This window comes from Streptopelia decaocto (assembly GCF_964273445.1).
Source record: "Streptopelia decaocto genome assembly, chromosome: 7".
NCBI classification, from domain to species: Eukaryota; Metazoa; Chordata; class Aves; order Columbiformes; family Columbidae; genus Streptopelia; species Streptopelia decaocto.
Window position 1 is genome coordinate 35,052,184 of NC_138661.1, and position 144,179 is coordinate 35,196,362.

The 144,179-nt window shown below is 41.9% G+C and overlaps 3 protein-coding genes across 9 annotated transcripts; 1 reads left to right on the top strand and 2 right to left on the bottom strand.

Moving 5' to 3' along the window:
- Window positions 1-1,007: 1,007 nt before the first annotated feature.
- On the bottom strand, window positions 1,008-46,513 carry GPR176 (G protein-coupled receptor 176). Of its 4 annotated transcripts, none has more exons than XM_082058998.1 (3): window positions 38,957-39,080; window positions 6,141-6,393; window positions 1,008-4,345 (listed from the first exon to the last, which is right to left on the bottom strand). In XM_082058998.1, the coding sequence occupies exons 1-3, from the start codon at window positions 38,967-38,969 to the stop codon at window positions 3,238-3,240; spliced, it is 1,374 nt and encodes a 457-aa protein (XP_081915124.1). In that variant the 5' UTR covers window positions 38,970-39,080; the 3' UTR covers window positions 1,008-3,237. The 4 variants fall into 4 exon arrangements, with proteins under 4 accessions (XP_081915124.1, XP_081915122.1, XP_081915123.1 ...); XM_082058996.1 differs by lacking the exon at window positions 38,957-39,080 and adding an exon at window positions 45,324-46,513 and having other exon boundaries at window positions 1,009-4,345; XM_082058997.1 differs by lacking the exon at window positions 38,957-39,080 and adding an exon at window positions 16,493-16,557 and having other exon boundaries at window positions 1,009-4,345.
- A 5,140-nt stretch (window positions 46,514-51,653) lies between these two features.
- On the top strand, window positions 51,654-93,786 carry EIF2AK4 (eukaryotic translation initiation factor 2 alpha kinase 4). 4 transcript variants are annotated; one of them, XM_082058461.1, is made up of 39 exons: window positions 51,654-51,908; window positions 53,901-54,016; window positions 55,174-55,276; window positions 57,860-58,033; window positions 59,517-59,597; window positions 60,090-60,238; window positions 63,241-63,356; window positions 64,040-64,197; window positions 64,627-65,162; window positions 65,552-65,661; window positions 66,214-66,371; window positions 66,710-67,122; window positions 67,872-67,953; window positions 69,055-69,138; window positions 70,292-70,414; window positions 70,890-70,994; window positions 71,191-71,248; window positions 71,938-72,017; window positions 72,687-72,788; window positions 73,440-73,490; window positions 74,497-74,733; window positions 75,362-75,437; window positions 77,112-77,233; window positions 78,188-78,237; window positions 78,319-78,487; window positions 78,980-79,096; window positions 79,639-79,704; window positions 80,217-80,387; window positions 81,035-81,109; window positions 81,239-81,346; window positions 81,916-82,044; window positions 83,672-83,758; window positions 85,011-85,123; window positions 86,659-86,717; window positions 87,857-87,954; window positions 90,410-90,478; window positions 91,091-91,135; window positions 92,210-92,334; window positions 93,549-93,786. In XM_082058461.1, the coding sequence occupies exons 1-39, from the start codon at window positions 51,756-51,758 to the stop codon at window positions 93,601-93,603; spliced, it is 4,923 nt and encodes a 1,640-aa protein (XP_081914587.1). In that variant the 5' UTR covers window positions 51,654-51,755; the 3' UTR covers window positions 93,604-93,786. The 4 variants fall into 4 exon arrangements, with proteins under 4 accessions (XP_081914587.1, XP_081914588.1, XP_081914585.1 ...); XM_082058459.1 differs by having other exon boundaries at window positions 51,655-51,908; window positions 80,975-81,109; XM_082058460.1 differs by having other exon boundaries at window positions 51,655-51,908; window positions 67,872-67,941; window positions 80,975-81,109.
- A 1,111-nt stretch (window positions 93,787-94,897) lies between these two features.
- Window positions 94,898-98,698, bottom strand: SRP14 (signal recognition particle 14). The gene is made up of 5 exons (XM_082058463.1): window positions 98,559-98,698; window positions 98,009-98,081; window positions 97,281-97,393; window positions 96,156-96,188; window positions 94,898-95,815 (listed from the first exon to the last, which is right to left on the bottom strand). The coding sequence occupies exons 1-5, from the start codon at window positions 98,580-98,582 to the stop codon at window positions 95,726-95,728; spliced, it is 333 nt and encodes a 110-aa protein (XP_081914589.1). The 5' UTR covers window positions 98,583-98,698; the 3' UTR covers window positions 94,898-95,725.
- Between the last annotated feature and the right edge of the window lie 45,481 nt (window positions 98,699-144,179).

A 144,179-nucleotide genomic window follows, 5' to 3' on the forward strand; every position in this document is an offset into this window, starting at 1 on the left:
TTTATCATTGGCATTTCATTCAATGTGAAAGTTGAATGGGACAAAACTAGGCCTAACTAAGCCTGTAAACTGGCTGAAGGAAAGAAGCTAGGGAGCTGTGGTCAATGGGGCAGAGTCTAATTGGAGACCTGTATCTAGTGGAGTGCCTCAAGGGTCAGTACTGGGGCCGGTATTATTCAATATATTCATCAATGATTTGGATGAGGGAATAGAGTACACTGTCAGCAAGTTTGCTGATGACACCAAGCTGGGAGGAGTGGCTGACACGCCAGAAGGCTGTGCTGCCATCCAGCAAGACCTGCACAGGCTGGAGAGTTGGGCGGGGAGAAATTTAATTAAATATAACAAGGGAAAGTGTAGAGTATTGCATCTGGGCAGGAACAACCCCAGGTTTCTGTATAAATTGGGGAATGACCTATTAGAGAGCAGTGTAGGGGAAAGGGACCTGGGGGTCCTGGTGTGCAGCAGGATGACCATGAGCCAGCACTGTGCCCTTGTGGCCAAGAAGGCCAATGGCATCCTGGGGTATATCAGAAGGGGGTTGGTTAGTAGGTTGAGAGAGGTTCTCCTTCCCCTCTACTCTGCCCTGGTGAGACCACATCTGGAATATTGTGTGCAGTTCTGGGCCCCTCAGTTCCAGAAGGACAGGGAACTGCTGGAGAGAGTCCAGCACAGGGCAACAAAGATGATGAAGGGAGTGGAGCATCTCCCTTACGAGGAAAGGCTGAGGGAGCTGGGGCTCTTTAGTTTGGAGGAGACTGAGGGGTGACCTCATTAATACTTATAAATATATAAAGGGTGAGTGTCACGAGGGTGGAGCCAGGCTCTTCTCAGTGACAACCAGTTATAGGACAAGGGGTAATGGGTTCAAACTGGAACACAAGAGGTTCCACTTAAATTTGAGAAGAAACTTCTTCTCAGTGAGGGTAACAGAACACTGGAACAGGCTGCCCAGGGAGGTTGTGGAGTCTCCTACTCCGAAGACATTCAAAACCCGCCTGGACACCTTCTTGTGTATCCTCATCTAAGTGTTTCTGCTCCAGCGGGGGATTGGACTAGATGATCTTTTGAGGTCCCTTCCATTCCTTAACATTCTGTGATTCTGAGTTTGCTTTCCTCAAAGGATTTCAGAACTGAGTAACCACTTATCCAAATGCATTAATCACAGAGACTTTGATTGGTGTCTATGTGTAAGTGGACCATAAATATTTAATTTAACCAAAATTCATAAGGAAACTGTAACTCCTACTTTGCCTTTGAGGTTTTCAGGATTTTTCGAATGACATCTGTTCTTTCACTAACTTTGGAAAAAAACCCACTCCGTTAAATTACTTTTTATCAACACTTTAAAAAAAAGTGTGCTATGGTACTTCTCTACCTCTGTCACATATGAAACAACTTTTCCTAGAGTATTTCTCCTGTCTGATTTCAGGCAAGCTAATTCTGCCTTCTCATCTCTCCATCTAATAACAAGAAGTGAAGAGCACTGAAACCTAAGATCAAATGGAGAAAAAACATCATTTACACAGTAATTGATAAACCGTTTTTTAAATACATTTTTATTAAAACATTTGCTTTTAACGCCTTGTAGAAATCCACCACCTCAGAGCCATTGGAAACTGCTTTCTTCAAACATGTCAAAAGTAGAACAGGTACATCTACAAATTCTGCTTCAGCAGAATTTTTTTCTCACTTTTAACATTAACTGGTTGGATTTAGTAAATTACTGTGAACTTGGCAAGATTCTTTACGTTGTCCTTTTAAAGGTATACTTTAAAGAAAACTACTTTCATAAACAGGCAGTAACTACAGATAAAGGTTCAGCATGCACCAAAGAGCTAAAGTACAGGAGAACCACAAGGAGTACACGGATGTTACCACATTGTGCTTTTAAGAAGCTACCCACAGAGACAACAGTTACAACAGCTTCAGGTCATCTAACAGACTGATATAGTTTGAAGTTCACACTCAGTATAAACGAGACAATATGCCTGTGGTGATGCAGGGGGACAAGCTGCAGGCTATGCCTGAACTCTCCTAGAAAGGCTGGTGAGCTGATACAGGGATGGCATGACTCCCATTCACTCAGGAATTAGGCACCAGATCTGTAAGTCTCATGTTCCTACGCAGGGTGGTCTACTCTGGGAGACGAGTGGAGCAGGATGGTTGGTATCTATATCTGTGAAGGCAGAAGGAAAACCTCCCTTCATCTGACAATATCAGAGCAACAGCATGAACAAACCTTGCCTTTTGGGGTCCCTTATCAGCTTCCTAATTCGGCACTTCAGTATGAGGCTACCAGCATTTCTTTCATTTGCTAGCTCCATCTAGACTCATCTGCTAGACCCAGCAGATGAGTCTATTTTATGGTTGACCCCTTCGTTCCTTACACGATACATACATTACACTGTTCAGACATTTGTATATGCCCTTTATCACAGGATCAAAGTGTTTTATTTATGCCCTTGGCACATACATACTTGTTTACTGGAGTCAGGATTTGTCCTGCATGGTCTCCAATCCAGTTTTTACTTAAAACTACAAGAATATACGTTTTTTTTTTTTTAAAAAGGGTCTTTCTCAGGTTTGACACACGTGACGATTTGGGTATTCTTGGCTTTGCTGAAGTTTTAAGCCAAAAAATATTAAAAAGTTTACATGTTTGGCAGATACTTGGTAACTGATTTGTGAAAAAAGTCCAGCAAGTTTTTATTTTTAACACTGATTTAAGAAATGGACATAACAGACAACAGATGTACTTAATAGTCCATCTTCATTGATGAAATGTGCAATACTTAGCTGTGTCCCTTTACAGGAGGGGAGGACTTAACCGTTTTGCATGTCTTCTGCTCCCCACAGCCTTTCCTATTAAGTTACTTTGATTCCCAGTCCATTTTAAGACAACGGGAGTTTTCCCAGCAACCTGGCTACTGTATTTCCATCCTTCAGCCCCCCAAAGTGTTCCCAAAGCCATGTGTACTTTTTGGAAGTTCATCAGGCACGTATCATTGTAGGGATTTCACAGATAAAACCAAGAATTGCCACCTTTTGATACATTATTTTGATGAAAACAAATTAATAAGGAACACTTGTCTATATGTTTCCCTTTTGTTTGTTTAAATTACATTTGGCACCAAAGAAATCAGCCTGTAACAAATTTCAGTATACCAAAGATCCATGGGATCACACATATAACAGAAGGTGACCTTCCTCTGTCACTTAAAGCTCCTGCTCTTACTAAGAATCCACCTTGGGAAAGATACTGACTTTATTGTTTCTGCTGATTTTTCTTTCTGCTTTACACTTAGGCTGTTTTGTTTGGATTAGCTCTTCGGGGGTATTCCCCAAAGGAGGCAGGAGTCGCTTCTTACTGTTTCGGTTTTCTGAGAGCCACTGTGGAGGCAGCTCAAAGGGTCCAAAACCAAACTGCATGGCATACTTGTCATTTACCATCTCAGGTTCTGTGGGCACAGCTGGCGCCACCTGAGCTGCAGAGTCTGCAGTTGTCTGCGGTATAAACTTGTGAAGCAAAGTCTCTCCCACCTCTACGCTGGTGGTAGGAATTTCTTTCTGCTGAAAGTCACCAGAGCCAATGGATTTGGTCTCATTCTCTTCATCTTCCGTTGGCTTAAAGATTTGTTGTTGCCCGATATGAAACATCTCCAAAAGCTGGCTCCCCGAACGGACATGGGGCTCCAGATGAGCATCTGCAACACCACCCGAGCTGACCATATTTCTCCTACTATACCTTTGGTGCAACTGTACTATTGTCCCCACTAAGCACTTCCGCACAGATTTATTAACAGTTAAAAATAACAAAGGATTGGCCAGCAAAGAGACCTTGGGCAACCAAATGGCAGTGAGGAGCAAGAAGACTGAAATATCTGAAATATTGAGTATGGTGCGATAAATCACCAAAGTCACATAGGGGACACTGCAGAAAATAAATATCATAACCATGGAAAGCAGCATGGCATGAAGCTCAGCTTCTCGCTGGGAGGCATAAGGGATAGAAATTGTATTCTGAGGGGTCCTTAAGGCAGCTATAATGACTTTTTTCTTCTGGCTCGCACTCAGTGCCCTGCGAATAAGAATCATGAAGAGAAATACCACAGCCACCGGTACAATCACAGTGGTGATGTTGTAGATGATGACGTATATCAGGTGGCCAAGGGAGTAACTCCAAGTTTCAGAACAGGTGGACATGGCGTAAATATCAGACACATTGGTCACAGCAAACACTGGAACGCTGGCCACTATTGCATGGGCCCAGATATAGATAACCAGGTCTCGGGATTTTGCATCAGATATTTTTCTTTCCAGAGGGTATAAAACAGAGTAGTACCTGTCAAAAAAGCCAACAAACAAACAACAATTGATACAATGCAAAGGGTGAAGTCTATAGTAAAGCATAGCGCTTACAAGAAGCCTCTCAGGAGCTGTCTAAGTATAATGCCCCAAATCCCTAACAGGGTTGCCAACTGACTACCTGCTAATGAAAGAAAAAAACCCCAAGTGTCTGCCTTTTCAGGTCTGTCTGTAGAAAAAAAAAAAAGAAGAATATTCAAAAAGAAGAATATTCAAACTTCAGGATCACATTATTAGTGGTGAACAATTCTTCCAATACTTGAGACTATACAATTTTGGCTGATGTGCAATGAACATTATTTTGAAGATTTGATCATTTACTTGTACACTGGGCAGTATATTGCACACAGCACAAAATTTCAGAAAACATGATGGAGGCATAAATATGCTGCACTGAAAGGCCAGACAGTAGTTAATTTGAAAAGCTGCTTTATGATAGATTTTTTTCCTCTGAACATTTGGAAAAAGCTGTTAGTCACAAATTACATGTACCCATCTGCTGGAAGTACAACGGCGTTTTGTTTTGCACAAACTCTGGTTGGCAAGGCCCTGAGCAAAATAGTAGTCAACACTGAACATTCTGTGTGCATTTTTTAAAACAAACAAACAAACAAAAAGAAAATCTCTGACATGCACTTCAAATTTCAGGCACTGATTCACTGTTTGCTTACTACTGTGAGCTTTTAAGCTCACAGACTTTTCATGAGGGACCTATCCTTTTACACTTACCATTGTGAGTAGTGGTTGTGCTTTTTGTGAGGAAGATCATAAGCTTTACTGGTCAAGGGCAAATGATATGCTGTTCCAGGGGCAACGCAGGTGTGCATTACAGATAGCAATATTGCATTTATCAAGACATCAACATTAAAGTAAGAGATATACCACTTTATTAGGTACACAGTTTGGTTTTGTGGAGCTAACATATTCTGTGTGAGACACAGTAACAGATTAACCATCATTTTATCCAACGTGTATAAATCCACTGTTTTAGTAGAGTAAACTGTATTAAACTAGTACTCACCCTTCCTTAAATATATCTAACTCACACTCACTCTTAAGATGATAGAGCTGTGCATTTAGTGGGATCAGTGACTATTAAACTCACACTCACTCTTAAGATGATAGAGCTGTGCATTTAGTGGGATCAGTGACTATTAATAATAATGAGCAAAATGACTGAAATCTAAAAACTGAGACAATCCAAAGGGCCACTTTTGTTTTAGACTGATCTTCTACATACAAAACCCCTCCAGATTAATTCTGGTGGTATTAACACTGTTTGGGCTTTTCTTCAAACAAATCTACATTTGGAATTTGAAACTGATGGACAATCTACCTCAAACATTGGTAAATTCTTCTAACAGGCAACAGCTTTCAACTTCCACAGTTAAAAATGTGCACCTTGTCTATAATCCAAAGATGTTTGGCTTCAAGTTCCTTTACTGAACAAGCATTATTAACAAGAAGAAAAAAAGGATAAAAGCTTCCGTAAAGACATAACTATAGACTCAAAGTCCTTTATAAATGTCCAGAGACATCAGAATAAACTGAAAAATAAACGTTTTCAGTGTTACAGAGAAGAATATTTATTCCAGTACATCTGGGAAAGAAGCTGTATACTGTAAGCAAAGCACTGGAACAAAAGCAGTCCATGTAATGGCATAAGGCAACACTAAGTAGCATTTACAAGACTAATATGAAAAGAAGAAAAGGGTTTGAAATGCAGAAATAAGAAAGAAAAATCAAGGATCCTGGCAAATTGGATCTCTTACCTGTCAAGAGCAATGGCTGGAAAACTAAGGATGGTGACTGAGCAGAAGACTTTGTGTAGAAACTTGGCAATTCTGCAGAAGAGCATGGTATAGATCCACCAGCAGCAGTGTGGACTGGCACTAAGAGCAATGTCAAAAGGCACACAGACCAGGCTGGCACAGATCCCCGAGCAGGCCAAATTCTTGATGAACCGGTTTGTTACAGATTTAAGTACCGATGTTCTGCAAGTTGACCACAGCACCATTATGTTACCTGTCAGCAGAAACAGGGAGGTTAAACAAAGGAAAAACAAACAAACAAACAAACAAACAAAAATCAACCAACCACCCACGCCCCAAACCCAACAACAATAATCTTAACATATTTGAATGTTTATTTGTACTGTAAATAAAAATACTTGCTTGGAGTTTGCCAGTAGTCACTGATTTGAGCCATCGCACTGCCCAAACTAAAAAGTCTGTGTAATGGCTAGTGGCTTTATAAATTAGATGACTGGGAACAATTGCTCCCCAGCTATCTCCCCTCAGTGTCTAGTAAAGAATGAATTAGGGAATATCAGAGACAAATATGTAAGTAGGATATCCAAACCATGGTTTTAGATGCTTATGTTGACTCTTGCATTAAATGAGCCATCTTGAGTATATAAATATATAAATTTGCTGAAGTGCTCATATTTTAGTAACTAGTGCATAATTATTTTAAAGATAAAAATACACTGTAAGTAAACATAACAAAAACAATATCATTTTAATCTGTTTGTGTGAAAGCGGATCACAGCAGCTTGCTTTTCTTTATACTGGCCACTTCAATGGCACTGACAGGCCTGTGTGAAGCCACATGCAGAAGAAACTAGTCTTTATTTTTTACAAGAGATTCTATACATACATAATAACATGTAATGAAACAAATGGGACAAGCAAAAAGAAAAAAAAAAAAAGACTCGATGAACAACTTCACAAAAATACACAGAGAATGCAAACGGTCTTTTGGATTTCCAAGCCCTACATATTAGTTCCAAATAGGGTGAATGGGTGGTAGTGGAGCAGAAGTACAGAGAGAAACCAGCATTAGCTCAGACACTATTTATCCCTTATCATTGTATCTTAGTCTGTGCTGATCTCAGGAAGAAATATCAGACAGTAGAAACAAATTTTTAATCACAAATTTCCCTATGATTCTAACTCACGCGGCAAAAGCACAAGAGCAAATGAAGCAACCTGTTCTTACTGCCTGCAGCTCTGGGCCCCTTCTAATGCATACCAAGATGCCAGAAAACTCATAATATCAAATGTGATCTCTCCTTTAAAAACCTGCCTTTAGTAAGATGTTTGCTTAATTTTTAAAAAAAGTGCTACCAATTAAAAAAAAAAAAGAGCTTTCTAGAGCTGTGCAAAAATGAATATGACTTTAATACTGAAGTTTCATCTTGAATGTCGTAAAACACCCACAATCCTCAAAGCTTTGGTCACTTAAATTAATAAAAGTTAAAGACATCACTACAGGTGAAGGAAATACAGACACCCACTGTATGACCACAGAAATGCTTGCTTGTTCAGAGTACATTTCACACACACAGGACTGCCAAAGACAGGGCAGCCCAGGGTGGCTGGCAGTGGGAATGGCCCATCTGTACTCAACCACTCGCTGCACCCAGCGTGCACTCGGCTCCACAGACCCGCTGCCTGTGGATCTGCACTGCGTCTTGTCTCAGCAATAGCTCCATCCTGTTCTGCCTTGGTCTGCTCAGACTGAGGTGTCCCTTTCGCCATCTGTCTATTCAGGCAGAGGGGAATGATGCTGAGTATGGAGAGGGCGGTGAGCAGCAGACAGCCTGTTCTGTTTCTCTGCTCCCTGCCTTCTTGACTCTGGATTTACTGTCCCAGGGCAGGTGACACACAGGTGGCAGCAAACTCTTAGGCTGATCAGACACTGTGGCAGACACTTTATGTGGTACCCAGGTGGATGCAGATGTCCCAATGCAGAGGTCCAGGGGCAGGAGGGTCCCTGCTCCCTCAGCTGCGTGGGACACATGCGTTCGACATCACCTCGCCTGGTCCCGGCTTCCCAGCCCCTGCACAGGCACCGCTTTGGCTCCAGCACCCACTGCTTGAGCTTCTCAGCGCCATCCCCAGACAGAGCGTTTGAAGACTCACTGACAGCAGCGGGAAATACAAACTTTCCGCGTTAGAACTGGGAGACAGCAGGTGAATGTGCAAGGCGACCCAAGTAGGTTAGAAGCACGCATTTTCTTAAAGATATGCACAGATTATTTGTTTTTGAGTTGTCCAATTGAAACTGAAAGCTGCCTATTGTTTCAGCTGTTTGTCACATAAACATCATAAAGCCAGCACAAAAACATGCAAAGTTTTCTTGAGGGTTTCACAAGCATTCTTTGTAAACAAAGCATCAGAGTTATTTTCAGAAAGCATTCATCCTTTCATGAAATGATCTGACAAAGAAATGAAAGCTAACTATACAGCTCTCCCTAGTAATTATTCACAGTGTTTTTAATGGAGAAAAATCTCAAGTGGAGCACATACCTCTTGATGATACTGTCCCCCAGCTAATCAATTCTAATGTAGTTTATTAAATAACTCTTTCCATAAGACACTAAGCAATAGTCATTAAATCATCTTACCAGACAGCAAATCCAAGGCAAAAATAAAATGTAATAGCTCAGTGCATAAGACTTATTAAGCTGTGTTCAAATTTTCATCTTGAAAAAATATTGCAATAATTCTTTGTTATCCAGTTCTCTGTGCACCAAGCAAAAATTGCCCTGAATGACAGGTATTAGTGAATTAGTAACATTCTCAGTAGTAGCCAAATTATGCAGCTGTGCTCAGTGCATAGTCTGTGTGTGAGCTGGTTGTTTAGCACTAACAGTGACTAGCTGGTAAAGGCTAGTATCATCTTGATAAAATATGATCCTCCTCTATTTTATTTCTCCTGGAGATATACTGAGCAATACCACCAGATCAACCATAGCATAGATACCAGCATAAAAATATTATATTGCTCGATAAGACAGCTCCATTTACTCTGCTGCAGTTGGACAGCATGCACAGTAGAGCTTAGCTTCCCACCTCCAAGAAAAGTCATTTTCTTACTGTAGACTATATCAACAACAGCACGTTGTTAATACTATATATCATTGCCACTTACAGCAGCTCTTTTTACTTGAAGTCTAATCAATTTCTGAGGCAGTCAGATTTGTTAGTGGTTTTGTACCTAAAAACATACACGATGAGAGAAAGCAGCATCTTAAGCTGCTGATTGATATATGAAAAAGCAGCTGCAGTCCCCCACACTTCTCTCTGTTGACACTGCCACTCTTCGGCTTGATTTTTTCCCTAACCAATGAAAAACTCCAAGCTTTTATTTGCCGAGTAGAGTATTCCTATGGTTGCCCACATAAAATGTCAGCAAGATCATATTCTTGTTCACGTGGCCAACGTGTACTCCAAGGGACAAGTGCCAAGGAATACCAGAAAGTCAAGTTCTTGATAAAACAGTGCACCATTTCAATAGAAACATGCGGTATTAACTTTAAAACCTACCTCACGTACATACTATTTAAGTTTGCCATACTTGAATGTCATTTGGAATTTAATTTTCTATATATTGTGTCATGTCTTGTGCAAATTGCTTTCTGGTAGCTGACAAAATATTGAGTTACATATTTACTATGTGATGTGTTTTAAAGAATGGAATCATCATCTGGTTTTGACAGGTGCTTTGGGCTTGACAATATATTCCACAGGCAGTAGTCAGTCAGTTGCATTTAAAGCTTCCTATGTTGCTAGGAGATATTCAGTCATCAAACCACCTGCTTTCAAAAATATCTAACTCTCCAGCTATTAAAGAAGTATTTCTCACATAGCAATAATATATTATTACAATGCTCTGGAGGACGAGAGAAGCTGGAGGGTTTTGCTGGTTGTGGGTTTATTTATTTATTTATTTATTTAGAATTTAAATCTTTCATTTAGTTTGAATTGCATTGATTTTATAACCTTACTTCCAAAGCAAGTTTCAACTCCACTAGAATTAACATAAATGAAGAATGGAAAAATAAAGAAATCAGAGGGTTTTTAATTAATACTTAAGAAGCTGCTAGAGAGCTCCTGATGTCTTCTTCATGGTCCTACAGAGGAGCTTCATTCAAGACTCCAGATTCTCAATTGTTTAATTACTTCTACAAATTATGTCATATTGTCATTTATATATCAGAGAGTCACAAGGAAATTAAATTACCTCTGATGCTGACTGATCCTAAATGGAGATGGAAAGAATAAAGTGTGGAAAAGATATTGGTTCTAAGACGAGGAAGCACTCTCTAGAAAGACAAAATAAAGTTAGAGCCTGAAAGGGGGTAAAAGGGTAAGCAGACACAGGTGTCCCCCTGAGACACTGGAAAATTAGTGAGTGAATATCCCTCAGGGAAACATTCTTTTCTACTTCCAATTGTAAATTAATAAGCTGCTCTGATGAACCAGATCAGCTTCACTATAGACTGGTAATTCTTTCTGCTGATGCCTTCAAATCAAATATTTCCCTTCACACATCTCAAAGCCACCCACTCAGAGGAAATATTACACCAGAAACTTTGCACAGCGTTAAATGTTAAGAAGCTTCAGAACAAAACTGCATGCATTTCCCATTTCATTGCCCCTCACCTTTCCCCAGCAACTCCTCTCCATGGAGGAGGATAACAACGTTCCAGGCAACAAGGTAATTCAACGCGCATTATAGCAATTCACTCCAAATCTTTTCACGTCTAGAGACACTTTTCTGTTCCTTATGTATTAGTCATTCACTGCTGAACCCTTGAAATACACCAGTCTAACACCAGTATTCTCCTGTGCTTATGACTGTACGAGGATATTGCACATCCCCACAGTGAGCAAAACTGTCATTTTCTACCACGGGTAACTTTTTGAGGTGTTTCTGCTGGACAACTAGTCTAGGGCTACATGACCTTGGACTCAGACTTTTGTAAATTACCTGGGATTGTACTGGTTAGCTGGGAGGCATCCAGGGAAAGTTAGAGTGAACAAGCAACTGGAAAACAGCATCTTGCCATTTCTTTAAGTCATTACTGCCTGGACATGAGTGTCACTTACAAAAAATCACACGTGACAAAGCACATCCCATACCAGTTGCACAGAATTCCACCACTAAAAGATGAAGTGTTTTTCATGTAAAAAGGAACAGCGTATCTCTGGTCTTCTCAGAGAATGAGCTACGTCTACACAAAACCCTTACTGCACCTGACATCAGTTGGCAACCTTGTCAGTACACAGACTGAAGGAGCAGGAGGTAAGTACCCAGCTTGTCTGTGCCTTTGAAAATTTCTCCATGTCAAAAAGAGGAATAGGACATATTAAAGGTAACCACTGCATGAGAAGCAGCTCTTTTTTTTTTTTTTTTTTACATAAGGAACACACACATGTATAAAGCCTGGCAAACAACACCAGAGTCAGTTTTATCCTCTGACATTATAATAATTATCAATATTCAATAAAATCTCCACATACTGTATACTAATTCCGCTGTATCCAGGTTGTTTCCAGTCATCCCCTACATTTTTTTTTAATTTACAAATATCACAGGTAAGCAGCCACACAGTACATGACGCTGCACAGAAGCACACTGAGAAAGTAAATACAAGAACGATCCAACACAGCACACTGTCCAGACAATGTCCTTCAAGCCTTTATAGTGTTTCAAGTTCACTGTACCTGCAAGGTGTAACAGTCTCAGAGCATTAATGATATTGAGTGCATTAGCATAATTCAAAGCAAAAAATACTTTTGCTCCCTTTCCAAGTTTTATCCTCCTCAGATTTCACTGCCAGACATGCAGTGTTGACGCACGCATCAACAGCTGAGATGGTTTTGAAATAATAGCTCATAGCAATGATTCAAATAATGTGAAAGATGCTTAATAATACCTTTAACAAGCAGAAGGACAAGCCCCATGGAAACCAGAGACTGTTATCAAAAATAAAAGCATCCGTCATGCCGCCATCCAAAAAGAGGTTATATTGCTCTTTGTCAGTTAACTCAGTGAACCCAATCCATTAGCTGGGTATAATATTCATCTTACATTTTTGTTAACATTAATCAGCGAATAATTGAATCAAAACAAAGCCCACGCTCGAGCTAAATCCTCCTCCTCACAGCTTGCCTTCCTCTGCTCACTGACTTCCCTCCCACCCCAAGTGGGGTTCCCAGGATCCCCCCATCCTTTGTACCCCCCCTACGCTCATGCAGCCGTGCCAGAAGGGAGCTGGCAGCCCTCTGCAGGGAAATGCAAACCAGGAACCAATGAAAAAGGTTGGAAACTGGGCTTTAGCCATTGAAACCTTCCACTGAAAACAACTAACTGAAAAAGTCACAGGTTCTGTCAACATGATGAATGGGAAAAACTTCTCTTGTTGAAACACCAGGGTGATTTACATCCGCAGCTCTCGAAATCTCTCTTTTTTATTAATTTCTGAGGTATTTTAAAGAAGACGTCTTCTGCAGAACTTATTCTGTTAAAAGACAAACCTCACTCAAAAGGTGGTTCACTGGAAATGTATTTGGCAACCCATGATCTGTAGCTAGCAAATACCATTCTTACGTTAAAATGTGTGTTGTTTATTTATTCATCTCCAGAGGGAATGTGCTGGCTTACACAGCTTCAAGAAATGTGTAACTTTATCACGGAGTCACACAATGGTTGAGGCTGGAAGGAACCTCTGGAGATCATGTGGAGCAAACCCCTGCTCAAGCAGGGCCAAAATCTTGTAATTCTTGTATGTTTTAGTTTAAAAAAGACTGCCAGAAATGCCTTGTGGGGGGCGGGGAGGAGGGGAAAACTTATCTTCCTGAAACCAAATCCAACCTTTTTAACATTTTATCTACCGACTTCACAATTCAGTGATAAAATAACAATTGCACTCCAGTGAAAAAGAGTGGGTGCTAAGTTATTTTGCTGTTTTAACATAGTTATTTCATCTTCAGTTTGTGCACGTGGGCAACTGAATGTCTTCTATCCAAGATGAAGCGTCTGCTGCAAGAGAACGGTGCTGGAACAAGGTTTGCTGTACACTGAATCTTCTTTTGCCTTCATAAACCGAGTCATCTCCTTAATTTTAAGACAATGTTTCTCATTCCCCATTCACATGTTGCCCCTTACACAATAAGTATCGATTTAGAAGTAAAATTAGCAAGACATTTATCAGTGTGGTGCTCTGGTCACCAAACTGAGCTCAAGTGAACTACCCCAAGCACGAATTTGCCCAGTACAGAGTAGTTACTTGCAGAGCGTTTCAGCATAGATGTAAATTATATTCGAAGCCCTTCAATATAGAATGTGATACTTGTCTATGTGGTTTCTGTTCCCAAGAAAGTGTATAGTTACAGGGCAGAAAAGATTTTAGGGAAGGAGCTAGTTCACAGCAGTTTAGGCCCAGAAAGGCAGCATAAGATTTCCTTGCAGGTACAGGTTAAGTTATTGACTTTTGTTGGGGTGTTGCCTAGGACAAGTCCAAGCCCAACACCTGCCTCTGCAACCCACTGGGAGCAGCTACTGTGACTTGTTGTGAAGATGGAGTAAAGTTAGGAAACATACACAAAGAAATTTAAAGTTATTTTTACAGCAAGCATAACTTGGGTGATATTATGGTATTTGAAATGTCAAACCCTCTATGTGAAATTATCATTAATATAATTCAATTTGTATGTTTTTTTACTGTTGTCCTTAGCATTTTATAAACTTATTGTCTGTAGGCAGATTCTAAAGTAACTGCATCATACTAAAGGTCTTGGATACACACTTGTATTTCTTTCAGACACAGCTGTCTGAAGGCAGAAAAGAAAGTGCTGCACCAATAATTCTCCAGTTCTTCATATCCACTGCCTCTTTTTTCCACTTCACTTTTTGTACTTATTGTCCCATTAAATGGACAGAATTTCTGGCCAGGAACAATCATTTTCTCCCTTTCGATAAACTACATCCTTCAACAACCACCACGATCATTTCAGCCAATCAAGGAAATAACCAAACCCACTTACTTTGCTGAAGTACACTTGACTTGTCTGAATTCCTTGCCTCTATTTTAAAACCAATGTCCTCAAAGAACTTGAAACTCTTCAAGCTCCTTGGAAGGAAAAAAGTTTAAAGAATATTACATCTGCAACTTAAAGACCTTGGATTGTTGCCATGTCAGGAAAATATGACAAATGTATAGCACTACCTTTGAAACCTAAGCTAGGAAATTAAAAACCTGAAAAAAGAAGGTCCAGATTTACTGTTCTAACCACAACAGGAATATACATCTTCATGAAGTTATTAATTTTTTTGAATCACAGTGCCTAAGAGACCAGCTTGTTTTACTCATTGTAAAAATATAATAAAAAATCTTTAAACCCAAGGACTTTACATGACCCCCATGAGAGTCCCCCATAACATTGGAACCAATGCTGTTACCTCTACTATAAAGGAAGCAAACAAAAATTAAAAAGGAAATAGATATCAAAGACATAAAAATATTGGTGTCCACTTCATCAATGCACATTAAATCATTAGTAGAAGTACTGGATCCTACATCTCCTTTGCCAACCAAGTATCATCACATCTAGTGAACCATCTGGCATCTCTTATAACAGGCTTTGTGCCAGTCACCCCCAGAAAGCATATCTGGTTTTGTTACTGAAACACTACAAGGCCTGGAATACAAGTGAAGAAGGTAATTTTTCTAAACAGCCAATCTGTCTGTTCTTCATGGTACAAGAGGAATAGCTTTTGTCCCTTTGTTTTATAAAGAACTCAGAAAAGGGCCATTTTGAACCTATGTGTCATGAAACAGTGGAGGGGATGCAAGAGTAGCACTACTTATGCAGGGTGATGTCAAGCAACACAGCGAGGTACTTGAGCCCTCCTGACTGCTGTGCTGAATCTAATTGTAAATAGCAGTCTCAACACAGGGAACAAGTACATTAAAGATTTGTTTTAAAATAATAACGCCAGTAGCTCCTTGTAGAGAGCCTGTAGCCACTTCTGTGGGTAGCCTTGCTACGGATGTCCAGTTGCATCTCTTCAGAAGCTAGTTTTGTCTGACTTGGCCCACACACACCTGCAGATCATATACAGGCAGGTTGGTGCTCTTAAGGAGATGTGGTCACTAAGAGGCGACTTCACATTGCAGATGTGGCTGAACTTTGCTTCAGCCCCAATCCCTACTAGGTTCTTCCAGGAGAAATCTGCAGGACCCCTGTCCTCTCTGCGCGACACACCGAGATCAAATCCAGGAGGAGACCAGCAGTTTCACACTTGCAAGGCTGTAGAAAAAAATGTGTGTCTTTTAGAGCAAGTCCAGCCTTTGGCCTGGGCTGCAAGCTGCCCCAGCATCCACAGCAGGCAGGAACCACAACCTCCCGCCTGCCACTCTGGACCTCGCTCCCTCCTGCCTTCCCCCTCCTACCCGTTCAAACTGCTACCAGACCAGAATGCAACACGGACATGGCCCAACAACGTTGTGCTTATGCAAAGCTTTTCCAGTTGTTCATTCAAGATATTAAGACAAGACTTACAACAGAAATTAGTTGTTGTGCCATACTGTAGCATAGCAGATATGTGAGATCTATACTATCTAACAGTATACAACCAACTGGACAATCTGACTAAATTACTGGTTAGCTGATTTCCCCTGGCTTATTTTTTGAGGAAAAAAGCAGAAATACACACAATTTAAAATGAATGATACTTAACAGAGGAACACAATTTTAAAAGCCTGTGGTAATTACTAGCAGTTGGAAGACAGACTATATTTTCCTTGGTAATTGAGGCTATCTTGCACTCTTGATTAAAAAAAATAATTCCTACCCATTAGCATCAATTTTCATCCTCAGTTGCAGCTGAAATTATAGAGTTTGCAGCTGAAAGACACCATAATAACAGCTATTTCATAGAGCAGAAATTATTTTCTGGTCTATCCAACAGTCTTGTGACTTAGTTTTTGCTTTATACAACTGAGAAAGATCTGATATCACTTCTGCATCAGGTTGACTGTGCTTCGCTTTCTCCAACGTGCCAGGTTATCAGAAACAAAATTTAATTCCTTATATAGTTTTACCATGCAGCCATTCACCTGGTCACCAGCTGGGCTTATTTGCTGTTGATTCTTTATACACAGATGACTTCAGACAGAGATTACGCATGCTTAATACGTCTTATGCAGTGCAATTAATTTCTGTTGTATTTAGAAAAAAGCTTTTTTTCCTTCCTCCACAGCTGACGCTGAAATGAAAGGCTCTCTCCACTCCTCCCAGTCCTGTGAATGGACTCAGATGCTACTCACTAGGAAGAAGAAAGCAGAGCTTGGGACTCTTGATACACCTCTGAAACACCATGAGTTATAAACTGAAAAAAAAAAAAATCAGTAGGACTCTTAGATTAAATACTACCAAAAAACACAGAAAAATATTCTGTCTAGTTACCAGAGTGAGCCATTTCTCTGAGGAAATAAGAACTTACAGAGCCAAATCAGATTTATTCCAGCTTACTAATGGGAAGAGGTATGGTCCCATAGGATACCTCAAAGCAGGCAAGGTGCTTCACTGTCAAGATCTTGGTGACATTTCTGTCATCACTGAATGCAAGAGGTGGGGTTTGGTTTGTTTTTGTTTTCCTTAAAACCTACAGAGCCCTGAAGCAAAAGCTGAGAGTTTGTTGATCAAACATTTCACTTACAAAAACTATTCTTGACTGTCCCTGTATTTCCTCTCATTTTTCTACAGTCCCTCATTTATAACAGAACTCCACTACAGGGCTTCGGTGATGTCCATTCTCCAGTCTGCTTTCTTTCACACATCTAATAACTGAGTCCCCTTTTCTTTGCTCAAAATCGTCCCCGCAAGAGACACTGCTGTTCCCTGGTTCAGTCTCTGCAAGACAGAACTATTAAGCCCAGAATGGTATTTGGCTTAGTGAGATAGGCCACAATCATTCATCTTTCAAATGCCTGCACAGAAAACACTGAAAACCTAATATTATTGTTTACCCTTTTCCTTTTATTAAAAAAAAAAAAAAAAAAAAAGGCCAGAAATTACACTTAGTCCACATTCTGTATTTCCTCAGCAGGGCCAATAGGGAATAGATCAATCTAATCAGGACTGATGACTCAAAATCCAGAGAGACACACAAGTGTCTAGGATCCACTGAAGTGAACCAGATTCAGTTACACACACTGAAGAAATACTGAATTTTTTCTTGACCTTAAGAATAAAAATACATTTTAAAATTCTAGGTCTGGCCATCCTCTTGTAACAAAATAACCCTGAGGGCAAGATGAGCTGTAAAACTGTAGAACATTCAGCCAAAATACACCCCTGATGTGAGGGAAGAATTTTTAAGTTTTCTTTTAACCTATCAGGAATCCAGATGACTGCTCTACTAGAAAAAAAATAACATGCTCGCTTTTACTCTAAGTCTCCTTTTCTTCTCCAGTGTTAGAAATACAATTAACCATCCATATTTGCACCTCCTAAGTTGCTGGGCACAGCAGAAGACACTCTACAGTGAAGCATGCCGTAACACTACCAAAACCTTGCATATGTTACCTTGCACCAGTGTGACATAAACTCCCTCATCAGTCATCCATATGCAGTATAAAAATTTTAACTTGTGTTTTGCTGTTAGATGCAGCTGAAGAGAATCTTTTTGCTGATATCTGGGATTTTTAGGTCTATTAGCGTAATACAATCAAACTGATTTCAGTATGATTTTTCAATATGAAGACATTTAACACAAAACTGGAACAACATAACCTAAAACTAGTTTCTAGGTTTTTTTTCTGAAACTAAAAAATTATTTCATTGGTTTTTTAAATATACATGGTCTACCATGTATTAGCCATATGCACGTACAAATTAAATGAAGCTAAAACACATGTAGCATACAACTAACTCATAAAGACAGCAGCTGCCACCAGAAACGAGAGAGAAGAGCCATATATGTATTTTCTACCTTTTCCACCAAAGAGGACTGCACACAGGCAGCGATTTCTTTGATTGGGGCAAATCAGCAAGTGGGTCTATCAAATCACTTACAGCTTGCAATGTTTACCTGTACACATACACAAATACAGGCTCATTAGCAAAGCTTTCCAGATTTCTTGCATCTCTCTGCAGTTGTCTGCAAAACAACATCTCTTGTTGTGACACAGGCAGTAAATCCACAAATAACCAAGATGTTAATTGCTGTATCATCGACCTCTGCTTATTAAACATTCAACCCACCTATCACTACTAAACAAGGTATGTATTATTTATATTTGAGCAACTGTCTTTTGTATTTCTACATTTTTAACCCACTTCTCTCTTATGCTTTCTTACAAAAATTACCATGTCACAATGGGTGGGAATGCTTGCACAATACATTTGTGTAATTGCTCCGCTCTTGTACTGAATCACCCACTGTCAGCGTGTGAAAATAGTTTAAGATCTCTCTACAACATATGGAAACAAACAGAAAATAAAAACAATCCAGCAATTTCCCTTGACTTCCACAAAGTAGCAACAAAAATGTATGCCAAAAATCTATAGCAATTACAGCTCTTTGATGAAGAAGCTGAAAGGTGTCAAATGGACACATTTACAGATGAAACTCTTTCTGGTTTGTAACTCTGTTGACCGGATGCAAAATTTTCATTTCCAAGTAACAGCTACATAATTAGTCCTGATACCTTAAAAAAGGAACATACACACATTTTGCGCTCTTTAGGGTGAATATGAAGAGTAAGATAAAGTTTGTATATTTTACTAGTCCCTGGAAAATTGCTATTACAAATCCAAAAGTTCTTCCAAGATAGCAGAACCAAAGAAAAAGTTTTTCTTAAAATTTATCCACAGGTGTTTCGCATAATCCAATTAGCGACCTAAACACACGAAAAATATGTGGATCCTTTAGCTGAGGCATTCAGAAATCCACCTGTAAAGATTTGCAACAGAAATACTACAATAAGTCTGAATTAAACAGGGAAGGAAACTAACATGTGTAAAAGGATCAGAAGAAACAATAGAGCAAGGGTGGCAAGAATGTCGTGTGTTGATAAAACAAGGACACCACTAACAGCAATAAAAGGGGTAAACAGGGAGGAAAGTGCTGTTTGCACCAGGTCCAGGAGGCCTGTGCTCCGGAACGCCCTCAGTAGAGGTGACTTGTCAGCAGAGGACTCAGCTGTCACACCGTAGGATGACAAGGAGGTGGTGGTACAGGGGGCAGGCACTGCTCTCCTCGCGGTTCCAGCAGGAACACAGACTGCAACCCTGGTTCCCAAAACCACAGGACAGAGACAAGGGGCAGCAACCTTGCCAAGGAATTAGAGGGTAATCAAGAATCACAGTAAGCAGGATTCTGAGGCAGAAGATCCTCCTGTAGTAACAAAAGCAAACCACCCGTGTGCTTACACTAAGAATAAACTATAAAAGAATCTCAAATAGACACAGACGAACATGTATGAGTTGTTTTTCTCATGTCGATTCAATCTGGGTAGCGTATTTTATTTTAAAAAAAAGAAAAAAGTCATTACATAAATTCTCTAAGAGACATCGTAATAAGCCATTCAGGTATTGAAGTGCCAATGCAAGCATAAGTAATGCTTAATGAGGAGGCACTCAGGTAACAGCACAATCTGCTGACAGAGGTTACTTTAACTCTTTTGGATTTTCCAGTGGGAGACAATTCACCAGCAGTAACCATTTTAAACAGTTTGTGATCAGATGTGTACTGGGGAAAATCACATTAGAATCACTCTGCAAACTTTAAAGACAAGTTTAATTAAAGGATACAAAGGGCTTCACATTGATGGTCATTTTAGATTGCATAATTTTAATAACCTCTCTTTCATATTTTGAAAATGATATAACTATAGCAAGAAAAATAGCCACCTGTGTTCCAAGATGTCTTCATTAAGATGTTTCCGTTTTAGCAAATTAGCACATGGACTTATTTCAGATTCTGCTGAGGTGATCCCATTTTCTTTTTTATTCTTTTTTATTCAGCACAGGGAGCTATTTAACAACCCTCTGCCCAGTCCCATCAACACATTCCCATGTCTGGAGAAATCTGCGGATGCTCCATATCCATGATCCATTGATATCTTTGTGCTAACACTGTGAAAGTGCCACAAACTATGATGCTGCTTTAAAAACTTTAATTTATGAGAAGTGCCTTTAGAAGAAGTGTCTTTTCTAAAAACATAGTAGAGGAAGACTTCATCAATGAAGTAATAAACTTGGAATTAAAACAGTAGATGTTCAAGATTTAAGGAAAGAAAAAATAAACCCCCACAGCATTTAACTGAGAGCCTACAATCACCTCTGGAGCCTACTCAACAAAAAATTAACTTCAAAAATCGGCACTATAGTTGTCATGGTTCAACCCGAGCTAGCAATACAGCCACAATAGCCGCTCACTCACCCTCTTCCCCACCCCCCAACAGGGGAGAGAATCAAAAGGGAAGGGAGAAACTTAGATTGAGATAAACTCAGTTTAATAAAATAACAAAATACTAATACACGACTAGTAAATATATATACATATATATAAAACAGAAACAGAATATAAAATACAAGATACTCAATGCAATTCCCCACGAACTCTATCCACACTAAGCAGCCAGTCCCAGGAAGCGATACCCCAGTGCTGAACAGCTGATCCAAAGCGAGAAAAAAGGAAAAAAGGCAGAAAAGCCCGGAGGCCTCTGCAAAATGGCAAAAGGCCGAGCTAAGCACCCCGACCAAAAGCCCCCTGGCTGCACCCCAGAGATATGGAGAGAGAGAGAGAGAAAGATCGAAACTGAAAGGCCCTGATTCCTTTAATCTGGAGCGGGGATGCTAATGGGATGGAATACTCTCATTGATCAGTCTGGATGTCACTCAAGCTCTGCCCCATTCAAGCCCTGCTTCCTCAATACTTCACACCTGTGGGCAGAGCACTCAGAGTGTCCTTGGCTCTCGGAACAGAGCAATTAAAAACTTGAGCTCTGTGCTGGAGTGTTATCGCTTGTTCTCAAACTAAGTCCAAATAATGAGCATGCTAGCTATGAAAAATAATGGTTTGTAACTGCACAAAGAAAATTAACCCCTTTTCAGTCAAACCAGCAAAATAATGATGCAAAAAAAAAATCATTACATAAGAACTCCAAGACGTTGTTAAATCTGAATTCATCCTACCATTGCTTGTGTGAGTAACTCAACAGACCACGGCAGAACCTGCACTCTGAGGAGAGCAAGGGTGTCCCACCTGTATCCTAATGCAGAATTTATATGACGTAGCACTTCCCTGATTCCTGTAAAATTATATTTAGTGGAGATTATTCATTTTTTGTTCATGCCTCAGTGTCCCAAGAGAAAATAAATCAAAACCTCCTGGTATTTCAAAGATGGAAAAGTTAATTCACCATTTCAAGCTTTATTGGTAAAATATGCTAAGAGGGAGATGTAACTGACAACTACAGAAGTTAGATAAATATTTCTTAAAGTATCTAGTGTATAGGTAAATGCCAAAACCACTAATGTAATATTAATATTTGAGTTGCATACACATTAATAATTACTGTTATTGAATTGCTGTTTAATAGGCTAGTTAAAAGTCTTACTCTAGCCGTACATAGCAGCAAATATTGCCAGTATGTCAACAAGCCTTTTCAGAGTTTAAATGGTTAAACTAAAAAAAAAAACAACAAAACCATGCACCAATTATTTTTTATGTAATCTGCTAAATGTCTAGGGGTTTTTTTTTGTTTTCAAAAAAAATAAAGGCAACCCTCCTCCAAGCCAAATACTTGGCCAGTGATTTCCACCACACGGCTTACTGCAATACTAATGGCAGTCATGTAGCTTTATCTTCTGCAATGTTTTTAAACCACATACCACGGCTGTGCCTGCTGGTGCACAGAAAGCTCCCTTACAAGCGTCAGTGGAAGGCACTACTCTCTCAAGGCTGTATGTTTTTGATGTGACTTGATAACATTACTCTGCAAAGAAAATGGAAATTCAAAATATATTTTATAATGCCATACACTAAGAGAATTGTGGAATGACCCAAAGGACTATTTCCATTCCTTGGAAATGAGCAGACTTAATTGGGAAGCATTTTTATATATCCTGTTTTTTGTCATTCCACTGATCCCAGGCTGCCTGATTTATGAATTAGTTGTGAAATATTTCATAACTAGTTTTCCTTTGCTGAGATGATGGAGTCTCTGCAGCACATGCAAGGAGACTTACATTATAAATAAACCTACTTAGAAAAGCTAAAACCAAAACAAAATGCAAAACTGATACCTGAAGCCACTTTCATCCTTCTAGTAGGCTACTGTCAGGGAATGTGGCTGTCCCAATACTAATTTAGATGAACATGCTCATGAAGTCACCTTACTGCCTTCTCAGCCCTGCTAAGGCTGTGACAAAGCAAGGACAGGAAAGCAGGACTTGCAGGTCATCTCCAGTTCTCCCTCCTGTGGACAACTGAATGGAGAGGAGGAGAAGATGGACAGTTTTCCTCTGCTCTTTCAACCCTGTCATCAGGTTAGTAAGTAAGAGTAATGCCACCCATAAAAGAGGGAGGCAGGTTTTTTCTCTGAAATAGAAATGAGGAAAAAAAGGAAGAGATAAGACAACCCCCTGTATGTGTATCACACATGGCAAGTTCAAATTCTTCTGGGAGTATAGAAGTGGAGCTTTAGCCTCCCAGAGGTACAAACGCAGAGACTGATCTGATCATCATTTTTAATTCTCTCTGCAACACAGTAAAAGAGCCTAGGCTGCCAGCAGACCCTCCTTGTGTCGATAGTTCATTCCTCACATCACCGAACATCAGCTCGGTGTGATCAGTGTTAATGTACTCCGGTGTCCCTCTCCACAGCCCACCAGAGGAACCAGAAGCCATTATCTGGTTAAACTCCTATTTCCTTCAAACATCACATCTAGATGAACACTGATAATAAAATTACCAGATCCACACTACTCTGAAAATACATTTAAAAACTGTAATTCAATGCAACTGGCACTAAAATTATTCCCTTTCCTCTATTCTAACTTTTCTTAACTCATTAATTGTTTTATCAGTTTCATGTTGCTGGGTAACAGAAAAATGTTGAAGAAATGCATGCCTCCTCTTCTCTGTCCACATATATACTATTAGGGTAATTTTTTTGTTTCTAAGACTTCTTTATCTCATTTAAAAACATGGAGACTGTATTACAAAGACTGGTTTCGTGCTGTGTTTGTTGGCTACAATAGATACTAGTGGTTGGCTTTTTTTCTTTAAAGGTATCCTCTTTCTGCCAAGTGTTACGTTTGTGAAGGTTATTAATTCCCTTTAATTATTAATTTCCCATTTTTACCCTATTTGAATTGTTCATGGTTGCTTTAAAAAAAATAAAACACATTTTCAACACTATTATTAAGGCTATATTGGAGTAGTTATGCATTTCATGGAATGGCTCTAAAGGTGAGGTTTTTGCATCTTTTCCGAGGATGAAGCAGAAAAAAACCCTAATCTCACGTTACCATTTCAGTACAACAAACGCCAACAAGAACCACAACTCTGCAAAGTAATGAGAGGCAAAGACGGTGTGGGAGGCAATACCTTTTATTAAACCAACTGCAAAAGTTGGGGGTGAAGAGAAAGAGAAGCTTTCAGGCTAAAGATAGATGTCTCTTGGACACAAGAGTTGTTGAGTACTCTTTGATCTGTATTATTATTTACAAGAGCTCTTTTTAATCTGGTTTAGCACAAACCTGGTAGGATACCCCTTACATTTACTGAAATGCAAGTAAACAAAATGCAAAATAAAGCAGAGTTGATGACAAATGTGAATACTAAGTAATCTTCAAAGCTGTTTTGTGACTCTAATGATGCTGTCATTGAGACAAATACTGCATCAACACTATGTACACAGCTCACCTGTTCATTTGGGTGGAATAAAAGTACTTAGCTATTTTTCATATGCATTTTGCCGCATATTTACCTAAAAATCTTTACTCATGTGCCTTTAGTTGGATTATCATTACACTTGATATCACAGAGCCTGCAATCAGAGCAGGTAGAAGTAAAACTCCAGTAAAATTGCTAATTTTTTTTGTTCAGTATCGGTGGCAGTATCATCTGGGCTCCTCTGTTTTGCTTTCTGTGGACAAAATTGATTTACATTTTTGTAATCTTTAGCAAAAAAGACATTTAAAGAACATGGGGTAGCATATAACAATCAGATACACTAGGTAAATCTCTCACATTCTTCACTCTGCACCTTTCAAAATAAAATCTTGGCATATTTACTGGGCCAAGAGAGGCTTCGTTCTAACCATGCTAACTCAACTGAAATAAGGATAAGACACAGAAAATAAACTGACTTGATTAAATACAACCTCTTTTTTACCCTGGAGATGTAACAACTTCACAAATTTACAGCTTTAACAATGTTTTCTAAAGAACAAAATTTCCTTTATCATGAAAACCCTATATAAATGCAGAAAAATGCTTTAACAACACTAGAAAGGCAGGCCAACATTTCTTTTTTTTAGAATCTTTAGGCCACCTCAAACTTCATTCATCTGCTGGAACAAAAGAACCTCACAAAATGAGCTCTCTCAGTACTGCAAAGATGCCATAAAGATTTTGTTTAGCAAGAAACAGCCATGAGGAGTCTGAATGCTTGTTTTTTAAGCACAAATCACATCTGTGACGTCAAACCTTTGGATGCAAAGGATGGTAAACACTTCAGTATACTTCCATCCTACCTTGAGTCTGCACAAACGGGACAGAGCAGTCCCATTGCTACAGGCACGACAATGATTTCCCTGATACCTACTCATTTGTGCAAGGAAAACCAAAGCAAACTCCCATATGTGGTTTGTTACAGTTCTGAGGTCCAAGTTGAGCCCATAAAAAGAAAACTCAGATCTGCAAACAGGTCCTCAGCTCAGATATTACAAAAAATACAGGCTGCTGTTAGCAGCAGTAAACAAATAGAAGAGCCAGTTATAAAGTCACATTTATAATTCTTGAGTACCTTTTCTATTACATCTGTTTAAAAATTTTGCTCTCGTGACTGGCTTCCCTATAAATCTTTCTAAGAAAACCTTCCTGAAAAGTAACCAAGGCCTTTAGCATGAACTAGATCAATACATGCCAGCGCATACGACCTGGCATAACATCCCATAAAATATGGAGGCCAGCAGCTTTATTTACCTAAGACAGTCACTCATAGTAATAGCTGATAGTAAATCAACAAAATGTTTATTTTTCAGACAGAACAAAATACAGGAATCTCCCTTTTTCCTGCTGAAACATCACCAATACACTGGGGCTCAGAGTAACAACCGCATCTGCTCCCCTCCTACACAGACTCCTACGCAGAAGGAGCCTCTTCCTCTCCAACACCCCTTCTCTCTGCACCTCAGAATAATGCTGCCCTTTCTGTGTCACTTGTGACCTGGTATAAGACACTGCTCCTTAGGTCACACAGCACAGAAATCTCTTTCAGCCCTCATCCTGATAAATCATGACAAAGCCAGGCAAGCGCCAGGCACTGGTTCTCTTGCCCATGGATGGGGGATTCAGCACCCACATCACCCCCTCAGCCCTGCCAGCCTTGGCCCCAGCAGTGCAGCTTGTGCCAACAGCCCCAGCGAGATTTCGGTGGCTTTCTCTTACCAGCTGCCAGAGGGTGAGAGATGCTGCAGAGAACAGAGTACATTTCCTTCCCTTATTGTGCCTGAGTGGCCAGAGTAGAGAGAGGGAAGCATATTACAGATCTGGTTGCGCTGCCTGACGGGTTTTCAGCAAGCTACCACACCTCTCACCTTTCTGACCTTTTTAAGTGGGGACCATAGATTAGGCGAGAAAGGCAGAAAGCAGGCCATCCTCTGTCTGCCAGAACGGTGTTCAGAGAGGCACTACCTGCTGCCGCTAACACCCAAAGCAGGGTTACAGACATACCCTCACACAGATGCAACACTGGGTACTGACATTCATCTTGCACGTATGTTTTTTACAATTAGGTGCAGAAGCAAATTTCACACAGGCTGAGGGTGAGGGCTTCAGTGACTCCAGCTGGGCCCCCCAGCCCCTGTCCACAGCTCTGGCAGCCGCCTCCAAGCTCGGACCTGGGCACAGCCCTGCCCGCAGCCGCCCCTCAGGGCATCGCCTCCTGTGTCCAGCGTGCGCCTCGCACCGCTGCCACTTCACTTCCCAGTTAAAGAGGTGAAACAAGGTGCACTGCCACCTTCCCCTCCTTAAGAGAGAGAACATTAAAAAGATAGCAAATATCTCACACAGATCTGCTCTTGACCTATATGTAGCTTCTTTTTTTTTTTTTTTTTTGACCAGAGAAGCACCCTCTCTATTCCAGCTGGGGCAGCTATCTCTTTTTTTATGTTAGGAAACAAGGCACAAAGTTAAATACAACAAATCAAAAGCTCTCATTTATCTTTAAGATTAAACCAAGGTTCCCCACTGCTTCACTGAAATATATGGCACTTTCTAGCATGTGTTTCTTGGGTAAGTGTTGCTGCAGTACAGGTCTATAATTTAATACTCCCTGCTGACTACTAACACACTACTAGTATCTGTGACTGCTATTACATGCTGTTGTTGCAGTAGTTACCATACCAAAAAGACAATTCTCAAAAAAAAAAAATCTCTCTGATTGCACTCAGGAGGCTTAGCAACAAAATAGAGTCAAAAGGTTACAGGAAAAACAAGATGTGAGGAAACTCTTCAGTCTGACCGCTGCCTTCTCCATAGACCAAAGTAATTTTCTGTAACTTACCTCCATATCTGCAGTCAGATTGCAGTCTTATTCCAGTTCTTTAGAAGTTTTGCAACTGTCAGAGTTTAAAAAGCACAGAACTGTTTTTTTTTATTGCATGCTCCTGCGATGGTCTCCGTTTATAATCAATTTTTTGGGAACCCCTGAGCAGCAGCAAATTGTTCAAAAGACTCCCCAGGTTGTGGCAGAATTATTCCACACAGTGGTAGTATCCGATTAATCAGAATAACTGAAAGCACTGAACAACCAGCAGGGATTTTCTAATTAAGACTCTTCCAATGTAGTGAGCAATTCACAAATCAAAATTTATTTAAAAAATAGCTTAAGCTAAGCAAAATAGAAGTGGGGATTTTTGTTTGTAGTTCGGGGTTTTTTTAAATCAAAAGTATATGAAAACTTGATTTCTAGAGCTTCCAAAGGTATAGCCTGGACACTGTTGAGAATGAGAGACCAGAAATAGGAGTACTGAGATGAGATCACAGGGTTCCCTAAGTAGCCGTGTTACCTTTGGAAGTCACTCATGGCCCAATTTTGCAAAAGCAGATAATGATTCTGCTGGACAACACCCCAAGTCTGAAATTCAGGAGATGGCAAACAGCCATCTGTACAGCTTCGCTGGACAGACAGCCAAAACTCACTTATAATTTCTGACTATTTCAGCTGTATGGACATATATGCAGATCACAACCATTGCTCCTTCTGCTCTTACCTTCATGTACTCTAGCTTCTTTTTCTGCTTCCTTTTCTCTTCAGACTTTAGAAATCTAAATTATAAGCTCTTCAAGACAACACCAGGCATAATGAAGAGTGAGTTATGCAGATAGGCTGAAGACCTTCAAATGCTGGGGAAGCAGAATTCCAAATATTGATCCATAACGCACAATACAAGCTCATGTGAAATTTAAAACTTAACTAAAATGATTAAGTCAGGGAAGAAGAAAAGAACAGTAAATTAGTTCAAGACATAACTACGGAAACTACTCTAGAAATTAGAAGCATTATAGGCATGAAGTAAATTGTTATGGCAAAAAGCCAAGTTACATAGTCTTGACTAGTCTGAGCCTGGCCACCATCTAGCATGAGAGACCAGAAATAGGTTCAGGAATTTTCTGGTGTCTGAGCATTTTCCATTCATTGCCCAAAGGATGTTGACACTGGTTTAAATGCACAAAAAGGTATTAATGGGGTCCATGGCTGATGGCATAAAGGGACCTCAAAATTAATTTAGAGATTAAAATAAAATGGAGAAAAAGTGAGAAAGAAGAGAAATAGGAAAATCTCTGCCACATGGTGACAGAGAGGGGAAGCAATGGGGTCACAAGACAAATGTCCTTCCCTTGATGTCCTTGCCAGAGCAGCTGGTGGTGATGGTGAAGACAATGAGGCTGATGATGACTTTCACTATGCTTTTCCCTAGTAAGAACAGTACTTTTCATCAGGACCCAATCAAACGCCCCGTTTCCCCCCCGCCACAACACTTGGCACTGCCTGGAACACACCTCATCAGGTGCAAGAGCTGCTCATTACTCATTGCTAAGCTTTGTGTATATCTACGATTGGGATATGTTTATCAGATATTTAAAAAGCTATTACATACTTCGATATTCACCAAGTCTTGTTCTTCCCCCATTGTTAAACTAAAGGTTACTAAACAAGAGGTCAGAGAAGGCAAGGGAAAGAAGAGGAGATTTTTTTCTATTGGTGGCAATCACTTGCATGTGTGAAATTAAAGATGTTAAACAAGTTCAGTGATAAAAAGCATCAAAGCTCAAGACAAATGCTTACACTATCTGATTAAACAAAGTGGTTAAAGCACCTGCCACTTATAGGCACCAAAAAACCTCAGCACACTATGCCAATATCCTTGTCCCCAGGGAATGGTAGTTCAATTCAAGTGTCACCTTGGCACATGATGACTGGTACCCTGTGACCAGGTACGAAAGATCAGTTGAATATTAATTTCATTTTATTCTGAATAGAGGAGCTGACACTGAATAAGAGTGATCATTTAGAGCAGGTTTATGTAAACAAATGCAAATTTTTGTGTTAGACACAGCTTACAAATGATAACATATAATTAGGTAGTCTGAATTGTTTTGTCTGAATGAGAAGCGACACCAGATAAAAGATTTGCTCTTAGATATGAGAGGTAAATAATCTCAACTATTACATAGAAAAGCAAGAATGTGTACAAAGATGGATAGTGCTTTGCTTTTTTTAAGCAGAAAGGCTGGTCTTTTGCTATCTCTCCCAAAAAACCCGTCTTTCAAAGATGACTAGATAAACAGATTTCATTTGTGGTACAGCAAAAGTAGGTTCTTCTTTAGTGTGCTTGGATAAGTCAGTGGTAAAGACAAACACATCAAGTCCATGCCTAATATAAAATGAAGATATTTGAAAAATTATATTCCTTAAAAGCAAACAATTAAACAAAAAATACTTCACTTAAAAAGTTGCTGCTACCTTATACTGATCATGCTGTACTTTATGCTAGCAACTGAGAATATACGGAAATGCAAGGGCATTTTAGCCACCCAAGGCTTCAATACAGACTGCATACAGCCATGGACTTGCAGTATGATATGTGTAGAATCAGTTCATGTTCAGGCTATTCTTATTGCTCTCTACGCTGCAGCAACACAAGACAGACACCTCACCACAGGCTGCCACACCAGTCTCAGAGATAATCCACTTCCACACTAGAGCTGGATATGCAGCACAGAAAGTCAGTTTTCAACAATTTAAAAAAGGACTGGTCTTGTTTTTCCAGACTAGTATTATTGGACAGATATGACTATACAGCACATGAAGATGGCCTTGACCAAAAACTGAAGCGGATTCAGAGCCTGCCTGTCTCCCAGTCCACAGGAAAACCTTGCAGACAGCCTGCAGGCAGCCTAACTCACCCCAGTTCACCCAGGGACAGACCTGAACCACATCTCTTTCCACCCCTCCAAGTAAAAACCTACTGAATTATCTTTCGCATATCATATTCTCAGGACGGCAAAGTTACCTGCTCTCTGAAAATAGTAGAATGTATAGACAGAGACTGCTAACAATGCTTCATCAACAGTGCTAAGATACATGTAACATTATTAATAGACTACTATGCAAATAGCAAGCATCTTTGTTAGCTCTCTGCATTATATTAAATGAAGAAAAGACCACTTACTTGCAGTGTATATAGTTAACAGAGGCTCTTGTTCTCTATTTGCCCTTCCTAGACATTTCCACATATAATTTCTTCGGTTTAGACCCTATCACATAGAAACATCTTTGACCATGCAACCCTCATTTTCGGTCACAAAGCAATCACCTCTGACCATTGGATTAGCCCCAGCAAATATAAGGTGTTCTGAGGCAGCTATGTATTTGGATCTGTCCACATTTTGCTCTAAAAAATTACCACAGAAACAGAATTCAAAGAGCAGTTCAGTGTTTTCAGCTCTTTTGGAACCTGAAGTGCAATTTCACTTTCTTAAATGCCTAAAATAATCAAAATAAGTCTCCAGAGGCTGGTACCACATCACGCAGTATCAGCCTTTGCCAACTGCATGGGTGTATCCAATGGGTATATCCTTTAACCAGATTATTTTCTTCTGCTGTGTTTTAAAAACTGAATAAAACAAAAAGATGTCTTTGCTGTCTTACTACAGAGGCTTGTTACCGTCACAAAATTTTTAGTGTGGTGGCAATTTGTTTCTTTTTTTCAAATTAAATTGCGGACATAGAATACTGAACTTAGCCAAATCTAGCATGAACACTAGAGAACTGCACCAGGTGAAAAAAAGGATAATAGATGAAAAATTTTATAAGTGAAGAAAAAGAACATCCTGTAATACACTATTGAGTTCTGCAGCTGTTTCTGTAAGTATTATAGTAATTCTGCTGACCTGTACATGTTCCTTGCAATGTTCCCTTTTTCTACTAATACATCAACGTTTGGGTGAAATGGGCAAAATAAGAACTGTATCTTTTAGAATATGTGTTCCAAAAAATATGGACATGTTAAAGACCAGTATACATGGCAACATCCCACTATAATTTCCTGATGATTAGCAGTCATATACACAGTGTTACTTTACACATGTGTAGTTTCCCAGACTTAACCTATACAAGATGGAGACATATCTGCAAAAAGCAGATGGATGCTACATCCAGCCATCACAGGGTATTTGTGCACTCCAAACAAAATTGCATGAATGCTTATCTCTGTGGTAGGAGTACATACAGCAAACAACAGTCAATCAAACAGCACAAGTGGCAGAGCTGTTTCGCCCAGGAAAGGCAGAACAGTGGGAGGGCAAGCAAGGCTGGTGAGATTGGGGCTGGCCTTCTTCCTTTGGTGGCCACGAGCTTTGGGTGAGAGGGTGTTTGCTGAGGCTGCTCTGAGTGTTTGCCAAGAGACTACTGTGGAGGATATAAGAGGGTGGGATGTGGGAGGTCTGCAAGGTGGTCCCTCCATCCTGACAAGGGGGCTGAGCATATTCAGAGCAGAGGTGACAACAGGGCAAAAGGCAGAAGCTAAATAAACAGAGGAACATAGCAAACGGGTGAAGCCAAGAAGGATGAGCGCACTGGGAGCCTGCACTGGCAAAAGTACAGATGAGCTTGCTTCTCCACACATGCTCATTCATACATGCACACACTCTTCAGTTTATCTCATATAGGCTACATCTTACTTCACTGCTAAGCATCTTAAAAAGGCTACAGGATGGTAGGATAGCAAACTTAACTATTGAAGCAAAATACAAGCTAAGCTAATAAAATTTTTAAAAAACTAACGTGTTAAGCTCAACATGCCAGTCAAAGTCCAGGAACAGACAGTGCTACTGGCCGGAGTGCAGCACATGCGATTACCTGTTCAGGGGCAGGTTTTGTGTGTGTGGAGAGTGCAAGGAGCTCCTGGCCCTCATCTTCTTCAGGTGGCAGTGGCTAAGTTGAAACAGGTAGGAGAAACAAAAAGGTCCCAGATGAGGCCTACAGAACAGTGCTGCATAGCCTCACCTCCACTGCAGCAGCTCTTGCAGTGCTGGGGCCATGAAGCTCAGGGGCGGACAGGATCCATCTGGATAAGGGTTTCCTCTTCCATACTGGATGCACCTGCAGTAGAAAGGACTCCAAGGAAAGGAAGCAGCAGCAGGAGGAGGTTGCTTTACCAGGCAGAGAGCCAGCTGTCTTGGAGACATCAGGGAGGAAGAACTGCGGGTAACTTGTCTGTCAGGTGCAAAGGGAGCAGACCTCCCGGCATCTCCCGATAGCCCACAAGGAAGGGCATGGTCAACGGTCAGTCTGTGTCAGTACTGGTGACACAGGGGAGTGTCAAAGGGATGTTCTGGAGGTTCAGTTTGAGTGAACAACCAGGATACTGAAGTCCAGGACCTTCCTAACCACTGTCATTAAGAGACTCAATAAGAGCTCTTTACATTAAGGCAGACATCTGGTGTCCCAATGCATGAATGAGATGCTGAGAAGGAGATTTTACATACCTTAAGAAAGGAGGTACCTTTTGAGACAAGACAGACCTGCAGAAGAAGGACAGGCTGGCTGTACCTTAACCAAACTGGAATCAGGCTGAAAATTGCAGGAAAACATTTAAAGTAAGAGCTGGGGAAAGTGAAAAGGCATAAAGAGGCACCTGATTCAGACTGACACAGTCCAAAGAGGTTGTAGCTAATGCTTCTTTGAAAAGGCCATGGGAAACAAACAGCCTAATACGACAAAGAGAAAAGGCACACCACACTATCCTCTCTGTTCTAGATGCTCCTTAAAACTGCAGATATTAAATTGAAATAACAACAAAACCCACCCTACCTCAATATTTTCCACTTTTTCCTATTAATTCAGGCAATAGCAATAGAAAATGTGGTTTAGCCTCTTGTATGTCTGACTTTGGTGTTTGTTCTACAGTATCAGAAATTAACCGGTTCTGCCATAAGAAATATATTAATAGATACACAACAAAAGTATGGCATGCTGGAATCTGAACACAAGACCAGTGACACAAGATACGTAGAGAAAGGTAGAAGAGATTACATGAGAAGCAATATCACTCCATAATTTAGCAGTCTTCTGGAAGAATTGTTGAGTTCTTGCATGGAATTGCTTTGACAGACAAGAGAGTAAGTCAAAGGTGGCAGAAAAAAAACAGACTAAAACCACAGTCTCTGCCCTCCAAAAAATTACAGGCTCTTTTTTTTTCCCCAAGAAAATTGGCAGAACAGAAGGAAGGACCCCATTTGTCAGGAAGTAAGTCAGACTATTCATGATGGAGAAGAATGTAAGTTACAGTGTTGAATATCATAACTAATAAAGCATTTTAAAAGGTAGCAGTCCACAGCAACCTCCTAGCAATCCCCAACAACAACAAAGGACCATGAGCAGAGAATAAGACAATTAGAGCCCTCCCTGACATCACCACTTCAGCTTCACTACCACTTTTGTTACTACCATAATTGCCATTTGCATTGTCAGGCAGATCTAATGCCTTACTGTAAGAGGCTATGTGATTTCTTATTCAGAGGGCCTTTCAGCACAGGATATTCTCCTTATTGCAATGTTTCTATGGAAGCTGGCTGACTACAAGCCACCGGTTCTTGTCCCTGCTTCCAGCTGCTAAATCTAATTTAAAGATGCTAAAAATAAAAAAAGGCTCACATGTAGCAGTACTGTTTGGAAAGCAAGAGGCTGTACTTCCTACAGGGATAGCACTTAATCAGCACTGAAATGAGGAGAGGTACAATACAGTAATTGTTTCCCTAGTACTTCTGCCATTTGCAAACTTTCTAGCAGTACCTAGCCCACTCTCAAAACATTTTCAGGACACCTTCCTTGTTAGATATTGAGACAGAAAGTATAGGAAACATAACACAGAGAAGTCCAAAGTCTTTGGACTTCCAGTTCAGCTGTTGTCCAGTGACCACCTATATTGGGCATCCAAAAATGCAGAGCCATTTACAAATTCTGTGATGGGCCAGGGAGGAAGGGAGAGGGAATCAAACAAAAGAAGTGCAACATGAAAATAAAACGTTCTATTGACAATTTCGGAATTTTTCCTCAAATGTACACAGGATTGTGGATGTGTATTGTAGATGCAGTGGAAGACCACTTGGGGATTGTTCAAAACTTATTATGGGATGTTTATGGTAGGCAGAAAAAGGTGGGGAAAAAGGAGAGTTCAGGGTGGTTTGAGGAGGAACAAGTGTGGGAGACTAGAGGGAAAAGGGGGAAAAAGCCAACTATAAACTGGCATTTCGTCAGTGCACTTGTCTGGGCATGCAGCCTATCCCGTCTTCTCATTGAATTCCATTTCCAACTCTTCTTGTGGCTGGGCAGCTCTCTACTCTGTGGGCCTGTGTGCATACAAAGGGCCAAGTGCAGTAACTAGAGTCAGACCGTAGACATCAGGGCCCACACACCAGGGTGTCAACAGCTGGAGAGACTGGAAAGTGTGCATTTGTTTGAGTGTGTATGTCAGTGTGTAATTACTACTGAACATCCAGCCAGACTAACCAGTAAGCAGGGTATGATGCTTAGGAGACAAGTACTGGTGTGGCATTAAGACCAGGCCAGATACCAGAAGGGACAAGAGGGCTCTAAAAGTCAGCTAGTGGAGGACCAGCAGGTCAAAGCCAGTAACTGGAGAGACCTTGGGATTTAGAGGTCAGCTCCTGGTGAGGCCATAGTTCTGGGTCAGCAACTGGAGAGACCTGTCTTCACGTGTGGGTCTGTGTCTGGGAGACCAGGGGATCCTGGGCCAGCTACTAGGAGTCTAAGATCAGCTACTACAGGGGTATCCATATTGATGTATGAATATGTATATGCTTATGTATTTTACGCTAATGGGCTTTTACCCTGAGCAGCCAGACAGGGGAAGAGGACAACGCCATTGGTGCTCTTTGTGTCTGCATGAGCGTTGCATTTTCTTTCTGTATCAGTTTGTGTGGCTGCTTGTGCATATATGTACATATAAGTACACATGTATTGTGCGCATGTGTGCCTCTTGGGAATATGTGCTCAGCCTTTCTATGGCTGGGCCTGAGGACACAGAGCTGCAGGAGCCTCACCTCTATCAACCTACAGGATTCAGCAGCACCTAAACACTTAACAGCATCTTTTCTGAGTAGGAGAGAAGTCTACAATTATCTGGATCTTGAAAAATGCTCCAAATAACTGACAAACTTACTTTTTCCAACACCACACAAATAAGAAATTAATTATTAAGGATGAGCAGAAGAGAATAAAAACCTCATTTAAGTGCTCATTGCACCTGCTCAATAGCAAGCCAATAAAAGAGATCAGTAAGAGAACACCATTTAAAATTCTTCCTAAGTGCTTCGGTTCATTCATGCTTGCAATGATAACTTACTGTCCATAATATCCAATACAAAATCTTAATGTATCCAAACTTTCACCAAAGTTCAAAACAGTCAGTGATATATATACCAGCTGGCATTTGAGGAAATGTAACTCACAATGAAAAGCAAAACATGACATTTAGTCACTTAGTTAAACAGCTCTGGTCTGCAGCTGTCATTAAAATGTTCACATGGGGACTATAGACAGTAAAATGACTGGTATCAATCAGTTTCACCCTAAATAGGGATCAGTTTAACATCCTCAACACAGACGAGTTTAAAGACATTGACTAACCCCCCAGCACAAGCCTGAGGAATGCTCTAGCATACAGTATCCCTAGAGTACCAGGCACTTGCATTACAGATATAAATCATTGCATCTCCTACATTTCCAGACCAGGTAAATCATTATTTTCCCAATGCCTCTCTCCCAAATCCCAGCAGTGCCACCTGAGCAGCCCTTCGGCCTCGGACAGGCCCGGCGCCTGGGCTGAGGCACAGGGAGAAGAGCCGTCTCCATGGCAACGGGTCTCACCACCCCTCTTCTTCACCTGCTCCCCAAACTCAATTTTTCTTCTGAACAGAATTGCTTAGTAGTTCACCTGAAGATACACAAAAAGCAAATGCATGACAGCTATTCCAGACAGGTTTTATCAAAGGTACAGCCTGACCTGGGCTTACAGCTGCAGGGTCCATCATTCCTGAGGCGTGGAATCACCCATAGGAAAAAGCAGAAAATTATTACTCTAATGTTATGATACTATGTTATTACTATGCAACTATTATTACATGAAAATATCACCACTCATATAATTACATTTTCCTGATGCTTTCAGTGACTTTTTGCTCTGCCAAACTTCAACTATTCCAGCTGATCAGCAAAGTCAATCTGTGCAAAGTGCCTGGTTTATAAGATTTCACCTAAAACAATCCCAATGTTTTTAAGAGAGACACCAATAGAAACAAAACATCTTCTTTCCCATACTCAAACCTTTGGTGCACTTTTTTTTAGCCTCACATGATTCTACCCTTTTTGGGGACAGGGATACAAAATTTTGCTGGAGATGTGCAGATGTGCCTCTCTTTCTTCAAAAATTGGCTCAGTCTAGCCTTTCATCATGTGCCTGCAGTATTTTTTACTGCAAGATTCCCTGCTTCATTCTTTGTAGAAGATGCTTGCGGCAAACTTCACTGGTAGCCATTTCAAAATAAGAATATTTATTTCTTATGCTGGTATGTATTTGCCTTTACAAACACATTACCTAGACTGCCAGTAAATGTAGGATTGTATCCCAGAAGGGGTCTATCCCTTTATAAATCAGATGCCGTAACAATTCCATTTTACATCTGCTGTGCACAGGTGTCAAGACACAGAGATGACAATCAGTTTGAAGGGCAGGGAGAGGCTGGAGCCAAACAGCTCATGGGAAGTCCTCAGGAAAATGGTAAATCCTCAGCAAAAGAGGTGAGCCTGAAGTGTCCTGCAGGACACAGAGAAGGCAGCAGGGGTTCACTTTTCACTTGGAAATCTGGTATCTGTTTCAAAGCCTGCTGTTCCCTTTCAAAGGACACCTCCCTTGGATATCATCACCCTGTGGTTAGAAACCAGGAGGTAATCAAGCTAACCGACAGCTTTCAAAGGAGTGCCATAACCACTAGGTTAGAGTTCAAACTGTATCACAGCACCCTCAGACTTTCCAGTGAAATTTCCTTCTGTACAAAACAGATTTGGGAAAACAAAAGAGCAAGTAACAGAGAGGCTCATTCCCCAAACCCTAATGAAGACATTGATTCACAAGATTTGGGAAAGTTTCCTGGATTTGGGATTATTTGGGATTCATTTATTACAAAATGCACAGAAAGTAAGATGCACATTCAGTCTGAGGAGTAGACACTGGCACTGAGGACATCCCTTTCTCATTACAATTTTCATCCATTGTTTAGTGTGGGTTTGTTTTTTTTTCCTATATGTCTGAAACAGATGATTTTTAAAGAAGAAATCCATGTAGTTTTATCTACGTGGCTAACATGAAAATTCTGAACAGCCTCAAATAACCTCAGAGCACACGCAGACTCTCAGATCTGGGAAATATGAAAAGAACAGAAACTACAAACCATGATAATGGCATATAATCTCCCCTAAGCCTAACATGACATGAACATTTAGCTATGCCCATGATACAGTCAGTAAAAGCACAACTCTCACAAGCTCCGCACTTAACTGCAATTATAATAGTATAATATGTAAATTTGTATGTAAATAAGAGAACCGTGGAAAAATCCACATTAAGATTGACAGAGCCCTATCACGAGCTCCCTCACAACCATTACTCCCTTTCCCTGAGAATAATTAAGGTGCTACTGTACAGTGCATTCCACCCATCAATTTTATCTCCCTTTCAAGTTAAGCTCACTGTGCATGCTGACTACAAGTGCTCTCTGGAGATCTTCATTCCAAGATCTCCTCCCGCCACTTGCACTCAACTGAAGGCAGTCGCAGCCACCTACTATCACCTCTTCCAGACACAGCTCAGAAGTAATACTCCTTATTTCTGTCAGAGGGTTGGTTGCAGTGCTGAAGTAGTAATTAGTCTCTGTAGATTGATTATCTCTAATAGCAAGAGAAAAATATCCTTCATAGACCATTATTCCTGTATTCACTACAAATCTGATCTCAAGAATCTTTGATAAAAATGAAGCTATTAAAAATTTACTCACTTCGAAAAGGAGCCCTGTGTCATCCCAAACCTCGGGGTGGGGGGGGAAACCAGCTTTTATTTGCCATTCAGCAGTTACATTGTCACTTAGTTAAAGTCATTGTCTACATGTATCCTTTTTCAAAGTTGTGACAGCTACAAGTGTAAAAGCAGTAACTTCGTATTCTTCTGAATCACACAGCTAATATTTTTTTCACAGTTACCATGTTCAAATACTCCTGTTTTCATAAACTGTTAATTCATTTTTGAGTAGCAGCCAAGAATACACTAGAGCTTTTTGCTGTTGTCTTTTCATGCTGGAGGAGGGAATGGTGGGAAGAAATTATCTGAATTAAAAAAGACTATGAATTTCAGGTTACAAATGTAAATTCTTAAATCCAATGAAGAACAACCTACAAGCTTTGCTCTATGCCTCTGTCCTCAGACTGAAAGATCTGAAGCTTCTATTTCTTCTGACTGCGAGTATGCAATGAGTAATACCAACAGCATTGGTGCTGTACTGTGCTTTACTGAAACACAGGGCAGCGCTAGTTGCAGTCCTGCCATACTGTAGTTAATCTTCACAGCATGCTCTATATATTAGAAGCCCAAGCAGCCTGAGATATGCCCCAAAAAAAGGAAGAGTGAGATCACTGCACAAGCTCCATCTCACTATATGGTCTTCACAATGAGAGAATAAATGAGAAAATCTAGAATGTACCCAGTTTACACAAGTCTCAGAAGCGGGACAGTGGGAAATAAAAAACAACTAGGGTAATATAACACAACTGCTGCACAGCACACTTCTCAAATGGCAGAAATTTCTTTACCTTAGGGTCTTCTTATCTGTAAAGCCAATGCAGATACACCTGCACAGCCCAATGTAGCTCTCATTCTGTTAGTTACTATGGGAGATGCCAGCCGAGTCTCACCTTCCTGGCCCATTGATTCCAGGCAGTCAATCACAGTCTTCTCTTCACTGCAGCAGGCAACAAACACTGGTCTCTCCTCAAATGGCTCCTGAATATCCTGGTTCCTCAGCCTGCCCTGTGAGAATAGGCCATGTCCACTCATGGCAGAGGTACAAACAAATGAGCACAACAAGCGAGCCATGAGCACCATTACCTGAGCCATGCATTGCTCTGGGACATGCCAACTATCGATTGACAACAAATCATACAAAAGCTGATTCTCCATTCCATTCTCCAGCAAGAGGAACCAAGTTCCCACGGACATGGGAACACTATAAATCTTCCTTCTCTACCATTCAAATGGTACTTGTCAGTCCTCTTCCAAATAAATCCCTACTCAATCAGCAAAACTCATCAAATCTCCCTTTTTTTTTTTTTACTTACAGAAGAAAAAAAAAAAAATTCCAACCAGAACTTTACTCCTGCTCAAAGAGGAGTAACTTTAGAAACTGCATGAAAAACGGTGCTTTTGTTGCTTATTTGTATCACTGATGGCACTCTGATGCTGTTGCAATAGGCAGCAGAGCAACACTGCAAAGCGGACAGACTCAGAGGAAAGACTCTGAAACAAGAACCCAGAGACAGATAAATAGAGTAACATGCCAAAAAAAAAAAATAATAATGAGAACGGAGAACGTGGTCTCCATCTTCAAAACTTTAGTAATTTGACAGAGCAGCAGTTCTAAACCTAAATTTTATGTCATCCTTCCTTTTATCAACTCCACATGATCACCACCATCCCTTCGATAGTAGCCATTTTAACTTGCCAGCAAAGGACCTGAGCCAGTATTACCATGAGTGCAAACCATCATTCACTCCTACAAGCAATCCTGACCTTGTCATCTTAGCCACATCCATTTGGTGGCAGTTGGAGGGAACTGGCTCAAAACACAGGTTAGACAAAAAAAAAAAAACAACAACAATTTCTACAGTTCTCACAAGGCAATAAAAAATTATCTAACCTGAGTCAGGCAGAATACACAGGGGACCGCAGAGCAGACAGATCTGTGTGGGATTAGTGGAAGTGCAGCAATCTCCAAGCAAATTTCTACCACTCTTGTTCTTCCACTGACAACTTCCACATCCTCTCAAAACAAGTTAGGACATGCAAAGCTCAAATCATTTGACACCTTTCACCACACAGATTTAAGAGAACCAAAGGGAATCAGAACAAACATCATGTGTTGCTTTTCATTATATATTGCTCCCATCTGCATCCTTCCAACAGCTAGTAAAATCAGCTACTTCTTGCTATTGGTGCCTTTCACTTTCCCTCATATTTTAGCTTTCCTTATGATAAAACAACTAGGGGCAACTAAGGGGTTCAAAAAACAGTCATTCATATGCGAGAGTTGACAGAAGCACTGTAATTATTTTGGCTTCTATTCTGCTATAATAACTTTTATTTGAAGCAAGAGATTTAATCATACTGTACCTGCACAGCTACAGCCTAAGCAGACTACTGAGTCCAATTCACCTGACCCCACACCAGAAACACCTCTCTACACATCTACTTGTCATTCCACAGCTCTCGAGGCACCTATTCTCTTGATTTCAGGGAGTACCAAGTACATGTGTGGATCAGAAAAGGGAAGTAGTAACAAGAGGCATGGTTCTATCCCTCAGTCTTCTGCTAATGCTCAGCATGCTTCTATTTTTTTCTCTAACATGCTTCACATTCCCTGATCCAAGTACAGTTTAAACAGTGGAACATGAAACATTAGTGGCAAGCGTTTTCACTGCTTTATTCTACCTGTGCTCTGAGTTCACAAAATCATAGAACAGCTTGGGTTCAAACAGATCTTCAAAGCTCATCCAGCCCAACCCCCTGCAATGAGCAGGAACATCTTCAACTAGATCAGGTTGCTCAGAGCCCTGTTCAGCCTGGCCTTGGATGTCTCCAGGGATGAAGCATCTACCACCTCTCTGGGCAACCTGTCCCAGTGTTTTACCACCCTCAGTGGAAAAATGTCTTCCCCATGTCTAGCCTGGATCTGCCCTCCTTTTGTTTAAAACCATTACTCCTTGTCCTACCACAATAGACCCTGCTAAAAAGTCTGTCCCCATCTTTCCTGTAGGCCCCTTTTAAGTACTGAAAGGCTGCAATAAGGTCTCCCTGGAGCCTTCTCTTCTCCAGGCTGAACTACACCAACTCTCTCAGCCTGTCCTCACAGCAGAGCTGTTCCAGCCCTCTGATCATCTTGGTGGCCTCCTCTGGCCCCTCTCCAACAGGTCCATGTCTTTCCTGTGCTGAGGGCTCCAGAGCTGGACGCAGGACTCCAGGTGGGGTCTCACCAGAGCAGAGCAGAGGGGCAGAACCACCTCCCTCCACCTGCTGGCCACGTTCCTTTTGATGCAGCCCAGGATACAATTGGCCTTCTGGGCTGCAAGTGCACATTGCTGGGTCATGTCCATTCTTTCATCCAACAGTACCTGCAAGTCCTTCTCCTCAGAGCTGCTCTCAATCCCTTCATCCTCCAGCATGTATTGATACCAGGGGTTGCCAGTATCAACGCTGGGGAGCAGACAGCTTACAGGCTGGGAAATGCCATTGCTATGAGAACTGCCATTACTAGCCCTGCAGCTGCATAGGATGACAGCGCTAATAAGGCCTCCTGGTCTCATACATACTTCATGCCTCACCTTGTGTAAGTTCATTCATCAACATGTGCAAAGCATTTAAAGCTCCCCAGATGAATTCCCCAGTTCCTGCACTCAGCTAAGCATCACAGACATATATGGCACATCTTGAATATACTGCAAATCTTTCCCTCATAGAAGCAAACTGAGCTGCTGATCAGAACTAAACTGACCAAATTTCTCCCTCCGTTGCCTTGTGCTGAAACCTTGCGGTAGGCCACAGCCAAAGGAGTGCATAACAGGTAATAACAGTACCAGTTGCATTCAAAGTACAGAGATTATGATTTACCCCATTTTATTCCTCAGTCCATGAATAATCAGATCATAAGTAGTTCGCTAAGCAAGAGCTTCCACAAAAGCAGTGGAAGATCAACAGTAGGAAGTTTCTGCAAACAGACTCAAAGTCATATGAACAGCTATTTAAAACTGTAACATTTAGGCACACCACAGCTTAATTAACTCAGTAACTCATAACTAAGTTATCTGAAGAACTCTCATTTCCAACTGCCCGTAATTATACGTGATTTTTAGACTAACAATTACGTTTTGCCTATTCCAAACACGGAATAATCTGATTCTCTACAAAATCTGAATTTTTTAACAATGAAAACTTTCTACAATCTAGGACAAAAAAAATAAGAGAAAAAATCTACCAATGAGCAAGCTTCGTCTTGATACTTCTATCAGATCCTCTGACATACATGTTAAGGTCACATCCAGGTTCAAGCTTTGGCAAGCATGTGACAACTATATAATCCTTTTTAAAGACAGAGAAAAATTATAGAATCTAGTATCATTTTTATTCCTACCTAAAATAAATAAATAAATTGAGGATGTGTTTTCAATGTATTGTAAAGTAACCATAAAGAAGAACAGTTTGACTCTTTCTTGTCCTTAGCAGGTATCATGAAACACTCATAGCACTGTCCTTTCACAACACAGAGAAAACTAACACAACAATTTCTCCTACTGTTAGAAGTCTCCCCACAGGTCCCAGACAAGGGTCTTAAATAGGAGAGAAAAACATAGTGTACACCTCTCTCACAACTAACCATCACTATCACATTTTTATGTGCATCAGGAACCCAAATCAAATTCAAAACCCCGAATGTGATACTTCCCTTTTGTGAGACCTGGACCTCTCCATGCTGCAGACTGCTGCTCACCTCTGACCTCAGTATTCATTATCAAGACGGAGGCATACACGTTTGTTCCCTTTCAAGCTGGAAGCAGAAATCATTTATTCCTTTTAAAAGGGTAGTGCTATTTTATCCAACAGCAAAGTGGCCGGGGCACACACTGACATTGTGGGATGTACAAGCTGCATGCCCTCCTTAAACCAGAAAGGATTCAAACCCACAGAACCTACCCTTGAGGACAGTGCCCCTCATCTCATGCTTTAGGTGGAAGGACAGTCCTGATTCTCCTTGAAGGGCTTCCCCTCTGCAAGCAGGAGCCCAAGACTCACTGGACTGAAGAACCTGGTATTCTGCAGCTCAACTGGGGTGTTCACTTGAGGGAGAGGAGAGGTGAATGCCACCCATGCTCTGAGGACTGTGGCACAGAACAAATGAAGAGGAAAACAGAATTAACAGCATTTGTGCAAGCATAAGCATGAGGTAAATATCAACTTCTTCTCCCCTGCTAACGCAGACATAGCGTGCAGCATGTGCACAAGTAAAACTTCTGGAAAATATGAAGGTTGAGCTTGCAGGCACCAAAACCCTGAGACCTTCTGGAAATCAAACCTTCAGCTTCTTTGTGACTTTGTTTCCATTCATTAAAGAGGGAATAGTAGTACATTCATAGGCACGATATGGGAAGACATTTTTTAAAGACTCTCAGGTTTTCAGCTCTTAACACAGCATGTCATAAATGTTCTTAAAATAGTGTTTTGGGCAACAGAGAGAGTTAAAAAGAAGGCAGTTTCAAAAAAAATAGTTAAAATCAGTTTATTTCACTGTAAATTCCTTCAGCCCACTGATAACATTTGTCACCTTATTACTATGTTTGCATTAAAAAAAAAAAAAAACACAGGAAAAACAAACAAACAAAACATCCACATTATTTCCTCTCCTGTTTTGCTCTTTTGTAGGCTTGGAGAAGTTGCTGATCATGAAGATTCATCAGCCTCCCAGGCATCAAATCTGTAGATAAAGCCCCTACAACAGGTCCAAATCTCTTCAGAGTCCACCTCTCAAAAGCAAAATGCAGAAGTGCCAAACCATGTTTTACAGTAGCCTTGCAAAATTTATTGTTATGGTATTTTTTGTTTGGTTAGTTGGCTTTTAAAAACTCCTAACTGCTGAAGGCATGATTACATGACAGTATTGGTTTTCTTCTTCCAATAAAATTTGAGGATCTATGCTCATGAAAGTTAAGTCTGGACATACAGACCAAAGGTAGGCTCCTAAGGCTTAAAACCCAAAAGATAAAGAACTATAATCCTGACTTTTCTCATACAAATTTGTTACATTTAGGACACTATTTGCTGGCTATCATTTTGTGTCAGGCACTATCCAACATATGGAAAAAGAGAGCCCTTTCCCCACACTATGTATACACTAAATAGAAAGAAAAAAAAAAAAAAAAGCAAGAACCATAAAGATTATGCCCACTGGACACAGGAGTAATTAGGCCAAAAGACTCAGTGATTTACAGTAATTACCAGTAAGTGTACCACTGACTGTGCCCAGAGCTCAACACTGTTCCAAGACTCTGCTTACCATCTTCTTAGAAATTATTTAAATTATATTAAATATTACCAAGAAGAAATTGATATCAGAATTCATTACCACGATTTTAGCACTACTCAAGATCAGGAAAAACAAAAACAAATCCTTGGTAATAAGAACCAGTGACCACCAGCAAAGTCCTACTGAACTCAGCTCAAAAAACTGGGGACTTTATCAGTCAAGCCTTGTGTGAAAAGCCTCATATCATCATTTCCAGTAACTAACTTTGAATGACTTGGATAGTAGTGGGATTTTACTTAAATCCAGCTTTCTGATCTCTCAAATAATGCTAATGTGACTGACAATCAGGCTTGTTTTGCTTGGTTTTTTTTTTTTTTTTCAGGGGGATAAGAAATTCACATGTATTCCTAACAAAACAATGTACTATAAGCACCAGAAAGCAAAAGTACACACATTTGTAAAGTTAAGCAGCTGTATATTATTTGTTTACTACCACATATCTGAAGTGTGTGATCCCTAATTTACGCAGAACAAGTAGGCAAGATTGTACATGGTGATACATAAAGTACTTCCAAAGGATTAATCTGAAATCTGCAGGACAAAATGTAGAATTACTGCAGTATGAAACAGAAATTCAGTAAAACTTGTTTAAACCACTCCACACCATCTTCTATGGTAAAGAGAATGGATCCCATTATACTTGAAAATAAGGGTACAATCAGTTACATTTTGCCCATTTAAAGTCTAATAGAAAAGTTTACTATGTAACACATACATAAAGTATACCAGTTCTCATCTGTGATGAATAGCTAACCTATTATACTAATAGCTTTTACACATCAGAAATGCACTAGGAACATGAAATCATACACCCAAGGACCTAAAATGCAAAAAGAAGAGTCACTAAGGCAGCAAATGATGCTAGTTACCTTTTGGTCTGCAGTCCCTGACCATAATGGCATCAACAAAAAACTCTAGCAACATGAACTCACCCAGCAAAGACCCCACGAAGATGACGATTTGCACTGTGGTGGTGAAATGCCGGTAGGTCTGCTCTTGGCTGTGCTCCTCGCTCTGGGTGACACCAGCCTGGCTGCCGTTCCCACTCGGCCACGCCATGTGCGCAGCCGAGGTGTTCCTCATCTCCAGAGCTCTGGTGACAGCCTGGTACGGGGCATGCTCGCTTTCGTTCCTCGAGGTCCAGTTTTTGTCGTACCCCATGGTGAAGTTCCCACCTTCCTTGCAGCCACCTAACAACTACAGGTTATGGAGCCCCTGTCTTCAATGACTGAACAGAGCCCACAAGCAAAAAAAGCGCTTCTGAGGACAAAGCCCCACCTCTGACACCTGGAGGCATCTTCACCACATTTCTGTGTCCCTGAAGGCGGGCTTGGCTTATCACGTTTCTACCTCGTAAATCATGACAGCCAGCAAAGAAAAGGAGAAAATAAAGCAGGCTCCTCCTTGAATTTAGCTGTCCCATGGTTCTTGCTTCACAATAACACAGCATTTCCTCAGCATGTTTTACTGCAATAAACGTGAATGAGGAAATTACGGTCCACACCACGGCTCATCCTCCTAACCCTGTCAGCTCACCGTGCGCCCCCCGCGTACATGCCCGCACACACACATTAACACCGGTTTGGAAAAGTTGATGGACCACAAGCTCGGTCCCTCCGCTCCATCCTCAGCGTTGGCGTTAGCTCTTCTCAGAGCCCTGAGAGAGGAAAGCCATCTCTCTCCCGCGGCACGGCTCTAGCGCTCTCTCCTCTGCTGCCCGCTCCGCCCGTGCTGAGCCACGGCTCCGTGCCTGCGCGCTCCGCGCCACGCTGGACGCCAGGATCACCCTCACACACCGTCCAGTGGCTTCCACTGCACTCCAGCTATTTCTCGGGGAAAATTAATTTGGCTTTGAAACCCCAGGCGGGGGGCACTCGCGCCTCCAGTGAATCAAGAAGCCTCCGTCTGATCCTGCGTGACCCGCTCCGAGCGCGCCCCGCACCCAGCGCGGCTGGCGGTGACACTCCCGCTCCTACGCGCGCCAACATCCCGGGGGCCGAGCTGCGCTGCCGCTGCCGCTGCCCCGCCGCTCCGCACCGCGGGCAGGCGCCAAGCCCCGCCGCCCGCGGGAGGCGCTGGCCCGGCGGGGCGGGCCGGGCCGCACAGCTCCCGCCTCCGCCGCGCTCCCGCCGGGGGGAGCGCCGCCATCACGTGACCGCAGCTCTCAGCGGGGCGAGCGCGCCGCCATTTTGTCGGGGAGCGCCAGGGCGGGCGTTGCTGCCGCCGGCGGGGGGGACCGCGCTTGTCCCTGTCGGTTCGGAAGCGCTGTCTGGAAGCCAGAATCTTTAACCAGGTGTGTTAAAACGGGTTCGTCATTCTGAGGACAGAGTTTCAAACGACAATGCTAACTTATACATACTATTTTCTAAAAGAGATATTTTTAACACATAATTTGCCACAAAAGCTCCTCTGTAGGCATAAGTTTGGGTTTTAATTGTGCAACAAGTGTGCATCCATCCATATAGTGGGTGCACATTTGTCTTTAATTTGAAGATTTTAGGAGTATAGCTAGTTAAGAATCAAGCCAAAAAAAGGTTTTTCACCCACTGTCCAGTGAATGTGGCAGTGCCGCTGCAGAGCAGGTACCGCGAGTGCGACCCCACGGCTTGCTCACGGACCCCACACTGCAAAACCTGCTATTTCTGTCAGCTCACCCCAGCTCCTGTGAACTCAGGTGATAAAGGAAGAAGCCGAGAGCCCTGCCACGGGTTCAAGGATGTTGCTGACCGCAGGGAAGGACGGGCCCCATCCAAGGCGCTGGAGGCTCTTGGCCAAGCCTCCGTGTGTTTGGGCCTGGCCCTCCGCAGCCTCTTCTTGCTCCCCTGGGAATGTTAGTCTCCCAACCCACTGAGACGCGCGGAAACAACTTTACAACCTATACAATCATAAAACTTTACAACTCACAAGGTTATAAAGCAGGTATGTTTATTCGACGTCGGGCATAAAGGGGATCAATCCACCATTCGGGCGCACCTTCTAAAAATAAGAGGTGTGTTTAAATGCAGTAAGGTGTTACATATTCATAATAACGCCAGGAACACCTATATTCATAACCTTTCCCGAGAAGGCGGTTCTTATTAAAATGAGTCCCACGAAATAATTTCCATAGTCCCCTCCTTGACCCCTCTGTGTTGCGCCTGCACAGTGCCACCTGGTGGTCTTGAGAAGGGGTCTTTGGGGGTCTTCGGATGAAGCCTCCTTCAGCTTCATCACAGTGAACTTTTTACCTTTAGCTCATTATGCTGAGTTGTCTGAAACCCAAACTGCCAAGTCAGTTGAAAACAGATTGGTGCCCCCCTTTTGCTGAAAATCTTTGTTATCTCGTCTCCTCAAGGATACAGGTGGGTGCTGTAAGACTTCTTTGCATTCAATGAGGCCCTGTTTTTCTTAATATAATTGGTTACATAAAGCTCTAAACTAGGCACTCATTATGTGGTTAACCCTTAAAGTGTTAGTTTGTTAGTTCCCTCTATCAATTGCACTGGGCTATTTCCTAGTAATCTGTGTCACTTTCCCACTCCCAGCCTGTCCCCAGGCTAGCTCAGCCTCCTACCCTTTCTTCTCACCCCTACTCCCAACCCCTTCACCTTGTCCAGCCAGTCCCATTTTTTTTTCCCACCTTCCCCAGGCAATATTCAGCAGTTTGCACCGTGCTTTCTCCTCATCTTTGTTTCCTGGAACTCCCAATTGGCTTCTTCCTCCTTTTTGGTCCCCAGCATTCCTGTGGCCATTTTGGCCAGTCTTTCTAACTATGCTCTGACCTCCTCCCCTTCACTTCCCAGCTGCCTGCAACGTGCTTTTCACGCAGCGGCCCCTTTATTCAGATCCTTTCTCTGGGACCCTTCCCCTCTCTCCTGCACTTCACATACAGTCTCACTTCCCCTCAGCATACACAGTGGGAAGTGAAAGCACACTCTCACATCATTCAGTTTTAATGGCTAGAATTAAATTTCAATGTTGTGGGATATGAGAGTTTTAATTTTTGGAAGGGAAGCTTCTGTCCAGATACAGTCTGGCACACGTTCAGGGTAGGTGGACTCTTCGGTAATGTTCACTGTACTCCAGTAAATCTGTGCAGAACATATAAATATTCAACCCCCCCCCCCCCAATAATATAACTGGATGTACTTTATACAGATTTTCACAAGGCTAGCTAGCAAAGCCACAGCACTGAAAAAGGTTGTCTCTTCCACCGCACCCACCAAATTTTCACACTTTGCCTGGGGTATGAGAAGTTTAAAAATAAATTCTTAGAATGTTTATATGTTATGATGTTATTTTTCTCTGGCTTTCTTCTTGGTGTATGGGAATGTAGCAGAAGATTGGCAAGGAGGTTCGTTAAATGTAAATACGCTCAAGTGACTTGCACATGCATCACACTAATTGTTTTACTGACCTTGTGTGCTTCATGAGTAGAACCTCTGTGTTAGATAACATAGGCCTGTGAGAAACTCTAGGCACCTTATCACTATGTCTGAGATTTCTGCTTTGTTGTGAGAAAGAGCGGGAGGCTGTGCCTGCTTGAAGCCTTGAAATACAGGTGAACTCAGCAGGCCCAGTGATCTTCTTAACAGGGCTGAACTGCTGCAGTGCCTGCATCCCTGCTTGTGTTACCTCTGCCTGGGAGCTTAGGTGCTACTTTGGAGATCCCCCAATAGAGAGGTAACTAAAACAAAACTCCCTCTTTGCAAATGCATTCGTGGCCTCTGGCTCTTCTTGGGATGTGCCTGCACACACTTGGAAACAACAAATCATTGTAGAAGAAATTAAGAGCAAAAAGTGAAATAGCCTGAGGTAGACATCTGGTCTAGAATATTTCATCCCAACTGGTTAAAATTTTGCCAAGTCACAAAGAACAGGAACAGTCGGGCAGATTTAGCAATGCATAATGTTACCTGACCCACTTGTCATTACACAGTGTAACATGGGAGAAGTTTCCTGTGTACTGGGCTGCAAGCCCCACTCAAAGTGCTTGGAAAGTGTAAATCCATAATTTCTGTTAAAAAAAAATTTACTGAAGTTTCTTAATTACTTGTTGCATCATATCTTCACATTGGTTATTCTTGCTATGCCTTTGTGTGGGAGAGAAGATCATTCTGTGGCCTGGAAACTTATTTCTAGTCTTTAACAAGAAAGACTACTTATACAAATTGAGAGATGAACACATCCAGCTGCACCAGCAGTTCAAATACAGCAGTTACTTCTCAGAAGATGCAATGAACTAGTAGGCAATTACAGTGCCCCAGGTCACATTTGACTGCAAAAAGAGATCTCTCTTGTTGTCAGATAAACACAGCTTTGGTTACGCATTTCCCACAAAAAATTAAAAAACCACACACACACACACACACACACACACAAAAAAAACCACCAGACAGAAAAATGCTGCCACTAAAGGTACATTCCAAGCGTTCCCAGACATTGTAAGGAACAGACAACAGCACCAGAACAGTGACACGGTTTAAGATTTGCTTTTGGTTAGATACTTAATGACATTATGAAACTACCAGTTATTAAATAAATTATAACCCCAGCTGGGACCATATGAATTATGGAATAGTAAACAAAAGTATGCATGTAACAAGTTTTCAATTTCAGAAGGACAAACTGAGGGCCATAGAAACTATTCATTAGAGTAAGTCCCTCCTTAAGTGACCTATTTATAACAGGAGGTCTGTACTTGAAGGTCAGGGAGTGAAGCGAACATCACCAAAACTCCATTGATTGTAAACCTTGTAAGTAAAAGAGAAGCATTAGAGGATTTTTCATGAAATTACAAAAGTAACTGCAACAGTACAGATTTAAAATAGTACAAGTATGGCTCTGAAACTCGTTTCACTCATTTTCAATTAAGATGATGGAATTTGATATTTAGGGGAAAGATAATATAACTAATGGAGATCCTGGTATGAACATGACTAGGTCTGAGGCAGAAGAAAAACTCCCAGATTCAGTTCATTCCATTTCAGCGGACCAGACTTGTTTCCTACATTTCCTAACAAATGAACACCTAAGTATAGTCTATGAGTGCAGAGCAGCAAGGTACAGACTGCTGTAGCATTTTTCAGTGCCTGGGGATTACACACCTAACAGATGAGCCTGTATGTATGAATTTACTTGGTTTTTTTTTCATTAAGATCCCAGAACTTAAAAGGCTACATCATCTTGTGACAATCTTTCTGTTCAGTGGTTACCACATGAACTGACTGAAGAAAATGACATTTTCTTCACAGCTTACCACTGCTCCCTGCCAGCGGCCGCAATGCCCTCCCTGACACTCCCTGACAAAATGGTGGTGTGCCCGCCCTGCTGAGAGCTGCCTCTCTCTGGCAAGTCCCGCCAAGGAGACCCAGGGGCTGAGAGGGTCTCACAGAGTCTGGCTTTACTTTATGTTTGGAGCTCAGCGAACCAGAGGGTAAGGCTGCTCACACTGCACCTCCTGGTAGTCCTAAGCAATCCCCAGTGAAAACTTTTTTTTTTAATTTCCACATGGATTTGTATCCTGGCCCAACTCTACATGAAATCCATTCTGAATGTTGTGGTTCTTTTTCCCCTTTCCAAACCTTTCTCAAGGCCTATTAAAAAAAAAAAAAAAAACAAAAAACAAAACCTGTACGGTGACTACTTGTATTGGGTGCATTATCTCTATAGTTGCAGATCTACCTGGGAGCATATCTTGGGGAAGTTCACATTGCACTTTAGGAAAAGGTTCTTCACTGAGAAGGTGGTTGGTCACGGGAACAAGCTCCCCAGAGAAGCAGTCACAGCATGAAACCTGTCAAAGTTCCAGGAGCATCTGGAGAACACTCTTGGTCATATGATTAAATTTTAGGCGGTCCTGCGGGGAGCAGGGAGTTGGACTTGACGATCCTTTTAAGTCTCTTCCAACTCGAGATACTCTGTGACTCGGTCACGCGCAGCCTCCGCAGCTGTGAGAACGGCGCGTTTGGGACGAAGCACGCAGCACCACGCGTGGCCGCAGGGGCTGAGGGGTCAGACAGCCGCGGGCCGTACACCCCGGTCCCCCACGGGGCGGCGGGGCCCTCAACAAGCCAGCGAGCGCCGTCGGCTCCACGTCCCTGCACAGCGCGGGGCTACTGCGACGCTGAGGCAGCCGCCAGCCCACCGCACCCCGGCACACAGTCCTGCTGCGACTGCCACACCGGCCCCGGCCCGTCCCGCAGCCACCGCCACCCCCCGCTCCACCTGGACCCAAGCGGGGTCGGGCGGCCCCGGCTCCTCCTCCCGCCGCGGTGGAGGCGGTGCTGGGACGCGGCCGCCGCTGGGCCGGCCCCACTTCCAGGGTGGCAGCGCGGCGGGGCCCTCCGCCATGGCTGCCACCCGCCTCCCGCCGGGGAGCTGACATGGCCCGGCCGAGCGGCGCGCAGCAGCGGTCGGCGGAGGTGGCCGAGGAGCCGCCGGAGAGCTACCAGCTCCGGCAGGAGAACGAGCTCCAGGTGCTGGAGTCCATTTACGGGCAGGACTTCCAGGATCTGCGGCAGCACCAGGCCTGGAAGGTAGCGAGCGGGGCCCCCGCGGCTGGCCCGCTCCCGGCGCGGCTGCCGGGGCGCGGGGAGGCCGCCGGGGCAGGGCAAGGCCGGGGCGTGGGGCGGCCTGACCCGAGCAGGGCCGCGCTGTCCGGCAGAGCGGGGCGGCCCCTGGCCTGGCCTCTGCCAGCGGCCTCGGCCCTTCTGTGTCTGAGCGCTGTCTGCGCCCATTGATGGCTGGAGAGGCAGCGCCGCTTGTTCTCGGTCCCCCCAGCGAACGGGGAGCAGAGCGGGTCCCGGGGTCTGCAGGGCCGCTGGCGGGCGGTGGGAGCGGTGTCAGTGATGTGTGGCTGCTTCCAGCTCCTGGTTATCTGCCTCTGGCTGCCGCCCGCTCGTCTCCCCACCTCGGTAGGCGGCCGTGCGGCTGCTGCCGCTGCGATTAATCCTCTAGATCGGTGCCTTCGCACTGTAATTAGTACTGTGCATGTAACTTGCATTTTGATTAATTGTCAGATTTTTTTTTTAATTGCTTCTTCGTTCATCCGTCCATTCCTTAACCAACTAATTATATACATGCTTAACTAATTAACCTCATCGGCATACATGTTGTTGATCTTTGCATATGTATTATATGCAATGGTTTACTCAAACTATGGCTGTTGCTGTTAGAACTTAATACTTCACCTTTCATTTTTGTAGTTGAGGGCTTTTTAATTGCAACTAATTAGTGTGCAGGTCTAGTAGTCACTGCACTTTTCGATTCACAATGTCTAATGAAAAAAATTTTTCCAGCTGTGTCTGTGGCGGTTTTCCTGTACCTGGAGGTACTGGTCACTCTTTTCAGTTCTTCGAGTTCACTGTCATCTTCTTGTGTCTTTAGTTTCTACAAAATATCAAAACCTCTGCTCTATTCTTTTGATATAGAACTGAACATGAAATTCTTGCAGAAACCTATTCGTTGGTGGTTTCAGTTTGGTTTTGTTTGGTTGGTTTGATTTTTTTGTGGTTTTGTTGTTGTTTTGTTGTTTTGGTTTTTTGTGTTTGTTTTTTTTTAATGTATTTTGACGTGAACGCTTAGTAATTTGCTGTTTTTTCAGAAGCACTGCAGACCTCACTCCCTATTAAATTTATACTTGACTTTCTCATCGCTTAATCTGTTCTTTTCCTTGTTGGAAATGCAAAGGGAAAATAGAGGGGATAGTGACCATCTTTTAACCTGTTTCCATATTTGTTATTCCATGTGGTCTTATTTCCCTACCTGTGTATCATGTTTGCAAGGTTTGACTTGTTTGGTTGGCTGGTTTTGTTTGTTTGTTTATTATTATGTGTTGTTGTTTTGGTTTGGGTTTTTTCCCCCAATACCTTGATTTTCTAATTAAAAAATAAAAAAATTAGAATATATGGATGTGTTTTACTTGATATGAGTAGGCGATTTGAACAGGATGGGGGGAAAGGTAATACTTGTTAAAATTATTTTTTATGCCAAAACCAAAAAAATAAATTAAAAAAGAATACTACCCATTTGTTTGGCCACACAAGGTGTGTATAGATGTGATGTTATAGTCTGTTTCTGTGTCAGAATATAAAATATTGACTAGTCTTTGTTAGTGATCTAAAACAAACACAAAAGAAACAATATTGTTCATATAATGAATGCTTTAATTAGTGGTATTCCATAAAGAACCTGTATTACATTTATTTAACTTTTTTCCTACTGCTAGCATACAGTAAGTAGAATACAAGGGGTTTATTTTAAAACCTTCTTTTTGATTAGTCTGAATCATCTTTATAATAACTGTAACTACACTTACCTAAGAAGTTCTAAAAGTATACTGGATAAACTGTGATAATCAGTGATCCACTTCACTCTCAATGAGCAATGTCAATACATAAATATATTTTTTCATGGTTTGGATGGTCTAACCAGAATTCTACCGTCACATAGGTTCTGATAGTTTTGAGCTTTCATTAAAATAGAACGAAAAACCCCTTTTAAATAAAAAGTTTTGTTTTCCTTTTTAGGTGCGGCAGCCTCCTGAAATTAATTTAGTGCTGCGTCCTCAGGGGTTGACCAGTGATAATGAAGTGTATGCCAAAGTTGATCTGTGGGTCAAGTGTCCACATAGTTACCCTGATACGTGAGTGAATATTAAAACCTTTTTTCTCTGACATTTTTCTCAGTTTTCTGTACTAATGAAGTATAAGCTGGAAAAAACTCTTACTCTTGCTTTCTCCGTGTCAGTATTTGTTAAGGCTGTGATATTTTATAACAGGCGACTATAAAATTTAACAGCTGGATTGGATGCGGTATCTTGTGCAATGGGAGATGCATTTGTCAGTGCAAGACTGCAGCCCAAATTTTTAGCTTGAGAAGATCTAAATACAGGTGTACCTGCTGGCATCTTAGTGCCTTTTTTTAAACTTTGTCAGCTCATGACCTGCTGAGAAAGGGACTGAACCTTCATTTTGAAAGCAGTCTGCTGTCTTACTTCTATCTGCTGTTCCTGTTTTCTGCTGGATTAGCCTTTTGGAAGAGTTCTCCATAGAGAATGTAGAAAGAATAGCAGGTGATCAGCCCCCTCCCCCCAGCATTTTGGGTTGGCAAGTAATTTCTGAGTTAAGTGTTTTGCTCTGTGCCCCATTTCATTCAGTCCTTATGCCACTGGTTGTATGCGCAGCACAGCTCCTCTGAGCCTGTCCATTTGTGCTGTGGCCTCAGCAGTGTATAGCAAAAGTGCTGTTCCTTACCAAGGGAGAGCTCAGTTATACCCTGTTACATGGCACATCAGAGCCACTCTAATTTTTTTTTTTTTTTTAATTTAAGATAGCTTAGCTACAGACATTTTACCTGTTTACTTCACTACAAATTTAGCCATTATTTATTTATTGCACATGTTTCTTTAGGTTTGTGTAACCTGTATAATGGTGATAACAAAAATTTAAATGCCTAAATGTTATGCTAGTAATGTTTTTAAAGGACTGTTATGTAAATTACTGGTTAAGAGTTTAATTATAAGAGTCTGCAGAGTTTCTTTGGTAGTTCTTTGGTTAAGTATAACTGACAGCTAATCTACAGCCAGAAAAAATAATGGCTGGGAATATAAAACAGTATTTCTGGTTATATTTTATATTATAGATGTAATATTTATGTACTGCTTATTTGAGTATTGACTAATTGCCAGGTTACTATAAACTCACTACTTTCTCCCTCACTCTGTTTTTATCAACGTTCTGTTGCTTTTTACACTCAATTTTTCTAATGAGGACTTTTTTATGTTTTGTTGCTGTCCTCCAGTGTCCCTGAAATACAACTAAAAAATTCAAAAGGCTTGTCAAATGAGAAAATAAATGAGTTAAAATCTGGACTAGCTGAACTGGCAAAACAGCGCTGTGGAGAGGTAAGAGCTTTTCACTTCCTTGAAGAATTTACTCTGGACCTAAGTGGTTCTAAAAAACTGTGTGGTATAATGTAGTGGATTACATGCACATTAGAAGTATAAGTTGCATTGCTCTGAAGGAAGGAGAGACTTTCTTTCTTAAGAACGTTTCTAATTAATGAAAGTTTGGAATATGCGTGCTTTTAAAATACAGTGCATGTGCAAATAGCACAAGCTTTATCCCTATTTAAAGGTACATATTATTCTCAGTTATTTCACAGTATGATAGGCAATACTAACTAAAACAGAGAGTTTTCTGCACTTTTCAGATTAGTTTGAATTTTTAAGTGGCTCTACCTGTTTAAGCAAACAGCAGTTTCGTGGGGAGTTTTTCAGTGTGACCTTGTTCGTCTAATGCTGAACTGAAGGGCAAGAGACCTTAGTTACACCACCAGTTCAACAGTTGACTAATGTGGCTGTAGCACTGTCACTCTGTGCCATTGGGCCTTTTTTTCCCTCTTTTGTTTAGGCATAGTGATACTTAACTTCCCCTCAAATAGGATATAAAGAGAAAGCTGGAGAAACATGTGAGGCCTGTATTTATTTTAAGGGATTTTATAAGTCCCCACGTATGTTTGGTATTAATGATACCTTTCCGTTGCTGCTGAGAACTGGTATTATTCAAAGAGGTTCTAGCAAACATTGAATTCTTGGTAAAAGCAGGGTTTATGATATGTTTTCTGTCACTATTTGAAAATGTTACAGATGAACACATTTGATTTGTTCAACTTGCCTTTTTAAAAGTGAGAAATGCACAGCTGTGGAAGGTATATGCTGAAATGGGATAATATTTTGCTTTCAGTTTCCTAAGCCTGTCAACTTTACAGGTTTGGCAGAGGTTGCCTGTCTTTCAGTCTTGCCACATAAAGCCTTTTTTCCATTTCCATACTATATTTCTATTTCAATTGCCAACTGGTATGCAGAGACTTTCAAAAGTACTGTTTTAGCCAGATACATTCTGTTCAATAATGAATAGTTCCTCATTTTTTTTTTTAGTACCTTTGGAAGTTAGGCATTTAACAGTGTATTCTGTTGTGAGTTTTTTTTTCTTTCTTTCTTTTGTTAGTGATGGTGCTATGGACGATAGGAAATGCAAGTTCTCTAGGTAACCTCTGCACTGTGAGATACATGCTCAGTCTGCTCACAACTGATCCCAGCAGTGCTCTTGGCCTGTAGAACTTAAAATACCAGTTTGATTCCTGATTGTATTGAAAGGACCTACAAACACATTATAGGTTTTCCTAATGTTAATTTTCTAAAGAGAGAATCATGCTTGCTCCAGGGATGTGTAGATAGAGTTGTGAGTTACATATATGATACACATTTTTTTATGAATGACAGACACAGTGTGGTCCTGAATTATTTTCTCTGCAGGGAAAGGCTGATAACTATTTTCTCTGCCTTGTCAAGTATTCTTCATTAAAGTGTACTCTGCAAGACAGAAACCTTGAGTATGCCTCAGTTACCTGTCAAACTGAACAGCAGATTGCTTGTTGTCCTCTAATTATTGAGATGCCTTCTGTCTTTTTTTTTTTTAATACATGTGTATGCATCCATGCTTGTCTTGCATGCTGAACAGTAACTTGGGAAAGATTATTTTCCTTTGCACATCAGATGTATGTATTGTGCTATTCTTTCTTTTCTGAATTAGATCTTGGCTCCATTCTGACTTTCAGGCAGGGAATTCAGTGTCTGAGAATCTTCTAAATGTCAGCCTTCTACAGGCAGATGATACAACTTGGTATGGCTGTTCTCCCACCTCTACACGCAAATCCAGCTCAGTGCTACTGCTGACTGCTGGGATGCATCTCTCTGCTGTATTATTTAATTTTGGAGATACAGTGGTCTACTAGCCCTGTGGATTGCTTGAATTCATGAAGGGATACTACTAGACTGATGAAAGCTGAAGCCCTGACAGGGCAGTAGATCATCAGTACATACCTAGTTCAAGTAAGCAGTAAGTGAAAATTGATTCCAGCCTTGCAAAACACGTAGCAGAATTCAGCTGAGTTTTCAGTGCAGTTCTTGTTTTAGTAGTTGTGGTTATATGAACGTGCAATGCCTTAAGTGGCTTTACAGTTCTAATTGGGGTGCAGCTAGTTGGGTGCAGAGGAAGGATTAGATTTCATGCTAGCAGTGAAATAAGTAACTATTTAATAGTATTTGATACTGTGATAGACAATTGCAAAGGATTTTTGCTGTGGTAGCTCTTATGTCCTAAACACATATTTTTGTGAATAAGAAAAGGTGCCTAAAATGAGAGGAGGGATTTTTTAAATATTTATTTATTCTTAGAAAAATAAGATGTTTGAAATTGTCTGACTTTCAGTAGTTTTCACCATCTTTGTACTGTGGTCAGGGATTTTTTGTGTTACAGTTTTTTAATAATATTTCTGACAGAAATACTGAAATATGGGAAATTCTCCCTGCTAAGTAAAACATCAACAGTCACCCTACTACTGTGTTGCTTTTTCAAGCTGGGTATAATTTTCTATGTGATTACTTATTCTTTTAACTCTGCATGTCATGCTTTTTTATTTTTAGGTGATGATATTTGAACTTGCACACCATGTACAGTCATTTCTCAGTGAGTATAATAAACCACCTTCCAAGTCTTTTCATGAAGAAATGCTAAAAAACCATCAAAAGGAAAAAGAAAGACTGGCTCAGGAGGAATTGCGTAGGGCCCAAGAAGCTAAGAGAAGAGAGGAGCAGGAGGTAAGACGAAACAAAGTTTGAATAACCCTGTATTCTTAAAATAGCATAAACAATCATGATTTTCTAAATCATCCTGCATAGCAGTGGGTTTTAGTGAATTATTTACTCATCGGACCTGTCAGGATGAGTAGATCGATGTGTAGTATATGAACTATCTGCTGCTGCAACTGTAATATTTTAATGATGTGTTGTCAAGGTTTGATTGCAGGGTGACAATAAACTGCAGCAGATGTATTGTTAATCCCCATTCCCCCCCTTTTCCCCATTTAGCCCCCCATCTCTCCTCTTCCCACTAAGGACAGGTGATTGGAAGGCAAAAGAAGGATGGAGAGGAAGAGTTGGAAAAAATTAAAAATATTTTACTGATTCTACTAATAAAATAGAGAAAATAATACAAAATATACAAAACCAGTCTTGAAAATCCTGGCAACCGCTCTGGTGGGTGTAGGGCTGGCACCCGAAGTCCTGGACTGGACTCTGCAGCCCACTGGAACTGGATTCAGTCTGTCACTAGGCCTCAGTTCACAGGAATGACTCACAAGGTCCTCTCCTAGTGTCAGCCATAAGAAAAAGGATGAGATCCTCGTGACCTCCCACTTTTATATGAAGTATCATGTGAATGGGATGGAATACTTAATTGGTCAGTTTCAGTCACCTGTTTCAGTTTGCCCCTCTCAACGGACGTGCATCCTTATCAGTAACCTTGCATTCCATTGCTGTGTCTACCGAGACATGTATCTAGCTTTCAGAGAAGTGCAGTTAGTAAGAAGACTTCAGTTGACAGGAAAATTCACTAAAAGAGAAACTTGTTTTTAACAGAATCAGGACATGTGGTTTTAACCCTGAGAAATATTTATGCCTGAAACAAACCTAAATGTTGATTCCTGATCCTGTGAAAATCACTTATGAATAAAGGACCTTATACAAAAGTGTAGGCAAATGTATATATCAAGTGCATTCCATCTTTACGAAGTATTAGCCATACAAATAGGTAATTGTAGTTTTCTTCACCCATAGGGTGACTGGAATGTTCACCATGACAGACTTCTCTAGGGCACAATACATTTAATGTAAAGAGACCTTGGATCTGCCTACAGTCTTCACTCAAAATGACGGGATTCATTTTAGTCTCACAGAGACTAGTAGTGTGAAGTGTCTGCACTGTGGGAATATTGATAGAATAGCTCTTTCTTTAAAGTAATGTTTAGCTTATTCTTTTATCTTTTCTGTCTATGAAACTTTGTTGGGTCCATCAGTAGAATTTTGTCTACAACTCCATTTTCCTATATCACACAATTGATGCTGTTAATTTCCTCAGGAAAGTTGTGGTTTTGGTTTTTGGTTTTTTGTTTTGTTTTTTTTTTTTTAATCCTTGTGAGATCCACAAGTTGTCTTTACATTTGAAATACTGGCATCATAGCGAAGATTAGTGATTGCATTGCATGTACTGTTGCATCTCTAACAAGACCAAAATTCATTTCAGCAACGTGAAATCCTCAAAGAGATTCAGAGAAGGGAGGAAGAGAAAAGAGAAGAAAGAAAAAAGAAAGAGATTGCTAAACAGGTATTCTTTCCAAGCAGCCTGCAAAAAACATTGCAATAATTTCTTTCCAGTACTGTAGCAATGCTTAGAAAAATTTGAGAGATTTACATGACTGAATTGTCCGAGACATCTTTTCTAATCCAGTGCTTCTAATAGATGCAGGTTAAAATAGGTTATTGAATATACGTGGTTTATTTATGGAATAAAATCATCTGTGAGGGAATATAGTTTCACATATTAGTATCATAATTGTACTGGGATGGATATTTTCAAACATAGAAAAAAGCTAATATGTTAATGGTTCGAGTTTTGTTGTAAAGAATCTTGCCCATAGAGACTGCTGAAATGTACATGCTGACTCTCATCACTTCTTCCTCAGCCTCATATGTACATTTATTATGAAAACCTATTTCTTTTGTGATCTGGGTGACCTTATAGAATAATAGTCAAGTACTCACGTTTTGAGTGTAGGAGCAATTTCTGTACTTGCTTGGTCTTCTTCCTGATTTATAGGAACGTTTGGAAATAGCTGCTCTGGCAAGTCGAGAAAATTCTCACAAGAGAGATACAGCAGGATGTAGAGTCGCTTCCAGTTCAAATGGAAGTGGTTTGGAACATGGAGTGAATAATAAACACCGACCAAATTCAGCTGGACGTTCAAAGTAAGTATGTCAATTTACATGTAGATTTTTTTTTTTTTTTTTTTTTTTCAAACATTAGATTTCAAAAGGAAATTTGAAGGCAAGAGAGTAATGTGCTGTCTTGCTCAGCTGTTTGGTTTGGTCTCCCTTTCTTCAGCTGGCATGGTCAGGTGGTGGTGGTGGTGTTATATACATATATATATGTTTTGTTTTTTTTTTTTCCCCTGTCCCATGTTCATAGCTGATACAACTGTCAAGGACTGTGAAGATGTCCTGGTTTTAGTTTTCCTAGTTTTGATTCAGATTGTGCCAATGACATGTTATTTGGACTGTTGTTTTAATGGAAATAATGTATTCCTGTTTTTTTCTTATATATAGACTTCAGAATTGTTTTCACGTTATTTACCAACAACACTAGATAACTGAAGCGGAAGTTCTTCTTTGATCTCTCCTACTTTGACTTGTGCTGCCATCTCTTCCCTTTGTCTATCGCAAGTCATATTTGGCAGTTGTTTCTGTACAGTGTTTGGTAGTCCATAAATCTCTCTTCCTGTCTTGTTGCTAATTGTAACATAACAAAATGAGGCACAATCTGCGCTTGTGGAGCAAGACAAGTGTCTCTGAAGTTTGTTAGTATACTTTAATGCAGAACAATGGACTTACATTAACTTTCCACAGAAATTCTTAGATTATGTGTTCTTATTTTTCAAAAGGCAGAGTATTTTTAAAATGGTAAAAGTAATAAAAAAGGATTTTTAAGTGTTGAAACCTCATGGTGCCATATTTCTGGAGTTAACAGGAAGCTAGGCATCTTTACTTTTCTGAGGTCTCTTCAGAAAAGAAGTGGTGCCATATTTTTATGAAGCCTGAAATTTTGGCTACTGGGACACAAACTTTTAGGAGATTATTAAAATAGAAAATAATTTCATTTATAACATATATTTTAATTTAGAAAGCCAGGTATTTTCTTTGTATATTTTTCTTTATGCAGCACTTGAGAGAAGTTCCCTGTGGCAACTCCTTTCCATGTAGCACTTTTTAGCTTTAAAATTTTATTTTAAATAAATTCAGTATTGAATTTATTAAATTCTGACTACATCAGTGGCCAAAGGAAGAGCCTTGGATGTCATCTATATGGGCTTCTCTAAGGCCTTTGACATGGTCCCCCACAACAGCCTTTTCTCTAACTTGGAGAGATAGCGATTTGATGGGTGGACTGTTTAGCGGATGAGGAATTGGTTGGGTGGTCCCATCCATAGAGTAGTGATCAACAGCTGTGTCTGGGTGGACAACAGTGACAAATGGTGTTTCTTTGGGAGTCTGTATTGGGACCAGTACCGTTTAATATCTTCATCAATGACACAGTGGGATTGAGTGCAGCCTCAGCAAGTTTGCAGATGGCACCAAGCTGAGTGGTGCAATTGACACGCCTGAGGGAGAGCATGCCATCTGAAGGGACCTGGACAAACTCGTGACGTGGGCCCATGTGAACCTAATGAGGTTCAAAAAGTCCAAGCACAAGGTCCTGCGTCTGGCAACCCCTGGTACCACTATGGACTGGGAGCTGAAGGGATTGAGAGCAGCCCTGAGGAGAAGGACTTACGGGTATAGGTGGATGAAAGAATGGACATGACCCAGCAATGTGCACTTGCAGCCCAGAAGGCAAATCGTATCCTGGGCTGCATTACAAGGAATGTGGCCAGCAGGTTGCGGGAGGTGATTCTGCCCCTCTGCTCTGCTCTGGTGAGACCCCACCTGGAGTCCTGCGTCCAGCTCTGGAGCCCTCAGCACAGGAAAGACATGGACCTGTTGGAGAGGGGCCAGAGGAGGCCACCAAGATGATCAGAGGGCTGGAACAGCTCTGCTGTGAGGACAGGCTGAGAGAGTTGGTGTAGTTCAGCCTGGAGAAGAGAAGGCACCAGGGAGACCTTATTGCAGCCTTTCAGTACTTAAAAAGGGGCTATAGGAAAGATGGGGACAGACTTTTTGGCAGGGTCTGTTGTGGTAGGACAAGGAATAATGGTTTTAAACAAAAGGAGGGCAGATTCAGGCTAGACATGGGGAAGACATTTTTCCACTGAGGGTGGTAAAACACTGGGACAGGTTGCCCAGAGAGGTGGTAGATGCTTCATCCCTGGAGACATTCAAGGCCAGGTTGGACAGGGGTCTGAGCAACCTGATCTAGTTGAAGATGTTCCTGCTCATTGCAGGGGGTTGGACTGGATGAGCTTTAAAAGTCCATTCCAACCCAAATGATTCTAAGATTCTATATTTTGAAAGATCTCTATACATGATTGCATTTATTTGGAGGATACTTTTGCAGTGGTGATATTTCTATTAATTTTGAAATAGATTGAAAGCAATAAGTAATAGAGGCTGACTTGGGTTAGTGGTCTTGATTTCTTTCAGATCTCACATGCAGCTCTGTACATGCATGTCAGAGGAAACACCTTAATCATACTTGCTTTGAAAGTTTTTGCAAACCTTCTCTTTTCTCGAAGGTTGAATTTAGTGTAGTAGAGCAGGCAAATGGGGAAACCAGCTTTAAGTTAGGAAAAATATTTAAGCTAGAGCTGGAATGAACTTCTAATATTTCATATCTTTGCTTTTTGTAATGTTTTGAAAGAGAATGCAAATCAAGTCAAACTTATGTAATTCGTAATTTTCAGAGCTTTGGTATGTTTTGGTGGGTTTGTGTTTGTTGTTTTTTGTTGTTTTGTTTTTTACATATTTCACACTCCCCACCCTCCTCAGACTCAAATTGTCATCCTAAGATGCAGAAGTTTTAAAGTTTGAATTCAACTCCTGGCTTTGAAAATAGAGACTCAATGTAACGTGACATTGCTACTAAAATACTGTATTTCTAATCAGAAATGTATCTTTGCGCTAACTCAGTATCTTTGAAATTAATGGACATTGGATGCAAAAGTCTCTGAAAGCTTATCTTGCATAATTGTTATATTTAAGGACTGCAACAATACTGTCTTTCTGAGTTGGAGAAAAATGTTCTGTTCATGTTGCAGACGAGAACGCCAGCTTTCTGTTAGTAATAATGAAGAGTCCCCTGGAAATCATGAAGTTTTGAACTTCAGCATGAGTGGTACTGGACAACTTATGGTCCATAAAGGAAAATGTCTAGGTAAGCAAAGTTACAGTTGCAACTTGAAATACTGACTACCAAGCAAGAAGTCATTTAGCTTTCAGCAGCGTGTGAAACCAGTGATAAGAGCAGGCTTAGAAGTGCATACATACTCTCCTTCCATTGCTGCTGATAGCAATAGCATAAAAGCAGCAGTTTTAATGAAAACATAAGTACAAACAAGGGTAGAAGACTTTGAGAGCTGAAAGGCCTCCATGAAGTGCCCATATAAACGGCCCATCAAATGTTTTCACTGTTTGTTTTCAACATAGCACTTCCTCAGTGGCAGGATGAACAGCCTGAAAGTCTCTGAAGCAAAGAGAATTTTATTACTTTGCAGTTTGAGGATGAACAATTATGTTACTGTGTATAGAGTTTGGCATTTGCTCAGCGGGAAGAGTGTTTATTTATTAAAACCTGAAATTCTTTAAAATGTGTAGCAGTTTTTTGCCAGTGTGCTGTTACTTTCATTTGACTACTGCTATATTATATTCAGTCTCATCACACCTGATATTTTCTATTTCTGCCCTGTAGGTATGGATCTTGTTTAGTTGTAAGTAGGTTTGTGTTTCTGAAATTGTAGAAAGTAGGCTTACTGGTATTTATTTAGCATTTGCAGGAGCTCTTGTCATGTCCTTAGAAACAAAAGAAGACATATTCCTCTTCTCTCTCTTTATGTGTAGGCAAGGATGAACAACTGGGTAAATCAGTCTACAATGCCTTGGAAAGTCGCAGTGGAGACTTTGTTTTAATATATGAGTGGGTTCTGCACTGGCAAAAAAAGATGGGAAGGTTTCTTACATCGCATGAATTAGAAAAGATTGAGAAGTGTAAGAAACAGGTAATGCCTATATTTTGTATTTGGCGTAATAAAGGTTAGGTGGGGTTTAGTGCTTTTCCTGAGGCTGCTAGTTTATATAAAATGTGAGAGGGTGGTGATGAACTTGAAAATGCTAGTATTTCGAGTGTCTGCACCCCAGAAGATGGGTGTGCTGGGGTATTCAGGGGTTCATTTACAGTAACATAAATACAAGAAAGTATATTTGCAAATACACATAAATAAAATAATAAGCATTAAAAATCTGAAGAAAGAGGGAATCAAGCTTACCTGGCAGAAACCAAAGTTGTTCTTGCCTTTTGTGTACAATCACTCCTTTTCAGAAAAGGATGAGAATGTCATGTATTTTATGTGTATTTTGTGTATGTTATATATTTGAGTAATGGTGTGTTCATGTGACACAATACATGTTATTTTGTGTTTCTCTAACAGCTTCAGGGTGCAGAAACAGAGTTCAGCTCACTGACGAAGCTAAGTCACCCAAACATAGTGCATTATAAAAGTATGAACCTTAAAGAACGGAACGATTCCATTGTGGTGGACATTTTAGTGGAGCACATAAATGGTTTCAGCCTTTCTACTTACTTACACAAAGAGACTCCGGTTCCAGTTGAGCAGTTGCGCCATTATGTGACCCAGATCTTGTCAGCTCTTGACTACTTGCACAGTAATTCAGTAGTGCACAAAGTTCTTTGTGCTACCAGTATCTTGGTAGATGCTGAAGGAAACATCAAGGTGACAGACTACAGCATTTCCAAGCGCTTAGCTGATATCTGCAAAGCAGATGTTTTTGAGCAAACTAAAGTGCGTTTTAGTGAGGATGGTCTTCCGAGCAAACCTGGAAAAAAAGGGGATGTGTGGAGTCTGGGCTTGCTTCTGCTTTCACTCAGCCAGGGCCAAGTAACCAAGGAGTATCCAGTTGCTGTTCCTACCAGTTTACCTGCTGACTTCCAAGACTTTCTGGAAAAGTATGTTTTTGTTGTGTTCCTGTATCTTTTTGTCTTTGATTTTTTTTTTTTTTTTTTTTTTTTTAATTTAAAGACTTGAACCCTTTTTCAAAAGAGCAGCTAAGTTCCCCTGTGTCAGTAGTCATAGATTTTAGAGAGAAGAGGTGATTGCTTATTCACAGCTCAGGTTGCTTAATCTGGTACTTGGGAAAACGGGTCTGGTGCTCCATTCTTTGCCCTGCCACCAGCTTTGTGTGTCACTGTTGATAAGTCATTTAGTCTCTGTTTGTTTCTCATTCCCATCTGAATGAGAAAGGTGATTATTTCTTAACTATAAGGAGGCCTCTTTGAACATTTAGGCCTGATATGGAATTGCTCTTTGAAGAATTTTCTTCTTGGTTTGCTAATAGATGCGTTTGCTTAGAAGACAAGGAAAGATGGACTCCTCAGCAGCTGTTACAACATAGTTTTATAAACATTCCACGAATGAAAATACCTGTAGCTGAAGAAAATCTAGATGGTAAGAAACTTGAATCTTCCTGTATTCTGCTAAATAAGTGGACTACATGCCTGCAGTAACAGAAAAACTGAACTGTACTAGAACTTCATAACACTGCACAAGTGTTTTACGTTAACTAACCTAGAAGTTAAAGACTATACTAGTTTTTATATCTATGACTAGCTGGGGCGAACTGACTGCTATTATCTCATCAGTAGAAGATGGTGATGCTTTAATCCTGTAAATTCATCTACCTCGTGCATGGTGTAAATGTCAGCCTTAAGTTTTTCCTTGGAAGTATCTGTTCCAATTGGACTTTTTCCCTCATTATATTTTTGTTAGGATCAGTTCCTTTGTCCAGCATAATGATAGTAATTTGTAACTATATTAAGGTTTATACTTGTACCGGAGCTTAACTCTACACAGCAGAGCACCTCTGTATTTTAGGTTTTAGTTACACTTGAAGTTATTTAGATTTTATGTTCTTCCTGATGCTTATTTGACAATCCCTTGTTCCTTATACCTCTACCCCCATACTGCCAATCGGTAGTAATTTCGATGTCCTTCTTATAGATTCAACAGATATAGATTGCATCGAGACAGTTGTACCCAGCAGTCAAATATCCAGCGCCTCATTCTTCACAGAAACACAGAGACAATTTTCACGCTACTACAATGAGTTTGAAGAGCTAAAATTACTTGGCAAAGGAGCTTTTGGAGCAGTCATCAAGGTATGGTATAAAAATTATTTCCCGCTGTGGAATCCTTTTTGTGCTTGCTTTCTTTGATGCAAAACAATCTATTCAATGTTTGCATGGTTTTGTTTATTATTTTCTGGTGTGCTGTGCCTGCGTTGTGTTTTTTATCTGGGGTTTAGTAGGCTGATAAATTTTGTGAGGGGTGCTGGAAATCTGGAGGGAAGCCTAATGGTATGGAGAAGCTTGCATTTGAATAGTAGTCTTTTTCCAGGTAGAAAGAAATCTTCCTCTTCGTGAAATTATTCTGTTTCTGGCTTTACTTGGTAAGGCACTTATAAGCATATGACTTCAGATTTATTTGAATTTCGCAGGTGAGAAATAAGCTTGATGGTTGCTATTATGCTGTGAAACGTATTCATATAAACCCTGCCAGCAAGCAATTTCGGAGGATTAAGGGGGAAGTAACATTACTCTCTCGGTTGAACCATGAGAATATTGTGAGATACTACAATGCCTGGATAGAAAAACATGAAAGCCCTGTCCCCGCTGTGTCATCTGAAACAACTGAAGAGAAAAGAACAGAAACCAAAGGCGGTCCCTTCATCCTTGCCACTGAGGAGACAAATGATGTGGAAGCCAATGCTCCTCCTCCAGTTTTGACAAGTTCAGTTGAGTGGAGTACTTCATGTGAAAGATCCTCCAGCAACAAATTCAGTGGAGCTGATCAGGAGTCCAGTGATGATGACGACGATGAAGGTGATGGGGTGTTCTCACATTCATTTCTGTAAGTAGGCTTCAGTATTGGCGTTATGGGGAACATGGGCACAGTTGTTTTTTCCAAGTTTATGTCTTTTATCATTCCCACTTCTTTTGTCAGAGGTAATTCACTGCGTTTTCATTCTGTCCTCTAGTACAAAACTACTATTCACCAGCCAGGGAGAGGAAAACTTCTAGCTAAAAACTGTCAGCGTAAGAGGAAAATCTTGGTTTAGGCTTCTAGAAGTTCCTTGTGCGTGACTGTTTACTTCATTTATGTTGGCTCTTTTCTCCAAACTTGAGAGGAAACGTTTTAATAAACAATAGCAGGCAAATGTTAGAAATCCTGAAAAATACCTTACTTGTCCTTTCTTTTTTTTGTTTTAATTTTTATTAACATAATCCATACCAGCCTTTGTGTATGGGCTGGTTCTTTCACTCATGGTGTTTTTTGTTTAAGCAAGTAAGTAAATTTATCTCAGTTTCACTTATTGAATGTAGAAATTAAATTTGACTGATGTGAATATACACCTTCCCTTTAAGAGACTGAGCTGTCAAAGAAATGTTGCTTTGCAAGCAGGGTACTTTTTTGGTCTTGGTTTTGTTTTGCTTTTTTGTTTGAGGCATATGGAAGGTCTACAATAGAAGCTTAGGTTTTACCTTTTTTCTGCAAATAGTTTTCCAGATTTCTAAGTAAATACTTCTTGGTAGTATTTTTTTTTAAGGAAAGCAAAAACTCTGGAGGTTGTTTTTTTTTTCTTTCTATCTTTCAAACAGACCAACCACAGACTCTGAAAGTGAAATAATTTTTGAAAATGAGGATGAAAACAGTAAAGGCGATCCCCCAGTAAGTATAAAGGTAAAACTAGTGAAAATGGAGAGTTTATAAAATAGTCTCTGGCAAGCAAACAAGTCAGTCAGGAGGCTTTGTTTCACTTCCAGTGTAAATACAGAACCGCATACGCTTATGCTCCATCAGAGTACATCTTGTGGCATTAGGAGCTGCATCCCATAGAAATGATAGTATGATGCAGCTGATCTGGGTTCTGTATCCCATAGTATTCATTGAGCTCAGTGTGAGTTGCAGTTCACAATCATGAGCCTGGTTATTCCAAGTTTAAGACTGCAGTAAGTAAATGATTTATCAATTAACCATGTGGATTGTCTTACATGCTCTGAAGGTTAAAATTCTGTACTGCTTTTAGATTACATTAACCAATATATTCACTCACACTAGCCGTTTTTCAAAGTGGTGACAACACATGTTGTTAGCAGTCAGAGATGGGACATCAGAATATATGCGTAAGATTTTCATTGGTTTTAAGATTTTGTATGACAGCACTTGCTGTGAACAGTCAATGCACTGGAAAGCTAATGCAGAGTTTTCTACAGCATATAAAAATCTGTCACTGCCAGTCTTGCTGACCAATAAAATGCTCCTAACCAAAGTTTCATCTCCTTCCTCTTTCTGTTGTAGTGTACTCTGGCATGACAAAGCTTTCAATATATAATTTAATGATATGGCAGTGCATTTTTTTGTCACACTATATATATGCACTATATCAAAGTTGGTTGGTTGAGGGGGTTGCATTATTAATTCCGTTAAGTAAGCGTTGTGTATTTTTGTTTCAAAACTTTTTTTTTCTTCAGTGTGACACACTTTGAGATTTAGATTTCATCCAGATCCTCTGGAATGTTTTTCCTCCAGTGTCTAATTATGGCAAAATGTTGTTCATTCTCACTTTGAAAATAAGAGTTGAGTCGTAGCTGCTTTTCTGGCTTATTTAGAAGCAGTGGTGTTACAAAAATGTAAATATATTATTTTGCTGTTGTTTAAAACCCAGCCATAGAAGATGAGTTCTCATGAATGTGTTCCAGCTCTTGAAAAATAGTAGAATGCATAAAAAACTCTGAAGGGCTTCCAGTAGCTAACTGTTCTGTTATGTTTACTGTGGTAAAGGATGAAGAAGGCAATGAAAAGAATGGCCACGGAGGAGAAGACAAGACACCAGTCATTCAGACAGTGCATTACCTGTACATCCAGGTACAAACCTGCTTGCATTTTCAGATAAGAGGATGCTGTTTACTACAACCTGCAGAGATTAATGACTGTTTTTTATTAGAAAAGTCATGACCTTTAAAAAATTCTGATGAGACTAAGTACAAAGTTGTTTTTGCAGTAGATTGGCTTTCAGCAAGGCTTGGCTGGGGGAAGGGACTGCCCAGTGCATGTGGCTTATTACAGCTTCTGGTGTTGTGGTTGACCTTGGAGACAGCAGAGTTTTCTAGTGGGGGATGGGATCACCGTTGTTGCTTGTGTACCAGGGAAAGTTGGCAACTCCTGACCTAACCTTAGAACAACCCAACCAACTTCTTTGAGTCTGTGGCTTCCAAAGCGTTATTTTATCTTGCATTTGTTATTTGTTTAGAATATCAATCCCCACCCCTTAACACTGTAGCTGCTTTTCTTGAGTTTGGTTATGGCGTTAATTGCCAATGTGGAGTTGAAGTGTACTGAGTTAACTTCTGGAGGTGAAGTTGTATGTCACAGTTATGAAAACTTCCTCATTCTCTTCAAAGGAACTATGTTGGCTATGCACTTTGTTTTAACAGAAACCAGTAATTTGCAAAGCCCATTGTATGGCCTGAACAGGAGGCACAATTCCTGCAGATTTGAAACTTCAGGCTTTACTACTGACTGCATCTCCTTTGTGTTAGGAAATAGACTGGTACCGGGAGAAGCTGACTATAATCCATAACAATTCTGTAGTGATATGTAATTTTTAATAATGCTAGAGCTTGTCTGGAAGGAAGGTGTATATTTCATAATATAAGCAGATAAGAAACCAAGTAAAATAAAGCCAGAGAGTCTTTAAAGTTTGGCTTAAATATATATTATGGCTTGTTTGGTTTCACCTTGTTTTTAACATTTATGTTGGAGAATGTACTATTCTACAAGCTTGTACCATTTTCTCAGAAAATAGGGTGGGACCCATAAGTGAATGCATGTTTTCTCGCTAAAATACTTCTCTCAGGAAAACTCCACACCACTCAGTGTTTTGGTGGTACTGTCTGCTCCTGAACTGTATGTTACAGAGCCATACATAAGATGCAGACAGATACAAGTTTCTGATGTTCTTTTTTCTTGACGAAACTGCTCTTTCTTCCCTCTGTCTCCTATGTATGCACAACTGAAGATGGAGTATTGTGAAAAGAGCACATTAAGGGATACTATTGACCAAGGATTATATGAGGACACCAGTCGGCTTTGGAGGCTTTTCCGAGAGATTTTAGATGGATTAGCTTACATCCATGAAAAGGTTAGTAAATATGACAGTTATGACCTGTCCATAATACATATGTTACGCCTCTTTCTGTATGGCTTTCTTTATATTCTATTCATTTGAGGGTGTTTAGTTCTACATAACTGTGTTTACTAGCAAGGTTCATTCCTGCCCTTTCCATTATCAATTTGTTCTAGCGGTTTAGAATATTTTATCATAAACTTTAATTTTATAATAAACCATTTCAGATTTTTCCCTTTGTCACAAAAATTTGACCACCTTTAAAAACGTTTTGTTAGGTATCTGCTAGCACTGAAAAACGTTTCAAGACTCTGGGCTACAGACTGCAGTCTTACTTCAAAATTAATCATCAGTGATTTAATGCAGTAGATTTCCCACTATAATAATAAAGTATATAATACTATTTTCCAGTCTATAATAGAGTGTTATTTTGAATTGTGTTTATTGTTTAATATTCTGTGGGTCTTTTTTTTTTCTCCTGCTGTAACAGGGAATGATCCACAGAGACTTGAAACCTGTGAACATTTTTTTAGATTCAGATGATCATGTCAAAATTGGTGACTTTGGTTTAGCTACAGATCATCCAGCAAATGCAGTAAGTATAGCTGAAAGTAAATGAAAAAATTTGGTGCTATAATAACATGAAAGATGAAAGTAAAACATAATGTTCATTGGACTTTATATTGTAAATGTTCTAGAATTAAGCCATGTACTGCTAACCAAAGCAGCAAGAAAAGCCGACAGAAACATTTCAAATGCCATTTACAATATGTCTGTTTTCTTGATTTCAGGTGATCTCTAAACAAGAAGAAAATCATTCAGATAGTTCTGTTATGTCTGATCCATCAGGTTAGTTCACATAGTAGCTTGTTTTAAATGATTTTAATTAAACACATTCTGCAGTCCTGTATACACTGATAGAACTTCCATTCATTCTTTGAAAATAAAACCTTTTTTATGGGGTGGGGGGGAACCACCAACTTTTGGGTATGTGTGATACATTTATTGTTACCTAAAAATGAATTTGCTTCCAGTGCCAGCCTTCTGCCATAGATCGGTGCTCTTCTCAGGCTGAGGTATATAGAGATCCTGTATATCTGTTCTGTCTGCACTTCTGTTCTCTTGCCTGTACAGAACAATTTCAGGACTTCAGGGATTTTTGTTTGTTTGGGTTTGGTGGTTTTTTTTTACACCTTCGGTAACAGGCTGAATTTTGTGCTTTGAGAAAAGTTCAGTACATTGTGTGTCTTCAGGTAAGTAATGGAAAGAAGTGAAATTTAGTTGTATCACTTGTGTGCTGACCTACTGCAATTCTGTAAAGCAGTAGATAGGTTTAGATACTATAGATAGACACAGATACTTGACATGTGAAGGTAAGAACTATTTTGCAAACTGTTCTCGACTGAGTCTCTCTTAATAAGGAGTGCATTCCAACCTAGAAGAAATGAGGACAAAAGATGAGTGAGGCTTTTTTCTCAACTTTGCTGCATTTCTCCAACGGTTACTTGAAACTCATACTCTCATCTTTTGCTGCATAGGTAATTTGACAGGGATGGTTGGCACCGCGCTGTACGTCAGCCCAGAGGTCCAAGGAAGCACAAAGTCTACATACAATCAGGTATGATTAAAGTAGACTTAATAAAAAAGTAGCATGGAATCCAAGGTACCAGGTACAGTTTAGATCATTCCTGCTCAACAAGGGTGAATTCAAGGTGGAACAGGGTATGGTGGGACTGCTGCGATAAGCAGGGGAATGAGGGGTATTCCTTTGAGACCAAGGGTAGAAGGATGTGGGCAGGTCAGTTTTTCTGCCTGTGCTGTGGCCATGACAAGGTACAAGCAACTTCAAGTCGAAAGCAGGTAGTCATGGGAGGGCCTTGGTAAATGAACAGGGTAGAAATCTTACAGTTTTTAGTTAAGGTAAAATGCTGTCATCAGAAGTAGATATTGCTCTCCTGGATTGCTAGACTGCAATTTGGGAGGTGGGGGGTGCATTTTTTCATCAGAGGATACTGTGTATATGCAGAGATGAGCTGAATTTCAAAGCAGGAATATTTTCAAAGTGGGAGTCCTTTACACCATGGCAGTGCTGTGATGATACAAGTCATTGAAGTCTACCAAATCTTAACGCGTTGTGTCAAAAAACTAAAATCACAAACCCACACACCCCTCTCTCTGGCCATAATATACCGTAAAATTTAACCAAAACATTGTGTTTTCTCTGCTCTCATCTTCTGCAGAGAATTCACAGGTATTACATTTAAGTTTCCATTTTTGTCTTCTTTAGAAAGTAGACCTGTTCAGTCTGGGTATAATATTCTTTGAAATGTCTTATCATCCCATGAGTACTGCATCAGAAAGGATCTTTGTTCTCAGTCAGTTAAGACTGGTAAGTACAGAAATATAAAATATACTAATCCTGTGCATCACATAGTTTGTTCAGAGAAGTAAAAGAATGCAAAACAACAAAAACATTTCCACAGGAAGTACTTAAAAAAAGTTTATAAAATATATAATGAAAAGTGAAGAACAAAATTGGAGCTGGTACTGATATTCCCTTAATGCACTGTGGATTCCCTGATGCATCAGCCAGTATTCTGTCTGTGAAATTAATTTTTATAGTACAGAACTTTAAAGGTGTAAATATCAGATAAAGGCATCACGGCTTTAGTACACCTGGGTTTAGACCTGGTGGGTCTCTCTCAGGAACCAGTTGGTATTAGCAGTTTGTAAATGCGTGTGATTATAGGTCATATCTTCATTGTACAAAACATCATGAAAGCATTTCAGTGACATTCTTTTCCCTTTTAGCTCTTCACACTGAATTTGTCATATGGGGATTTTTTAAATGTTTTTTGGAGTTTTGGGGTTTGTTTCTGGTGATTGGTTGGTTGATGTTTTTTGTTGGTTTTTTTTTTCCCTCCATGGGCAATGAAAATGCTTAGTTTTTCTGTTTAAATATGTAGAACTTAAGAATAAGGCTAGCATGAGCAACCTGGACTACCTGTTATAATTCAAATGTCACTTTTGTGTTTTATAGCCCACTATTGTATTTCCTAAAGACTTCGATGAAGTCAAACATGCAAAGCAGGTAATTTTAAAGACATTTTCATTTATTAGGTATTTCCTCTCAGGAAAAGTTAATTACAGTTTTCCCCACTTAGTTTTATATTAGTAGTCTCTGCAAAGTTCTTATTACATAACATTAGAACAAAGTAAGGAATTAAAAAAATCTCAAAATAATATTCTAACTTAACATGGAAATATATTTACGCCCAAAATTCCCAGAGCACAATCATAAAGAAATGCAGAGTTCCCTGGCATGCCTTTTAAGCTCTGAGGGACAAATCTGATGTTTTAGGCCCAGACAAATGGCAGCTCTGTTGTTTAACTCTTAATTTTTGAAAGAAATCTGTGTCACAGAGCAGAATGAGGTGTGTGTGCCAGCTAAATTGAATGCTCTGATTTGGAAAAGAGCAGCCAAGGGCTGTTCTGGATGCCTCTATGGCAGAGGAATGAAGTAATAAGGAGTGGTGTAATCTTTTCTGGACCATCCAGATTTTTTTTCCATATACTAGTGGATTCTCTTTTGTTGACCATTAGTGTTAGCTTTTTGTCTGTTATGCCTGTGAAACAGCAGTTTCTGTTTCTAGGTACTGCTGTTACTAGTACCACAAAAATGTTTCTGTTTTGTAGCATTTACTGAAGTATGTCAGGAAGATTCCCCTTTCTTTAATATCTGGAGCTCTCAGATCTTTGTTATGTATATGATTCTGTTTTCTCTTAGCTTTGTCAATAAAGAGATCCCAGAGCTAGCACAACATAGAACAACAAAGAATACTACATATTTTGTCATCCCAAGAGGCACATTTCTAATTCTTTTTGTGTTTTAGTAAATTTTATTCAGATGATAACACAATAAAAGATATCTAGAATTTAATAAGCAAAGAATATCCACCTCAGAGATTCAGGTCCTGCTCTTTTGTCCCTTGTAGAGTCTCATTTTCTTATTAATGTGATGTGACTAAGAAGTTTGTTGTAAATACTGCTAATATATACAGTTTTTCTAAACTATTAAATTTTTATTTCATTTGTAGAGATCAGTTATTACATGGCTCCTGAACCATGATCCTGCAGCACGACCAACAGCTGTGGAGCTGTTAAAAAGTGAACATCTTCCACCACCCCAGATGGAAGAGTCTGAACTTCATGAAGTACTCCACCATACCTTGGCAAATGTGGATGGAAAGGCCTACCGGACTATGATGAGTCAGATATTTTCACAGCGTATATCTCCAGCTATAGACTATACCTATGACAGTGATATGCTGAAGGTTTGTAGGTGTTTAAAGCACACATGGAGTTATGTTTCCTGTGTTGGATTAAAAAAAAAAAAAATTATATGGTTAAACTCAAAACAAGTTTGAGAGAATTGCATTATCTCTTAAGATTAACCTTCACATTAGTTCCTATTTAAAGCTACAAGTCTGTACTCTGTGGGCTTGAATAACTGCTTCCCATTTGAACCTTACATCCATTCTTCAGTGAAGTAACAAGCGGTGTTGGATTGTAGCAACTAAAGCTTTAAGCTTATGTGCAGATGATTACTTTCTTTACTCTGAATTTCTGGCAGACTAATGGTACTTGCATTGGAATACGAACAGGAAGTGCTGCCTCGGACTGTTTTGTTCCCTTTCAAATCGTGGCAATTGAAGTAATCCTTCTCAGTTTCTCAACGCTTCAGTCTTTCTAAATCTAAAGAAATACAAGCCAACACAGTACAACAATGCTTTGTAAAGCTGTATTTATTTTTTTTTAATTATGTAAGCATTACCATTTATGATAATGGGATGAGATAGCAGAATGCTTATTTGCTATATTACATGGAATAATTGCCTATATTACATTAAGTGTTCACGGCATATGAATTATATATGTACTTTTTATTTGTGATGGTTTCAGGGTAGTTTTTCTATTTGGGCAGCCAAGATACAGCAGCATGTGTGTGAGATTGTCAGCCGGATATTTAAAAGACACGGTGGGTGTGTTTACAAAAGTTGTTCATTTCCTTTTTTGTGACTGAATGGATTTCAGAGAATGGAATGGTTTTACTGCTATCGCGTGAGTCAGGAAGTACCTTCAGTAGCTGCATATCATTTAAAATTTTAAATTGTTTTTTGCTGTAATTTCAGCATCCCAGTAATAGCCATTAACTTCAAATCTGAATGATTTACATTTGCTATAGAAAGAAGAGTGAAAATCTTAATTATATCTTTGAATGTATTTGGTTGTCCTCATAAGTCTGTATGAGCTTTTAGACGGGAGTGTTACATAAAATCTGCAGTTGTATATAAGACTAGTTCAATAGAGAAAGACTGAGCATCTGTGTAGCACCGTAAGCTCTCTCTGAACGTAGCCAGAAGGGGGATGGCCCAGGAAAGGCCATGGACACAGAGCAGGTGGGTAGTGGTACTTTCAGTGACACTGCTCTTAACAGCATTTTGCTGTTCAGGAGCTTCCTGAGCCAGAGCTAATGTCATGGTGTTCACCAGTTTTTAATGGGATTTCTTTCCAGGACTCTATCCAGTCTTTCCAGGACTCTATGCTTAAAACTAGTTTTTAAGAGAGGAAGAAAGTTTATGCAAACACTGTCACTTTTGAAATGTTATAAATTGTATTGTTTTATAGGCGCTTGTGGTATTTTGTATAAAAGTAGAAGATTTTAAAAAAGAAATTGGGAGATTTTTCTAATATGTCATAATCTGGTTAAGCATTATCAGGGTTTGACAGTACCAAACAATGAGAAACTAAGAAATGTGAAGTCAAGTAAATAGAAGTTACTTTCACCCACCTCCTCATTTAAAGATTAGCAGATTTTGGAAAGTGTTCATCAGCATTTTAGAGATTGAAGTGTTTTCATTCTTTTGGAAAAACAAAAGTGGGGGGGGAGGGTCTGCATATATATTTTTTTCATGAGATCGTATCTGCCATCTGTAATGGTTAGAAGCATTTCCCTGTATTTGGGGCTTTTTTTTTTTTCTTGATTTAAATGTTTATGTTGAAATGTAATTGAAGACCCGAGTAAAGCTGCTATAATAAAACAGCTGTTTGAGAATCAGTAGAGAATTTAAAAGAGGAAAGTATTTTTCAGTGATTAGTGATATTATTGTTAATACTAAGGTTTCAATGAAGATTGGATTCATGGTGGTAGATGGTTGCAAAATATAGCCAGAAAAACACGGTGTTTATGGGGTTTTAAAGTGAACCATAAACACTTCAAGTACATTTTTGAGACACGGAATGCAACGTATTTGAACATTATCTGTTTTCTGTGGAAGTGCCTCTAGACCAACGTAGTGCTATTGGTATCTGTAGTTTCTCATCTGTTTGGTCTGCATGCCTTTGTGAAGGGTGGTGTTTAAAGAGGGAGGACAAGGTGTGAATTCTGCTGGGGCTGTGGAATTGGCACTTCTGTTTCTCTGTGGGCTGCCTGCTGTGCCCAACAAGTTTGCAAGATAAAATGTCAAAGTTTGTTTGATGGCTCTCTTTGAACAGTGGAAGAGGAAAGTCTATTAAGGACAATTAAAATAGTGTAATTTTTTAAAAGGTGTTGGTTCAGATTATCTTGCCTTGTAAGGTTGTTCATGAGCTTGTAAAAAGCAGATGTTCCTGCTGAAATGCGAGGTAATAGTTTTCGACTGGTTTTATGCAGGAGCCGTCAAGCTGCATACTCCATTGCTGATGCCCAGAAATAAGAAATTGTATGAACATAATGAAGCTTCATATTTCATGGATCACAGTGGGATGCTGGTGATGCTTCCTTATGACCTCAGGGTAAGTAGTATCATTTCTGTAGGCAAAGCTGGGTTTGAAGAGCGCTGTGGTGCTTGTAGATACCTTTGATTCACGAGTCACGAATTTGGTTTAGGCTTATATTTCTTCTGAGTGTTGAAGTACTGTGTCTTTCAGTGTCTGTTCCTGTATTCCTCAGTGCTGTCCTAGTTTTGACAGTTGAAGGCATAGGGAAGAAATATACTTCTTTGTTGTTTTTCTTTAACATAGAGAATGCGAGTAACTATCTGTCTAGTTTTATATTCCTCAAACAGATGTTGTCAAGGGGCATTCTGCTCTTGAGAGGAATTGATGTTTGTGCTGTTCAGATTTTACTGTCTGGGATTCCTGTATCAGTAATACCCAATTATATGCGAAGTTGGCCTATTTAATCACCTAGCACTTAATTTAATGTCTAAAGGCTTTAAGTTATATTGTTTGTTTGGTTAAAGAACCTGACTTTTTATATGCCATTTCATTAATTTAAGATCAGTTTGACTCACCCTTCCTTTGCATTTATAACATCAAGCTATACAATATGAATCACAGTTAAGGATTTGTGCAGGATCTAAATTGATCTTTCTGTTGGAATTACTTGTTTTGGAAAATGTGTTGATCAAAGACTTATTTAAAAATATTCATTTATATCTTCGTGTAAACAGCAAAATACCAGCTTGTACATTTTCATTTGCTCATAGTTGATTTATGATGTTTTTTGCATGCATTAGGGTAATTAAGAAATGTCCTTGTGTCCCTCTCCAAGCTCTTCCAGCAAAGTGTTTTTATTTAAAACTTGCCACGAGGATGATTAGATAATATTACTTGGCTATGGAAAATATTTAAGGCATTATTACACATGTGAGTGTACAAGTGCACAGTAGTAGTTCATTTCCAGTTGCAGAGTTCAGTCAGACTGAATGTTTTGTTTCAACAATTTTAATGTATTTTGTTTTTCAGATTCCTTTTGCAAGATTTGTAGCTAGAAATAACATATCAAACTTGAAAAGGTAAGGGACATAGAGATGACATTTTTCAGAGATGACAGTGACCACCGAAGATGCTGATTCATTCTCCAATGTTTCCTTTAGATACTGTATAGAGAGAGTTTTCCGACCCCGGAAATTAGACCGCTGTCATCCCAAAGAACTCCTAGAATGTGCGTTTGACATCATTACATCTACTGGAAATAGCTTTTTGCCTATAGCAGAAACAATTTATGCCATTTCAGAAATCATTCAAGAGTTTTCAGTCTTACAGGTAGATTCTCTGATCATCCTCTTTGCTCTCTTGTCCATCCTGAAAATTTCATCTAAGTAAATATTTAGTCTAATATATTTTTAAAGGGTACTCCTTTTAACCATCACAAGTACAGAACTGTTTTATTTTTTTGTCGATAGTCAGTTACGGAACACTTATTGAAATCAAAATATGTTTCCTAAGTAAACTTAAAAAGAAGCATAGGTTTGTGCGCAAAGGAAGCATTAATTGAATCCTTACAGGGCCACTGAAATAACGTCTCTCTTCTGTCAGGAAAGTGATTATTGTAGTATGGGACAAGCCCTGCCGTTCTTTAGTTATAGGCAGAAGGTAAGGTGGTGGAAGGAGAGGTCTGAAGTTAGTTTGGAGCTATTATTAAATGTTCTGGAAACCTTTTTTTTTTTTTTTTCCTTTATTCTTTTAAGCAACATGGGGTACAAGTAAAACTTCTTTTTTCCTTTCTTCCTTCCTTTTTTCTTTACCCTTTGTTAGGAAAGAAATTACAGTATTTACTTGAACCACACGGCCTTACTGAAAGCTATACTTTTGCACTGTGGGATACCAGAGGATAAACTCAATCAAGTTTACATCATTCTGTATGATGCTGTGGTAAGACAGTAGTTGTTAATCTGATCTCTGTAATGATCACTGTAGCATATCTTATTTTATGGAGCTGTCTCTAAAAGACTGGCTGTCTTTAGGCTGTAAGTTTAGATTAATTACTTTTCTGTTGCTTCTGGATTTCTTATAATGTTGGTCTTTTCTACCTTATGAGCAGAGAAAATAGATTAAATTCATTTGAATAATTAAGGTAGTGTTCAAATCCCAGTAAATTATTTTATTTCATTTTATTATTTTTTTGTTTCTTAATTTACATAAGCATTTCAGTATTTATGCAAAAGTGCTTTTCAACAAAGTTGGCATTTTTATATTTTTTGTGGCTTCTTGAAACCAAGACAAATGTGACCTCACCAAAAGAGAGGTGAAAAATGTGTTATTTATTGTTTTTATTCTTTTACAGTATTATTGCAGTCTGTAAATGCAACCTTTAATTAAAGGTATTGGAAAATTGTCTTTTAATTCTTCTCAAAAATAGTAATTTTTTTTTGCAGCAAAGTTGTTGAAAACTTTTGATTCTTTTTCTCTTGTAGACTGAAAAGCTAACTAAAAGAGAAGTAGAAGCCAAATTCTGTAATCTTTCTCTCACATCAAATAGTGTAAGTAATTTTAATTCAGTGTTAATTTCCCTGTAACTTGCCATAAGTCCGAAATATTTTGTAATTTAAAATACTTTGTAATTTAATCAGCCAGAATAAGAAAAAGAAACTGTTGCATCTGCTGTTCAAAATAGATTAGTCTCTTCGGAAGTAGTGTAATTTTGCTCTCACTTCTCTCTGGAAGTCAGTATTGCAACTGTCCAAGTTTCTTTCTTCTTTTAAATGTATTTTTAAGATTTTGGAAGCAATTAAAGGGTAAATGGAGTACTGTACAGATGTATTTGGTAAAACACACTGAGAGAAACTTCAGGAAAAAAATTGTCTGCAAATGTTGATGAATAATGAGACTTGTGCCTGTCTGTTCTTCAACTCACTAAGTAGAAACAGGCTGGTGGGAAAAAAAAGGAAAAAAGGCAAATAGTTTATTCATGCCAAGTCAAACATTTTTCTTTTTTTTAGATGTGATCTATTAGGAGCTCTGTCAGTGTTTTTTATTTAATTTTTGTTTTTAGCTTTCTCGACTCTACAGATTCATTGAGCAGAAGGGAGAAGCAAGTAATGTGTTTCCATTTTTAAACACAATGATAAAACAAAAGCCAGGTGTCACTCAGCTGTTGAAGCATGGCATGAAGGATTTAGAGGAAATCATTGGTCTGTTAAAGCAACTTGGAATAAAACTTCAGGTTTGTAAAATGCTAATAAGTTAATAGATTTATAGGCTGCTGGGCCTTGTAATTTCCCAGGAAAAAAAGTAATGGTATTTTAGAATAGAAAAAGCACATCTAAGTGTCTTTTGATGGCAAGTAATAATGCTGGCATTGATTTACTTTTTTTTTTAATGCATTTTAAGAATAAGACTTCTTCCAGTCAGAAGTCTCTGGCTTAATTTCTGTCTAATGACACAGACTTTTTTTTTTCCCCAAACAAGACTGAAGGTATTACCAAGAGCATAAAGAAATTGTAAGTTTTGAAACAAACTATGTTAAAAATACAGAAAGCTGATGAGTACTAAAGGTCTCTCCACCTCCTCCACCTTCTTTGAGGCTTGCTGTTTGGGCTTTGTGCTGTATGTCCCTTTGGATGCTTTAAGATTAAAGCGTCATTTCCTTATTTTTAATTGTATTTTAAATATTTGGAAATAATGAGTGTTTCCATATGTCTTCCTTATGTTAGAACAGTGTTTTCAATCCATACTGCTAATAGGAAATTAATTATGTTAGCTGGCAATATTGGTATAAGTCTTGTACACATATTCATTTTTATTTTACAGGTTTCTATAAATCTGGGACTAGTTTACAAAATACAGCAGCACAATGGTATTATCTTTCAGTTTATAGCATACATCAAAAGAAGACAAAGAACTGTGCCTGAAATTCTTGCTGCAGGGGGCAGATATGATCATCTGGTATGCACTCATATCTTTTAATGAATTTAGATTTTTTTAAAAAAAAAACATGAATAAATGGAAAATGTTTTTGACATTTTGCAAAGGTAACTATTTGAGTCTTCCATTTTGTTTTTCTCTTGTTTTGAGATTCCACAATTTAGAGGGCCGCAGACAGTAGGACCAGTTCCTTCAGCTGTTGGAGTCAGCATAGCCATAGATAAAATAACTGCTGCTGTTTCCGGTGTGGAAGATTCTGTAAGTCTTTTCTGGGGGAGCTGAAGTTGTTTGTTTGTTTGTTTTTGCCCCTGATAGTTCAGTAACCTAATTGTAGCCACAGCCAGGCAAAAAATAAGATGTTCAGTGGTGCTCCAAAACAAAACCATACCGAAATAGACAGGAAACACCAAGATGATATGTTTTCATCTGTGTTTCTATACATAGAATTATTTAGTAAAATAAGAATTATGGAAGAGAGGATCATCAGGCTTATACCCTTTTATTTTTAATTTAACTGGGACATATTTTTCTCAGCCTGTGCATTGTTTCAGGTGGAAGAATACAACTGTAGATACTTAGCTATTATAATAACTGTGACTCTGCCCTTACCACTTATTCCTTTATAAAAGTATAGAAGGTGGAGATGGAAGGAAACTGAAGAAAATGGGCTACTGTGTATAGTGTGACACAATTTCACTTGGTTGTGGAATGCGTGTTTTAGTAACCTTTCTTTATAAGAACAAGTAAACATTGCTAAGCTAGGGGGAGGGGAGGGAAGGGTGGTCTTGTGGCTAATATCGTCCCCCTTGTTTTTACTTTCCCTTCAGGTTTCTGTCAGCTCATGTGACCTGCTGGTTGTAAGCGTTGGTCAGATGTCAATGGGTAGAGCTATCAATATTGTTCAGAAACTCTGGACTGCAGGAATTCCAGCCGAGATAATGTATGACTGGTCCCAGGTAGAATTTCTCTTTGTCTTAACTATAGTGTTGTTCTCTAAAATTAGTGCAGCCTGAAAACATCTTTTTTCAATTTTTTTTCTAGCTTTTATTGAGTTACAGACTCATAAAACTGAGCATGTAGGATGTTATTCAGATACAATAAGTCTCTCTGGCCTTGCAGGGTTCTTCCTACCTTCCTACCTCCCAGCATATTTAAAAGTGCAATGGAGGATCTTTATGTGCTCTGCAGAGCACAGAGGAATTAAGTGACCTTCCCCAGTTACACACAGAGTGTGGAGTCCAAGGCCAATTGAAATCAAGGGGGAAGGTCACATAATGAATTTAAAATGATGCCAATTAGCTCCAATTAATTTAAGTGAGGATTCTTCAAAGCCAAAGCATTTTTTTTTTGGTGCCAGTGAAGGCAGTAAATTTTCCTTACAATGACAGATACAAGTAGGATCCCTGAAGTACTAAGTTGATCCTTAATCAAAGGACACATCTGGAACAGAACAGTAGCATCAACTTTTATATCCAGATGGCTGAAGACTGTGGGGTACCAAGGGAATATTGACATCATTCTACTGTTAGACAAATAGTTCAGTAGCCTGAGCTACTAGGTACACTCTGGGGTCCCCATGTAGTCCCTGGAGAGATGTGTGGTAAGAAGGAGAGAGTGACAAGCTGAGCTGTGCCCTTTTTTCTCCAGTTGAAACCATTTAGACCTTTAGCCACTGCTGCCTCACTGGTGGTGTGAGCAACACGCAAGTGTTCAAGTCCCTTTTGACAGTGGTGGCAGTTACCTGAGGACTGAGCCTGGTTTCCCTGTGAGCATGCCAGATGGTGACTAACAACAGATGCATTGTGCGGCTGGCCGTCCTGAGTCACGTGCTGCAGAGCAGACAGTTTTGAGCTCAATCACTTAATTGCCTGACTTTTTGGTAATCTATTGCCATAACACTTCCAATGGTTTAAATCTCTTAGATTTAAACCAGAATCCAGATTATTATGCTTTTAAGAATCCAGATCATTATGCTTTTCTGATGATCACCCTGAGTTCTCTTCTTTTTGCAACTCTTAAGAAGTGAAGATTTGGGTAGTTACTCCCTCTGCCTAATGTTGTCCCGCAGCCCCCTGCTAGGTCAGCCTAGCAAGGCCTTCAGGGAGTTCAGCGCTGAGGATGGTGTCAGTCAGCCTCAGGTTCGCATGAAACACAGCTGCAGTAGTTTTTTATGACAGAGCACCAGTCATGCAGGACTAAGGCGTTCCTGACAGGTGCAGCCAGTGGGGTGGTGACTGTTTGGCTGATGTTCTGTTGCACATTTTTACAGCTACCTGAACCGTGCACTTCTAGAGCCAGCTAGCCCTTCCATGTGGGAGTCAGCACTGCAGGGCCTAGGTGTTATCTCTGTTTAATGTAGATTTCAGTTTGCAAGGAGCATTAGGTGGATAAATACATCCATAATGAAGTTTCACCTCCTGGACTTGTTAATAAAGCTTTCCTCTATCAGACACATATCTAAGTAGTGTAACTGCTGCATACCAAGTTATTTTAATGGAGGACAAGAGACTTCAATTACTTAAGTGTTAATTTTATAATCTGCCAAATTTCCATCCTATTCCCCTTCTTCCGTTCCCATTTCAGTCCCAGGAAGAACTGCAGGAGTATTGCAGATGCTCTGGGATTACATATGTGGCTCTTGTGTCAGATAAAGAGGGAAGTCATGTAAAGGTAAGTGTGGGATCAGAATATGCTTGATGGTGTTTCAGATTTATAATGTGTTGTTCTGTGTGTCTTTTTTTTTTTTTTTTAAGATCATGATTATTTTCAGTAAAGTATTAAAGAAGGTGGAATTCAGGTAAATACAAGTTCAGTTGCCAAATAACAGGAAGTTCTTCTGGAGAAGCCTGTTTTTTATCCCTCCCTAACACTGTTATTTATAGATCTCCTTTCCTCTAGGAAAGTTGAAAAATTAGTTCAGACATTGCTTGACTTTGAGTCACCGGTGTCTTTACATAGAAAAAGGTTTCTGTTGTCTCTCATTTCTTTGAATCAAAATGAATTAGATGACTCAGTCATCTTTCCAGTTGGCAGCTTTCCATGTTACAAAACAAATATAACTAAAACATAAATCTAAAAAAGGCCATGTAATTTAAGCAGAGTCTCTGTAAGCTAAGGTTAAGATAGAAAGACTGGACTGTGTCACAATATGAATTACCACCTTATGTGCTCTGCAGCCTGTGGTTCTGGTATCTTTTTAGAAGTTAAAACATTAGGAAAAAGTCCATCATTCTTTGAATGAAGATTTATTCTTTGAAATAAGTAATCATTTGACAGCATCTGATGTGGCCATGTTACCTAGCCAATGTGCATCACTAAAATATTTTTCCACTTCTATTCACACTCCTTGTCAATATAACAGAGATAGCAAATAACTGTGCATTAACTGTATGAACAAGAAGATTTTGATGATGAGAATGTGATATATCAATGTCTTCCACAAGGCTATTACAGAGCGTTCTTTTAGATATGTCCTTATTGAAGTAAAACCAACAAAGAACATGCTAATGAGGTGAATGATGTTGTTATAGATTAATTTCTTCCCAGTAAAGGTGGAGCAAACTGAAAGGCAAGCAATATTCTAACATAATTCCATAACAAAAAAGCCCCAAACCAAAATGCTCTTATTAATAGGGTATTTGCACCTATAAAGCATTCTGTTGAAAAGTTAATTATCACATTACAAAATACAAGTAGCCAAGGTAGTTTAAGCTTTGGGAATGCAGATAAAATTAGTTGGTTAAAAAAAAATCTAATCAAATATTTAATTGGCAGTGATTGGTAATGATGATAGCTTCCTACCTTTGACTGCTTCACCTTTGATGGCTGAATAATCCAGTTTGGTTTTGATTGAATTTGATAAGTTTATTCGTATGCCATTTTAAGAATCAACAATCTTAAGAACCACTGAACTACATCACAGGTGAAATCCTTTGAGAAAGACAGACAGACGGAGAAAAGGATTTTAGAATCTGACTTAGTAGATCACCTGATCCAGAAACTGAAAACTAAAATCTGTGACGAAAGATGTAGTAGGTAAGTAGCATAACATGTCAACATGAATAGTCAAAATCAGAAGTGACTTTGTTTTAATGAAAGAATTTAAAATATGAAATAATTTAAAGATATTTTAAGATATTAACCTTGATTTTATTTGATAAAGAATAAGAGCTTAGCTGAATCCCTTTTGAGGGGAAAAGCAAAAGGTTTGATTATGGACTTTTGCTGAGATTAGGAAAGAGACCAATTTCCTTAGCTACTCCTATAGTCAAACATCCATAGTGCTTCATACATTAGAAGGCCACATGGTTATCCAGCTCAAATGCTACTAGAACAGCAGTATTGCTTGTATGGCAGGACCAGAATTCGGTTATGTTCAGGAACTGTGTAATCAAAGAACTAAAGCAGCAAATCCCTTTCTTTCTGACGTGGTGTTCATACAGTAGAAATGAAGGTATAATTGTAGCACACCTGTACACACTGGCACAAGTGAAAGTAACACCCAGCAAAGACTCGGGGTACACAGCAACACCCCATCATCCTATCTGTGGTGAAATCACTATTGTCACCAATAGAATTGAGTACAGAAATCATAGCGGAGGCTACAGTTACACCTGTGTGCATAAGCAGTATAGCTGTTATTCGTGCATATCCCTTTGTAAATACATAGTTACACACACATCTGTATATATTTATATGTGTGTAGATACATACGTACATATGTAGTGGCAGCAGGAACAGACATGGTTTATTCACACAAACTTGAATTCAGAAACTAACAGATCCAACATCCAAAGTATTTCCAAATAGACTGAACAATAAAGGAAATAGTTAAGCTGGGAACTGCTAAACTGGAGCAGCAGTTTGTGCCAGGGGTGACGTCTCCTGCTGCACCTCGTCATCTCGTGTCTGTCCTCAGCCAGGCCTGGCATTTACCTTTGCAACTAACCTGATTCTCATGTGTTAGAAGCTGTGAAAGAAAATCGATCTTTCTAAAAGTTACCTTATTTCTAGATCCTGAGAACAGAAGAGAGAGAACTTCATATTTGGTAATACTAAACAGAGAAATGCAGTAATTGTAGTAACACTGGCAAATTTCTTTGTTAATGAATCCTGAATATGGAAAGTAAAAGGATCCAAACTAATAACTGAAAGAGTCCTTGATATGTGTGATCTTAGGTATAAATATTACTTTGATACTTTAGCATGATCTCACAGAAACTTAGTAAGAAGCTGTAGATTAAATTAACAATTTAGAGAGAATATTCTCATTATATATTCTAGTATTAGGATCTAAATCATTCTTGCATGATGGGGAGCACATTTTTTTTTGTATCCATAGCAAACAAAGATTGCTTCTAGATCACATTTTATAATGTAATTTTGTATGATTTCCTGTCTGTTCCAGAATAGAATTTAATCTGCAGATACATGCTGGGAATTCTCCATAAATTTCTTTATCTGTTGGAATGAAATAAGTATGTTTGTATGATAATCTGAAACCACGTCTTATTACAGTATTTCTTTGTTGTTGTGAATTTGTCTCCCTAACTGTCTTTGTTTATTTTTAGAGAAACCTCAGATAATCTTTCAGTACCAAATCAAAAGGGATCCTTTACTAATATTTCAGGTATTCAGTCTCTTGTTATAGAACATACGAACTATCTCTATTTCTGCTTAAAAACTGTATTATAAGAAAATATTGCTGAAACATAATTTTTAAAATTACTACCGAAGTCAGAGCAAGAAAATGTTTTCTAGCAGTGCCTCTGGTTAGAAACTTCCTCCTGGTCTCAAATGTTGTTCCAAGTGATCTAAAACTGGAATTTTCTCCAAACTAACAAAATAAGTGCGTTGGCCAACAGACTGAATATTCCCCATACAAGCATTCATTGATGCAGTGATTCAGGATGGGGGAAGGAAAGCCAAAAACCATGAACATTTCCTAGCTGAGGAGAAATAAAATGTTATTTTTATGAAAAATGACATGACCTGTGATTGTTACGGTGTTGAGACCCACGTACATTGACCTGCTGTTCTAAGAGTCTTCTTTTTCTCCAAATGAAACTACCTTTACATTTCTAGCTACAGATTTGCACTCCTTAGTCTGATCATAGATGTTTGTAGATAAAAAATATTAAATACTTTTTGTGTGGATAGCTTGGCATTTTTGATTAATATTTTTAAGTACTCATACAGTGTGTGGTGGTGGTTGTAAAAAGTAACACTTGTTTTTGGCCCCTTTGCATAGCAGTGAGGGAGAGATGTGGCCACGCTTAACTTGGGTTTTTTTGTGTGTGTCTGGTTACCAGAAGTGGCAATTCGGATTTCAAAATAAGCCATTTCAGATTTTAGTTATTGTTATTGGGAGGGGCTGGCATTTATTGTTTACTTTGTCATTGGCTCTGCTGTGGGACTGTCCATTAAATAGTTGTGTCATTCTTGTATTAGCTTTTCTTTTTCTGATATTATGTATGCTATATTCCTCCGTAAAATTCTGCAAACCATTTGGAACCTTTTATTATTTTCAGGAAACACTGATATACAATATCACATTTCTTACTCTTACCAACCAGTCTTTCAAAGCCATAAGTGAGCATTTGAGAATTTACACACATGGTTCATTCATTATCCTATCTACTTGGCTGACTTTGGGGTTTTTTAGCAGCTTTTTGAACCTCAGCTTATTAATATTTGTGAATTTTCTGTTTCTTGCTACTTCTTGTATGAAGAAAGAATATAATCTAAAACTCTATGTTTGCATTTTAGGTGCGTTTGAATCACATGGAACTCTTGTTGTGCCCAATGTTAGCGTTATAGCTCCTGAAAAATTATCTGCCAGTGCCAGGCGTCGCCAAGAAATTCAGGTACACACACATGAAATAGGAATTAAGAAGTGACACTTAGAAATTAAGGAATAGTGGAATCTATATTTTCACTATCACCTAACTTACACAAATACATCCAGATTGTTCTTTATTCATAAAGTAGACTATGAACAGCACAGAGGGCTGAAGGCAAAGACCACATTTTTTAACATTTTGGATCTTGGGGATTATCTGTGACATTGGTGTGGCTCAGCCATCATTATACTTCTATATTAGAAATGTCATTTTAGTGGGAACAGTGGTTCAAGAATCTTCCATTTTTGATAAATGTTGAAGTGTGTTAAAGGTGCAAGTTCAGCATACTTTTAATTTGCATTATGTTTGGAACACAGACTCTAAGTACATAATTATGTTGTCTCAAACTAAAGACCTAAGAAAAAAATCACAGATTTAAAAAACAAAACAAACAAACAAAACACAAACAAACAAAACCCACAACACACATGCCAAAAACCTGCCTAAAATATGATATTATTATAATAATGTAGAAAAGATTAAGTGATGCTAGAAACACATCAGGGTTTGCTCATTTAGGACAATTGGCTTCAAGATATTTAGAGTACATGTTAAAACAAAACTGTAATCTTATTCTCCTTTCAGTCCAAATTTGGGCGTGCAACAAAAAATCCCCACTATAAATAGTTCTTGGAACCCGAAGAAAGAAGTGGATGTTGCTCTCAGAGCTTTGCACTAAACAGACTTCCTGTTTTCAGGTTTTTAATACTCAAAACCGTCTTTCAAAGGTACAAAAGACAACATCGTGCAAGGCTGCCACTACGTTTGTAAAGTGTTACCTTTGCAGGATCACTAATAGCTTGCTCTGGAAAAAAGTGTTACAAGGCATGACTGTTGCAGCGGAGTGATTTAGGGTCCTGCTTTCCACAGAACAGTGTTTGGATCGCTCAAAGAAAGTCTGACATTCAGTGGCAAGGTTCACTTTATTGTGTCCTGCACGGAGGAAATGTGCCAAGCTGAATCCTGCTTACCTTCCCTCCAGGGGCCTGGTGTCAGGTCGCTCCAAAGTCTGGATCCTAGGACTCATGAAGCAAACTCTCAGGCATCAGAGTTCATAGAAATAAAAAATATAATGAAGTAGAATAGCAGAAGGGCTGGCTCGAGCTGGGTGCCTGCGCAGAGGTCCCCCCAAGTGCACAAAAATGTAGATTTTTATATCTTTACAGCTCATTCAAACCGTGATTCAGTCCAATAGTAGTATTTAACTCTGAGGTCTTCTTGCTTTTCATTGGATATTTTTCACTGATGTCAGATGGGCCTTTGTTTTGTTTAACTGTAGGTGTGTTTATAGTCCGTAGCCTTGAAAGTGGTGTTTTGTCCAAATGAATCCTTTTCTTCTCAGCAAAGTGCAGAACAAGCCCTATCTTGCAGATGTCCACAGTGTCTTTGTATTAGCCTTGAAGTCGTCATTTTCTCCCCAGGCATTTCCATTCTTCCCAGCAAAGTGCCAACTGAACCTTATCTCGCAGATTTTTAGTAGAGTCTGTATCTGCTTTTAGTAAATATGAGCAGAACTTCACAGCTTAAGATTTTGGCAAACCCAGCTTACTAAATAATGTGAAGCAGAGAGTATATTAAAAATCACACATCCTTATACTTCTAGATGATTCATTATCTTTAGTATGCATTTGCTTAAGCTAAATTATATGAAACTTAAATTGGGCTCATCCACTGATCTGTGAGTAATAAAAACCAGCGCCCTACAGCCAGTTACTTAGCAGAGAGAGCTCAGTGGGCTCATCCAGGCTGTCGTATTTATATAATAAAGTGGTTGACTCATAGTCAAATTGCATGCAGCGGGAAAGGTCTGCACAAGGCTCCCTGAACCCACAACTTACGGGTGTTCAACGTGCTCTTCTGCTTCCTTGTGGATTTCCTAACAGGAGTTCTTGGCGCAGCTGCAGCTCAGGCCTTTACCTGTTCTGGATCCTGAACCAAACTGCTGCTGGTTTGTCTGGGAGCTGGTCAAGTGCATCTGCCACAATGACCCGTACTTTGGTTTGACTCTCAAATCAGACATCCTTCTTCAGCTAGAGATGATTCACTGCATAAATCACCGGTTCTCACATTCCTGAAAGTTATCTAACACCCAGAAATGGAAATGCATTTTTTTAACTACATATGCGAGAATTCACATTGTAACGTGCAGCTCTGTCTGCTTTAGTACAATGCCAGTATTATCAGATCTTTACCATTGCTGCAGGAGTGGCTTAGCCCTGGTCTCCTTCCTGTCTACTCATCAAGGTTTATTCTGGAATTGTTACTGATAATTACATTAAGTGCGAGTTTTAGTTTAATGAGGTAGTTATACACCCTGTGTTACAAGCAGCCTCTTCTCACCATCTATGAAATAGAAAATACGTGTTCCTAACTGTATCACAGCAGTGTTATTTTACTTTTTCCCATCTTTTGTTGGCAGGTGCAAACAAGACTTCAGACATTCATTTCTAGCCTGCAACAGAAAACAAGTGAGATTGAGATTTTAGCAGTAAGTATTTGGCAGAAGCCTGAATTAATTTCAAATTCTTAATTGAATTGTATGATGCAGTTGCTGTCTAGAACAAACCACTGCCAGCAGCCTCCCTTTACAGATACCAAATGAATCAAACTTCTGGTTAAATAAGACCCATGGCATGTTTCTTTAATACTTGAAAAGTATCTCAAATTGTGTGTATTGGACAGGTGCACAGGACAAAATTTAACAAGTATTTAGTTGTAAATTCTTCAGCTGTACTTAAGCTAACTACTGTGGTAGGTTTAATAACTTGTTCCTGCTAGATTTGCTCTTATATTTAAACTAACATAGCTTTGTTTGTATATGGCTTTTAGACTTTGCTGACCATGTCACAAAGGACTTCAAAATGACACATGCACTCAGGAAACATATTGCCTATTTGCCTTTGCCTATTTGGAGCTTTCCATAGTGGGATCTGTTATTAACAGATCAAGCTTAAAACCTTGGTAAATTCCCGATTCTGTCAGCACAAGTGCTTCTTTGGAAATCAGAAAGTCTTACTCCCTTCAGTACAGCTAATCTCCAGTTGGCAAACTGGTAACAGAAGAATGGTTAAATATTAATTTATTGATGACATTTTTACAGGTAGATCTGCCAAAAGCAACTCTGATACACTTCTTATCATTAGAGGTAAGCAACTAAGTATTGTCGTTGAAACCCTAATTGAACAATAGATGATAAATTCTGTTCCTAATGCAGTTTGAGTTAGGTTTTAAAACTTGATTTTTTTTACCCAAGGAGTTTGATTGAGGCTAGAAAAATCTTTTTGTCAAATGCCCAAGTTACACAAGACACCATTAGGAAGTCCTAATCCAAAGCTCTCTTTTTTTCCCAAGGATAGTTAACTGAAATTAAATCTTACTCTTCATTTTCAGAAACCATGAAGCATTAATAGCAGTTTCAATAAAAGCGTTTCTTCAAGCTGTTAATAAAGGAGGTCCCAAAACACAGAGGCAATTGTTTCAAGTACAGTACCTGAAACATTTCTTGGTGAAACCAAGATAAAAAGGGGATGTATAAATATTATATTGGCACCTTTAACAACTCAAACTGCTTGATTAGGAAAAAAAAAAAAGACAAGCTCTTTCTAATGAGAGTAGTGGTTGTAAAGGCAGAAGTTCTTCTTAGATGAACACCTCGCCACCCCCCAGAAAAGCAAACTCAGGAAGGGCGTCCTGCCTGGAGTAGATTCAGTACTTTGTCACCTTACATCTGCTGCTCCAAAGCAGCGCTTGTCTGGTAATCAGGCCCCAGTGAAACGTGAAAATACTTTCAAAACGCTTAGTTCATCCAGTCTATCCAAATAATGGAGATAGTTTATCAGTTTTTCTTTGTAAAAATATAAAATGCACATGATCAGCTTCCATCATTCACTTTTGACACCCCTTACAGCACAGTTCTCATCTTCTGTCCAGCATTGCAAAACTGACAGAGCCATTTTCATTGCTTACACCTTTTTTATTGTGGTGTTAAGAAACTGATCACCAAATTCTTCATACATTTTCTTTTTTAAAAACAAAAAAATCAAGTTACACGTGGTGTTTATATAAATTTTGTTTGAAACGATTTTAATAACCTGTTCAGTTAAGGAACATTGGCATCATAACACAATGTTGAGAAGACTGAATACTATTGGGAGAATTATTTCCTTCATGAGAGAATGTAAGACTGTATTGCAGCTCCTTGTCAATTGTTTTTTCTTAGTTTGATGGAGATAGACAAGCCTTTGATGCTACCGTGAGACAACTGGTGTCACGATGGCCAAAACAGAGATGTTCGTACTTACAAGCAATTTGTGATGAAATTTACAGTATCAAAATGGAAAAGAGGTAAATTGTTAAGCTCTTATGGGTACATAAAACATCTTCATTATTTGTGCATTCAAACTTTACTAAATAAGCTGTTCTTCTTTTGTCCTCCCCTTTCCCTCTACCTGAGGAAAAAAGAAATATTCAGGAAATGTTTTTACTTCCTTGAGTACTGATCTTTGCTAACATGAAACAAAATGGGAAGAGTTTACTGGTCATCTAATCCTTACTTGTAGTAAAATGTAAATTTTTGGTCATGTAAATTCTTCATTTTTATAAACCCTTTCAAGAAATTCTAAAATGTATTCCCACTATTATGTCATTTGCTGCTTTGTCCATAAAACTGGAGAGCAAACAGCTGTAGACATTGAGGTGTACTGCTATTATACTACACAGTAGCCATCTTTACTCACGGGAGGGACTCAGCTTGCTGTTTGAAACTCATGAGCACATTTAATTCCTTCTGCTTTGAAGGAACATGATGGGAATCTGGCACAGCTGACAGACAGCCCAGCTTTAAGCAAACATTATGTATGTTCTCCCGACCTGTACAGTAAAGCCTGTTTCTGTCTTCTAATCATAAAAACATTTATGTTCAACTTGTGGTCTCCTTGTTGGATTCTGGTGAGGGTGAAACAGATATGTCTGGGCACATACAGTTTTAAGCCTCAAATTTTCAACTCTTGCATGTACTGGTACAGTTAAGTGAGACCTGGGCATTTAATGTCCTCTTGTGGGTTTCATTTTATAATACATTTTCTTAAACCTGTGTTTAGCTTGAAGGTACTACTTAACCTTAAAAGGAGACTCAAAATTGATTCATTTTTCTTAGAAATACACCAAATCGCTTCACGTTACCTAATGTTTACTAAGGCAACTAAGTATCAAGTGAAACTTTTTTTTCTTCTGTGACTTGCAAAGCTGTGATTTGCAATTACTACATACAAATAATATTTCACACAATGTTGGGTCTGAATGGAGTGCAGTCCCTGACAGTTTTCCTTTCCTATTCAACGCCTGCATTCCAATTCAATTCCTTTCCTATTCAGTGCTTAGCCACAAGCCTTTAGATTGCTGAGTGAACACCGGACAGACTAGATAAATGGAAAAGGAACAAAGGGGAAAATTATTTTCTACTGAATCTTTGCCATTAGCTTATTGCTAAGATTTGCCACAGGTTTTTTAGCTTTTGAACCTGTAATTTCAAAGTTTCACAATCTTCTTTCCCTCTGCAGGGTTCCTGCGCTTATCCTGTACAGCTACCGAGATGAATACAAGGTGTTGTTCTAATGCTTAAAGCATCTTTTATGGGATGCCTTTACTACCAGACAAGTGTTTTGTCAAAAGGAATTTCAAAAAGCTGTAAAAAGTTGACAGGCAACTAATGCCTTTTTATGTGTCCAGATGGAATTTCATGTGTAACATAAAACTGTAAATTTTTGTCAAAAAGTGGAAATAAATGTTTTATAGGCACTTAAGGAGCAAATCTTGACTACAGCCAGAGATGGGTTTTATCATGTGATTCTTGCTCCCTTATGCCACAAGAGATTATCAGCTGTGCAGGTGTAAAACTGCTTGGTTTTTTTAAATAGTTTCAGAATGTCTTTTATGTGAACATGCAACAGTAGTACTGAAATGAGAAACTCAGTTCAAGATTTAGAGAGGATGAATTATCTTCAGCTCTAAAAAAACTTCTAAATTTTTTTGAAGAAGGGTTTTTATATAATAAAAGGTTTGGCTATTGAGCTGCCTTGAAATATGTATTACAAGCTTTTTGTGTGTGGGTTTTTTTTTTTTTTTTTAATCCTACTGTTTTAATTTCTATAGAAAAGGTAGTAGACTTAAAGCTGAAAGAGTCCTGGGAAGCATGGCTGCCTATGGTTGTCCATTACTTTTGCATTAAAATCAAGCAGCAGCTTCCTGGGAGCTGAAATAAGACCCAATACAGGAAAAACTTGTTTCAGACCTAAACATAAGACTTTTAAGAGAAAGTAACCAAAGTTTTGAACTAGCTTTCTTCACATGAGTTGACAGATTAAGTTTGAGATGGAAGTCATAGTAATGGTAGGAATTTCATAATTATCTTCTTGAAGCTAAGCTGTAATACAGCCCTATCAGGAAAAGTGAAGCTGAGTAAATCTGAGGGGAGTTAGAGCAGACATAGTTAACTATGCATTATATTTTACATCAAACTACTTATATTACTGGAGTGAATATGCAGAAAACTCAGGGATTTCTGTAAATATACTGGTGTTTATCCTCCCTCTCCACCTGGTACCTTCTGTTTAAACAGCCTGTTCCTGTTTCTTTCTCTAACTGAAATAATTCCCTTTAGCACTGCAGGCTCATTGCATTAAGAAATACCTACTTACTTTTTCTGCTCTTTTATGTAGTAAAGAGAAGGGCAAAGTTATCAATATGTAAAGAGGGAACTTTAAAGAGAAACCAAAGTACTTGTGAGAACGGTGAAAGTTGTACCACCACCACACAAAGTAGCATCAGGGGAGAGAGTCCTAAAGGCACTGATAATGGTACCATTCCTAACAATTCACCAAGACAAGTCACATCAGTCATCACAAACAAATCCATTTCTCAGTGTGTTTAATAGGAACAATTAGGTATTGACCTTTTACATCTGCTCATATGAAGGAGCTATTTTAAGACGTGAAGTATGGGGAAATTCAGATCCCTAAATATACTGAAGAATGAAGCTTTAAAAAAAAAAAAAAAAAAGAAGGGAAAGTAAAGGTTTAGGTGACATGAGCTTTTTTAAGCCACATCTGAGGGAATATGATGCAGAGTCCTGACACCCCACCCCACCCCCATCCCCCCCCCGCACCCTGAGCCAAGATCAGCACAGCTGGATCAGCACGGAGCAAAGGCACAGCTGCCAGCACTGTGCTGCCTGCCTTAGGTATATCTGCACTGCATCATGGCGACATGTCCCTCAAAATAAGAGAGAAACAGGAAAGCTGCTGTTCCTGATAGTATGTTGGCACCTGCTTTCCCTAGTACTACTTACTGAGGCTTATCTATTAAACTGGGCATCTGTCACCAAGACTCCTGCTCCAGTCTTGCTTTGCTCCTGGCACGGTGCATTTCTCTTCACCCTGTGTTACCCCCCCAAACAGGTTTTACACTGCCCACTTGTATAATACAAAACAAACAGCAATGTAAGTACAAAAGTAGTTGGCAGCTGAGTGTAAAGCTGTTTCAGCATAACTCTGTAAATACTCCCACCATACAGCAATCCACAGAAAGCACCTTGTGCTCCCAGTTTAACCAAAAGTACTGATCACATCCCAGTTTCCTGCTGGAAGGAAAGCCAAAGACAAGTGGTAACTCAAAAAGAAAAGGACTTTGCTTTGAGCAAGGGTCAAGTCTGTTACAGTGATAATAGGGCACAGTTCCATCACTGTGTTGCTTTACTCTTCTTGTTTTTGCTTTTCTTGTCTTTTTTCTTCAAGCCATCCATGTTAGCTCTCAGCAAACTTGAATATGCCTGCAACAACAATTGGAACCATTGAAATAAAAAATACTTAAGAGACAATATACTAGAGGTAACATTTTACGTATTGCTAATGGATAGGTATCTGCATTTTCTCAAGAGAATCAGGGTCTTACACCCTACACTGGGAAATTGTTTCTAAACCAATGCAGAAAGTTAGGTAAAATACAACAGGATTTTTTTTTTTTTAAACAAAGACAGATAGATGGGCAGTGTAAGGTTATTCTGTGTGCCAGTTCAGCACTGCATCAACCCATTCACGGCTGTCCAGTACTTCCTACTGACCACTCCCCAGTACCTATGGAAAAGGAAGGTAAAGGCATACAAAACTTACCATCTGGAATTTATTTACTTCCTTTGAGCTCACCTACAAGGGTAACACAGAAGGTTAACCAAGGAAACACTGGCTTCTGTTACAAACTAAGTACCAGTACATGTTTACCCACCAGTGACCACCTAGTTGGATCAAGTTGCCACATTCAGTGGTAGGTAGGCTGCGCTGACGTATCATAGCATTTCACTGATTCAGAAAACTGAAAACACTCCTTACTCATTTAACAAAATCCTCTGGATGCCATTAGCCCCAAATTTGTGTTTTCAAATAGGAATAATGTTCTAAGGAAGGTTTTATTTACTTATAGGGCCATAAAAATACATTGCAGCCCAGATTCTCTAAATTATTTCTCAAAGGAACATTTTTCCTTGGGTTACATCACAGAGGAGAGCTACAGTCAACGAAAGCCTCTCCCAATCTCTCATTCAAAGTAAACACACATCAGATTTTCAACTTCTAGTTAAGATTTCCTGAAATACAAATAGCTCTGTAAATGAGAAAAAATAGATACGCTAAACAAGTTTAAGGCTTAGAGGAGTCTACCCATGCCCACAAGTTCTTGCCAGGAAACACAGATCCTTCCCCTACTGTTCCCCAGTCTGGGAACACTCAGTTCTTCCCTGGTTTCTACAAACCTTCAGTAAATCCATTGAGGTCTACAGGAAACTACCTCTACGTCACCTGATGCTTGAGTGTAGGTGTGCAGGACTGTTCTTGGAGCCACAACATTTGTCCTCATACTGCAGGTTCTGTATCTGCCCTGTGTCCTTCTGCCCATGTCTCTATAAACAATTTCCCCCTTTCCTCCAAATATTCTCATCCGACTCACAACAGCCAGGGTTGCTGAAAACAGGCAGAGTCCCCTTCTGCTTTCCTGCAATACCATTCTGAAGAAAAACCCAGCACACAGAGTAAAATTATAAACTACTGTCCCATCTGTAGTGCTGAGTGCAAGCATTAAGGCCTCAGTATCTAGCTGTGCGTTTACCTACCATATGGCTTATCTGGAATGAAGAGGGTAGTTCTCATGAAATTCACGTAAAGAGAAATTTCACTTGAAATATGGGACATTAAACGAAAGGCAAGTAGGGCCACTCATCTTTCTAACCCAAAGCTGTCACTTACCACTGTGCTAATTTTCTTCTTTCCATCAGTTGCTCTTAGAAGACACTTATTGTCTGCTGGCTCAAAACTTTCTACATGGCCTTTGCGTGGGACTGGTTTTGTTCGGCCATCATCTGTATTGAAAGACACAAAAGGTTTATTCATATTTCACTAAAATCACTGGATGCTTCCTAAGATGTTAAAAATTGCCCATGAGGAGATCTGAAAAACACCTTGCAATTTAAGGCCATCTGAACTGATATTGCTGTCAAACCGTTGACAGACCCCTTCCTTTGTAGCCCCAGAAATATCTGTTCCATGAACTACATCTGCCAGAAAAAAAAAAAAGTAAATCCTTTCTCTGACATGCTGTATGAACTGCCTGCTTCAGCAGCAGGATGTCTTACATGCACAAACTGCAGCCTAGGACACTTGACTTCTCAAGTGGTGCCACCTAGCCAGAAACCAGAGAAACATAAACATGTAAAAACAACACTGTGGTTCTCCTTTTACAGAAATCCAAGGATTCCCAATTATTGCTTAATAAAGTCCCAACATTTCCTGCAGTTTGAAACACAGTCTTATTCAAGGTTTTTAGTACTGCAGCTACGACGAGTGATTTGTCCACATACCTACTCTTGTTTTCAGATGCTCTGAATTGCAGCTGTATATTAAAAAATCCATGCTAACAACACTAAGTTTGATTTAGATGAGCACCTCTTTAATCCAATAACAGACTTAAAACTTACATTTCTTCAGCGTTATGAAGACGCTCCCCGAAGTTCTGCACTTCTGGAAGAGTCGAGTGAGCTCTGTCAGGAACTGCAAGAGAAACAGTGGCCATCGCTGGTTGGGAGCCCCGCTCAAGCGTTCCCGTCCTCTCCCGGTGCACCCGGGGCTCGCTGCCCCGGAGCAGCCCCCGCCCCGTCGCCACCACAGGCCGGGCCGTCCCGGTGCTGCGGGAACAAGCACCAAGGGCAGGAAACTCCCGGGTCTCCCCACGCAGAGGCCGGAGAACACAAGGTCCCAGTCGAGGGCGGCCCAGCCGCAAAATGAGGTCTGAACCCCCCAGACCTGCCACGGCCCCGGCGTTTCTGCGCTCCCCGCCTCGCCCACACCGCTGGGTACAGCGATGCTCGCTCCCCTCCCCCACCGCCGGGATGGAGCGAGGGGACGGGCCCGGCGCACCCCGGAGCCTTGCGGGGCCTACCCCCGCCCAGCAGCCGGCACCGGGCACACCCCAGGCGACCAGTGACCCGCCGACTCCCCGCGGATGGGGATGGGCCCGGGCTGCCCGACCTGTTCGCTCTCCAGCAGCACCATCCTGCTCCGCCGGGCCGGAAATGCCGCGCGCACGCACCCGCGGGCGCACGCGCACCGCAACGCGAGGCGGAACCGCGCAGGCGACCACGCCCCTAAGCCGCTCGTGCCGCTTGGCGGAACGGAGGGGGCGGAGAGCGCCGCGCGCGGAGGGGCGGGGAGCGGCGCGAGGCCCCGCCCCGCGAGAGGAGCGCGGGGGGAGCGCCACGTCAGCCCCGCCAGGCCGGCTCCGCCCCGCCCCGCCCCGCTGCGGGACTGCGCCTCGGGGCCCCAGCGGCGCTGTGCGGGCGGCAGCAGCCGGTCCGTGACCCGAGACACGGATCAGGCCGGCGGGAAGGGCCAGCCCTGCCGCTGCCGCCGTTACGCGCTCCACCCCGCTGTGCACCCTGCTGTCCGGTAACGGCCGCAGCGCGGGCCTTACCCGAGCAAACAACGGGCGCGCACGCGGCCGGCAGCAGCGGCACCGCCACCGCGGCTCCTCCTCCGGCCCCGCGGCCCCGCGCGGTGCTGCAGCTCTGTGCTGGGGCTCGGGCTGCTGGGGAGCGGGACACGGGCCTGGGCGCCGCGCTCCTCACAAGCGTGGGAGGTTGCAAGCCAGCTCTTGGCTCACCGGACCGTGGACTGGGTGTTCGGGCCCCCTGTGCCTCAGTGTCCCCAGGCACCAGGGGCAGCTCGCAAACCCACATGCCTGAAAACCGCTGCTGCTGGCCACTGTTGCCAGGGAAGGGTCAAAATGGCCCTTGCAAAGAGTCATGGCAAGTGTGACTGGTGAAGGCTCGGAGCATAGAGGGTGTGATTTCAAACTGAACAAAACACCTAGATTGGTACAACAAACCAGCATCTGGGTGGGCAGGCAGGGACTTCACACCCAGAGTACTTGGAGCTGCTATGGGGCAGATCCTGGAAAGGGGGAGTTTTCTGTCAGGCCCAGGTTTGTTGATCTGGGAACACACAGAAATAGCATTTAATCTAGTGCCTTTCCATGTTTCTCACTAGAAAAGATTTCTTATTTCCTCTATGGACCTAACAAAAGTGGCAGATAATGCCATACAGGTAAAAGGGAAAAACTGCACTGATAGGTACCTTAGGCCCTGGGGAATTTCAACTGTTAATATAGGAGCTCAGGACAGCATTCTACACAGAACTGAAATAACTACCTGTGTTATCACATTATCATTCTCATGGTGGGGGTGTTGTTTCATATATAAAACAACACTTTGTAATGAAAGCGTCTAGTCACACCGAAAGTCCTATTTAGCGTTTACAATCATTTGCTCTCCTTTTGCAGGTTCGTCCAGAGGCAGTAGAGGGTGCTGTGATTGCACAGACAGAAGTGAAACTGCTTAAAGAACAAGGAAACAAATCCCCAAGAAGCAGGTCATCACAACACGGCCATGGTTTATCAAAATCTATCGGTTTATTAAATTAAATGCATTATGTTGGAGTCAAAGGAAATGTAGAGATCCAACACTACTTTTCCCTCACTGTATTATCCTCCTGATGTTTACTCGTTGCAGTTGAGGAGGAAAGACTTCACAAAAGTAAATTTCGGTGTTTCTCATAGCACTAAAAATCTCGCAAAAACCGAAGTGAGGAATATATGTTATATAAGTCTTCTGAAAACTGGCACTCTAAGGGGACACCATCAGTGCTGTGGTCAGAACTGTTGACAGGCCGAAGCCTTGTACAGTTGCAGAAAGGGATGGTCCCTGCCCCTAAAAGCTTCCAGTCAGTGTGCACAAGTGAGGACAGGTGGATGCAAGGAGCCTTTGCCTGGTTGCAGGAGCAGTCAGAACAAACTCCTAATTAATAGAGGTTGTTTTGTCAGAAATCTAGAGTAGGGTTGTATTTTCAAAAGAGCTTTGAATGAGGACAATGCAATAGTGTTGCAGATTTTATAGGCAACTAGTGAAAGAAGAGCAGAAATGGAAAAACTAAAACAATTGCAACATACTCCCCCTTGAAACTACTGTGGTTACGGACACTGGAAGGCAGAAAAAATGCATTTCCACTCATGCTTGCCAGAAGAGAAGATGGGTGGTCTTGTTGCCGAAACACGGGCACTACAACTCTCACCTGAATTCTGGCCCTTGAATTCACCAGAAGAGTCTTGTGTTGCCTTGGACTGGTCTCTTCCTTGTACTGCAGCTCTTCTTTCATAAAGGTAAAGAAAGATATGTAGTTGTTTTCTGTACTTTTTATGCAACAAAAAGCATCAGTGCCTGTGGGATGAGCACCGTGGAGTTCTTTTCCCCCATTTGCACAAAAATCTCAACGCAGCATTAGTAGCTACTTCTGTTGCTGAGTAACACCAAAGCTTCTGGTACTGCTGTCTGCTTGAAGAAGGGACAAAGGGGAAACCTTTATGAAGAGCTCCAGAGAGTTGCATAAAGTTTACATTTTTCAAATCTATTGTTTTATCAGCATTTTTTCTGAAAATGTATTTGTCTCACTGCTAATGAAAGAAGTGGCTCCACAGAATGAGCTGAATTTCTTTCCATAAGAAAGAAAGAGGATTTGTGTGTGCATGTGTGTGTGGTTTTTGTTGGTTTTGGTTGCGTTTTGGTTTTGGTTTGTGTGCGTGTGTGTTAGCTTATCTTCCTGATCTTGAAGTTGTTTTTCAAGCCAAAGCATCACAATTTAATTGGGGGAGAAGCCTTCATTGCAACTTGCAAACAAGGTGAAAATGGAATCTTTTTAACGATTCTTTTCCAAAAAATAGATGGAACAGGGGAATGCTGACATTGCTTTACTTTTGCCAAAGGCTGCCAACACTCAGAGGGAATAAGCTATTCAGCTGGTGAAAAAGTGCTGAACAAACACTGAAGGAGCTAAAGGGATACTCCCAATCATGATATACTTGCTTTTTACTCTATCTCCTGCCCCAGTCTAATGCCTTCCCCCTGACACCCTGCCCTCAGGAAAGAAAAAAAAAGGAGGGGGTTGGAACGACAGGTTGGATTAAAACAGTAGTAAGAGGAATTGGTGGATCATGAGAGCTGGCAGGGGTATTAGTATTTTGTAACCTGATCTGTCATGTGACTAGAGCAAGGCAATAAAAATAAGTCTCCTACCAGCCCTCTTGTTTGCTCAACCTTATTATATGGTGTCAGTAGAGAACTACTTTTTTTTGGCAAAAATTTAGCAAATGAAGCCACCTGAATCATTAAATCCTGAAGGAAATCTGGCAGAGGACTGGAGGAGGTTGTTGCTGCGCTTCCAAGTTTTCCTGGAAGCAAGCGTGTACTGAAGAGAAAGGGAGAAGTTGAAACCTTCTGCTTTCCTAAATGTGGTGGGAGGGGCAGGAAGCAGCAAAACAAAATTATTACAAGTAAATTAAATTCTTATTCAACCTTAGTAGAGGTTGGCAAAGATCTCTCTGAATTAGCTAGAAAACCTTACTTCTCGTTAGGGACTATCAGACACACACATTCAGCTGCTGCACACCACAGCGAGCAGAAATGTAATAACATTCTGTAAATTACAGCTTGCTCACCACAGTGCTCCAGATGAGTTAATAACAGATAATGGCCCACAATTCACAAGTGGATCATTCTGGTAATTCTCTTTGATCTGTAAGTTCAAGCATACCATGTCAAAATATAGCTATGCACAGGAAAAAGAGACAGTGTTACAGCAAAACCCCAGTAACAGCCTCCCCCCTGTTACAAGTCTGTCACAAGCAGTGTCACACCAGAGGTGCACACCTCACGTACATAGAGATGCACACCTCACCTGATCTGAGATGAATGGGCAAAGGAAAACCCAACATTTAACAGCAGCTGATAGAGCAGAAAGACTATAGAGCCTGGAACAGCTACCAAAACAATGCCAAGCTCTGTGCCAGGGAAGTGAAGAAGAAAAGTTTTAACAAGAGCAGTGAAGTGTTTATTCTTTTTTTCTGGTGCTAGGTGGATTTCCAACAAAGCAATTAGCAGGTTATATGCCTACAGGTGAATGTCAGTCCCAAGATGGAGTCTTAACCTGCTTTACAGGTGGTCCTTGTGAAAAGAAATAAAGGACATGCCAGGGGATGATTATGAGAGAGCTACTGAACGAGAGGTATAGAGGCATGAACCAGTTTTCTTTGCCTGGTCATTCAGTAACCATGAAAAAGAGAGAGATTCTGAATCCTTTACAGATTCAGACAGAAAACTAAACAGGATGAGACCAGGATGTGCCACCAGAAAACTGCTGAGCCTCTGGTGAGAAGGCCAACATCCAAAGAGAAGCTCTCCACAAGAAACAAGAGGTGTTCTCTCATGTCTTAGGAACCAGTTCATGCACCCTGAGCTCTTTCCTAAACATTTCTGTTCATCTTCGTGAATTCCTCCTGTTTTATTTAGTATTATGTTTTACATCCACAAAATTATTTTCAAAGCTAGGTTGAGTGTAACCTTGAGTTCAACAGGCACTGACTTTTGTTGTGTAATAGCAATGTTAATGGTGATTTATATTTTGTGAGGGAGACCAGGAAATAGAGATATGTTTCTTAAAACTCTAATGCACCACATTACTATTGTAGTTCAAACCAAAGCCTATCTGGAGTTAGACACAAAAAGATTGCTTGTTGGAAAAAAGTTTCATGGTTTTAAAATATCATCCAAATTGTAGAAACCTGCTCTGTCAGGGAAGATAAGGGATGTGTATTTACAGTATTTTTAAGTGTCTCATACATGATCAAAATAGTTTTGTGACAAGCCCCCGTCTCACAAAAGAAATGGGGGGAAAAAAATAGGCCAAAAGAAGGGCACCCCAGATGTAGAATTGGTCATTGGTACAACTGATGGTGTCATCTGTGCTCCCTGGGGAAACCCCGTGGCACAGCTCACCCTGGGGACGATGCAGCAGAGAGAGTGCATCCCTGTGATGACACGTGCGTTATGAATCCATGAGAAATGCTGTAGTGCAGAATACACCCCTGGGAACTGTGAAATTAAAGAGGTAATTCAGTTAACTCCCTGGGTATAAGGAAGGGCCTGGGGAGAAGCAACACGACACCAGATGTGTTTACTTTTGAAGGACATGGCAAACAAAATGGAGCCTTGCAGACCTGCAAAACCAACACAAAACACTGCAGTAAAATGGTCAGATTAAAAAAGAAAAAAAGATGCAATATGGGCATCCATGCTGTGCTTTGAAGGTACATTTATCCTGATGACTTTCCATTGCAAGCAGAGCAAAGGGAAGTGTAAGAACAGCCTGTTCTGAAGGAGCGCACCTGCAAGGTGACACAGCTGAGCCGTCCCATCCCATCCATCCCCTCAGCTGCTCTCCTCTGCAGCCTCCCCGCTTCTCAGTCAGCGACTGCTGGCTGCTGCTGCTGGGAGGAAACACCGCACTGTACACTGATATATGCACTGGAGACTGTGTGGCTGACAGTGCTGCACCACATGGCAGAATCAGCCTTTAGAAGTGACTTAACAATAGCATCAGGTTTGAGTCCAGATAAATGAGACACTCGTATAGAAACAAAAATGTATCAGAATGTGCTCGTATCTTTACAACACTGAGATATACACTGTGGTTGAACTCCCAGTTTATCTTCTGCATGGCTAGAATTATACTATCTGGGTAGCTATACCTCATATTATTTATAACTCTTAAAATTAAGATGGTTTACATTTTAGGGGTGTGAAATTAATTTTCAGTGTGCACCTCAGAGTTTTTGAGGGTTACAGCTCTATTCAAACGGCAGGCCTCAGTCTGTGTTTGAACCAGAAATTTTACAAGGCATTCAGACATGTCTAGGGTATGAACTTTCACACAAGAGGCTCAAAGACTTTCTCAAAACAGACCATCAAATTCTTCCTCCTTAAAATCCCACTGGCATCAATACAGCCATTGTGGTACACAGGAGGTCAGAATTTGGGAACTGTTAACGTAACTCTGTCTTTGGAGCTGTAAACTATAAACCACAAATTCATTGAGGTTAAAACTTTGCTATTATCTTTAAACAAGTTTTGTGATATGAGCTCTCAGCGTGGTTTCAGTGAGTTTCTTTGTAAGTTATCTGTGAACTCCAGTGGTACAGGATCAGGCTTGTACAATATGATGCACATTCTCGGTGCTCCAGAGATGATACTCACCAAACCTCACAGCTCATCTCTCCAGCAGCAAAAGGGTATATAGTCATCACTTCATTTTGTATGGCAGATTTCTAAGCAGACACAGAATGTCTGGTTAAGAACTGTGCAAAGCATCAGGGAGGTAATTAAGTTGTAGCTCAAGAGTAATGAGGTGACAGAGACTGGGTTGAGCATCATTTCTTTCACGTTGATGTGTCCTACTTTCAGAAACATAGAAATGCGGTTGTGAAAAATTTCCACCAGACATTCCCAGTGAGGTTACAGGATTTTTTTTTTATGTGTAAGTATTCAAGAGACAGAATGAAGAATATCACACTATGTTTGGGAAAAAAAAAAAAAAAAAAAAAAAAGGTTAGTAGGAATTCTAGGTCAGCAGAATGTCACCAGGGAGGACCACATTGTCCTTGACATCAGAGAACACCAGGGGATGTGTAATTAGAAAAGGAGCCACAAGGTCTTTGCTATCCTCCATTTGCAGTCTCTTCAGAAGGAGAGAAACGCAACCAAGCAGTGTCTGTTCTCTTGATACCGTGTGCTGTTGCTTTCTCAGGAAGAAAAGGGTCACCCACCACCTCACCAGCACTGTTTCCTGCCTCTGCTGAGGCCGCGCAGTGAGGCGAGACCTGGCTGGACTTCTGAGATTTAAGGATCACAACACAAGCTACGGTGCCTGTAAAACAATAGTTTCTTCACAGCCTGATTGAGGATGTCTGATACAGGAGCTGCACGGCACAACAAAGAGACAATGAAGTTAGTTACCAGATGAGTGAGGTGACAGGGGTTGGCTCAGCCATCATGGCTCTCATTTCCACAAGCTCTAATTTTGGAAACAGACGGTTTTGACCACTACCACTGGATATTTCCAGTGTGACTACCTTCTTGTAAGAGCTGCCACGTGTACCTACTTATGCAAGCTTTACTGGTATTTCTTGCTCTTCCCTAAGGCTCCTCCAAATGTCCAGACACTTTCTAGGAATGGCGTGGGGAGGCCGCTGCACGCAGCCAGCAGCTGCCCCGGCTCCACGGCCACGGCGGCTGCAGGACACCGTTTCCTGTTTTGCTGGTGCTCAATGCCACTTAACAATAGGGGGAACGGAAAAAATGCAGGATCTGAGCACAGCAAAGCTGTTTTCTACACGAGCTGTCCACCTGCCCCCCAGCTCTGCCCCGGCCACCCCCCACCTCGCACTCGCACTGCGGCTGGCGGACGGCAGCAGAGGAGAGGAGGAAGAGACACTTGAAGCTGAAGTAATGATGACTCAAAGGCATCTCTGCCATATAAGTGGCCTGGACACCTTGGCAGCAGGTCTGAAATAGCAGCTGAATATTACTAGTTTGTATTTCAATTCCTGCCTCCCCTGACAGAGAAAATGAGACCCATGTGTAGCACTTGTGGAGCATCAGTGTCAGCAAGAGTCACTCATGCCTTCTTACAACACCTAAAACATCTTGTCTGCCCTAGTAAATGGTTTTCAGCACTATCTTGAGATAACCATTTCCAGCCATGGTCAGTTCAATAGGGCAGGAACAGCACTGGCAGAGATTCCTCACTCCGCTTTTCTGAACAACGTCCTTCTCTAATGGTTCGCTCACTGCCAAATCCTTAATCCACTCTTATCTGCTCGCAGAGCACCCTTACTCTCCTGCTCTCCTCCTGCTGCCTACACACTCAGGCAACATCTCTTGCCATGGTGCTGGACTTCGGCTCTCGTGATCCCCATCTGTATCCAAATCCTACCTCACTGGCCTTGTTTTTCAAATGCATCTTCTGCAATTGTGGGCTGCAGGGGGTAGCTCTGCAAAGCAGATTAGACTAAGCATTGTAACTGCGGCTGGAGTCACTCAGAAACAGGAAACACAGGTACCCAAACTGTAACCTGAGACTGTTGCTATCCCTGTCCCTTTATTTCTGCCTCCCCCTCTCTGTTTCTGAATACATTTTGTCCTCAAACTCACACACAGCAGCAGACAGGAGCCCCAGGCAGACTGAAAGTCACAGGCTCTTTGTTAGTGCTCAGGCTATAGAAATCCCAGGTGAGTCATCCCTGCTTGCAGTAGCAGGTAAACCAGCCACTGCCAATCAAGCTCATGGAGCCTTAAGTGCGACCTTGCCAAGGAAATTCTCAGAATCAATGCAGGTATTATAAATGCAATTCCTTTGTTATTACCTGTAGCCTTAAAAACCTGTGACAGTTGAGTCCTACAGCTTTTAAAGTTCAGGAGTGGCATTGCTTGAAAATACAGCAGTCAAGTGTGCCAGAAACCTCCACACCAAATTATTTTTTTGTTAAATATTTTCCATTGGTGGTGGTTGTGTTTGGTTGGTTGGTTTGGTTTTGGGTTTTTTTGTTTGCATGCTTTGTTTTGTTTTTTAAGGGAAAATTAGCTTAACAATCCCACCCGTTGGTTTTGGGTTTTGATGATGATGTTGTTGTTGTTTTCAGGTAAGTTGTGATTCGGTGATAGTGCCAATAAAAAGCAGGAAAATTTCACTTAAACTGTCAAGCACACAGTGAAGTTTTGCATAGACCTCAGTCAGCAAAACATAGTAATGTAGGGTACCTGTCACGCTTAAATCTTATAATGTCCCAGTGGTGTTTTATCATCTGAACACAGCAGGAGGGCTATAGCTCCATTGAACTCCACTGGAGGAAGAGTGCTCTAGGTCTTTAGGAAGAACATCACAAAAAGGATATGTTCAGGACCAAAAAAAAACCCTCCCACAAATCCCAGGGTGAAACAGGCTTAATCTACACTAAAGGTTTGCCTAACATCATTTTGCAGCCAAGATGTGATATTGTCTCACCTTCATCTTTTCTTTCTTTGTTTTCTGTGACAAAACTGAAGAGTATCATTAGCACAAGCTTCTCAGAAGGCATCTCTTGTCTGTCATGTATCTGCTTATATATCCATGCCTACTGTGTGTAGTCTGGAAAAGTCCCGTAGTGCTCTTAAGGGAGGACAGAGAGCACAAGGATGAGCAGTGGCATGACACCAGCTACACATGGAGCAACAGGGTCTTCAATGTTGTGTTGCACTCAGTGCTGTTAGGACAAGTTAATTACCAGGTTAGAGGAAAAGAATCAACGTAGGAAACAACAGCATTATTCAGCAAGACATCAAATACTATCTCGGGTCCCTGTTACTCTTGTTTGACCAGTTGGGTTGTTACCAGTGTATGAGTCATCTGACCACACTGAACATCAATCTTTCACTCCTCATTACACACTCAACTACAAGCTACAGTATAGGCTTGCTCTATCCTGTAATTACAATATATAGCTGTGCTATAAAATCTATTATGTCTAGAGACTCAGAAACTAATTAATTAATTGCACTTTCTCCACTTCTAGGCTAAGACAAAAATTTTTTTTGCTACTTTTCAGTAAAAGGTTCTGCTTTTTCCATAACACAAATGGTTTGCCATAATAAGCAGCTTGTCAGCACGAAACTCTTCATAGAGAGGCAAGGAACAGGCATTTTATCATCACAGGGCGCCTGATTATCAGTATTATAAAGTTATCTTTTGGCAGAGAGGTCTTGGCAGCAAACAGCTTCTTCAATCTGAAAGAGATTAGCAGTTCTGCACCAGGCCAGCGCCGAAGTGACAAGCCGGCCTCCCGGTGCGTGCTGTGCCGGAGCGCTGCCCGGGGGACACTCCTCATTCACCAAGGCACGTGTGCTTTTCCATTCGACTTGGTGAGAAGGGTGGCACTTCATGCCTTTCAAAGGTGTACAGATCAAAGTGCTGGATTTAAATTGGATGACATGATTTATGAGATGGCCCCCATCAGGCTGGCCTTTGGACTGTTTGAACACAAGAGTCTGAAGAAAGCTAGTATTTACGTGGCTCTGTATAATAAGGCTTTCCCCCTTCTGTGGAGGACAGGACTCCAGACCCGGTTCCCCAGATTCTTACTGCTTGGGCATCAATAATGTGACCCTCCTGGGGACGGGGACTGCAGTGTGGCAGGAGAATGTGTCCTGGGACAGGTCTGGTGCTCGTGGGTGCTCTGGTCAGACAGCACAGGTTCAGAGAGGGACCAGAGAGACAACCCCGCTGAGGAAGAAGTTTGTTCTCCCAACAATGACTTTGCCTTTTCTTTTTCTGTTTTCCCACGTACACTTTTTGGGGGTGTGTTTCTAATTCCTTTTTGCTTTCCATTTTTTTCCTCTTGTTCCCCTCTCTCTCTCATCTCTTTCCTCCCCATCGGTCACTTCTCTGTCACCAGTTGCCATTCTTCTCTACCCCCTGCAGTGACTTCGCTAACAGGAGGGCTCGTGTACCCCTGTCCCAGTGCAAGCTGTCACACCAATCATGGAATCATAGAATAGTTTGGGTTGGAAGGGATCTAGTGCCAGAGCTGGGCTAGCCACGGTATGATCAAGCTTGAAAGGTAAATCCTTTTGTCCTTTGCTATTCAGGACAGGGCAGCTCTTCCATCATAGCAACGTGAGAAGGAGCAGCCGCAGGTGATGGGGTGGCCACTGTGCTGCTTGTGGTGCGGTGTGGTGGTCTGCCTTCCCAAAACGCTCACGGTTTTTGGCTAAGCGTGCTCAAAACCTCTAGTGAAAGCTGCCATGCATTCAAAGAGCAGGTTGGGGAAGTCCCAGTCTCTGCAGAATGAAAGTGCCATCTCCCTGGGTAAGAAAGAAGATGTGTGTCACTTTCTCTCCTTTTCTCCACTGTTTTGCTGCAGGTTGTAAACTACAAAACAAACCCGAGATTTCAGGGAACATTCAATCTGCAGCTTGTTCTCAGCTGATCCTGTTGCAGGGAGCAAGTTCCTGGCTGATTCACGAGCAGTAAAAATAAACACAGTCTGGGGAAGGCAGGGAGGAGGGAGGGAAACTGGAGGGTACACAGGAAAAAGCAGGAGCTACAGCAGCTGGTGTTTTCTTTGCTGGTTCTTTTCAGAGGATTTAGGCAGGTTGGAGATGTAAGTGATTAATGGAGAATGATAACACCTCACCCCCCTCCTCCTCCTGGAAGGAACATGAGTCTTTATGTGTATCGCTGGTCTCTCAGCTTTAACCTTTCCAAGATTTACACACTCCATCCACACCGATGCAGTGCTGTGGGGCTGACAGCACATCTGGGTGTATTAACTGTACGCTCTGCGGTTTTTACAAATGCTTAGGGTTTGTTCTCAGTGTTTGGAAACGCTGCACTCAAAGCCTTGAGACTTCCCCCATGGAGCTGACCAGACTGAAGACAATGAATAGCCGCACAAACTTGAGACCGGTTTGTTTTTTCTAGTCTCTTCTCTGCTTGGAGTAAAGGGCACAGCTAGATACTGCTGAATCCCAGTAAAACATGCATCCAGAATGGATCCCAAAGCACATTTGAGAAGAATATATGAGTAGCAGAAATCCTTTTCTGATCCCCTCCAAAGGTATGTCAGCTGCTTTGCCAAGTGCATCTGGGGATCTCGCCCTCAGCTCTGCTCAAGGGTGATCACATCACAGCACGCTGCTGTTCTCCGCTGTGCAGCTGAGAAGTTGCCTTTCATTTCACCTCTCTTGTGCTGCAGAAAAGCATCCAGCAGAAGTAGACAGGCAAAGGTGCCAGCATACCTTCTGCCATTGATGAAAAGGAGTTGCAACAGAAGTTTCATGTCATAACTTAAAGAATGATGTTCCCACCAGAAACAGCATAAGGTGAAAGTTAAGGAGCTTTTATTATCATTTGTCTAAAGCAGGGCTGATGGAGGCATAGTAATAATAATGTGCTAATAAAATTTACTGAAGATGAGATGTCTCATCAACAGAGAGAATGAGTAGAATACCAGAAGAAAATCTGATGACTTCAGAAATTCACAGCGTATAAGGTCAAGCACCTAGGCAGCAGGAATTGCTGTAAAGACAGGGGCACAGTATTTGGAAGAAAGAGTGGTGAAGAAAGAGCAAATCGTAGTCATCCATTACAGGGTAACTGAGCCACCAACATGACACAGAGCCACGGAAGAGGTAAACGTAGTCACAGGATGTATTAGACAAGATGCTTCAGCTGATTAGAAAAGCATTACTGCCATTGTGTAAGGCAGTATCAAAACATCATCAAGAACACTGTATACAGCACTTGTCACCCATATTTACAAAAAAGACCAGAACAACTGATGATCAGGGAAGTGAAGAGACTGTCTTAGAAGACCATAAAATAAACTGATTTATATAACAACAAAACAAAAAGCATGGATGAGCAGAGACAGGGGCCTTTAAATATGTCAGAGGAGAAAACAAAAGGGAGAGAAAAGTAATTATTTAAACTAAAGTATGACCTTAACACAATAATGAGATGGTATAAAATAATGATGAGGAGAACAAGCTTATATAAAAAATTTCCATTAAATTAAACAAGGGGAAAATAGAGAGCAAGCTTAAAATGGATCTTCAAAAATTATTAAGAACATTTTATGATGTGGAAAGCCCAGAAAGACTCAGTTTACTCATGAGGTGATTTAAGTTTTAATGATCAGGACAAGACACTGAGGTACTGGGGATGAGAACTGAAACCTGTCATATCTCAGTCCCTGGTTGAAATTCAGACCAGGCTGTGTGTGGCTGAAGGAGAATTAGTGCTTTATTGCCCAGCTGTTGGTTGGTAGCATCTTTGGAAAACGAGCTGCTGTGCAGCTCCTAATGGGCGGTTTTCTGTGCACATACATTAACACAGCCTTTCCATTGCAGGGCCCTGATTTATGAGAACATGAACTACGTGCTTGCAAGGCAGCCACAAGGTGCTGGGCGTGGATGCCCCTCTCTTGTGTCTCCCCAGAGCACACCACCACCACCACCACCACCACCACGTACTTGTCTCGCAGTGCGGGCTGGGGCAGGAGGAGAGGAGGCCCAGTAAAGGCTGAGCTAGTCACGAACACACTGGAGTTTCCGTCAGTTTTAAGATCCAAGACTGGCTTTTGCCAAGACAAGTGCTGGCACATCTCACAGCAAAGCGAGGGGGAGCGCAAGGGAGGTGAGGGAGCAGGATGGAGAGGGAGACCAAGAGACACAACTGATTATCTTTTTTTCTACTATGCTGGTCCTGTGAGATTGGGGGAATTTATAACGCACGTACATACTCCAGGTTTTTCGAGGGCTGTCTTTAGCGGTATATCATGTTTCCAGAGGTCAAATGTTTATGCATTTTGTCTACAAGAGTAAAAATGTGTATTTTTAATAGGGAGTGACTGATCACAAGTGAGCCAGAGTGCAATACATTGAAACAAAGGCAAGACACTTCACTACTGCTGTGAAGTTAGCTAAACGGTGTAGGCTTTGTGCCCCATCCTGACCAGAGCTGGTTTATCAGTCAGACCACAACACCTTGACTGAATTGTGTTCTTACTTCCGAACAAAACCAAACCACCTTGAACAACACCTGATGAGACTTGTTTATTAGGTTTATGCAGGTTTTGAGAATTCTTACATCCTTTGATATGTAAACACTTTCCCTGACTCAATCTGCCCACATCACTTGTTCAACCCACAAGACGCTGTAGCTGCAAGCAGCACACCACATATGATGCTGTAGCCATACTGGTCACCTCTGTCCGCAACAGCACCCTGCGGAGAAGGTCTTGAACACAACTGGGCTGACTGGCTATCTATAAAAAGCAATGTAGCTTTTCTCAATAAGTTTTGAATGAGTAGTGTAGTCAGATCTTTAGTGTTGAGAGGAAGAGGGGAAATCAGAAGATTACTGCATAGACAGCTCTTTACTTACTTTTAGAAAAAGAGAAGTCCCAAGCATCATTTGGATGCACACCACTATGAGACTATCACTACCGGCCACTGCACAGGGGGTATTATCCAGAAGGTTGTTAGCCAGTTCCTTTTCAGGAGTCACCCTACCATTTCTACACAGGGCAAAGGAAGGATTGCTGCTTCAAAACACACACATTGCTTATGACTCATCTTTATTGAGCAAGTTTTAGGAAACAAGGTGAGATTTCTTCTGCTAAAGCCAGAAGTCTGATTAACAGCCTACAGGGAAAACAAACAAACATTTATCACAGACTAAACTAAATGCTTCTTGCTGGTCCTGCTTTAGTCCCTGCCTCTGAGGTATACAACCTTGTTTTATTAACAGCCCGTCTCAGCTGATGGGGAGGTGCTTCCCATGGGACAGCAAGTCCTGCAGCCATGTGCCAGGCCTGCAGCAGCCCCAGCCAGCCTGGTGGCATTGCCTGTGCCGGCTCGGCTCCGTCTTCTCCCGACCCCAGAGCTGCCGAGTGCTGGGTGCTTGTTTTCCATACTCAGCCTGTTTAAGCTCTCTCCACTCGGATCTGCAGCACACAGGGACTTTTTGTAGCTGCCCTTAAAATAGACTCACATGGTCTGTCCCAGCTTGGCGTCAAGTATCCTTCTGTGTAACCTACTGCACGCTACACAAACACGGGAACTTGCCAAATTACCAATTCAGCAAAGAGCAGGCTGAAGTGTGGGCAGTTAAATATGGAGGTTTGCAAGAGCCGACAACATGCTTGGCAGAGCACAAGGCACCAAGGAAGACAAAGCCCAACCTCTGTGTGAAACTGCACCCAACTCCTGTGTGTGTGTTTGCCTAAGGCAGGCAGCTCTCGAGGACAGTGTCACACTTTCATGTGTGTTTATACAGCGCCTAGCACAACAGAGTCCTAATCCAAACCGGAGCTCCTAAGTATCGCAGTAATGCAAATTAAATAACACTAATAGTACGCTTTCCCTCTGTGCTCACCAGGTCAGGCACGAGGAAAGGACCTTTGTTGTCCTGGTTGGGAAGGACCAGGACTTCACACCAAGCTGGGAGGCAGCTCCAGTCTCAGCTCAGCTTAGCAAGTTCCTGCACATCAGCTGAGCTGCGCTGCCTGACCTGCAATCCCATCTGCCGCTGTGGGGTGAAACATGTTAGTTTATACCCGAGAGAAAAGTTAATGTCATTTATCTTGTGTTTGCCCCAGCTAAAAGCACGTGTTTGTACAATTACCAGGGTTCAGCCAAGACTGGTATTTTAGTAAGCCACAGCAACTTGGCCGTGTCAGAGCCTATAGGGCCTTTTTTTAGAAAACAGATAAAATGGAGTTGGTAGATAAAAGCTTCCTGCAGACATTTGCTGAAAGTGTTTTCCCTTGTACTTTATAAAATAGTGTGAGCTGCTGTCAGAAAATTTAATGAAAATTTTAGAACTTCTAGCAAAATATTCCTGACTCCAAAAGAAAATATGTTTCAGTCATTTCCATCTATTCTTTAATCCAACGTTATTAGTTGGCCCATTTCCTACAAGCAGAGTGCTGTACAGCAGGTAATCCTATGGATGTAAAGCTTGTCACAGAGTTCGCCTCCTGCCACGAAAATCTGTTACAGTGAATGAAAGCAAAGGATCTGCACAGGGTACTTTTCACTTCCCCTAGTTACAGGTGGCTGAGAAGAATTATTAAAATAATTAAATGTATATATGTACTTAATTAATAAATAGCAAAATTTTGCTAGAAATTTTACAAAATATTTGACTGCTTACAGGACTCGGTTGACAGTGGAAAACCACCTTCAAAAATAACATCACTCTCATAAAAACATAATTAGATACATTATCCTCGAGTAATACAGAAAATAATACTTATAAAACAAATGTGCAATGTCCAGATAATTGCATCAGACAGATGTCTTCAGTTAGCTGTTCATATAATGGGGATATCATTTGAGGAGACTCCAGACACTGTACAAGATCAGCATTGTACCTTTTAGCACTGTGAAGTTTTAAATGAAGAGGTTCAAGGAGGGAAGCGAGACTGTAATTTTGCTTGTCAGTAACAGCTTTTTTGAAGGTAAATGTTGAGAAAGATGAGCAATACTAGGATAAGATTAGAAGTATGTCTTTTGGTAGGACATCTGTTGATAAGTTGTGTAGGTAAATGCACGGGGTTAATGGTCTCTTTCATACTGTAACAGTACCCCCAGTGGGATTTGTTCCTCCACTGCTCTCGGTCCCCTCCCCCAGCACTGTGAAATGAGAAATGCCGTGTTTTTAATGACTGGAGCAGGAGGGATCTTGTTATTGTGGCTGCATCACCCCTCCAGGACACAGTTCAGTAGAAGTTTGTCATGTGGCTGAGCAGAAACCATGAATGCAGGTTTTATGAAGTTCATTCCCCAAATACAAAGGAACAGAGCCAGGGTGGGGAGGAACCCCACCACATTCATGGCTACAGGCTGCGAGAGTGCACAGTTCACAGCCTGAGCTCTACATTGATCACTGTCAAGCTCCTGGGCTGCAATGCACCTGCGAGCTCTCCCCCAGCCCTGCCCAGCAAGCCTTTACCTGCACTCCTGCTCCACAGCATCTCCCCCCTTATCCATCTCTTTCTTTCCCACCCCTCTTCTTTTCTAGCTGGGGGCATTTGGTGCTTTAGTGTCCCCCTGACACCCAGCTTGGATCTGGGGAGAACTGCATCACCCCTCTGCCTAGAGGCAAGTGGATGTTCACCAGTTACTACCACCCGAACACTCTCCCCAGCCCCACTGCCTCCCTCACCTCTGGCATTGCTTCATTTCCTGTTTGCTCCCAGCAGCCTCCTTTGCGGGAACCCTCTGCCCATTATGCAGGCTAATATCAAACAGGTGGAAGAGGTAAACATTTTGTAAAAAATCAACAACCCAACATGTCCTTCCTCTCCTCAATGGGCACGATGATATTGTCAGGAAATGGGTAACAGCTGCAGGTGCTAGAAATGAACTAAATGTATAGGAAGGTCTGGAGTTGTATGTTGAAAACACACGGGCAGATAGTATTTACTGTGAATAGGTTGTTTTAAATGGGTAAGCACTGATATAAATTCTCCTTGAGAAAACACCCCATGCACACTCTGTTGTAACGGCAGAACAGCAGCCATCATGCACTGATCGAGCCCCGCAAAACAAGGGTCTTGGGGCAGCCAGGCTGGTCCCCAAGCGATGGCACCATGCAGCAGAAGGGCAGCGCCAGCACCGCGCCAGCACCCACTGCAGGGCTGGAACCTCAAGGGGACCTGCCACACCAACCCCCATGGCTGGGACATTACCCTAGTCAGTCCCTGGTGTGTTTTTGTGCGATCTTGGGGCTCAGCTGCAGGAAGGAGGTGGTAGGACTGGAGAAAAGCAAGTGCTCTCCTGCTGTGGTGGGTCCATACACAAGCCTGCACATACCTACATCTGCATGTACCTGTGTCTGCATGTGCTGGTCTGACTGGACCATTTGAGGTTCAGGAATGCATCAAATGCTGGACTTTAAAGGTTAGGCACCTGCTTTAAGAGTTTTGCTGCATGATCTGGATCATTTATTTTGTTGACATCTGTGTGACCATAACTGAAGGCACTCTCCTCCCTACAAGGAATGGCAATCTCAGGAGTCGCTCCCTTGGCTTTACTTGTTCGCTTCAGTCTGGGAAACCATATCCCTGAGCCCATTTCACTGGTTTTCTTTTGGAAATCAGTATCATTGTCAGCTGTCAATAACTCGCTCCATTCACCTGCTCTCAGCTGCTCGGGAGGACATAGCAGAGCCTGAGTCGGGTAAGGTTACTGCCTGATAACAGCAGTTCTTCAGTCAAAGGATACAATGAGGGTTTCCCTGGACGGTGACAAGCTTTAGGTTTCTTCTAGAAGTGGGTGATTGTGCCCGTGTCTGTTTGTGCTTGCTGCACTGCGGACTCTCCCCCTCTTCTCCTCTGCAGGTCTGGCTCCCCAGCCCCAGCCCAGCGGTGATGGAGCTGAGCGGCTGTGGGCACTTGATGCTGATTAAATTCTGCTGACTGAGGAAGATGTCAAATTCTACCCAAAGCAGAGAGCCGCCAAGGAAAAGCTGCTTTTCTTTGCTTTTGACAGCTGGAGCCATGAATTTAAGCAGAGGTCTCACCTTCAGGCAAGTCAACAGCTGGGCAGGGAGCAGTCTTTCTTAAAGAGAGAGCACGCTGTATTTTCTGGAGTTTCAGTGTTGCCAGGAGGTGAACGAGTTTAAGTGCAAGAGAACATTTATGTAAAAACCCAGGTGCAGCTGGGTATTTTGTTGTTGTATTTTTTTTTTCTTTTACTAGAGAAGGACCAAGTAACAAACAAGAAAGAGGAAATGAAAACACGGTCTTAATTCCCACCCTTGGTGTTTCTCATCTTCCATTTCCCCTGCGGTATGTACCAGGAGCAGACGCAGCCCATGTCTGTACGGGAAGTTCCCAAAGTCCTTTCCCTGAGGAGACCGTGCACTGCGTCACATTTACTTTTATATCTGTGTGCCGGCCATGCTGCAGGAATTGGTAGCTCTGTACTGGCTCTGACCAGTAATAGGGTCTGTCAGACCTTTCCCTGTTTTTAAAGCTGTCTGTGCACAAGAGCCATCCAAAGCTCTTAACTGCAGAGGAACTGCTCGCTTGCCTTTGCGATGTGACACCTGCGGTCTCAGTTCAGTGGGCAGAGGATGGGAGTTCCCACAACAAAATATCACCACCATAATGAAGTGCCCAGTAATAACTGGCAGCGTCACCTAAAAGGCTAAATGGTACCAAAATATAATTAGGCTTTGCTCCCATGCTATGCTTGCTGGGTCCAAAAGAGGAACTCTGTCACTGCAGGACCAGGCTTTGTGATACCAAATTTTCAGCGCCATGGAGCAGAAACCAGGACCCTGAGGAAGTTCAGACGTGCCAGGAGGAAGGGACAGACTCAGCTCTGACTTAAGTGCAGAGAGAAACATGTAGTGCAGTTGCATGGCCACTGTCATATCACGTAATTCATGAGTGTGTGATATCTTAGCAGGTGCAACTGGCCAAGAGCGTGACATGCAGCGAAGCCCTGCTGTTGCCCTCTCCTAACCCTCCACCCCCCATAAAGCCACAGCTGCTTAGAGTACTTGGGCTGGTAGGCAAGAGATTTGGGGTCACTCCCAAGCTCCCTTCTTGGAAGGACAACTTTAGGAAACAATTAGAAATGAGAGAGACCAGAACAGAAGTAGGTAACTCTGTTTTGCACTCAGGTGGTAAGGGACATCCTGGGCTCCACATGCTGATCTCAGGGCTGTTGGAGTACTTCAGGCTGCTTAGTGCAAAACGCAGAATCAATCCTGAGGCACGGCAAGGAACCCAAGGCTGTGGGTAGGTGAGTACTCCAGCCAGCACACATCATAGCCATGGCTGCTCGTCATCCCTCTGACATAGTGAATCCAATTTCTTTCCCTTCCCTGCTGGAAGACCTACAGGAAGAGAAGCGTCCAAGCCCAGTCTCTCCTCTGATTATTATAACACTTTCTAGGGAGGTGGGAAATGTGAACTTCAAGCCCTTCAGAAGGGAATTATGTCCATCTCCCCATTACCTTGGAAGTATTAAATTAAAGCAAGGACAGCACTCCTCTTGGTTAGGATGGAGAAGGCTCTAATGGAATTTTAACCATGTTTGACTGTCACTTAGTTTGTCGCATCTGATATATATCCTGGGAAGACTGCTACAACTGCCAAGCTCTTGTGTGAAAACACGGGATCATCACTGTTGCTTTGAGAGAAAAAAAAAAAGCAGCAGGCATCATCATCCAGCCCAACAGGGAAAAGGAGGGAAGGGTGAAGACAAGAAATGCCTTGTGACTGCATCTCCATTGACCTTTGATGTGGGGTAGAAGTCGTACTTCTCTGACGTACAAACACTGAAGTGCTAGTAATCATGTGTAGATATAGAATTTTAAGAGTACTTAAATGGGATTTTTTTTTATGTTAAGAGTTGAAGCACCCATTGAAAGTAGGTATTTGCAGAGTTAAGCAGTATCTGAAGTTATCAAAGTTAAAACATAAGGTATAGCCACCAAAACTCCATCCATGTTCCAAACTCAATGGCAGCAGACCTTCTTTGGATTTAGCCTGAGCCATTCAAGCAATTTTTCCTAAAATTTTTCATCTTTACTTTTGCTCCACCAGTGGTAGGTAGAAGGCAAACAACAACAACAACAACAACAACAAACGTTTTCATAACCATTTTGTTACCATGACATAGAGGGAAGATAAAATTCCGCTTCTGCCATCATTCCACCTAACTACCACCCTAAACTTTTGCTGAGATTTGTGCCAAATCCAAGCTCTCAAACGTTTTTACGTGCAAAGGCATTTGGAAAACCTGTGGAAGTTATATTTCAAAGAACTGAAAGATAGAGGGTACTTTCTGCTCTGAAAGCAAGAAGGCAAGAAAATCTCGTGCCAGACTTCTTTCTTACCAGATTTTCTGCCTAGTTTTACAGCCTCGTACTGTTCAGGTGGGGCTCTGTACAAGTGGAAACTTGGATGGTTAAGTATTTTTCTGAATCCCATTTTTAAATGCCTAAGGAGCATCCACCATCACCATCTCAAGTAAGAAAGATCCTGGATACAACTGAAACCAGCCACAGACATGAGATGAAGAAACACAGGTTGTTGTGAGTGCTGTGGCTGAAGCTGCCAGCTTTGTGATTTTAGAAGAGAAACTTAATCATCAGCACATCGTGACATTTTTGGTGTGATGCGTGGTGATGTGTGGGTGGACTGCAATGCCACATGTTGTTATTTCAGTGCATTATCATTGTCGGGGTTTGTTGAAGCGTTGCTGTGTTTCAGCAGAACATCATTATCTCCTGCAGCAGCTTCAGGTCAGCCAATCCTAATAGGTTCACAGATATTAAGTGTATTAAAAAAAAAACTACTTTGCCTAGATTTGCATCTTAATGTTCTAGCAAACCAGATAACTGGAAGCAATTTCATAGAAAATGATTTTAAAATGTAGTTTATGTGTACATTCATACTGGAGGCCTGATTCTCACTTCAGTCTTTCAGAGAAGGGAAACATGCCTTGTTACTTTTGCAAATAATCATGAAGTTTCCATTTCAGACAATAATTGTAAATAAAGAATAAATTAGAAGAATCTAAACAGACAATTTTCCTCCAAAAAGATGAAAAAAGTATCAATTATGAGTTATTCTTCTAATTCCCAGGTACCTTATGGGCACGACGAATGATCCTGCTGCAACTTTTTGTCAAGGAGAAAGGCAAATAATATGATTAGCTTGTTAAAAACAATGCATCCAGTCTTGAAATGCTGTGATAAATATCCACTATCCCTTCCAGATACAAAGCTTCAAACTAACATGAAGTTGTAGGGTGAGAGCTTTCCCTCCACATTGAAACTATGGGGCATCCAATGGCCAAACTTAGCTGAATGTGAAAGAGAATCCAGAATATTTAGTCTGTAGTCATTTAGGCCAGGATCTGTTAAGCACAGTATTCATTCGGGCAGCAGCTTCCCACACTGGCTGTGTCCTGGAACTGTGCTGAGATAATTTTATCCACGTGAAGGACCTCTGTGTCCCTATTACCAGGAAATAGTTAATATTCTTTCCCACTGGGGCCCACATGCACCTGCACAACTGTGGTGTGTGGTTTCTTCTTGCAGCTGCATCTGTGGCTCTGCTGCTGCCTGCGTAGAGGTTTTAAAGTGTAAATGGAGAGCTGGCGAGTTACCCTTCAGTGGTAACGCAGCCTCAAGGGCTGCTGCAGAAGCCGTGAAACCACTCTCTGGGTAAAGAAGCAATTTCAGCAAAGCCTGTTTCTCAGCCATTAATATTACATCCCATCTTACTCTGGAAAATTCAACACATAAATACCAGTTAATGATGCATCCTCACAATGCCATTCTGGAGTTGCTGTCTATCCTTATCTTGATTTTTCAAGAGGAAGAAAATGAGGCTGTGAGGCTGTAACTAATTTTCCTACAGTCGCTGGGAGCAAGTCTGTGGCAGAGCCAGATAGGCGATGCGGATCGTTCCCAGCCCTGTAGTTTGGCTGCTCAGCTGCTCCCTTAGTTTGCTATCTATCTGAATTCCTTGTGCAAAAGGAGGACCCCTTAGTTTGCTATCTATCTGAATTCCTTGTGCAAAAGGAGGACTATTTTTGTCCCAGTTGCAAAGAAAACATCGTTCACAATATCTGCTCCTTCTCAGGAATGAGAAGATTATGAGGGTCAGTAGTCAGAAGACAGTTATCAGCTAGCCCTGGGCTCTGGGAGCCATGATTAGGATCATCTGTTATTAACCACAGACGCATGCTCTGGAGCAGAAGTGCTTGATTCTCCTCTGTGTTCGAGATCTGTCTGGTGTGAGGGTGATATATGGGAGGGAAGAGATTGTGTTCGCTGATTCTACAAGGTGATGTGATTTAGAGGAGCTAGATGGTTGTTTTACTCTATTCCTGTCATGTGATCCCCTTAGGGCTTATATACCACTGAAGGATGGCCAGAGCCAAAGGACTGCTTGCCCTTCGCACTCCTATTTTGCACTGTTCCTTCCCCCAGTATGTTCCCCATGCTGTGGTGGGAGACTGGCAATTGGCACACCAGCCAAATCTGCTGGCTTTGGGCTGATGGAGATTTTTCTCCTCCCCGCAACATTTTTAAACCAAGGATTTCAGTGTCAACCTTGCTTTTAAGAGTGTGTGTGCTGTTAGCTTTAGGTTTACAACTTTCTGAAAAGGAGATTTATAGGAAGAAAATGAGAGTGCATATGTGCACCTTATCATGAAAGACAGGCAGACAAACGTAGCTACACGAAGAATTACTGCATGCGGTTGTTGGTGCATGGTTGCACAGGGAGTTTTACTTAGTGTTCACACACAAAGCCGCTTGTTTCAAGCAAAAGGACTACCAGGGTGAGAGATCATGTAAATAGCAAGAGATGCAAGCTGTGTTTTCTGTGTGTACCTTTTGGTGCAAAAATTATCCTTGTCTGCTCTAACAGTAGCTGTATTTAGGTTAAAACCACAAAATGTCTCTGCATAAATCACTGAGGTTTTTCTTTCTTTCAGAGGCTTGACTTCGCCCTGCCCCCCTGCTTCTTGGCTGTGTTTTATTTAACCTAAAACAAAAGTATCCTGATTATTTTTTTTTGTGTGAGTAGGAAAAACCTATCCCTCTTTGCACAGCAAGTGACCCTCACTTCATCTGGTTTAGAAGAACAACAGTTTAAGGAAAGATTCCTGGGAAATGTCTTACTACTGCCATAGCCTTAAACCTTGATAAGAACTCCATGGAGCTGATATACCCACACATACACATCTAACAGGTGGCCCCTGCTCCCAAGCAACCTGCTCCTAAAGAGAATGAGGCATTTTCTCACAAAAATTAGATGCTACAGAGAATTTTAAACTCCTATTCAGTCTTCATGCACACAGTCAAACCCCTGCCCAGCAGCGGCTGCCCTGCCAGCCTGTGCTGTCTGAATGGCCAGACCACATTGCAGCAAGTTTAGCGTGGAGGAAAGAAAACTGGGGGGACAAAGCTTCGTGGTCACCTGCCCCTTCTCACACCCAGCATTCAAACGTGAGAGCTTCCCTTAAGGAAATGAAGGCTCCACCTCTGAATTTCTGTTCTGATATCTGGCATCTCTGAGGAGAGCAGCTTCATCATTAGGTCAATAGATGTCCTGGGCAAGTCACTTGCAGACCCAACACTGTTGCAGCTTTCCTGCAAATAAATAGCCCCTGCAGGTGGCAAGAGAATCAAGGAGTTTCTCTGCCCTTTCATTCTGTGTCTGGCCCATTTTAGGCAGAAGGCAAGAGCTTCAGCAGGAAAGCAAATGCTAGTGAACTCTTTGCCTCAACTGTGGAGCATCTGGATCCAACATCTGTTACTAGCCAGGCTGAAGAGGTATTAAATAAAAGAGAAAGATGTCCCTACTAATGACTTGAATCATGGTGGGAAAAGCCCAGGTTGGACACCTAGCTCAAGGAGAGCCTCGTGCAAGCGGTAAGGAAACAGCAATCCCTTCCTCTGCTCTGGAGCTAAGGCACTTGAATACTTCTGTGAGACCTGAGGCTAAATGTTGCTTGTTGGCAGGCTTGGTGGCCCCTCAGGCCTTTGCTGGGCTCCGAGGTTCCTCCTCTCCAGCAAGGAGAAGCAGCTCTCCCGGTTCCTGGTGGGGAAAGCCTCAGTGCCTGAGGTTGTGCCTCACCCCGGCCACTGTTGAGCTCTGCCTGGAGGTCGGTGCTGCAGCAGAGCAGCCCTGGTCCTTTGCATCTGCACACCAGCCGTCACCTGCTCGATCCCCAGCACCTCAGGCGGTGTCACTTTTCATCTGTGCCTGATGCATTTAAAATCTGATATTAAATGCAATGAAGCCATCTGCCTCTGGCCATACTGAAGAAATTTATACTACTACCATTAACACCAAATAAGGCAATAAAAGACATTGCTTAGTTTGCACAATCTTTTATTTTCCTCCCTAGAACTATTTTTAGTTAAACAATTTTCTGCCAAAAAAGCTGTCTGTGTCCAGAACTGCCCTGGTCATCGGCACTGTTACCAGGGACTCGAGCTTTATGGCCCTCATAACTCCGGAGGGCGAAAGGTCGAGCCGTGGAGCCTTTGTGTCAGCTCCACATTTCTCTTTAAACACATGTGAGAGACAAAGCTCCCCTGAGACCCCCATGGAAACTGCCTCCGGGGGAGGGGAGAGGGTGAGAGAGCACTGGCCTGGCAGATAAAAGCAACATCAAAAGGAGCAGGGAGCAGCTGTCCATCTGGAGAAGCAAACTTTTATTTTTTTCCTTCTTCTTTTAGGAGAAAGAGTCTGTCTCAAAGGATAGTCTCAAAAAATTTTTGCATGGAAGGGGAAAAAAAAACCCAAAACACCAACAACCAACCCACCAGCAAGGGGGAGGGCGGAAAAGCCCCCCAAGCAAACAGAAGGAGGTGCTGCTTGGCAAGAATCCCAGGCTGAATCATTTAAATCACTTTTAGTGCCTCCAAATGCAAGTCGCTGCCTCTGTTTATAGAGTCACAGTGAGAGACCTGAAGAGAATACATTTCCCAAAGCAATGTCTGAGCTCAGGAATGAATCAAAACTCACTTCATACGCTGCAAACCCCCTTCTCTCGGACCAAGCTTTTGTTCTATTGCTGGCTTCCGTGTCAGCTGCCATCGCCACAAGAAAAAACCCACAGCTTGGTGACCAGATAGCTGAGTGTGTTTACCAGAGGGACTCTTTCACTACACAGGCTTTCCAGTACCCATAAATGCCAATAATAAACAGTCTGCAGGTAGGTAATTGTTGATCAACACACCAATATAGGTGTAATCCTTCAGTTTTGAAAGTGACGAATTCCATATCCTTACCATTGGATTTACAGGCACAAAAAGCTCCTTTCTCAGGCTGTAGCTATTAAGATAGTTACTCAAACACAGCATGTACCCTCCCCCAAATCAAAAGAAAGCTGCAGTCAAACTCAACAAATTCAGCAGCAAATCCCAGTCTGCTTCGTAAACAGGGCTGACAGGGCTACCTCCCACTCCTGCCCTTCAAGGCCTTCCCATCACATCTGCTTGCACCTGAAGACACTTAAGAAGATGCTGACATTATATTTTGCCTTTCAATATAGGTTGAAAATACCTTTCCAAAACCAGATAGTGAGTGATATAAAAATTATGAAAGCCTAAGTCTCATTTTTCACCACTTCAACCCTTTCAGTGTTGTGAAACTGAAGGTTTAAATTTTTCGAGTACCCAAGATGATGCCAGGCTACAACTGTTGGAAACTCTTTTAAGCTCTGCTTCTGTAAAGTAAAGATGTTGCAAGTGGCCTGTAACACATGTTTATCTATCCTGTGTAATTCCTAACGTGAAAACACCTGGCGGCTTCCCAGAGATGCAGGAACATGACCCATATGGGGAAGAGAAGGGATGAAGGATGGGTACAACAGCCCTGTGCCCCGCAAGGTGGGCGGCAGTGGGGGTGTGAGGTGGACGGCAGCCAGGGCATGCACTGGATCTTCCTTCCTCTCTGCAGGGAGAGCTGTGGCCAGAGGCAGGTACCTGGCTAACCGGACCAGCAATCCACCTTGCAAGGGCAGCCCATGGTACCCTGTGAGTGCTTCACATGCCTGCCCCCAAAACAAATCAGCCTATGCCATAGCATTTATGCAGGGCTCCTGTGTGCGTGGGAAGGTGAGGGGGACACGATCTCATTCCCAGTTCACCGTGGGACGCTCATTGTCATCTCTTGATGCCTGCGGCAGCCTGAGGTGCTCCCCAAAGCCTGTGCTGGCACCCAGAGAGCAGGCGAATGTGCCCGCATTTCTGGCATGTGGCATGTCACAGGTGGTGCTGCAGACCTCGCTGGCCCGGGGGAAGAGAGCGGGAACCATGGCGAGCTCTCCTGGGAACTGGGCTGAGAGGTCGTCCTGAGCAGTGCAGGGAGAGGGCAATGCTGCCAGCCCATGCTGGTGGGGATTATCTCAGCCAACCTTCAATAACAGGCACCTGTGGCACCCTGGCACAGCTCAAGAAGACAGAGATTTCCGTCCACAGTGCCATGGCTCCCTCCTGCCCCCAGCTCAGGCGTCCCCTGTGCCGAGGGCAGAGCCAGCCCCTGCGCTCCTCGCAGATCTGACTCCCACCTCACGCCTCCCCGCTGCTGGGATAATAAATACCTCACGCCTGAGCGCAGCGCGGCCGGGCTGCTCTCCCGCTCCCCAACGGCACGTCCAGGGGCGGCAGATTGGCAGGTTGCTGGAGGAGGCGAACCTCACGGGCTGGCGGGCGGCCAGGCCACCATGGCCTCCTGCCACAGCCCCTGCCTCTCGCAGGGCCAGCCTGCCAGACACGTCCCTCCGTCGCGTGACAGGCCACTGGGTTGTCTCACGCTAGAAAGGATTTGAGAGGTCTGCCTCATCACTGAGAGGCCCGTGCAGGGTCTCCTTTGCTGTCCTCACCCAGCCCAGGGTTTAGAAGGGCTGACAGGTGAGCTTCCTCCTGGTTTTGGTCCAGAATTGGCACCCAGAGTACTGCAGAGGGCTTTAGCTCTTCATCTCCCCTTCTTTCTGATGGGGATACTCTGTGTTTACTCGTTTGTGTTTTGCAATCTGCTGCCAACACTACCAGGGCGGAGACTTTCCGTCCCTTCCCTGTCGATACAGAAAGGCATGGAGCCCAGGAGAGCCCCACACTGACCCACCCGGGGGACATGGGTATGGGTGAGTTCCTGTCAAATCTGGAGGCAGAAGCCAGCAGTTCTTCACGCCTGAGGTGTGTCCTTGGTCACTGGCTGGTCCAAAAATGTTTTACCCAAAAGTCAGGTTGTATATGAGTCCCCACATGTCAAACTGCTACTTCCAGCCCCACTGTCCTGGCATGTCTCCAGTCGCAGCTTCCACAGTGGGAATAAGCACAGAGCCTCTCCTTCCAAGCTGCTCCGGCGCCTGGTCCTGCTCACAGCCCCGCAAACCCGAAAGTTGGCTCTGATGGCCTTGGTGAAGAAGGGAGTGCTGTTTTTTCTCAAGAGTCGGCTATCTGCCATGAACCACAGATTCAAACTGTGGTGAAGACTGGGGCTGCCCATACATCTATATTTTCAGATATGTCCTCTTTTTTCCATGCATAAATATCTCCAGTTGGATCTTTCTGTATTTTTTTTGTTTGTTTAAGCTTTATGGATTTCTCATGGTTTTCTGAATATCTGGTTGGCCTATCAGGTCAAAAGCCCCTTGCTACACTGCAGCACGTCTCAGAGCCTCAAGCAGGTGCCCAGGAGTCACCCTGGGGTGTCTGGGACAGGCAGCACCCCAACTCACGCTGTTGTGCACATGCACTGTGCTTAACCAGCCACATGAAGTAAGTCAGATTCAGATCGCACAGACCTACTGCATGTGTACTGCCTGATATATCTTAGTATCAATCTAAAATGCAAGGAATAACAGTACAAGGCACATGCAGCACATCTGATGATACTTCCTGGAAGGACCAGACTTACTTCCAGCATGCACTTACTGTGCTTGTGTCTGCAAAACATTAAACAGAAATATGGGAGCCCTAGAGGAGAATTTGCTGCAAATGTGTTACTCAGGCCCACTTGGTCTACTCTTAGTGTCTTCCCATCCATAGTAATAGGTCACATTAACAGGTTGGTACTTGCGTGATCTCTTTGATTCCTCTTTATTATCTCCCAGCTGTGTCTAGAGCAGCAGTTTCTGACATTGCTCACTGCTGTTGTGGCCACGTCTGCTCATGTGGTGCACATCATACTACGGTCATTCATCTAATTTCCCCATGGCCCCATGGCACAGGACTTGCACCCCACAGCTCCAATGGCTCAAATGGAATTATTCCAGACATAGCTAAACATAATTTTCATCAGAATCTGGCCTTTATTTTAACTGCATTTAGCCCTTGACTGTGTTTCAAGTATGTTTCATCTTCTACAAACCTCCAAAATACTCTTGTATTTGCAGACTGTTGTAATGAATGCAGCCCAGAAGCTGCTCTGATCAGCAGGACAGAATGTGTGGATGCAAGACGAGGTGTTTCTGATGGCTGGACTGAAGCTGAGACATGTGCCCTTCCTGGATAGCCATCTGAGTCTGGATCTTGCCCTTTTTAGCAAGCTTCATTTGAGCACGTAAAAAATTGCTTGCAAAAACAACATCTGAAAAAAATCCTTCCAATTTTAAGGGTAACTGTCCAGAATGTTATTTATTAAAGAAAGTCCCACCAGACCATGCACAGGCTCTGAAGGAAAGACCCAGAGGATCATAGTGGACTGAGAGGAAAGCCTGAGAGTTTGTCAGAGCTCTTGTAAGAGTCACTTTCTTGCTCTTTCCTCTTCGAGCACCCCATGAGCTCTGCAGGATTTGAAAGACCGGAGGAAGATTTCGTGGCCCGCCTCTGTGTAATGAAAGCGCCAGTGTTAATGCGGCACCCTCGTCAAGCACGTGAGGCTTTCCCCAGGGCCTGGAGAAGCCCCTTCCTGACTCTTTGTTTTGTTTAGCTACAGCCCTGCCTGTACTGAAGGGGTTACTGTCTCGTACAATCTAACAGTGGGGCTGACTTGGCTGGAACAGACATTAACTTCCACAGTAAATCTGGCAGGAGCTGGTAATTACAGAAAAAGCAGCCAGGGGTCATGGCCAGCCAATGCTCTGGAGTAACAGAGCAGAAAATCAAAACAGAGGGGGAAGGGAAATCATATTCATCATAGTCTTAGGGCTGAGGTCGGTCTCTTCCAAACTATCAGGAGCCTGTCGTCAATTGTTATGTTTAGAAGGAGCCTCTGGAAGATGAGGTAATAATAATGTTAAACATTAACTTGTTAGTGCTCCCGCTGCACTGGAAATTCACCTCCACCCCAGCACAGCTGGGAAGGGGGAACGCACACTCCCTGCAAACAGCCGGGGAATATGGTTTGCTAATTGCACTCCTGCATTTGCCCTGTTTCTGGCAGGTTTCTAACACTAACAGGCAACCAAAAGGTTCCTGCTTCGTGGGTCCTGCGCTCTCTCCCCTGGTCCTGCATTGCTTCAAAATCCTCTAGCACACGCTTCTCCCCTTGCCGCTGCTCCAGAGTGCAGGCAGCGAGGCGAGAGAGGTCTGCCTGCCTGCCTGCAGCCCTGCCTGCAGCCCTGCCTGCCTGCAGCGCTGCCTCTGAGCTGGCAGGGAGAGCACGCGTGTGGCTCCTTGGCAGGGTGGCAAAGACACATGTATGGAGCAGGACAAAGCATCAAATATGTGTATGGCCTCCTGTTAAAACCTAGAAGAAGACAGGTGGCATTGCTGCTGTCCTGTAGCTCCTCATAGCTCTGCACTCCACCATCTGTCCTTACAGCCTGAATTAAGTTAGGGGCTGCCCTGTAGCCATGGCTGCAAGTGAGCCAACACTACCCGAGAGCCCATCCACGAAGGAGTGAGGTCATGGCAGGATGAGAAGGGCTGTAAAATGCAGGGCAGATTACAGGTAAAATAGCTACTTTGCTACTGGAAAAGTCAGAAGCACTTCAGTGTTCATTTGGGCTGCTGCTTAGGCTCTCTCGTGCACACAAACCATTACACCATCCTGCTGGGAAACACCGTGCCTTGACACAGTTGCCTGGATTAAACAGACATCTCATTGCAGAAACAAAGAGGAGAACAGGGCTTTAGTCCTGGCTGTGACACGGCTTGACACCTACCCTCTGATGGCTGCCTGGCCTCACCCAGCCCTTCTGTAGGATCGGGAGTATAAAACCTGCCTTAAAGATGTGCTGAGGCTTAAATAATCCACCATTACAGAGCACTACTGACATCTCCAGAAGATGAAAGCTACTAAAACAGAAAATTCAACTATCAGTGCTAACATAAAAGAACTTGCGGTCTAGTGCACAGAAAATGTGGATTAACTGGTGCAGGTTGAGCTGGCCTCTGGAAGAAGTCATTGGCACGGGTCATCTCACGTGCTCTGTACATGGTGTGCTCGCTTGCGTGGCAGCCCCCTTCCACTGCAAAGGACAAGCCCCTTGCCAGCTGCTGGAGTGGGGGGCCAGACCAAGAGCCTTTTAACTGCCAGGCTGGTGTTGTGGCTCAGGCTGAGTGATCCTGGATAATGCTGGAGAAATGGCTTGTTTACTCATTAAATGACTAACAAGGTGGCCCCTATCTGCCTTCGCTGCGTGTCGGGCGTTGCTCAGTGGAGCATGGATGCAGCAGGCAAGCAGCCGCTGCTGTTAGACACGGTGGCTACCAACAGTCTCAAAGAGAGAGCAGAAGCCGTGCATGACGCCCGAGGCCAGCGGCAGCGCAGAGCAGCGATTCACCTGCTGGCACCAACGCACCTGTTGTATGCCGATAAGCTTGCTCTCGAAGTAGTGCTGGTGTTGCAGTAATCCCATAAGCAGTGTGCAGGGTGGTAAACCAGATACCTGTAAGCAGATATAACAGAGCAAAGTGTAATTTACCGCTTTTGCACACGCACAGTGTCTTATACCCTGTTTTCCCAAAAATAAGACCTACCCTGAAAATAAGCCCTAGCATGATTTTTCGGGATTTTTGAGGGTGCTCGAAATATAAGCCCTACTCCAAAAACAAGCCCTATTTATAGTTCATTTTAAAAGTCAATTTAAAAAGTGTCCAGGCAGCTATAAATGTAAAAAAGGCATCTTTTGGAGCAAAAATGAATGTAAGACCCTGTCTTATTTTCAGGGAAACATTCATAAAAACCTACAATAAATGGGAAAAAAAGGTATACTGGCCTCAGACTGGTTTTTATCTGCCAGTAGCCACTCACTGCTGTACTGCACAGACCACCTTGCAGGTCACCCTGTCTCAGCGTTCACATTTACTTCAGCCATCTGACACACAAACATGTTACCAGTTTAATTTGTGACTGCATGTGGAGTGAGCCTTGGTAGGTGCCTGTCGCTGGATGACGGGTAACCAGTGCATGTCTTTGCTTACAGCAGGTGTGGTTCAGCTGGTGGGACACGGCTCATGGTGAGGAGCCTGGGCGAGGGGTATCCCCTTGCACTGGTGGGCGGGGGTGGCAGCTGGGTAATAACCAAGCCATGGCCCCAGACTGTGATATGCTTCCAGGCTGCTTGGCGGGCTGCGGTGCACACCTGGGGCTCTGGCTCCCTTTCCTAGTGTTTCTGGTCAAATAAGAACTGGGGACTACAAACATCTTTCTTCAGAAGTTTTCTAGCCTGTTTTTTGCAAGCCCAAGGCGTTAACATAAGCATCGGGCATTCACACAAACTCTGGAGTGCTTCTCTGAATCGCAGCCCGCTTCTGTTTGGGTGCAAGTCATGCCATTCATGGACAACACTGGAGCCCACGCAGCAGCAGCCCAGGACCCACCAGTGCTTCGAAGCCACCCAGGCTTCCAGGAGGCCAGGTGGCCACGGCAGGGGCAGACAGGCTCTGGGGCGGTCTGAGTGAAGCCGCCACCGTGACTGCCCACGCAGCGCTCCCTTGTCCAGGCACAGTTCCTCCCACATAGCGTTCGCAGGCATCGTTTGCTAGAATTAAATGTCTCCAGGGTAAAAGGTCCAGGTTTGTACCTCTCTGAGGAGGGCCAAACCAAGTCCCACTTGAACTTTTTTAAACCATGAAACATAAGGACATGCAAAAATAATAGTCCAGGAATCTTCAGAAGATGTGGGAACAATTCTTACTCTAAATACAAGTGCAATTTTCTCTAACCTCAGTGTCATGATTCAGCATTTCTAAAGTAAATAATTTACAGTAACGAAAGCAAGAAACTAAGAGGTTTGTGTGGGATCAAGGTAAAATCAAATTTTGCAACGTGAGAGAAATGAAAGGTAGATTATCATGAAAACAGGACATCTTGATCCTACCACTAAGGAAAAGCTGAATCCTCCACCACAAAACCTACTCTGAGTCATTGTTTAATGAACCGAGCATTGCTCGCAAAAACTCATCTCCAAGCTCTTTTTTTTTTTTTTTCAGATAATAAAAACAGTGCTGATATTTTTATATTGAGTTAATGGTCTTGAAGAAGAGCCACAAAATTGTACTTTGCTCTACAAACTCCTGCTGAAGAGGAGAAGTAAATCTGGAGGGTAACAAAAAGATTCTGGATGCACTGTTTACTTAACCCCCCTGAACCTCTTGTTTCCCTCCCACACGAGCACCTAAACCCACTTGTGTGCTTGTTGGGAATTACGAGGTCTGTTCTCAGGGTTGCTGGGTTTTACAGTATGATTCAAAGAAAAGCAGAAACCATCCTGCGCTCTGTGTGTCTGCCAGCTCGACCGACACTGAGGAGGAGGATGCCAACATAGCTTAAATCTCAGCAGACCTTTACAGAGCTGGCTCGGTGTTTCTATCCACGTTTTACAGCTGGAGAAACACGTTCAAAGGCAGGACCTTGACAGTACCAGTGTGCTTTTACAAAACTGACTCAGCTGCCCCAGAATTAGCAAGATGAGCCCTGGCATAGGCAGGTCTCTCCTTTTCTGGCAGCAGAGTCCTGAAGGCAGCTGAAAGCCCCCCATTTACAGGCATCTCCCAGCAGTGCTAACGCTGCTGCTCCAGTATTAGCAAGAACAGATTTCTATGAAAATTTTGTCCAGGTGGGGTAAAGCTTAAGCTGTTTGCCCAGGACCAGTGTACAGGTTAGTGTCAGAACCAGGAAAGGTAGCTAAATCTCTGGCTCCCTGCAGTTAAGGATGTGTGTAGACAATTGGGCTGGGAGCTTGTCATCACCTCTTATGAGGAAAGTGAAAGGGGGAGGCCTCTTGGAGAGCATTAGTGCTTTTATTGCAGAGAGATATTGCAAAAGATTGCACAGTGGAACATGTTCCAGAATCAGGAGGGAACTCAACCCTAAATCTTTTGATTCCTTTTGCAGCTGGAAACATGTCACAGCAGGAGCCACTGCAGGTCCTAGTCCTGGAAAACAATGGAGATAAACAGTACAAGAAGGGTTTTCTCATATAAAAACACTACTTTTTTTCCTGACATGAAATTGTTTTCACACCAGACCTCTCCCTGACACTAGAAGGGCTGTGACGGGCTGAGGGATGAGTGAGTGTGACACGAAGGTGGAATTCAGCAGTCGACTAAAAAGATGTTTATCTAAGTTATACTTCACTGCTGTATGACCCTTTTCCTTACCCTTTGACTGGGCTTTTTGAATGCTTCCAACACGGGTTTCTATACTTGGACTGCAACATTTCAGATACCTGCAGCTGTAAAACTCGGTGAGGAACAGCCTGGGAGCTTGACTCCCTCACCTTGAACCTCCTTGGATGTGGTCAGGGTGTAGCTAGTCACTGATGTGTGAAAGCCAGCATTTGCTTGCTCACTCATTTGCTTTCAACCTCCACCCCCCATAGCCATTGAAATGTTGCTTTTGGCAAGAACTGGGGCACAGGGGAGGGACAATTACCACGAACATTCATTGTTTGCAGAATGTTTTTCTTAATGCCTTAGAAAAAAAAAAGAAAAGGGTCAGGTTGAAAGGTCAGCCGACCTCTTTGTTTTCTTTGGAATGAGAGATTCAAACCCTTCAGAAAATGTTTTATTAGCTCTTCTGAATTTCACTTTCCGCAGAGGTTTTCTCTCCAGGCAATGTTTAGAGGCACCAGCAAGGAGTGCCCACGCTCATCAAGCTGAAGGTGATTTAAGGAGAAGAACAAAATCTGCACCTTGGCCAATGGAAATCAATGCTTTGCTTCAAATTCTGTTATGAAAGAAAAAAACCACTTGCTTGCTGAGGAAGAAGGAGCTTGGGGAGTGTGCAAAGGGCTGTGGAGTCAGTTTTACCTTAGCCCTGGTCAGCATTAGCTGGAAGGCTCCTCCATTTGACCCAGCCATCAGCTGCTCACACCAGGAGCACTTACAGTCTCACGCATAGATAACGAGTGTTTATGGGACAAGTCCACACAAGTGGTATTTAAGCATTTTGGCCTCTGCGGAGTGGGGTGGACTGGCGAGGGCACAGCTGTGTCCTCAGGGGGTGTCCTGGCAGCAGGATGGCACTGAGCAGAGCAGGGCTCGGGTGATGCCTGTGTGACCCCCTTTCTCCATGTGGAAAAACACAGAAAATGAGATTCCCCTCCTTTGTGAAGGGCTTTCAAACCTCATGACAAAAGGCATTATTCAGAGCTGGAAACTATTATTTTCTTTGAGGGCATTCAGTCCAGGACAGGTTGGGGATTCAACACTAAATGAGGATAAGAAACGCCATTTACTATAGCATATATGTGAAATAAAAGACTCCATTCCCTTCATTTTGGGAACTTTACTGACCACCGTATATTTGGTAAAGTGTGTTTTTGAAGCAATCCAGGTAGTTCCATGCATGGTAATGGCACTAGGAAAGACAGGTTTCTTCCTCGTTTTTAATTTCCAGGGTTGCGGTCATTGAGATATAAAAGACAAAGATGTTCCTGCAGTTAAGGCCATCAAAATGGTGTGGGGGGCCCTCAGGGATGGAGTTCAGATCACAGTCTTCTCACCATGTATGAATGAGAAGAGAGTGGTTCAGCATACAGCCTCTCCAGCAAACACTGAAAAAGCTTGAGTTTTTCATTCATACTTCTCAAAATGCTTCACAGCAGGAGCAGGTATCACGTCTCCCTCCACCTATACTCTAGCACACAAGTGCCAAGCCCACCTGACGTTGCTAACATGTTTATAGCTTCTGCTGGGGATGTGAGTTGCAAACACAGGCATGTCTGTGCATGGCAATGAGCAGACCCATATCAGAGATCCAAGAAGCAGGTCTAAATAAACCAGTAAAAAAACAGGTGAAGGAAATAGCTCGGCTTTTGGAAGCAGGACAGCTGTGTCAGCAGGGTATCTATCCACACTGGAGGTAGCCCAGCTGACAAAGCTGCTACCTGAAGTTGCTGCAGCACTCATCCAGTGTGGCTGCGAGTCTTCCAAGATCCAAGGTTCTTCTGGTTTGGGAGGGAGCTCAGAGGCTGCTGCACCATAATCCATGCAGCAACGCAGCCACCATTTCTTTGGGTGTGGGAGCTGGTAGCATGACTTTTACCAGCTGCCCACAGCCCCTTCCTATTTACACTCCATTAACGCATCTGAGTGACAACTTCTATTCAGCTCAGGAAGAGCCTGGCTTAGCAGTGGCTGCCCACAGGTGCAAGCCATTAGGAGGACTTTCTTTCCTCAGCAGACGTCCTGCTTCTGGATTCAACCCCTACCTCAGAAGACAAGCCCAGATATGGCTTTTCTTTACAAAAGCAATCTTGCTCTCTCACCCAAAATAGCACTGCCTGGCTCATGGCCTGGCTGTCCCCTTTGCGATGCCACCAAGCCTTCTTCCACTAAGGACACCAGAGTCTCTGGGTGGTGGAGAGGACAGGAATGTTGCACACTTGTCTTCTGTAGTTTCACCCCAACAGGCGTTTTGGTCGACATTCTCAGTTTGGGATGGTAATTTGATCCTGTGGGATAAATCTATGGATTACAAAGTGGAGCAGCGTGAGTTTTGGAGATAGGCACCCTGCGTGAATACGAGCTACAAAAACAGCGTCCTGACCCCCTCTCTCCTCAGGCCGGGTAACCAACGCCCTGGCAGCTCCGCCAGCGCTCCGGCTCCGTTACCTAATCTCCAGCTGTGGGCTCCGTGCCGTGCCAAGTCTCCTTTGGCTCTGTCTAGTAATAATCGTTTCTGGAGTCCCGCCAGGGCCTCCTGCCAGTTCCAGTCACACTCTGCTAATGCGAGAGGCAGAGTTTATTAATTCATCGCCAAGGCCCATTGTCTGGGACACTGCCTGGCTGTTTATTTACTCCAATATGGTCTGTATTTACTCAGACAGAGCAAGCGAGGGGACTTTGTTTAACTTTGCAAGACCTTCTGCTGGAGGAGACATGTGACCTTATGCAGAACTTCAGATAAATGTTCAGAGATCGGGAAGGACTTTTTTTTTTGTGTGTGTGGCCTCAAATAACACCGGTAGCCAGTATTGACAAACTGTAGCAAAGTGTAATAAAGGAAAAGAAAACATAATAGAGTTCTCATTTGAAATACATTTGCGAGTGTTTTGAAGATAAAAGAAGAAAAACAAGTGCATACCCTAGGACTGTGGCCACGAGATAGGGATTTGCAGCAAAGGGAAAGGACTTTGCTTAAAGAAAGGGACAAGTCAAGACATGTTAACCTGAGGCCACCTTCCCCCTTCCGCTGACCTCCAGTAGTGTGGGGCTGTGGTTGGAGGTGGGAAGAGGCTTCTGCAGAGGACACAGAATCTCACCTGATGGCACCATGCAGGCTGTGATGTGAAAGACACCCAAGGAGACTGGTTGTAAAGCCCAGTCAAGCTTTGCCCATCCAGAGAATATTTTTTTTCCAGGCAATGCTGCTGTACTGGAATAACTCTTGGTGTGCATTTCTGTTGGAGTAAAGGTGCCTTCTGCGAATGCAATTGAAGCTGAAGATTAAATATCATGTTTTCTTTAGCAATAAAACCTATTTAAGGAACGCCTGCCTTCTTGTCCTTGCTCTCACCTTTGCACTGTTCTCAGTTGCACCTTTGTTTGTTGTGAAATTGTGCTGTAGACCGAATCTTTGCAGGGATCTCAGCTGAGGAAATAAGAAAACTTCAAACAGCAAACTTTTTCCTCATAACATATGACATTTGTGGTCCTGGCTAAAGCAGTTTCATGTACATGTATGTTGGGTAAGCTCACTCCAGAGAAAGGCTACTGTATTATCTTAATTCTGCTGGTTTATTTAATGTGGTAGAAATTATGCATGCATGTATGTGTGTATACAAACATACACTACTTACGTGCGTGTGTATATTTATAGAGACAATCCCCCTGGGTGTGGGGGTAGGGAAAAATACAGCAATCTCAACAGTGCATGCTCTTGTCTGGCTTGTTTTAACTCAGATCCTCAACGCTATTGTAACATGGTTTTGTATTTAATTTCCTGTGTTTGTAACTCAAGCCAGCTTCCAGTGTTGCCTGTGCGAGTGTTTGTTTGGGTTTCTCTGAGGGCCTTTCTTTTGTTGGAAAGTGTGAGGATTTTAACATAGCTGTTAACACCACACTAAAGAGGCTGATCTTGTTTTCATTGGGGCAACTGCTAGAACACCCTTCTGTTCCCAGTGGGAGTGGCGCTGTGTCCAGCATCAGCATCTCTGCACACTGGCCATACCTCTGTCTGGGGACACCGTACCACCAGCCCCTGAGCGGGAAATTTTGTTCCCACTGTGCACCGATATGAAAGACCTGTATGCATTCGGGGCAGCAGCAAGCCCGGGCTGTGACTGACGGAGCAGGTGGATTTAGTTCCTGCAGCTACAAAAGTTTTCGTACCTTTGCTGGACATGCCCCCAGCTCTGCAGGCAGGTGAGCAGGACCTGCTGCACTGGCTGCCCCATGCCACTGCTTCATGTGATCATGCGAACTGACTAAATGTGCCCAGTTGTCAAGCCAGCACGTCATATTTTGTGGTCTGTGTGCTTTTCTCTTTGGTCTGGCCAGTGAAGCATCTCTGAGCATGAACGAGGGCACTCCGCTGCCTCCCGCCACCCCTGGCCTGTGTACACCCCATGTGCAGGGACAATCAACCTTGGAGCACTGATGGCACCAGCTGTGGGACACCGTGTTTGCTGGGGGCGTGGGGGGGTGGTTTCTGTGACTGTCAGCTGACCATTGTGGTGGCTTTTCTTCAGGTGATGTGCTGGCTTGGTCCCCTTGCCCTTCCATGCCACAGGCGGCTGCATGGGGCTGCGGCACGGCCACCCCTTCAGCCAGGGGGCAGGTGTACACACCTGCACTCCCTCCCCAGCTCTGTGCTGCTGCTGCTCCTGCCCGTCCTCCTCCACAAGCCAAAGTGGCCTCTCCAAACATACACAGAGCCTGATACTGCTTGTTTGTTTACTGGAGAAGTTTTGCAATGGAGTGCAAACCGAGGGATAGAACTGTCAGGGTACCACGTGTGGGGTAGTGCCAAAGCATTGGGGGGGAGGTGATGGGTGGGTTTTTGTCTGTGCAGAACAGCTCACTCTGCTGCCCACCAGTTTTCCTTTTCAATGGGAACCAGCAGCCTCTATGGTGGAAGGCGGAAGGTGCAGAGGAAGTTTGGGACCCTATCTCCTGACCTGTGTTGTGTGGGGCATGTTATACTTACTGTCCTTTGAGCTGTGCTCTCTGAACACACCTAGCAATGAGAAAATCAGTTCTTCGGAGGCGGACACCTGGGTCGGGCAGAGCCCATCATCTCCCTGCCATGCCCACCATCACTGTTGCTCCTCCCCAGGGCTCATGCTAGCACCTACTGGCTCAATCAGATGAAGAGTGGCCCAGTGTTATCAGCGAAGGATCCCCATAGGTATTTTCTATATCAGACCATTTCAGTTCAGATCAGTGAATTTTCCATGCTTTCGGAGCCTCGGGCTGGTATTCCCCCTTGGTTTATTTGGAGTAGCATGCAAATCCTAGAGGATGTGTAATCTTATGTTGACCATTGGGCCTCATTTGTGTATTTTATTAGTTAATTTTTAAACACTGACCTAGAGCTCTGGATCCATTTTAAAATAATCCAAATTATAAATAAACAGCCTGCCTAGCATGGTCTTGGAACAATAAATCAGGAGAAAAACAATTAAACACAACAGAAAAAAATTGGTCTTGAGAGAAAACAGACACTGAAAGAAGAAAAGGCACATCAACATATATTCTAGAGGGAGAAGCAGAAATAGTACAAGACTGAAAGAAAAAGAAAGGTAAAGAAACTTCACATGCTTTTTTTTTAAAAAAAAAAAAGAAGAAGAAGGATTACATTCAGGCAGTAAATAACACAGCATTAACACGAACATCTCTTAGGCTTAATTACAACAGATTCATCTTAATGAAAAATCAATCCTCTAAGCAGCTCTTAATATTCACCTTCACTGCTTGTACCTGCTAACTGAGCCCGAGTGTAACAAGAAGAGCCTGTACACGTATCACATTAAAGATTACAGGCAGCTGAGCTTAACCCTCCCCAGCGGGTGGTAAGGGCAGCCCTGTGGTGGGGCTGGAAGGAGACCTGGGGAGCAAGGGGAGCTTGGTGGCCATGGAGGGGAGCAGGGGGGCCACTGCCCTCCCGTGCAAGTAGCCCAGGCTGTTTGCTGCAGGTACGGGAGGAAAAAATCAAGGGTGGCTTTTCATGTGGCCAGCTGATCTTTATTACCTTTGAGTTTGGTGACACAGGCAACAGCATTTTGTTCTCAGTTCAGGAAACATGTTTAGCAGTACAGTGGGCAATAGCTATTTGTTACCACCATGGTCCATTCGCTAATGGACCTGAAATGTCATACCTACACACAGTCTGTTTATTCTGGTATCGCTTCTCTGGCAGCAGCCAACATTTCTTTTTCCAGAAGATGCAAGAAATCTTCTGCAGTAATATGTCCTGGGGAAAACTGCTTCTCTGTTGCCAAGAGCAAGAGTTTGATTTATGCTCTTCATATCACATCTCTTCTTTAATTTAATGTTGAAAGTCAGTGTTCTCGCACAGAACCATCTAGCTTCATTTACTCACTCTTGGACGCAGTGATGTGGCAGTGAGTCCCACTAATTAATTACATACTGCAGCTGAAAAATAAAGGCAGTGCTTAGATGGCCCAGCATCTCACTGGACCAGCAGCAGAGTGGTGAAAATGTACTGCCATCACAGCACTGAAGGGACGCAAGTCACCACCATTCTTCCTGAGACACAGGTACTCACCGCAGATATGCAGACACAATGCCGAACTCCAGGCATTTTGCTAGACCAGTTGGGTCAGAAAACACAGGGCATCCCTCATGTCCCCACCAGGACTGGCATTTTCAAAGCATCTGTCAATCCTTGTAAAAGAGCATAGAGGAATCGCTTGGTGTACACTGCTGCTGCAGTAAGACTGGAACAGGGCCTGGTGGCTGTATTGGTCCATAATCCACTAAATTTATGAATCCTGTGACTTAAGTGGGCTACAGTGCTTTGTCTTCCTTCAGTTTTCTATCCCTTCCCCTCTCACAGGCAGAAAGGCTGACACATCCAACTGTGCTAAGCTCCAAGGAATAGTCCAACTCTTGGGAGACCCACAGCATCTCCAGCACACCTTGCCCCAAAGCTCCAGGCTTGCATCAGGGAATGGTTTGAATCTTCATGGCGCACACACAGGGTACAGCACATAACATGAAGACTTTCCCCAGGATCCTGAAACAAGTAATCTTCCCTTGATAGCACAATATACAGAGGTATATGCATTTATATATGTAGTGAGCATCACCGGCATTTCCCCACCTCAGCTCCTCTGCACTGCAGAATAACCTCTGAGCCGGTCTCAGGAAGAAGGAAGGGGCCCAGGACCTTTTTTCCAGCAGTCCATAGCTTGTCCTATGAATCACACAGCCTTTCTGTACACTGGTCCCACAGCTACACTTGCTCTGAAGCATGTTCCTCTCTTCCTGGCCCATGTTTCTAACCTGCCTGCATGGGCTGGTAGGTATAGCTGGCCTAGGCTCATCTCTGTCCTTCCACCAGCAGCATCCCCCAGCTCTCCCTCCAGTAAGGGGTTTCCCCAGCTTCCTGCAAAGGAGCAACTTGCTTCTCCCAGCTTCGGTTAAGCAAACCAACATCCCAGGCTACTTCCAGCTGTAAGAATGGCCATATCAGGAGAACACACCTTATTGTGCATTAGATCACACCTGACAGGGACATGAAGCAGTCAAGGCCAGCCAATAGAGGGTCACTCCATGAGACAACACTTCTCCCCTCCACCCACCCATCTACAAGCAGCAGAATTCCTGGTGGGACAAAGATATGTGTCTCCTGCCGCCCAGCCTCTTTGCACGCGATGGAGGTGGTGTTTCAGGCTAGGGAGGCAGCACCCCAGTAGTGGGTAAGGGATCGCTAGGAGCTAGAAGACTTGCTCTGGATGATAGGAACTAAATCAAAGTGCCAGAGCTTCAATTTAAGTATTCCATAGGAACTCCTTAAATTTGATGGGAAGAATTGTGAGTTAAATACCATTTGTAAAACACTTTGGGATTCCTCCTGCATTTCAATGATCTGCCTGCTATAGCTGACTTTCACAAATGTTTAATCAACAGGACTGATAGGAGCAAACATCCGAAGTTTGAGTCATGTTCTGTCTGCAGTGGTGAGGTTACCAAAGCACTTGGCAGGATGAAGAGCGAAAGACGGACAAACTGCGTGTACAGGGCACTCGTGGTTCCTTTCTTCTGGGAAGCAGTGCCCTGCGTGTTCCAGCACAGTGCAGCACCTTGAAGCACAATATCCCAAAGCATGAATAGCAGCGATTTGCATCAAGGAGTGCTCTTCATCATATCCACAGGGCTATTTATGTCTGACTAAATATCCCTGAACCCCACCATACAGTGCTTTTAGCACATTAAATAATTACGAAGGGAGGCCCAAAGCAATGTTCTCAGACACCAGAGGTATGCCTACACTGCAGCCTCAAGGCATGACCAAAGACTTTGTAGCTGTGCAAGAGCTAGCTTTAATTACCTAGCTCAGGTACTGATAATGTAGCACAGATTAGCTACTCAAATATTTAGTTTTCTTGGGCCAGTTTTCCATCCTATGGCAGACTGCTAGTTCTGGCAGATCCTGCCTAAACAAGCTGTACTCTACCATCTTCCTGAATCAGAAAGGCTGCTCAGCCTTTTACTTCTAGATCAATGATAGGAAACTGGTATACTGTGAGAACAAGTACAAAGCAATCCAAAAGTCCCACCATGCCACCAAGCTCTTCCCATTGTCTCTTTTGTTGTTTTTTTTTCCTGAGCATGCTCCATAAGAACCTTGGGTGAAGTTTTGTTTAAGACAACCACAAGCAATTTGCCTTTTCCATCCTTGGACTTGTGGATAATTTGATGTCTCTGTCTCCAGTGTGACGCATCTGATGCTTTCCATGGGTGCTGCATGTATGGCCAGCGTGCTGTTCGCAGATGTACCTGCAGGCTAAGGGGTTGTGGACCATCTGGCTGGCTGAATGGCCATAGCAGCTCTTCTACAAGGACCAGGGTGTTTGGATGGCAAGGGCAGAGGGTGCAGTGGGACAGTTGGTGAAGGAAAAACTGCTGCTTCAGCATTCACAGACTAAACCAGAGTAATAAATAACTATGATAAAGGGTTGAACTGAGGACTCCAAGTACCTGTAACACGATAATGTTTGGAAACAAACAGCCTCTGGAAGCACCGAGTAAACAGGTCAGAAGGTTCAGCGACTTCACGTATTGGAGAGACTAAAAATTGCACATTACAGAATGAGGAGGAGCCAGGTACCCCTCCTTGCTGCCAACCAACCAAAGGCCAACATGGCAGCGCAAGCCTCGTGCTAGTAGGGATTCAACACCAGGCTTTTCACAGCGGCCTGAGCACCTGCTATTGCTTTGTTATCAGAGCTTATTTTTCTGTATCTCCAGCTACCTTTGCTGAGGATCCAGCTGCCTCGGTTTTCTTGCACAGGCAGCAAGACACAGTTATTTGCTGGGTCAGCTTTAGATCCCTGGCTTCTCTGTGAATCTCTCACTGGGCTACTTCTATTCTCAAAGAGCCTTCTAAATAACATATACAGTTTCAAGCCAAAAGGGAATTATGCTGTCCAGGCAGCTGTGGTTTATTTGTGTCAAGGTGGGGGCACTAATGTGTATTTGGCCATTCGGAATCACAATTCTTTCAACGTCTTCTAAATCTCAGCTTCATCATTCCTACAGAAAAAGTGTCTGGTAACTATTCCAACAGCTTAACTATTCAATTGCTGGAATCAATTTCCTCTTTCCCTGCTTTTGTGTACACATTTTTTTCTCCCAACAGGTTAAAAAAAGCATATGTACTTAATTTCCCCCCCACTCAGGATCAATAAGACAAAACTTATAATTTTCATGTAGTAAAGAACTTTGATGTTTGAAAGTTGGGTGCAAGATTATTTCTTTGAAAAGTTGGTGTTTCTATGCTGCTATCATTTCTCCAACTAATATTTCCTTCTGTTCTCTAAATTTTCTTTCCTTAAAGTGTTCATTTTGTGGCCCTGCCAAGCTGTCTATATTTTCTTAAATTCTCATTTCCTCTGGCACACGTTTCTTGCTCATAGTTACAGTAACTAAAAAAAAAAAAAAAGAAAAAAAAAAGATTTTGCACTGAGCCCAATTTCCAGGCTGTAATCTTCTTTTTTAATATTGCTTTACCACCCTCTTTATTCTCATGTTTCTGCTTGCTGCAAATTTACCTGCTAGGTTTGGAAACTATTAATTCACTTTATTTTCAGAACTGCTCAAAAAGAACTAAAGAAGCAGCATCTTGGTCTGATACCTTTTGTAAATTTCTATTCACAGTGCAAATGCTTAGTGTGTGCTTTGTTCTTGCTGGTTACTCAGGGTGCCTCATCTCTTCCCTCGTACACCTCACTCTGTTTTTCACAGCACCAGCATTTTTGTGTTACTCTGTCTCTTTTCTTCCTTCCTCCCTCCTCAATATAAAAGTGCATGTGTGTCTCATCAACACTTAAGGATAATTCCTGCAATGGATGCTGAGCTTTCTGGTAGAACCCATCACTACCTAGCTCAGTGCTGAATCAGGGTTTCAATGCACCAGGTTAGATAGAAAGATGTTTTGTGACTCAAGATTTTTTGGGGTTACACAAGTTTTCCCTGCTTATGCAGGAAATGGCAGAAAAACAGTATTAGGAAGAAAGCAATGAAAGTAGCACTCCTTCCTTATGGAGCATTAACACCAAGAATGAGGTGGATGACCAAAGATTTAATTTATAATAGTACCAGGAGCAGCAATTTACCCCCAAATGCTTTCTGAAGTATTCTGAATCTCCACAATACTATGAAGAAATAAGTATTTTTCAGCCATTATTATTTACAGAGATAAAGTGAGTCATCAAGATGTTATTGCCCAGACTTTCAAAACAACAAGTTCATACTTTGTGCATTGAGTTCTCCATGTGTTTAGCATAATTGCAGACTTAATCACGGTAAGGATACACACACATACACGGGAGGCGCAGTCAGGAACACTCCCATTTCCCCGAAAACCCTGCACCCGTGCCTGTGGCGGAGCTGGGAAAGACCTTTGCATCCAACTCTCTCAGGCCTCACAGGAGGCTTGTGCTGCCCTCCCTAATGTAACCTATAGCTAGGGCTCCTAGAATACGACTTTGCTTGTATCAGTCTCCTTCAGCGTGCAGGGAAAAGTAGTGACAAGGCAACATTATTTTCCTAGGAAAAATAAGAAGAGGAACATAACAAAACTGGCTGCATCAAACCAAGATTACCTGTGACAGAGTTGAGAGCAGACAAAGACACCCTTGAAGGGGAGCAGGTAGGTGAGCAATAGGAGGAGAAACAGGAGATCATATTTTTTACACTTCATGTAAAATTGTAACTCTACTGGTCCTTTAGCATTAGAAAACTCTGGCATCTACCACACACTTCCTTCAGGCAAGGCAGCTTTCCCTCCCTGATGCCATCCTGTGAGGTCCCACTGTGAAAGGTACCAAATGACTGAGGCAGCTCCAGGGAAACTCAGATTTGTGGCAAAGGCAGAAGAAGTGGAAGTGGGTGAGCAAGCAACCAAGATGAGCTGAAAGACTGGATTCCTAGGAGCATCCAATGTGCCTGGGAAAAATAAAACGCAGGCAATGTCCAAGGTGTAAATATCAAGACCTCAGTACAAGAAAGAGCAAGTGGCAAGGAACTGCAGAGTGTCACAGGCAAAATGAGACCCTGCTGCCCCTTTGAAACCAAAGTGTGCAAGGAACACCCCTTTGCTCCTGGGATCTTTTTGATGCACATCACAGCTTGTTCTAGCAACTGAAACTTCAGAGCTGCCAGCTTTCAGCTGTTGCATTTTCAGTGCTGGTGGGAGGAGTGGTGCTCATAAAGCCTGGCCAGGGCTTGTTTACTTTCTGTGACAAAGAACTGCTTCTGTTAGGAAAGTCTGTCCCCATCAGCCTTCTCAAGCATTTTCAATAGGCTTTTCTGATCAAGAAATATTAGGAAAGAGGTCCAAGTGCCAGAGGTAAATCAAACTGCTCTACGTAAAAGTGAAGGACATTTGGTTTTTTGTCTCCATTTTAATATCTTTTGCTCTGGTGATGAAGGAGCTGATTCTGTTTTCAATTTTACTTACCGTGTTGCTGAGTTGAACTGTTGCAGAGAGGAGACGCTACACTCCAAGCCAGGAATTACTTAGCAATAGCATCTCCTTTCAGAGACAAAGCTGGAAATCCCTTTAGGATTGGGTTAGAAAAGGTG

What these genes read in the sequence shown, in the direction of transcription:
- GPR176 (XM_082058996.1), bottom strand. Translation starts at nt 45,552, where the DNA reads ATGGGGTACGACAAAAACTGGACCTCGAGGAACGAAAGCGAGCATGCC. An exon ending in CTTCGTGGGGTCTTTGCTGG is followed by an intron (nt 6,394 to 45,323) that starts GTGAGTTCATGT and finishes TTCTGCTGACAG; the next exon opens with GTAACATAATGGTGCTGTGG. An exon ending in CCAGCCATTGCTCTTGACAG is followed by an intron (nt 4,346 to 6,140) that starts GTAAGAGATCCA and finishes CTTTTTTGACAG; the next exon opens with GTACTACTCTGTTTTATACC.
- EIF2AK4 (XM_082058459.1), top strand. Translation starts at nt 51,756, where the DNA reads ATGGCCCGGCCGAGCGGCGCGCAGCAGCGGTCGGCGGAGGTGGCCGAG. An exon ending in CTTTTGGAGCAGTCATCAAG is followed by an intron (nt 66,372 to 66,709) that starts GTATGGTATAAA and finishes TGAATTTCGCAG; the next exon opens with GTGAGAAATAAGCTTGATGG. An exon ending in TAATGTATGACTGGTCCCAG is followed by an intron (nt 82,045 to 83,671) that starts GTAGAATTTCTC and finishes TTCCCATTTCAG; the next exon opens with TCCCAGGAAGAACTGCAGGA.
- SRP14 (XM_082058463.1), bottom strand. Translation starts at nt 98,582, where the DNA reads ATGGTGCTGCTGGAGAGCGAACAG. An exon ending in AGAAGAAAATTAGCACAGTG is followed by an intron (nt 96,189 to 97,280) that starts GTAAGTGACAGC and finishes TTACCCTTGTAG; the next exon opens with GTGAGCTCAAAGGAAGTAAA. An exon ending in AAGTAAATAAATTCCAGATG is followed by an intron (nt 95,816 to 96,155) that starts GTAAGTTTTGTA and finishes TTGTTGTTGCAG; the next exon opens with GCATATTCAAGTTTGCTGAG.